Below are 142789 nucleotides of genomic sequence, written 5' to 3'. Positions count from 1 at the left end.
TGTGTGTGTACCTGGGTCACTAGGAGCAGTGATCAGTGTGTTTTGGGGCGGCTGCAGCCAATCAGAGATCTGCTGTGTTCTGACCTCTAATCCTATAATTAGAGTCCGGGTGGAGCTGCTTAATGACGGCTGGCTGGCGGGTCGGACCGATGCTGCTGCTGCAGTGGGTTTATTTTAGAGTGTGGCTCTACCCCAGAGGTTCTCAAACTGTGGGGCGCGCCTCACTCTTCAAACTGTGGAAGAGTTTAACAGGGAGTCTCTAAGAGTCTCTCAACCCCCCCCCCCACCTCACACACTCACACATCATCTCAATCAAAAGGCCATTGTCTAACTCTTCCTATTGTAATCCACAGGGGGGTCCCAGGAGAAAAAGTTTGGGAACCACTGCTCTACTCTCTGAGCAACCTGTTCCCCTCCTGGCTTGTGGGGGCGCTGCACCAAGAACCACTGAAGGAAACGACACAAAAACCTCTGAAGACACTGAGAGCAACTTCCTTCTTCACCAGATGGAAACAAGATGGAGGCGTCAGATTTTAGCGGTTGGAGGATTTCTCTTTAGGCTAAAGACCAGGAGCCATTTCTGCTGCTAGCGCTAGGCTAGCATGTTAGCTTTGGTTGGATTTACCCAGAATGCCCTGTGCTGTAGTTCACTTCCTGCTGTTGGAGCGGTCTCTGGTCCGCTTGGTGTTCACATTCAAACTGAACCCTGACTGAGGTTTGGAGGACCAGAGATCAGAGGTCGATTAGCGTTCACACCTCAGCAACCGGACTTTGACTAGACAGACGGACTGGAGTTGGGTTGCAGAACATCTGCCAGCAGGTCCAAGTCTGTCTGAGCATCTTCACCCTGAAGGCAGACCGCAGGATGCTGAAAGAAGTCTCCAAAGACTCCAGTCCGCTTCAACCCAAATCCAGTCCACTTTTCTTAAATGTCCTCACTGGACCTCCAGCAGGGTCTTGTTGATGTGAAGGTTCCTGTCTGTCCAATCAGGATGAGGATGAACCAGGAGGAACCTTTGGTCTCCAGGAGCAAGGTAGTGGAGGTATCATGATGTGGAGAAGCTTTCCTGCAGCAGGAGCTGATCTCAGCAAGATCAGGATCCATCATGAACGTTTAATTCAGATTTAAAAATGTCGGTTTGAACATCAGGAAACTGATTTTAGTTTGAAATCAGAAGAACTTTCTAATGATGAGGCTGAACGTCTGCAGCTCATTTCTCCAGCCAGACACTCGTCAGAAGGTTTCTGCTGGTTTTTAGGAAAGTTTCAATCAGTTAGTCCAACTTTGTTAAAATTTAATTTAAAGTTTCAGTTAACGACCTGGCTGCTTGGAAATGAGATTCGTTTTCCAAACACAAAAGTCAGAACCTTTCAATTCACGTGATTTTTCCCCCACATTTTCAATTTCATGCAAATATATTAAAGTAATGGCTGAGCATCATTTAAGCATAAAAACATTGTTATCTGGTCCTGAGTCTGTGTGACCCGTCGGCAGACAGCACCTACCAATCAACATTTATACAAACACATTTTACAGCACTCATCCACCGGGCCGCCTGCCGGCACCGAGCTGCCGGCACCGAGCTGCAGCACCGAGCTGCAGCACCGAGCTGCAGCACCGAGCTGCAGCACCGAGCTGCAGCACCGAGCTGCAGCACCGAGCTGCAGCAGCAATCCGGATGTTTGGACCAGAGGAGGGAAGGACAAACAGCAGACAGACATTAAGAAATGTGTGTGTGTGTGTTAATCCTGCCTGCAGTTTGGCTTCCTGAATGTGGCTTCAGCAGCAGAGCACCTCGGTTCTGATGACACCGGGTCAGAACCAGAACCATTATGACAGAGAGCAGAAAGCTTTGAGTCTGGGTCAGAGGAAACACACACACAGAGCAGTGTGTGTGTTTCAGTCAGCTCCTCTGCTGACTCTGCAGATCCTTCATCTCTCTGTTAGTCTCCAGTTCTTCATCATCCTCATCTTCTCCTCATCATCATCACCTTCATCATCCTCATCCTCTCCCTGCTCTGCTCTCAGCAGTAAACACTCTCTCTCTCTCTCTCTCCACCTTCAGCCTGTAAGCTGCAGCAGAACCAGCAGTTTGGGTCTGAACCGGTTCTGTTTAATCTGAATCAGATTAATCGATTAATGAAACTAATCAACTAATTTAGTAATTGATTAATCGTCTTTCAAAATTCCATCTGCTGAAAGAACAACAGTCAGAGCAGTAATGAAGCCGATCAGGTTTTCCTCCAGTGAATTATCAGCCTGGCAGCCACCAGGCTTTACTTCCCCTGCCAGGCTGAGCGCTGCTTGCTTTGATTTTAAATTGTTTTGGATGACATGCGCTGCAGACTGCATGCGTCTCTGCTGCTGCGCACTTCACCGGCAGAGCGCAGTCGCTGCTGAAAGACAGTTTACAGTCATACATTCAACAGGAAGAAGCTGAGGCGCACCAATCACAGCATCAACACTCACTGCAGTTAGCCTCGCCGCTCTTAGCCTCGCCGCTCTTAGCCTCGCCGCTCTTAGCCTCGCCGCTCTTAGCCTCGCCGCTCTTAGCCTCGCCGCTCTTAGCCTCGCCGCTCTTAGCCTCGCCGCTCTTAGCCTCCCTGCTCTTAGCATCGCCGCTCTTAGCCTCGCCGCTCTTAGCCTCGCCGCTCTTAGCCTCGCTGCTGTTAGCCTCGCTGCTCTTAGCATCGCTGCTCTTAGCCTCGCTGCTCTTAGCCTCGCCGCTGTTAGCCTCATTGCTGTTAGCCTCGCTGCTCTTAGCCTCGCCGCTCTTAGCCTCATTGCTGTTAGCCTCACCGCTGTTAGCCTCACCGCTGTTAGCCTCACTGCTGTTAGCCTCACCGCTCTTAGCCTCACCGCTGTTAGCCTCACTGCTGTTAGCCTCACTGCTGTTAGCCTCACTGCTGTTAGCCTCGCTGCTCTTAGCCTCGCCGCTCTTAGCCTCATTGCTGTTAGCCTCACCGCTGTTAGCCTCACTGCTGTTAGCCTCACTGCTGTTAGCCTCACCGCTCTTAGCCTCGCTGCTCTTAGCCTCGCCGCTCTTAGCCTCATTGCTGTTAGCCTCGCTGCTCTTAGCCTCGCCGCTCTTAGCCTCACCGCTGTTAGCCTCACCGCTGTTAGCCTCACCGCTGTTAGCCTCACCGCTGTTAGCCTCACCGCTGTTAGCCTCACCGCTGTTAGCCTCACTGCTGTTAGCCTCACCGCTCTTAGCCTCACTGCTGTTAGCCTCACTGCTCTTAGCCTCACTGCTCTTATTGACTTTTAGGTAAGAACATTTTTATTTTGTTATTTATTAAAGGAACTGAATGATTTGTTTATTTACATCTTTTAATAATCTGCTCCCGACCCCACTAGGGCACAAGTGTGTTAGAAAATGGGTGGATAATAATCTGTAAAATGATATGAAGAGGTTTAAATGAAAAATCTGCTAAATGTGGTAGTTTTTTTATCTGATTTAAAGACTAATCAATAGAATGAATGATCACTAAATGAATAATTATCTGCTGCTACAGAACAGAACCAGACAGCGAGTCGGGTCACAGTTCTGACGTCAGCAGAGCCGATCCAAAGGTTGGAGCTTTGTCCTGACATTCTCTACAGATATGGACGACCCCTCTGACCCCCTGCCCCCTCCTCTCCATGATGTGGAAATTGTGTTATTGTAGCAGACATGATTGGCGGCCCGGCCCGGCGAGTCCTTACCAGACTTCTCCATGGGATCCGGAGCGGCCTGACCTTTCACCTCTGTCCTTTCTGAGGTGCGCTCCCCTCGGGGCAGCCCCCCACCCCGGCCGTCTCTCCTCAACTTTCCTCATCAAATGTCAGAGAAAACTGCGATAAAGTCTGACCTCCTCCGCCTGTGGAGGCAAACAGACTATTTAGTTCGGATGGAAACATTCTCACCATGAAAACTATTAAATACTAAAAAGTATTCACATTTTCATGCCATTGCTTCTGGACGGCTGTGAAGCTGATTTTTCCAGTCTGGCCCGGTCACCGGTCCATATTCAGTCGTTTCACCGGTTCCACTGTTCTTTCCGGTCTTTATCTCATGGTCTCTTTGTGCTTCGTTTCATTCTGTGTATAATTTAACATTGATTTATGTTGCTTTGTGATTTTATGTCTGAGAAAAGCTCTTTATAAATAAACTTTACTCAGCGGGTTCCTCTGAGCCCGGCGGGTCGGGTCCATTTCCTTGCACTGTGATGGGAATGAAGCTAAATCAGAAGAAGAATCCCGGAGGAAACCAGGATGGAGGGCCGACCACCAGTCCAGATTCTCATTTACTTCGATTCAGAATCGATTAACCTAGAATAAAACTGATCCGCACGTCTCCATCTTGTAATGATGGAGCACGTCCTGACGTCGCCATGGAGACGGTACTAGAATGTGCACATGCGCTGAAAGTACCAAAACAAAGAGGAACCTACAGTGGGGAGAACAAGTATTTGATACACTGTTGATTTTTCAGGTTTTCCCACTTGCAAAGCTTGTAGATGACTGTAATTTTTATCATAGGTACTCTTCAACTGTGAGTGATGGAATCTAAAACAAAAATCCAGAAAAATACAATACAATGTATGATTAGGGTAGGGTAAGGGTTAGGCCCAATGCAACCTTTTAGTGACTGTAATCTATAAAACAGAGCTGCCTGGTTGCTGCAGTGGAGATGAAGATGGTCCATTCAGGAAAGCAGAGCTGCATCAAACTTTAAGGTGGAACTGCAGAAAAAAGAAAAAGAAGCAAAAATGTAATTATTAATGCATGTCACCATGAGAAAAGCTGCTGAGTTTAGCTTAAAAACTTGTTTTAAAATTAAAATCACACATTTTTGTCTCATGAAGTGAATTTTTTTTGCAAAACAAACTTATTTGAGCTCGTCAGAAATCTTTTCTTGATATTCTAAGTTTTTGTTTGTGACTCAAAGTTTTGCTTGTGATTCTCACATGAAAAGATTTCTGATGTGTGCAAATAAAAGTTTGTTTGGAAAATAACTTTTTAAGTTCACGAGACAAAAATGAGTTATTTAATAAAAAACATTTTTTTAAACAAAACTTTTAGTTTTTAAAAAAGAAATCATTACAATTCCAAAAGTTTTGATTACAATTTTATTTTACTTAACTGAGTTTATTTTTTTATTGAATAATTGGGGAAATAAATTAACTCCATACTCTGAGAACCAGACCCTAAACTTAAAGTCTGGTTGAGTTTTTTCCCTTCATTAATGACTTTTATTACATACATTTTATCTATCATGGTAATTCAGGTGAGTTATTTTTAATTCTAAATGAATATCCTTGTTGGACTTTTATTTAAGTGTTATTCTCCTTCAAGGTACATTTACCTAACGCCAGAATAAATGCCATGTACTTTATGCAGCAAAGGAAATTAGACATAAATCCATTATGGAGATGATCGGTTTGGGACGGGCGATGTTCCCCTATTGCATAATCAATACTGAAGAATGACTGATATCATTAACGATACAGGGAAGAAGATTTTATTTATCTAGCTTTGCCAGCACAGTCGTAGCTAGCAGCTAGCTAATAGCACAACAACAACAGCCTGATGTCTGTATGATAAAAACACTGAATGATAGATCAGAACAGTTTCTCCTCACCTGGCTGTCTCCTCCCCTCAGTAGTTCTTCAGAGAAAGGCAGACAGAGGCCTGTCAGTGTCTGTTGTATCTCATTACCTCTCTGCTTAAACCGCTGAAGCAGAAACGAGACTTCAACGTTTTCCGTCATCTGACAAGCAGCAGGTCTGCTCCACTTTATTCACCAAAAACATTTTAATTTACCAAAAACTGATCTGTGATCTGAATGTTCGCTACGTTCAGCTCCAGTTAGCCGCCTTATCTCACTGCGGAGAGGCAACTGGGTCACGGGCAAAAGGTCAAAGGTAACAAGGTGACCGGAGGGCTTATTATGTTATACAAAAATAAATAAATAAATAAAATAATTTTAGTACATGTTATTATGTGTCAGAAGAGGGCTTAGGAAATAATAATACCAACAAAAAAATTGACCAAAATGGCACTTGGGGGCAAGGAGCAAAAGGGGCAGGTGCTCAAACTCCCCGTTGTCCCATATTTGCGACACCTCAGTCAACACCTCCACACAATAATTCAGCGCATGAGTGACAACTTTTTTCATCCAGATGCAACATGTGTCTCTGTACAGCTAGCTTTGCTAGCATCACGTCCACAGATCTTACCTTTCTTTAAGCTTTCCTTCCAAGTGACGCTAAAAGTTGGACTCAGTCCCACCGTGAAAGCGAAGCGCTGCTGGTTTTACATGTCGCCATATCTTATGATTTATGCAGCTATTATATTACTGACGATCACACAGACATCTTCTCCCGCTCAGAGGAAACCACTGCGCATGTCTGGAGCTCCGCGTGCGAGTAAAGGTGGAGGCGATGGGTGACAACAGACACTAAGTCACGTTATTGCTCGGATTTTACGGCGCCACCTTAAAACCCTGAACTTCACATTTTAACGGACAAAAAGAGCAACGCGACTTGGATGTAACGAGTAACGGGACAGTTTAGTAGAAATGTAGTGAAGTAGAAAGTACAGATACTTACTGTAAAATGTAGTGGAGTAAAAGCAGAAAATATCCATTATTAAATCTACTTAAGTACAGATACACTGGTCAGAAGGTTGTGGGCGTGGCTTATCCAGAAACGGTCTCGGACAGTAATATTGATTTGTCACTATGAAAAATGTTTGTTTCTTTCGCTTCAGAACCTGGAGGTTGTCGCGTTTCTATAAACTTTTAAAACCCAGGAATCATTTTCCTTTCATTTATGCACAACTTTGATTCGTCGCATAAAATCAATAAAACACATGAAAGTTTCTGGTTTAAAGTTAGAAAGTACTTTGATGTTGAAGAGGTGGGAATAGTTTCTCAGATCTTGCATTTGCGTCATCATAAGAGAAGAAAATATTTTAATATCAGTGTTTTATTTCCTTTTATTCTCACGCCAAACATGGAATCAAAGCATCTGGTTTGTGTTTAGCAGCTTCAGATCTGTCCAGTGAGTTCCTCCAATCTGGCAGATCTCTGCCGCACCGTTCTTCTGCAGTTTATCACTGATCTATGACCTGGAAACGGTTCCCGGCCGGCGGTTAGCCCAGGGTTTACAGCGTGTAGTCGGCTTCAGGCTGACGCTGGTGATCAGCAGTCGGCCATCAGCTTCAGCCCAGAGACTCTAATGGTTCCTGTCTCCATCTGTCATCCAGCAGCTGGCATTAAGGAAAACAATCCCAGCCCTCTGATTGGATTAAATCTCAGGCCTCTGATTGGATTAGCAGACTTCAGTCATTCAATCCCACTATTGATCTGTTGCTGCCTGGAGAAGCTGCAGCATCCAAAGTGGGATTGATTAGTAAGACAGGAGGAACATGACCCGCTTTGGCCCAGGGCTTCACTCACTACTAAGCCCAGTAAGCAGACAGAACCAGAACTAGAACCAGTCTGGACCTAATGCAGCATGCAGAACCAGGCCAATGTTCTGCTGTGTTGCAGGAGGAGCCGCCCCGTCTGGAGCCTCAGTCTGACACCAGAAGGTTCCTGCATGAAGGGACAGGTGGCTCTGATCGGGTCAGACCCGAACCTGATCCCATTGCACCATCAGATCAGAAAATCTTCATAATCAACATTAAAAACTAGATGAGTGTTATTCTGGTTTAAGGGCCAGTATCGTATTTTCCAGGCACAGGGAGCCGTTTTATATCATAAGACAGTAATTATGCTAATTATATGACCAGTGGCGGGCCGTGCATTTCACACCTAGGCCTTCAGTAGTGCCCGGTCTGAATCAATCCAACCCTCAATAACTATTTTATGGCTAGAAAACTTCTACTGCAGGTACAGCTGCGACACACATAAAAAAGCATCAAAAATAACCTGATAAAATTGCAATATTATTTAGGAATATAGCAACATTCTACTCACCAAAAATCCTGATTATTTGTACACAAAATCCATCCTCCTTTCTTTCCTCAAGAAGATTTCAATTACTCTGTTGTGCAGACTATCCGTGCGTTTCAGTTCCATCAAGAAGTCCTTTTCTATCGCCATCGAAGCTAATGCTGAAAGTCGAGCCTGCCCTGTCGTATTTCTGGCATAAGTTTTAATTCGTTTGGCGGACAAATCCTTTTCCCGGTTGTGACAGGCTTGCTAGCTTCGGAGTTGCCCGACCTTGCTTAACAATGTCCAACTTTTCTTGAAAAGTTCGTCTAGAAAATGGCTTAGACAGTAAATCTCCAACCAAATCCATTTCTTCTCCTCCTTCAGCCATTGTGGGTTGACAAAACAGCTATTAAATCAACACAACAATATCTTTGCTTGTGCAGCTCGCTACAGATGCCGTTTGCTAGCTCTGGCCAATCACAGCGTGTGAATACGCTGACGTTTCCGTACGCCTGCTAGAGGGCCTTGGTGTCGCCAACTCAAAATCTGATTGGTTGAAGCAACAGTTTGATCGACATTTATTTTATGCTACATGGCCCGCAGAACTGATTGTGAAGGCCTCCAGGCAGATTTCTTTGACCCTGGCAACAAATAGTGGCTGAAATGTGATTGGTTCAATGCTTAAATATGAAAATACACGTCTGGAAGCAGCGCAGCCAGGGGGCGAGCAATGAAAGGAAGCGGATAGACCATTTGGAATTATTTAATACGTATTTATGGACAAAATATAATTAACATCAGTCTGTGATTCAGATATTTTTAGGCCAGCAGAGAAGGCCTTGCAGGCCCTGACGGCCCACCACTGTATATGACATATATAACTTAAAATAAATTAGACTTCCTGATTTAACGTCTTGATATTGGGCCTCTGTCTCTTTAAGAACGCCTGCTCTTTCTGAAGCTCCGCCTTCAGGAAATCATCCCAACATGCCTCCTCTATTAACCATAGACATAATATAAGGATAGACGCCTCATGCCCCGCTGTCGCCTATTGTCGCTGACGAGATTTAGGGCGGCCATCTTGGAGCGGTATACCACTCCACTCGGTCCTATGTGTTTAACAGGCACAGTGACGGATCAGCGCATTTAATCGATCATAACACGCTTTTTTGTTACTGGAAACCTTATTCAAACATCTATCAAAGCTACATTTATAAACAATTGTATTATTTAAGTATGTTATTTAAGTTATTTAAGTATTTAAATATGCTTAGTGGCTATAACAATAGAATAGGAATGGAATATTCTGATATTGATGTATAAAGAGCATATTACAAAGCACACAGCTGTTCATAATTTATTTAATAAATTATTAAGTAATATCAATACATATTTAAATAACTATACAACACAAATAAAGATTCATAATGGCACAAATAAATAATTAATACTGAATTATATATATATATATATATATATATATATATATATATATATATATATATATATATATATATATGTTTATTTATATATATATATATATTTTTTTTTTATTTTTTTTATTTTTTTTGCCGACTTCTAGCTTCAGAGATTCAGCAGCTGAGATTAAGTCCAAAATCTGATGAGATCCATCCTGCTGCAGTGAATTCGTCTCTCTTTATAGATTTCTCCCTCTTCTTCCTCACATCGTGTCTTTATGAAACTTTCAAAACAAAAACGGAAGATTTGGGATGTATCTTACTAGTGAAAGAATTACATATAAATAATAGTCTTTACCACCTGTGTAAACTTTGCTGGTGAATGTTATAACACATAAGTTTTATAATATGTGTTATATTGTTTCATTTCTAATGCTCTTGTGTCATATAATCTAAGTCAATGTTAGAGAATAATTAATATTTTTAGATGTACAGAATCTCAGTTAGTCTTCATAGCGGGGCTGAACCCGTATTACACCGGGTTCAGATACCAGCTAGGCGAGATACCAGCTAATATTAGCTGGTATCTCGCCGGTGGACATAAATACAGTAAAGTAATATTCTAATATATAATATAATCACAATATATACACAATAATATGTCCATCTTACTTGTGAAATGCTGTCTGTGGAGCCCTCACATCAATAATCCATAGATCCGAACAATAATATCCCTCAGAGCTGAGGCATCGTCTATTGTTTTGATTGAGGAAAGTAGGAGTTTATACCGCTCTAAGATGGCCGCCGTATTTCCTGCGCCGGAGCAGCCAATGCGGCGTCTACCCTTATATTATGTCTATGCTATTAACCATAGACATAATATAAGGATAGACGCCTCATGGACCGCTCTCGCCTATTGTCACTGACGAGATTTAGGGCGGCCATCTTGGAGCGGTACTCCACTCCGCTCAGCCTTATGTGTTTAGCAGGCACAATGACGTATCAGCGGATTTAATCGATCATAACACACTTTTTTGTTACTGTAAACCATATTCAAACATCTATCAAAGCTACATTTATAAACAATTGTATTTTTTAAGTATGTTTTTAATACATAGTTCATCATATTTAAATATGCTTAGTGCCTATAACAATAGAATAAGAATGGAATATTCTGATATCGATGTATGAAGAACATTTCAAAGCACACACCCGTTCATAATTTATTTAATAAATTATTTAGTAATATCAATATATATTTATATAACTATACAAATACTAATAAATAAAGATTAATAATGGCACAAATAAATGATTAATACTGAATTATATATATATAAAAACATGTGTGTATATATATATATATAATTTTTTATTTTATTTTATTTTTTTTTTCAGCCGATGAATCCAAAATCCGATGTGAGATTTATCCATGCTGCAGTGAATCCGTCTCTCTTTATAGATTTCTCCCTCTTCTTCCTCACATCGTGTCTTTAGGAAATTTTCAAAACAAAAACGGAAGATTTAGGCTGTATCTTACTTTTGACAGAGTGAAAGAATATAAATAATAGTCTTTACTACCTGTGTAAACTTTGCCGGTGAATGTTATAACACATAAGTTTTATAAAGTTTTATAATATGTGTTATATTGTTTCATTTCTAATATAGGCCCTTGTGTCAGATAATCTAAGTCAATGTTAGAGAATAATTAATTTTTTTAGATTTACGGAATCTCAGTTAGCCTTCATAGCGGGGCTGAACCCGTATTACACCAAGCACTGTAGCTAATATTAGCTGGTATCTCGCCGATGGACATAAATACAGTAAAGTAATATTCTAATCACAATATATACACAATAATATGTCCATCTTACTTGTGAAATGTTGTCTGTGGAGCCCTCACATCAATAATCCATCGATCCGAACAACAATATCCCTCAGTGCTGAGGCATCTTCTGCTGTTTTGATTGAGCAAAGTAGGAGGGTATACCGCTCCAAGATGGCCGCCGTATTTCCTGCGCCGGAGCGGTCCATGAGGCGTCTATGCTTATATTATGTCTATGCTATTAACCCTTTAACGTTTTTACACTGAGCAGCAGCTCCTATAATGAGCTGTTTGCTAATTGCTGCTGGCTAGTCTGAGGAGCTCAGTGGGGGAGGAGCTGCGCTTCAAAGGCGGGGCTAGGTTCACCCAGGCGTTTAACAGCTGAATGGTTGTCATGGAGATTAAAAGATTTCTAAAATCAAAGCAACCCTGCAGGTTTGACTTAATGAGGGAAAAACATGACAGAAAAATTGAAAATGATTTAACATAAAACTGTAACTTTAACAAATCATTTCAGTAGGTCAGAGTAAACTATGAGCGGCCCCATGGGCCAAAACTTACAAACTCTCTTACACTCACTACGCAACGGAAGTTAACCTAAAATTTCAGTTTCTGATTGAACCCCAGGCAGGAGTAGGCGGGTTTTCACGGACAGAAAAATAGCTGAGCGGCAGCGACTAACAGAGGCAACTAATATTTTAAATGACATCGTCAGCGCTTCCACAGTAATGTCAGCATTATCAGAAGTGTTTAGGAGCCGACAGCCAGCATCGGAAACCCCATCGATCAGTGGGATAAAGCTGGCCGTCTCTTCGGAAATGGCAGTAAAGCCAGCCTGCACAAGTTATGGCGCTCTCTTTTCAAAATAAAAGCGCATCTCCAGTTTATGTTTGATTCACACATCAAGTTTCTCTCCGGCGGCTATTACAGGCTAAAGCTTTGTGTTAATTAACCCTCTAAGGCTCCAACAACAACAAAGGATTTAAGCTGGATGTGTCAAAACTTCACAATAACTTCAAAGGTAAGTTAATAAATCGTTTGTATTCACCATAATGCCTCATGTCTGACGTAGCTAACAGGGACAAGCTTACAAAGGTGCTATGTAAACGTTCAGTGGTTTGATTATCTGTGCAGTGTGGAATCTACATATCTATGCTTTATAGATAGATATAGATATATATCTATATAAACATATAGATCTGTCTATATTGTGTCCAAGCTATCAGTCGAAGCTGAAGTTAGCTTCCCAATGTAGCATCTAATTCGGAAAATAGCTAAGGGCAATTACACTTAATTTTTCACTATCTTGAGCTTTTTTAATGTGTTGTACTTTAAAAACTACAACACCTAGTCATTTCAAACCTAACTAGATTATTCTGTACTAACAGCAGAATAAATAAAACATTTGTGAAACCTTCTAATTGATTTGTGAAATTTGTAAAATATCAATAATAGATTCCAGAACGCATTAGATCTGAATTATTAAAGTGGCATTGTTATTTTAACTTCCCGTTTTCTTTCTTTTTTTTAATCTTTATTATAGTTGGAGTTGGACAGAAGTTCTGTTTCATGGCTTCCTGGAGGGAGAGATCGGCTCAGCTAATGTTGCCAACAACTTTTCTCCTGCTATTAACGTTTTTGTTTTTCTTTATATAGAAAGTATTTCTATCAGTTGCTTTTTCCATTTTGTTTACAGTATTTGCTCTATTTTTTATTTTTACCTTAATGCTTCCCTGGTCAGGTGAGGTGGAAATGTACATCCTGTTGATTACTGACAAATGTCAGAACCACATGGACTGAGCTGGTTAGTCAGATCAATCTGAATCTTTATTTCTCATTAAAACGACTCTTGTAATTTTAAGACATTGTTATAAAATTGCATCTTTATTCTGCTGTAACGATGACTGCATTTTGCAATTAAAAAATCTTGTATCCTGACCGTTATGCTCCCTCATACAACTCACAGAACAGATGGTTGAAATAAAGGCACTTTTTGAAAGTATTTTCTGTGATTTTATTATAGGAATTGAGGACGGGAGGAATCGATTAAAATCAAATCTGGTATGAAAAAAATCTTGTAAGTCATATCGTCCAGCCTTATTCAGTATATTAAATTATATAACTAATTACATATTGCTTAATATTCACATTTCTTTACTGGTATTACCTAAAAGTGTTGCATTTTAACATCTCACTCCTGATCTACATGTAAATACTTGATATAACATAAAAACTGAGAAATGGGGAAAAAAGGTTTGTAAAATGTAGAGTATTATAAATGATATTCAATTTTATTGTAGGTACAAACAGGATAACAAAATTAACAGTGAATATATAATATACTTTCTAGCAGCTAAGTAGACATCAGACTTGTTTGTCTTTACTGGTGATGAAAACTCGTCACTCTGGAGGAGAGGAAGAGGAGAGAGGAAGAGGAAGAGGAGAGAGGAAGAGCGGCTCAGCCCCGTCCAGGATGACTGCAGGTCAGGGTAACCAACAAAGTCTGCAGGAAGATTTTTGCATATCTGGTGCTCCAGTTTCAAGATCATAGTTTAACCAAGTAAATAAAAAGTTAGTCCACGTTGTGATGATCCGTGGACTGATGGACGCCATCAGCAGGTCCAGGTGCTTGGATCCATTGGAAAGGTAATCGGCACTGTGATCATGGCTCAGAAACACGAGGTGTTGCGACGCAAACCTGAAAAATTAAAAACACACAAAAAAAAACAATAAGTGTTCATATTTAGCTGAACAACATAATCAAAACTAATAAATCCTCGGCTCTTTTTGAGAGTTTTGCTTGAAAATAAATTGACAATATCTCAGGAAATTAAACGTTTAAGTGAAATAGTTCTGGTATCTCAAAGAAACTGCAAAAACTGTTTCAGAGGTGTAACAACACTGAAGTCACTGAGTAAGAGTGAAGTAAAATACTACTTAGAAATGCATGTTAAAATCTGAATACTCTTTTGAAAGTGTGCAGCTGAAATTAATTTAAACTACTAGCAGACAAAGCACAGTGTTCACCTGATATCTGTACCAACAGTAATACAAAAAATGATGCATAGAGGCATTAGTTTATAAAAGTTGAGGCAAACCTAAATTTACCATTTTAAAAACAAAAAGCAGCGGGAGGATGTAACTTCATAACTTCATTTTCTAAGCAGAATCTCAGAGGGGAAAAAAGAGAAATTACGTTGTGTAAAGCAAGAACAGATTATAGCAGCCAAGTGGAAAAATTCACTCTAACGTGGATTATAATTATGAAACAGCAAAGGTAGATGTCATATGTTCGGGATTCGGGAAATACGTGGTTTGTACCATTTGTTCTGTGGGTTTTTCATGTGGATCGGTGAAAGTTAAACGGCTGTAAATTGAAGGTTTTGGACCTTAATCTGACCGACTACCTGTGTGGTTTGGATCGGGCTGAAGCGTTGCTGCTCTCGGCTGTTCTTAAATTACCTGCTCGGTATCGGAGGGGCTCGTCGCTCCGACTGCATGTTAAATGTATTTTATATATGTCATAGAAACAAAAGCTAAGGAGCTGCCTAAAAATAATTTCATACTCCATATAACACAAATGCATCAACACACATATTGACTTACCTTGTGCCGAATCGCTGCCTCTGTTCTCAGCCTGTTCCCGTTGCAGTGGATTTCCTCCGGCATTATTTTCCTCCAACAAATTATTCCACTAAACGAACCACGTACAACTCCCTTTATATCCCCCATCTTCCCATTTCTGACGCTGGATCTTCAATATCCTCAAGCTTTGAAATAGCAGGCAGCTACAAACCGCGTGTTAGCTGTAGTGGCTAAGTTTTGGCTACAGTCCGCTGTCGCCTTGATATCAGCTGGAAAATTAAAAAACTAAGCACTGGATGGTACCGACTAATTACTGGACACAACGGCACACAACAAAACTCGATTGTTGTACCAGTAGCTCGCAGATATTTTAAGTTTTGCGTCTTTTTCATGGTACAGATCTTGCAGCTTTGCCCAAAAACAATAGGAGCAAGCAGGACCCAGAACCAATCTATGTGGAATAAATTCAAACGGACATACGTCACCACCTCTACCCCATGGGCTCTTTGCACCTCAGCTTCCGCGTTCGGGGTAAAGCGGCTCGATTGTTTCCGATCCAATACAAATATCATTTACATTAGCTGCTTGCAGTGCTTGGCCAAGGTTTGTACATCGATCCGAAGCCCCAACAAGTCAGCTGGAGAAAGGTTTTAGATGTTCGCCTCGTTATACATTCACTGACACGAAGGTGAGTTTTACTTAAACTTTGTGGCTAACATTAACCTTAGCTTATGCTAGTAGGCAATATTCTCGGACATTGTTCTTGTAAAATGTGCTATTTAAGTATCTAAACATTCTAACGGACAATGTTTTTATCTTATTTTCAAGTATATTATGTGTGTTTATTGTCGTTAGTGTCAGACTAACGGGGAGGTTACGGTTTGGGCTTTTTACTTCCGAAGCCTGACGGAGCTCAACAAGCCTCATAGCTTGACAGTAGCGCAGCTCTGGTGTCAGAGATCTGGTTCAGCTGTTCAGGTTCAAAGTTGCTGCTTTTAGAAAAATATGACCGTGTTGCTTCATGTCTCCGTGTTATTTCGTTTTATTACCTTTGCATGTTTCTTGTGAAGAGCTCAGATAGGACGGTGTTTACAGCAGGATGTACAGGCGGATCAGTCGCTCGGCTGTCTGGCTCTGGTCTGCTCTCTCGTTCCCATAAACTCTTTCAGGCTGAATACAGAAGTGATTCCATGGAAATAACTCAGGGAGGCTCCTTTATTTACCATCCGTATCCCCGGTAGTTTTAGGCTGATCCGGAGTGAAGGCTGCAAACTTTGCTGTGCGGCGTTAGCTGGTAGTGACAGATATTTACAAGCCATCTTCTTAATTCAGAATCGCTTGGAAATTAACGAAAACTTAAAAGCCCATTATATTAGGAAGACAACAATGTTAATAGTATTGTTTTTTTGCATCTGAAATACGACTTAGTCTTTTCTACCAGTCATGGTAACTCAAAGCGGAAAAAAGTGAGCCGCATTAGCTCCTGGAGATGTGACGTCAACGCCTTAGGTGCAAAGAGCCCATTACTTCAGCTAAACTCACTATAGCTTTCGGTGTACTTCTAAATCTGCTCCTTAGTCGCATATTTTCGGGGTTGCTACTGCCTCTAGTGGCGTGGGGTGGTAACACAACTAATATAATTACATTACCAAATCAGAATACGGCAAAGTCTTTATTATTTATTAATTTTTCATTCTCTTAAGAATGTAGAGCTAATTAAATAATCTAAACAAAACCTTAAAGTGGTTCCAGTTTCTCTCGATGGCCAACCTGTTGAAACTGTGGCAGATTTTAAATACCTTGGGTCGTTCCTGGACACTCAGCTCAACTTTGCTGAAAACACTGACTATATTTTGAAGAACTGTTCTCAGAGACTCTACCTTTTAAGAAGACTTGGTGATCTTGGGGTGACCCAACTAGACTCTAGCTGGGTCACCTCTATGTCTTGAATTTGGGGGGGGGGGGAATCATATTTTATTTATCACCACAGAAGGGTTCAGTGACTGCGCATATGAAACTGGTGGGTTCGGTACCTCAGAAAAGGTTAAGAACCACTGCTCTATGGCATGACTTTTTATTTTTTTGGGAAAAAAATATTTTCCTGCATTCTTTGGGAGCTTGTTGGTCCCTAATTACATATCAATCATAAAATCGGACCCTAACCTCCCGGAACCGGATTTGGGTTTGTTGCCTCAGGGCAACATTGCGCTACAAGGGGTCTAAAACGGCAAGTTTTCTACAGTGATTATGAGAAATGAAATACAAATCAAACAAAACCTATATTCATAAAAAAAACTTTTTTGACAAAAATAACTGAGAGATGGTTCCAACTCACCAAATATAAAATAAACAACTAATTTCATGGTACATTTGCGCAAATTACTAAAACGAGCATTTGTGTGTTTGGCAGAGTTAGAATCACTAAGGATGTTGAAATCAGTCTTTTTCCCCATTATATGTTAAACATCAGGAAGGAATTGCTTGCTGATGTGAAAAAAAGTGTGTATCACATTTTTGGCACCTGATTATTGGCGTACCTGGGAATCACCATCTGTTTATCTGATTATCTATGGGTGTAGCGACCAAATTCACATCAGTGACAGACTTAGGGCTGCAGGTTCTTTTTATAAGAGTTTGTAGATCTGATTTTTTTGGTAGAATTTGAGTCAAGCAAAGGACAACATTTCCACCATCTCCCATATCTGGTAGATTTGGCCCTGTGTAGATTCTCAAGTTGTAAGGAACACCATCTGCACCAGCCATATGAAGTTCCCTGCAAACCCGTATATTTGGGTTTGGCAGGTATTGCTTCAGTCTTTGCCTGCCTTGGAATGGGGCCATTTGTTCATTGATGACCAGCTCTTCACCCTTTGGGACTGAAGTCAGTTTTGAGGATAAACAAACAATGAAATAATGGTTTTACAGTGGATCCTCATGTTTTCATTGGGAATGACCCCAGCTTATGAACCATGCACCCTTTGTCCATGAAATGATCTGGCATCCATCTCCTGTTGCTGTTAGTCAATAATAAAGTAAAAAAATTGGCTTTGATAATTATTTTGTAATCAATTGAATATCATCACATTAGAATAATATTGTCTGAGCAAAAGGGCCCTAAATGCAGTGTTGCCCCGAGGCAACAAACAAAAAAACACAGTTTTAGCATATAAATTATTTTAAAAAATAGTCTTGAAATGATCTATAATGCTTCTTTACATAATCACAGATATTAAAATATTTTAGTTAGAGTGACCCAAATTTAAACATGAAGAAAAGTGATGCATAACTTACAAGTAGGAGGCAAGGTGTAGCATCCACCTCCGCTTCATAAAAAGGACTGCTGCTCTTCTAAAAGATCACATGAACCTCAATACCTCTTTTATTTGGACAAAAATATGTCTGGAGGTATTTTAAATCATTCCCCCCAAAAATAAAATTGCAGAGCAACGTGAGGTACAGAAATGTGGTTTGTTGCCTGAGGGCAACGCCATGCCATAGAGGGGTTTAATTTGCAAAACGACATTATGTATCTGAAAAAAAAATATTGTGTGGGCAAAAAATCCTGTAAAGCACATATGTGCAACCTCAGTTAAAATTGGTCTTATAGGTGTCCCTGTGTCATCCTGAAGTGAGAGAAGTACCTGGTAAGGTATTGTTGATGTAATCTGAAAGATTTGTTAAATGTCAAATGTCAGCAGTTTTGATTGAGGCAGCACATTGTGGTTTACAGAATGTTTTACCCACATATGTTTTCATTTATTTTCAGATACATGATTTCCTTTAGCAAATCAATTAACACAAAGTTTTACATTTTAAAGCCGCAGGAGAGAAACATGAATCAAACATAAACCGGAGGTCCGCTTTTATTTTGAAAAGCCTGCCTGGGGTCCAATCAGAAACTGAAATTTTAAGTTAACTTCCGTTGCAATCAAACTGTCAGAGAGTTTGTAAGTTTTGGCCATGGGACCTCTCATAGTAAACCAGGGATGACTAAAACCTGCATTTCTACCTACATTTACAAACATTTACAAACCATTTTTAACTTATTGACTCTGAAGGTTTGAAGGATTTCTCAGAGGTTCTGTGGTTCCGGTTCAGATGGACTGAATGTTTGTTTTCAGCTGTGATGTTTCAGAGGTAAACTATAGATCCTCTCATGACGGGAACTCTTCTTCTTCTCTGCTGAACCCTGAAGCTTCGGCGGTCCTCCAGCCTCACTGCAAACTTCTCATGATTTTCCTGTTTAACTTTCGGCCCAACAGGTTGTGATGAAACATGAGCGGCAGGCTCAGACGTTCATGAGGAGCAGAGCAAACATTCAAACTGATCTGTGTGGAAACTGGAGATTCAGCTCCGCGGAGGACCGACCCGCCCAGCAGGCCCGGTTCTGATGCTGCCAGCACCGGGCCTTCAGCCTCCTCCAGGAACTGATCCGGACTTTACAAGACTTTAAAAACTCAATGAGAAGGAATCTGAAAAAAGAGATGAATTAATGAAACATGAAAAATTAAAATGTTTCTCATGTTGATTAACTGTATCAAAAATACTAAGTTTAGCTTTTATATCAAGCTGAAGCATTTAGGCATTTTAGCTAAAAGGCTAATATTAGCATGGGAGCTAGTAATGTACCCCATGTAGCATGCAAACAGCAGAATAATAGCTAAACTTAGCTAAAATGCTGTCAATAGCATGTCAGCTATCAATAACATGTTGATTAACATTAAATCACTGCTTTCAGTAATAAACACTATTGTAGAAGCTAAAGTTAGTGTAACCGGATCCTTTTCTGCGTTGTGCTGGTTATTGAGTGAACAGGCCGTGACACAGTTTGTCTTTTAAAAGATGATTCTCGGTTTATTTCTGTCAAGAATACAAACAAAACAACCGTGTTAAAGGCTGCCCGCTCCAAGTCCTACACAAAACAAAAGTATATAACAAAAATTAACTTAATAGATCTATAAATAAACTGAATGTATTTAGATGGAAAAATAAAACGCACACACCTCTCCCGCAGGACAACATGACAAAAGGGGAGGGGCTAAGGGGCACAAACAATTTAAAGACAATACCACAGAAGAAGAGATAAAAGGGAGGGGCTTCAATCTTAAAGTAACACGGTTAAAACAATGACAGAGGTGTTTCAGTAAGATAAGGAACAAGACAAATAATCAAAAAAAGACATTTTGTGTAATTATAACAAAAGAGAATTACGACCAGGTTACATTAGCAACAATGCTAAGGTTAGCTAAAATGTTGTCAGGAGCATATGGAGTTAGCAAGTTGACTAACATGGACTTAAACCATGTAGCATGAAAAGTTCAGCTTTGTTTTGACAATTAGCTGTTTCCCTGCTACCATTAGCATGTGGGTTACCATGGAAACCAGTTTACCACTGGTCCTTTGGGCTGTAGTAGAATACCTGACGGCATTTTCATTTTGTGTATTCGATGAGCCTGAGATTCAGTTTGACAACGACAGACAATAGAACCGGTTATTAATCAAGGCCAGAAGAGTCTTTATTCCATATTTAATATAATAATCCTTCATCATCCATACAGGAGCTCCCTGTTGCTCTTTGGGTTCACAACCTCTGATTGTTCTACATTAGACACACATTCAGTCCAGACCCTTACAACAAAAACCCAATCAGCACCAAAATGAACAACAATATCCTTAATTTTTATGATTCATGAACATTTTGAAGGTTTTTCCCCAGAGCTGCTGGAGCGGCTCACATTCGACCCAAAGCTCTAAATGTCACCGGATCGTTGTTCCAACGTCACACAGACAATGTCTCATTTATCTCACTGTGCTCTCCTCATTAAGCAGGCTGCTCTGGAGGCCTAATGGTTGCAATTAGAGCACACACACACACACACTCACTCTGCGGCTGGAACCTGTCACAGTAAATTGCCGCCCGGTGAGGCTGCCAGCCGTGATCTGATTGGCTGTCAGGATGAGGACTAGCGCCGCGGCTAACCGGAGGAGCCGCTCTGAGTTAGAGGTCGTTTTAATAAGGCCTCTCCAAATGTCGCTAAACGTGACTCAATTAGTGAAGTTTAAATCTGCTTGAAGGCGGTCAGCGATCTGAACACGTCACCTTTCACTTCTCGACATTTTACTGGCAGCCAGTGGCGGATCTAGAAAAATGTCTATGGGGCAGCAAGAGGGGGACAAGGATATTTGAAGATATGAGAGTCAGAGGTCTATAGTTACAGATGTAGAGTTATATATCTAGAGTCAGAAATCTACAGCTATATATCTAGTTATAGATCTAGAGTGAATTCTTCTAGCTGTAAACCAGAGATCAGGGTGACCTTTGACCCTCCAGAGCCAGAGCCGGTTCCTGCTGTGGGGAGCTGAGACAGGTGGAGGATCACTATGGGATCTTTAGATCAGACAGTGGCCTAGTCAAAGTCCAGACGTGAATCCAGCTGGCAACCTGTGGCAGAAAGACCAGCAGAGAGCGCAGGAGTCACTGTAAAAAATGATTTAATCTTCAGAATAAAATAAACTATAATTATATTATTTTATTATTATTCATAATTATTTTCAGAGACAGATGGGAGTCCCAGCGTTCCCATCAGGTAAGCTTTCCGTTGCCATGGAAACCCCGTCTAACCAGTTTCAAAACTGGTTTTATGTTTAGCAGCAATAAATGTTCCAGTCGGGCTCTGGTGCAGCAACGCAGCGCAGCAACACAGCAACAACACGCAGCAACAACACACAGCAACAACACACAGCAACGTAGCAACAACACACAGCAACGCAGCAACAACACACAGCAACAACACGCAGAAACGCAACGCAGCAACAACACGCAGCAACAACACACAGCAACAACACACAGCAACAACACACAGCAACGCAGCAACAACACACAGCAACGCAGCAACAACACACAGCAACAACACGCAGAAACGCAACACAGCAACAACACGCAGCAACAACACACAGCAACAACACACAGCAACAACACACAGCAACGCAGCAACACACAGCAACGCAGCAACAACACACAGCAACAACACGCAGAAACGCAACGCAGCAACGCAGCAACAACACACAGCAACGCAGCAACAACACACAGCAATGCAGCAACAACACACAGCAACGCAGCAACAACATGCAGAAACGCAACGCAGCAACAACACGCAGCAACAACACGCAGCAACGCAGCGCAGCGCAGCAACACAGCAACAACACGCAGTAACGCAGCGCAGCAACACAGCAACAACACACAGCAACGCAGCAACAACACACAGCAACAACACACAGCAACGACACGCAGCAACAACACACAGCAACGCAGCAACAACACACAGCAACAACACACAGCAACGCAGCAACAACACACAGCAACAACACGCAGAAACGCAACGCAGCAACGCAGCAACAACACACAGCAACAACACACAGCAACGCAGCAACAACACACAGCAACAACATGCAGAAACGCAACGCAGCAACAACACGCAGCAACAACACGCAGCAACGCAGCGCAGCGCAGCAACACAGCAACAACACGCAGCAACAACACGCAGCAACAACACGCAGCAACGCAACGCAGCGCAGCAACACAGCAACAACACGCAGCAACAACACGCAGCAACGCAACGCAGCGCAGCAACACAGCAACAACACGCAGCAACAACACGCCGCAACGCAGCAACAACACACAGCAACAACACGCAGAAACGCAACGCAGCAACACAGCAACAACACACAGCAACGACACGCAGCAACAACACACAGCAACAACACACAGCAACGCAGCAACAACACACAGCAACAACATGCAGAAACGCAACGCAGCAACAACACGCAGCAACGCAATGCAGCAGCGCAACGCAGAAACGCAACGCAGCAACGCAACGCAGCAACAACACGCAGCAACGCAGCGCAACACAGCGACACAGCAACAACACACAGCAAGAACACGCAGCAACGCAGCAACACAGCAACAACACGCAGCAACGCAATGCAGCAGCGCAACGCAGAAACGCAACGCAGCAACACAGCAAGAACACGCAGCAACGCAACGCAGCAATGCAACACAGCAACGCAGCAACGCAGCGCAGCAACACAGCGCAGCAACACAGCAACAACACGCAGCAACAACATGCAGCAATGCAGCGCAGCAACACAGCAACAACACGCAGCAACAACACGCAGCAACGCAGCAACAACACACAACACACAGAAACGCAACACAGCAACACAACGCAGCAACGCAACGCAGCAACGCAACGCAGCAACACAGCAAGAACACGCAGCAACGCAACGCAGCAATGCAACACAGCAACGCAGCAACGCAGCGCAGCAACACAGCGCAGCAACACAGCAACAACACGCAGCAACAACATGCAGCAATGCAGCGCAGCAACACAGCAACAACACGCAGCAACAACACGCAGCAACAACACGCAGCAACAACACGCAGCAACACAGCAACAACATGCAGCAACGACACGCAGCAACACAGCAACAACACACAGCAACAACACGCAGCAACGCAGCAACAACACACAGCAACAACACGCAGCAACACAGAAACAACATGCAGCAACGACACGCAGCAACACAGCAACAACACACAGCAACAACACGCAGCAACGCAGCAACAACACACAGCAACAACACGCAGCAACAACACGCAGCAACGCAGCGCAGCAACACAGCAACAACACGCAGCAACAACACGCAGCAACGCAGCGCAGCAACACAGCAACAACACGCAGCAACAACACGCAGCAACGCAGCGCAGCAACGCAGCGCAGCAACGCAACGCAGCAACAACACACAGCAACAACACACAGCAACGCAATGCAGCAGCGCAACTCAGAAACGCAACGCAGCAACGCAACGCAGCAACACAGCAACAACACACAGCAAGAACACAAAGCAATGCAACACAGCAACGCAACGCAGCAACGCAGCGCAGCAACACAGCAACAACACACAGCAACAACATGCAGCAACGCAGCTACGCAGCAACACAGCAACAACACACAGCAACAACATGCAGCAACGCAACGCAGCGCAGCAACACAGCAACACGCAGCAACGCAACGCAGCAACGCAAGCAACAACACGCAGCAATGCATTGGTGGTGTGTTTCTGCACTCAGCTAGCATAGCAGTTAGCCGGCTAACAAACCGCAGGCTAATAGATAAAGTTTGACCTGCAGCTGCAGCAGTCAGGACTCCAGCTGCTTCATATTCCTCCTGAATGCAGATGGAGGTTCCTGCTGCAGGATCCAAAATGAATTAATTAGGCAGAGAGAGAAATTAACAAATGAATCTCCTGGACTCTGGTTGCTCGTTTCTCTCAGGCTGCTGTGAAATCAGTTTTCAGAAGAGGGAAGGTTTTTTTGTTCTGGATGGACCCAAACTTTTAATACACTTCATTAATGTGCTTCTTCAGCAGATAGCAGGGGGCAGATAACCTCCGTCACTCAGCTTCACCTCCTGCGTTTGGGAGGAACCAAAAGAGACAAGAAAGCAATTACATCTCCTCTCCTCTCTCTCCTCCCAAGCTGATGAAAAATGGAGGATCACTGCAGAGCTGCAGGTGCTGATGGAGTCTGAGTGGGAGGTTAGCATCACGCTTCGTTTAGCTCATCTGACCGCAGCCAACCGCAGGTTATTCTAAAGCACAGAGTTGTTAACAGCATGCTGTTAGCATCCCTTTAGCATCTCTGGATCAACCCGGATCAGCAGAACTCGCTTGTTCTGCAACAGCTGATTGGTTCATAAAACTATTATTAGTTATGATTAAAATTTATTGTAAATAAAATTATTAGTTTAAAGGCTTTATTGGCCTTTATTTCATAGTGAATTGACAGAAAAGCGGGTAATGAGACGGGGGCAAAGGTCACCAGGCCGGGACACGGACCTGTGGCGTCCGGGTCGGAACTCGGGCCTCCTTGTGGGTCGGGCTTTAATGGTTTAAAGAGTTGAAATTTGTTTTGTGTAGAATCTGGAATAATTGGCCAAACATGTTAGTGAACAGGGATGTCCAACGTGTGGCCCGGGGGCCATTTGTGGCCCTCAGGAGGATTTTATTTGGCCTCTGGCTTCACACTTTCAGAATGGAATCCCATCATCAGCCGAGCGTCGTTCAGAGGGAATCCGAACCTGAAACCAATCATCTTCACATGAACCAGCAAAGGTTCTGATCCACGACTGCTGGTTTCCCCGTCTGACCGGACTCATCGCTTTGCACCAACCAAACACGTCAACGTTTCACATGAAACAAGAGCAGCAAAAGAAACCATTAGAGGTCAAATAACCCTGCAGGCACCCGGTCCCAGTGGTTCCAGGTCCCAGTAGAGTTCAAACTGGTCTGGACCCAAGTTTAGATTCAGTGTCTCCTGAAGGACTTCCTGTAGAAACAGGAAGTCCCTCATCATATCTATCAGCTCTGAAACGCTGAAGCTGATAAGCTAACTCCAGGCTGAGCTTCAAGGAACCAGAACCCAGCCAGACATGTTGAAGTTCAACAGGAAGTGAGATCACAATCACTAATGGTTTAAACATCCAGACAGCGCCACCTACAGGATGACAACTGATCCTGGTTTCTAAATTTTTGATTAGAAGAACACGAAGGGAAACATGGATCATGTTCTCACTGCAGTCCTGTCTGAATCAACGTCTCCATGGCAACCGCCAGCAAGCTGGTGCACAACACAACGACCGACCGCTGGTCACAGATCAACGGTGAAGCAGAGACAAAAATGGACCTGCTGCAGGTCCAGGTTAGACTTGGACCTGAAGCAGGTCCTAGTCCAAGTCCAGGTTAGAGTAGGACCTGCTGCAGGTCCAAGTCTAACCTGTAAAATGACTCATTTTCCTGGACTCAGTAAAATGACTTGAGCGCTCCGTGTCTCCTGAGGAGCCGATTAAATCTCAACATCAAGGCGTGAATTCAGCTGCGTCTAGACGTTTCCATTCGTTTGTTGTAAAGGGAATGTCTAATAAATAATAAAATTATCTAATAAATACCAAGAATCCACTTCTTGGCCCTTAAATCCTGTTTGCTGCTGAATCGGTCTCAGTGCTACATACATACCTTTATTTGATATTTGGTTCATATTTTCAGTACTCGTCTTTTAGCATGAAGAGTTAGCATAAATCAATCAATCAAATCAATTTTTTCAGTTGTGGTTCCTTCTGGGTCACACAGACTCATCAGCTGGTGGTGAATCGGGTCAAACAGAACCAGAGGTGAAGCAGACAGAGGAATGACTGCAGTCACTTTCTCCTCCTACATTTCATCAGTTTTCTTTCTAACAATTAAACATGAATATTTATAGTGTTAGTTTAGTGTCTATTATCACAGATCTCTATGCATGAGAGTTTTTGACCTTTAACTTATCATCCTGTACACATTTTAACCTGAAAATATTCATTTCTAATCCTAATAAACTTAAATCATCTTAAGAAATATTAGCAGAAATTCTCTAGGCTTGAATAAACTGTTTCTGGTTCTGAAACCTGCTGAGATTCAATTATTAAAATCAATCCAGCTTCATTTTTTAAGATCAAATCAGAAATCATCTGACTTTGATGAACTCACGCCAGACTTCATTAGTTCTGGTGCTTTCAGGGGCTAATTAGCTATTGTGCTAGCTGGTTACCATGGCAGCAGAGACAAAAACGGTTCAGAGAAGAAGAAACATTAAGTTTGACAAAACTCCCAGATGGTCCCAGAAAGGCGGCGTCTCCTCAGTGGGAGACAAAGCAGCTGATTTCTCGCCGCGCTGAGCCTGAAAGCTGCATTCAGGCCGTGATGACAGATTCAGGGTTAGCTAGCTGGCTGATGAGGGTCCCCCACAGAGACGCAGAATGTACGGGAAGCGTTCAGCTCTGGGGCGCTATGGGAAGGAGATGAAGAGTTCACTGATTAATGAAAGATCTGGAGAGCAAAAAGAAACAAATATTCCTGTTTGTGTTGATTTCTCCGTATTAGCCGTGACGCTGCCTCGTGCTGGCCGAGAGAGGCAGGAATTCCTAAAGATGGCAGAGGCCCCAACCATGGCCATGAATACTTAGACCCCCCATAGAGCGGGTCATAGGTCATGGAGCGGGTCATAGGTCATGCAGCAGGTCGGCCCGTTGCTGCGATACGTCACAGCGTCCGCCATATTGAATGTGGCATCTCTCCCAGTAAGCTAATACAGGTAAATGAACCGAACTTCACAAAGTGCCGTTCTACAAAGTATTTTAAATTAATTCCTGTCATTGACACATTTTCTCACACATTAATATATTTGGTAATCAAAGAAATGACTAAAGAGAGTTTCTAACTTTTGATGTGATTATTTAATTGTTTTGGGGCATTTCTGAATAAAGAGCTCAATGTTTTATTTGGTAGAAATGATTCTGATCATTTTTATATTAACATTGATGAACAGACACTTTTACAGTGTTTAATTAAAGAACATATTTACTTGATTCCATAATTTAATGTACATTTAATGTTTCAAGACAGGAAAAATTATTTTCCTGTATTTTTTATACATTATTGAGAAATGACTTTCTGAACCAGACGGTTCTGGTTGATCCGGTGACACCGACAGGAGCAGCTGCTGTGATTTCAGTGCTACAGGCCTGAGCTGACTCTGACCTCTGACCCCAGTTAAACAGCTGCAAAATAAAACATTCAAAAGTTTAATGATGTCACTTCCTGTAAACTTCTCTCAGGTAATAAAACGAGTCAACAGGATGGCCGACCGCAGCCCAATCCATCCTGCTGGCCCCCTGCTGGGAGGCTGAGCCTGCAGGACAAATGAGCAAACATCCAGCTGACATCATTCACTGACATCATCACTGACATCATCGCCTCTGCTGCTGATTACTGACAAAAGCAGGTTGGTTCCTCCCGTTTCCTACAGGAAGAAGCCGTTAGCCGTTAGCCCGAACCCTCAAGCTCCCAGGCCTCTGGTAGAGGACCCGAGCTCAGAGGATGAAAGAGACCACCCACGGAGGGTGAGAGGGGAATTATTATTATAAAAATAAAAAAAATTCCCTTCTCACCCTCCGCAGTCTCTCTCTCTCTCTCTCTCTCTCTCTCTCTCTCTCTCTACCAGAGCCCTGGGAGCTTCAGGTTCTCCTCCAGTATCTTGGCTGTGCCTAGAACTGCACATTTCTGGACTGAGATGTCTGATGTTGTTCCTGGGATCTGTTTGAGCCACTGCTCCAGTTTGGGGGTGACTGCCCCGAGGGCCCCGATGACCACAGGCACCACTGTGGTCTTCACCTTCCAGGCCTTCTCCAGTTCCTCTCTGAGGCCCTGGTATTTCTCCAGTTTCTCCTTCTTCCTGATGTTGTGGTCACTTGGTATTGCTACATCCACCACAACGGCTTTCCTCTGTTCTTTATCCACCACCACAATGTCCGGTTGGTTCTCCATTACCATCTTGTCTGTCTGGATCTGGAAGTCCCACAGGATCTTAGCTCGGTCATTCTCCACCACCTTTGGGGGTGTTCCCCACTTTGACCTCGGGGCTTCCAGTCCATATTCTGCACAGATGTTCCTGTACACTATGCCCGCCACTTGGTTATGTCGTTCCATGTACGCTTTCCCTGCCAGCATCTTGCACCCTGCTGTTATGTGCTGGACTGTCTCAGAGGCCTCCTTGCACAACCTACACCTTGGGTCTTGTCTGGTGTGGTAGATCTGAGCTTCTATTGCTCTGGTGTTTAGGGCCTGTTCCTGGGCGGCCAGGATGAGGGCCTCTGTGCTGTCCTTGAGTCCAGCTTTCTCCAGCCATTGGTAGGATTTCCTGATATCGGCCAGGAAATCCTACCTGGCCGATATAGGGCCAGTCGCCTAAAGAGATACACAAGAGAGAATGAAGCCAGGAGGATTAACCGGCTCTTCTCCTGCCATTGAGAGTTATTACTCTCAATGGCAGGGTAATAACAACAGAGCAGACCCACCAAGGCTGGAGACTGAACAATACTGGAAAGGCATATGGGAAAGGGAGGCGTCCCACAACAGCAAGGCACAGTGGCTAACCTCTCTATGAGAGGACCACAGCAACCTCCCTGAACAAGCCCCGGTAACCATCACTGTGGCAGATGTCCAAGAAAGAGTCTCGGGTATGAAAAACTGGACAGCACCAGGGCCTGACATGATCCATGCCTACTGGCTAAAGAAACTCACTGCCCTCCATGAGCGACTGGCAGCTCAACTGAACCAGCTGCTACAGAATGGGACTCACCCTGACTGGCTAACTGAAGGGCGCACAATCCTGATCCAGAAGGATCCCTCAAAGGGTTCAGTCCCATCCAACTATCGGCCGATAACCTGTCTCTCTACAACATGGAAGCTCATGTCAGGCATCATAGCAGCTAAGATAAGCGGGCACATGGATAAATACATGAGCACGGCACAGAAGGGCATCGGCATAAATAGTAGAGGAGCCAAACACCAACTCCTTGTAGACCACACAGTCGCCCGAGACTGCAAAACCCGACACACCAACCTGTGCACCGCTTGGATTGATTACAAAAAAGCCTATGACTCAATGCCACACACCTGGATCATTGAATGCTTAGAGATGTACAACATCAATAGGACTCTAAGAGCCTTCATCGCAAACTCGATGGGGCTGTGGAAAACCACCCTTGAAGCCAACTGCAAACCACTTGCACAAGTGTCCATCAAATGTGGCATATACCAAGGAGATGCTCTGTTCCCACTGCTGTTCTGCATAGGCCTGAACCCCCTCAGCCAAATCATCAACAAGACTGGCTACGGATACCGACTCAAGAATGGGGCCACAATCAGTCACCTCCTCTACATGGATGACATCAAGCTGTACGCCAAGAGCGAGCGACTCAATGATCCACACCACCAGGATCTACAGCACTGACATTGGGATGTCATTCGGACTAGAGAAGTGTGGCCGGATGGTTACAAAGAGAGGGAAATTCGTCCGCACAGAAGGGGTCTCACTCCCAGAGGGAACAATAGCAGACATAGAGCACAGCTACAAGTACCTGGGAATACCACAAGCAAATGGCAACCTCGATGAGGTCACAAGGAAAGGAGCCACAGCCAAATACCTCCAACGAATAAGGCAAGTCCTGAGAAGCCAGCTCAATGGCAAGAACAAGATCCGTGCAATAAACAGCTATGCCTTACCAGTAATCAGATACCCTGCCGGAATAATTAGCTGGCCAATGGAAGAGATGAAGGCCATGGATGTTAAGACTCGGAAGCTACTAACCATGCATGGAGGGTTCCACCCCAAATCCAGCACCCTGAGACTGTACACAAGCCGTAAGGAAGGAGGCAGAGGACTAGTGAGTGTGAGAGCCACTGTCCAGGATGAAACATCCAAGATCCATAAATACATCAAGGACAAAGCCTCAACGGACGATGTGCTCAGCGAATGTCTCAGGCAATGGGGAACAGAGGACGAGGTGCTGGAGGAACCATCATGGGAGGACAAGCCCCTACATGGGATGTACCACCGACAAATAACTGAAGTGGAGAAGGCCTGGAAGGTGAAGACCACAGTGGTGCCTGTGGTCATCGGGGCCCTCGGGGCAGTCACCCCCAAACTGGAGCAGTGGCTCAAACAGATCCCAGGAACAACATCAGACATCTCAGTCTAGAAATGTGCAGTTCTAGGCACAGCCAAGATACTGGAGGAGAACCTGAAGCTCCCAGGCCTCTGGTAGAGAGAGAGAGAGAGAGAGAGAGAGAGAGAGAGAGAGAGAGAGAGAGAGAGAGAGAGACTGCGGAGGGTGAGAAGGGAATTTTTTCAGTGCCAGTCTGAAAGCTGCACGAGAGGCGAGTTTCATTCTTCAGCACACCGAGTAGAAAAATGTTAGCAATCGATAAAACATCATTTTTATTAACTTAGATAAATAGAGTGCAATTAATATTTACTAGATACGTGCCTGGCACCAATTTCTGCACTTTTAATTTCGTTATAAAACACTTCATGTGCTCGTTAAAAAGCTAACTTAACGCTCTGTTGCAGTGAGCTGATTGAAGCTGAGCCTTGCACTGATTCCAACCCGATATTTTCTCATTCAGGAAATAAACTGCAGATCACCCAGAAACTCCTGGTCTTCTTTAAAACTACACAACGCAGAGTGGAGGGTTACTTGGGCCGGGCTGGTACAGTGGAGTGAAGCAGAACCCGGTTACACTGGTTTGTTAATAAAGTCTGACTGACCTATCTACCTACCGACCGTCTACAATCAGGTCGTCTGCAGGTCATTTAGCACCACGTTCTCCACCAACATGCTGTGCGCCAACGCAGAAGGGTGACCATCGTCCGGCCACGTCTCTCCTCACCGACCGGAGTCGGACTGTTTGGTTGACATTCCGTTTAGTGCAGCTCCATCTAGTGGATGCATAACGTAACTTCAGCCTCTACTGTAGCGTCTATTCTATGCGCCTTAAAATCCGGTGCGCCTTATTGTGCGGAAAATACGGTAAACCCGGAGATGGTTTCAGTGAAATAATCTGGTCCAGTCAGACAGGAAGGTGATGAAGTTTGGGAATAACAAAAACTCTGACATGTTTTCTGATTGTTGCAAATGGAGAGAATTTGTTCCTCTGTTTAAAAAAAACATCCGTCACTTAGTTGAACTTTTCTGTGTTTAAAGTGTTACAGGAGTTTTATAGGGAGCTTCTGTTGAAATACTAAGCAGATAATATCTTACCTGCAGTAGGAAACTCTCCTGTTTATTTACTGTAGATCATATTAGACATTATGGAGGTTGAAGCTAATGGCTAGCCTTAAGATGACCGACAGCCATGTGCAAACGAGCTGCAAACACATTAATGATGAAATCTCCAAAACATACAAACATAAAACAAAAAAATACTGAAAACAACAAATACTGCAACCGCAGAACAAACAGGTAAAAACAGAAGCTAATGCTAATAAAACAGAAGCTAACGCTACATTGCTAAGCAAAAGTTAGAGGAAGCTAGCGCTAAATATTAAGTAGACTGTCTCTCCTCTTCTCCTTCCAGCTGGTTTGGTGTGAAACTCGCTAACAGCAAAGCCTTAATGTTAAAGTTTGATGAACAGGACAGGAAGTTCCTCCAAACATTTTATGGCAACAGTTGGTTTAAAAGTCGTCATAAACATCCAACCTGAGGGACAGTGTGCTAACCTCTATGCTAATACATTCAAATATTTACATTAATATGCTGCAGCAGTTCATGAGGAAGCTGCTCCGACATCCCCACCGCGCTCTTCATCTCTGCATTCTCAGCACTCCTCCTCTTCCTGCTCTGAGGCTGAGTGCGTGATTTAATTTGTTTGGTAATATCAGGACTGGCAGGTTCAGCCCAGCTTCACTCTAAAGTGAAATTGGACAAGAGCATTGGAGCCTCACCGTGTTAAACCTGCCTCACCTTGACAGCTGCCTGAGAGAGGAGGAGGAGGAGGAGGACAAGTGAACCAAGCATGAATCTATTAGAGGATACTTGGCGTCCATCAGCTGGAGCTACAGTACGGTCCGGTCCGGTTCCAGCAGCTCACTGACCTGAATCAGGTCTTCGTCTGATATGGACCTTAAACCTGCAGTTTACATATTTTTTAAAGTAAAAGTTTAACAGGAGATAATCTGTGAAGAAATGCAGCTCCTCTGATCAGAACAACCAATCAGAGCCAGGAGGCAGATCTTCCTGCTGTCAATCAGCTTCATGTAGACACTGCTCAGACCCTCCCTCTTGCTCTCTGCTACGCTGAAGCTGAATCAGCACGGCAAAGCCTATGGTGGATGCTAATTAGCATAGCCACAGACAGTCCTGCACCAGAAGGTTGTTTCTCTACAGTTAGCACATTTAGCAGCAGCACATGGAGATGATTGACAGCGCTAAGTCCCTCCTCCTGGCTCTGATTGGTTGTTTTTTCTTCAGACAGCAGCTGGAGATAGATGTGTTCAGATTATCTGACTCAAACTGTCACAACATGGAGCCAGATTAGCAAAAACATTTTATAAAAGTTACTGCAGCTTTAAGAGGTCAATGCTGGGCGGGGGCAGGGCCTAACGGCTGGTTCTCCATCAGGTCCAGATCAGGTCCTGGTTCTGTTCTCCATCAGACCTCCCAGATCTAACGGATGGAGGAACCAGGTCTGCAGTTTGTTGTGGCTCCCAGGGGTAACTACATGATAGAAAGGTTCTCCTGTAGCAGTGAGTGTTGCAACAACTCTACAGAGGCCTCTGACTGAAGCCTGTCGCTGTGACAGAGGGATGTTGGAGTCAGATGAGATCGTTGGAAGAGACGCTTTGAAGTTCCTTCTCATTTTCAGGTTTTTATTTTGAAGTGGAGCCTCGTTTCGTCTCCATGAGCTGCTGTTGATCAGCCAATCTAAATTTATCTCCATAAAATAAGAAAATCCAGAATTTTCTCCTCAATTTCTGACCATAACTCGAACACCTTTATGACCCTTTATGCTGCTACACTTTCCCTGAACACGAGGAGCTCCACCCTCTCGTCTTTCCACCTCATTACCCGGACAGGCCTGGGGGGCCTGTTAGCAGCATGCTAATGCGTTCCGACAGCAGGAGCGGACGGGCGGTGGGAAGGTGGAGGAGGGCGGAGGTCCTGTCAGAGACGGCTGAGGATCAGTCTGGAAGCAGAACTGCTCCTAGCTTTTGCTTTGATTTCCATCAAATCAGCATCATCAGAACTCATGGGAGCATAAACCATTAGACTCCGCTGCTAATGTACATAAATGAACACAATCATGTTTTCTCAACAGGAAAGCCAGTAAAGGCTGTTCGCTCTGTTGAGACGCAGCTGTGCTGTAGATACAGACATCCCATAATTATCCAGGGAGTCGGAGCAAAATCTGACTGGTGAGAGCGACTCAGAGTTTATGCATCCACATGGGGAGACGTTTGAAGAGTTAGTCAAAAATTAGCAGCAATAATTTGGGCTTAGCCTGTCATAAGAAAAAAACATGACGGTTTATTCATCAGTCATATTTTCATGTTATTCATTCATTTGTAAAAGTCAGTTTACAAACTAACTGGTTAGTTTTAAGCTAAATGTCTAAAATTTAGTTTGGAGATAAATATTTAGCTCCAAGCTAGCTTAATACTTAGCTTACGAACTAGCTCAGAACAAACGAAATATTTCGTAAGCAACCAAATATTTAACTTTGAGCCAGCTAAATATTGATCGCTTACCGACAAGCGGAAATGGACCGTCAAAACAAAAGCGGGGTCCAGACGAATCCTTCATCTGTTGCTGTCGATCCGGAGGAAAACATCTGTAACCATCTTCTTTGAAGGCCTGATTCACTCACTATGAATTCGATCTGTGTTGATCTGTATTATCTGGTAAAACGGTGTAAGCTCATTATGTTATTTATTAAATTGTGTGAGGGAATAAACTTAATATTGCCTTTAAACAAGTTTTTCTTTTAACCTGCAATGTTCTCCAAGAAAAGAGGAAGCAGTGACATAAAGCGATTCGAAAGTAGGAGTTTAGAAAGCGTTTCGGAAAATCCAGCTTTTGTTTTGATAGTCCACTTCCGGTAACCGCCTAGCTAGTAAATCTTTAGCCTGGTCAGTAAATATTTGCGTCCTGCTAAATAGCGCAGTTTGAAGCAAAGTATTACTTTACTAATTAAACTTAATTAAAGCGTTTATTCCAGTCAGCTCGGTGGATTTTTAAATCTAAACTTTTGGACCAAAATGTTTCAAAACAATCAGCAGAAATTTTCAGTTCAATCAGGTCTGAAGTTCCTCTGTGCAGCAGAACCTGGTTCTGTTCTGGTTCTCCTCATGTTTACCTGGCAGTAAGTGACTCAGCAACAGCCATGTTGGTTCTGAGTGGTGATCCGGTCCGGTCCGATTGAAGCAGATTCTAATGATGTGGTGTAGTTCAGCTGAACAGAACTGGATCTGAAAACCCGATAAGACTGTACTCACACGGAACCAAACAGAACTTCACATATATTTCCAGTTGAGAGAAACCGGGCCCGACCCTCAGCAGAACCGCAGCAGAGTGTAAACAAGCAGAGCCAGAACCGCAGTTTACAGGCCGGGCCGCTGGCGGGAAGCAAGGAGACCAGAAGGTTCGGAAACAGAACCACTTTGGGCCGTAGCAGCAAATATGGAGGACAACAACAGAACTTCACCAGATCCGAGATGTTCTGGACCCCAGAGGAACCGATCAGAACCCAACAATCAGAAACTCTGGACTTGTTAATGATAAAAATGGCATTTTATTCCAACAAGTTGCTTCTGTACAGGAGACCAAAGAAACACAAGCAGCTGGAGACGAACGATTCCTCCTCATCATCAGCATGAAGAGTCGGCTCCCAGTGACCTTTGACCCTAAAATATTCCTCATTCAACAGGAAGTAAAAATACACATTTTACAATATTTGACTCCTTGATGGGCATAAAAACAAAGAGGAATTTCCTGCAGTGGTTCTGGTTCTAGTTGGTTCTGCCTGGGATCCAGAGGCAGAAAGAGAACCTCTGCAGACGGAACCAGGGGACCCAATGGACCTGTGGTTCTGACCTGATCAACTCCAGTCTGAAATTAAAAGGTGGGCCGAGCTTCAGCTCCAGAGACCCGTCCCCATCAGAACCGACCCGGTCCCGGTCTCAGAGCCAGGGGTGCCACGCCGGGTCCATGCGACACAGGTTGTCCAGGCTGTTGGCTGCAGCCACCAGCGTGTTGACCTTGCTCTCCCCGCCCTCGAACTGGGCCAGGTTGTGGAGGCGGGTCATGATGGCGGTGACCGCCTTCTGGACCAGCGACACCAGCTGCTGGGAGTCCATGTTCTCCGGCTGGCCGGCCGGGGACAGCGGGACCGACGTGTCCTCCTGGGTCTTCTTGTGCCACGCTATGATCTCGTCCCGAAGCACCGCCTTCAGGACGCCGTCCACCTGGGACAGAGCAAAGAGACGGGTCAGAACCTCAGGACGGTCCAACCAGAACCCATGTTCGGACCATGCTGGGCAGTCAGAACTTTCTGGCTGCTGGACCCAAACCGAGTGGGATGCCGGGAAGACTAAACATCACTAGACCCCTGCTGAGACCCTGCCGGTTCAGTCCATCTGTAAAAATGCGTCTAACCTGTCCAAAGTGGACATGAGACAACATCTGTTACTGGGAGGTGGAGGAACTGGGAGGCACGGGGAGGCACTGGGAGACATTGGGAGACACTGGGAGGCATTGGGAGACACTGGGAGGCATTGGGAGACATTGGGAGACACTGGGAGGCATTGGGAGACACTGGGAGGCATTGGGAGACACTGGGAGGCATTGGGAGACACTGGGAGACATTGGGAGACACTGGGAGGCATTGGGAGACACTGGGAGGCATTGGGAGACACTGGGAGACACTGGGAGACACTGGGAGACACTGGGAGGCATTGGGAGGCATTGGGAGACACTGGGAGGCATTGGGAGACACTGGGAGGCACTGGGAGACACTGGGAGGCATTGGGAGACACTGGGAGGCATTGGTAGACACTGGAGGCATTGGGAGACACTGGGAGGCATTGGGAGGCATTGGGAGACACTGGGAGGCATTGGGAGACACTGGGAGGCATTGGGAGACACTGGGAGACACTGGGAGACATTGGGAGACACTGGGAGGCATTGGGAGACACTGGGAGGCATTGGGAGACACTGGGAGGCATTGGGAGACACTGGGAGACACTGGGAGGCATTGGGAGACACTGGGAGGCATTGGTAGACACTGGAGGCATTGGGAGACACTGGGAGGCATTGGGAGGCATTGGGAGACACTGGGAGGCATTGGGAGACACTGGGAGGCATTGGGAGACACTGGGAGACACTGGGAGACATTGGGAGACACTGGGAGGCATTGGGAGACACTGGGAGGCATTGGGAGACACTGGGAGGCATTGGTAGACACTGGAGGCATTGGGAGACACTGGGAGGCATTGGGAGGCATTGGGAGACACTGGGAGGCATTGGGAGACACTGGGAGGCATTGGGAGACACTGGGAGACACTGGGAGACATTGGGAGACACTGGGAGGCATTGGGAGACACTGGGAGACACTGGGAGACACTGGGAGGCATTGGGAGACACTGGGAGGCACTGGGAGACACTGGGAGGCATTGGGAGACACTGGGAGGCATTGGTAGACACTGGAGGCATTGGGAGACACTGGGAGGCATTGGGAGACACTGGGAGGCATTGGGAGACACTGGGAGGCACTGGGAGACACTGGGAAGAAATTTCTTCCACTTTCAGATGTATCAAACATGCCAGAGGTGAATCTGGTCCTGAACGTCTTAAGGGGAAACATGCAGGACAGTTTCATTGTCAGCCTCAGTTGCTCTGCTCATTCATGGTTTAGGGGTTCCAGAGTAAAAGGGGCAGAATACTTTTCGGTCTGCGTCGCTGCGTCACATGACGTCCCAGTCAAAGTGTAGAAAGCCTGAAGGCTGAAGCTGCGACCCAGAGATGACCCTGGCCCGGTTCTGGTACCTTGAAGTTGGGCTGGGCGAAGCACCGCGCCACGGCGATCATGGAGGCGGTGAGCGGCCCAGAGACGCCGATGGTGGTCAGGAACTCGGAGATGTTTGGCGTCAGGCGGAACGGAACCGGCCGGTTGGCGTCCAGGTCGCCGGTGGCGTCGTTGATGTCGAAGCGGAAGTAGGAGACGTTCAGCTTCCCCGTATCCTAGGAAACAGAGGCAGAGGGCAGAGGTCAGCGGGGGAGCCGAAGACAGGTGACAAACACCTGGCCTCTGCTGGTTGTCAGACAGTTGGAGTTACGGAGGCCCTGAACGCGCCACGGAGGTGTAGATTGGGACCTGAACGCACCACGGAGGAGCAGATTGGGCCCTGAACGCACCACGGAGGAGCAGATTGGGCCCTGAACGCACCACGGAGGAACAGATTGGGCCCTGAACGCGCCACGGAGGAGCAGATTGGGCCCTGAACGCACCACGGAGGAGCAGATTGGGCCCTGAACGCACCAGGGAGGAGCAGATAAGGTGACCTGCAGGACGGTCCAGTCAGGCGCTCCCAGACGGTGCGGCAGCGTCCTACCTGGGCGATCTGCAGCATCTCCGGGTTGAGGCGGTTCAGGTGCAGCATGAACTCGGCCAGGCCGATCAGCGCCAGCTGGATGGTGAACATCTTGCGGAAGGTCCAGTAGTCGGTGGCGTTGGGGAAGGTGTGCAGGGCCCACTCCTTCAGCATGCTGCGGGGAACCATGTTGCCTTGCACCTCCTTCAGGATGTCCCTCAGCACCTGCAGGCAACAGCACCGCCGCTTAGCCGGCTCACAACTTTACATACCGGCTGACCAAACTGCTTCCATGGATCAGTTAGCTCGACGTGGCGCCGACCCGCAGGCCGGGTTCTGCTACCTGGTGGCTGGCCTGCGTTCCTCTGGCCTGCACCGTCGCCAGGCGGTCATAGTAGCGTGAGATGGGATTGTCGTGCTCAATGCCTTTCTTGGCGCAGCGCTGCTTGTAGATCTCCACCAGCGACAGCGAAGACGGGTTGTCCTCCACCAGACGCATCTGAGGCGAAACCGCAACCACTCGCGGAACTGAGGAGGAAACAGGAAGTGAGGAAACACAGAGAGACTGCGAGGAAAAAACTAAAGACTGGAACTCTGGAAAGAACTGGAGCCCTGCAGGAAGCAGGCTCTACAAAGGCTGAAGAGGTCAGAGGTCGTACCGGTGAAGAAGAGGTGCCTCTTGGTGGTCTCCTTCCTCTTCTCCAGGCAGGGGTTGAGCAGCCGCAGTAGCTGCAGGACCCTCTCCTCGCGGCGCGACTCGGTCAGGCAGGCGTCGTTCATCACCAGGTACGGGTAGATCTTCCCGTTGTGGCCGCGGATGTAGAGGCGGCGGGCGGCCGTGTTGTGCTTCTGCACGATTTCCACGCGGGGCATGAACCTGCAGAGGAGGAGCAGGCGTGACGGAGGGACGGGTCGCCACTCCTCAGCCGTGTGCAGGGAACGGCGCCTACCTGGCGATCTTGATGTAGTAGTGCGTCGGTTTGGGCATCAGGAACTCTCCGGGGATTTCCACTTCGGCGGTCTGAGCAGAGAAGTTGCTGAGGAAGCGACATTTCTCCTCGATGAGGAAGAACTTGGGAAGCTGCTTGGTTTTGGCCTCCAGGATCTTGATCCACTTCTTCAGCTTGGAGATCAGGTTGTGGAGCTTCATGGAGCCGGGAATGCTGAAGTCAAAGTCTGTGAGAGGAAGAAAGCTTTTCATTTTAATATTCATCCAAATCTGGGCAGAAACAGAGACAAAAATGAGGTGGAAGCTTGTAAAGAACTGATCATCACAGTCGGAGACAGTTGGAGGGAATCTACTGAATCTGTTTCAGGATGATTCCTGCTCAGCTTCTCCTGTGGATCCATGAAACCTGGAAAAGTTTCCCACCCCACTTTAAAACAGCCACAGTTCCCGCTCTGCGCCCGCCAGCTGTCCTCCTCCACAGCGTCACAGAGCTGCAGCTGAACTATAACCGTCAGGCGGCGATGGCTCAGCGCTGAGCAGGAGAGGAAACTAAGTCCTCAGAGTCACGATGCTGCAGAACGGCAGCAAAGCAACATTTTACAGCCTTAATGTCAAACTCCTGACGTTGGGGAACAGGCCTCATGTGTAAAGCGTTCATGCGCACAAAAAATGTTCGGCACCACATTTTACACACAAATCAGCATAAATAAAAATGAACTTTGCATCAAAGTTGGCGTAAATATACACACACTTTTTCCCTGGCGTGAAAATGTGCAGCAGTAACACAAACTTTATCTGTGGACAGTAATAAACTATAAAGAGTCGCATAAATCCACAGAAACCTGATTACATTCAGTTATTTAGACCAGGAATCAAACCTGATGTCTGTTCATGATTTTAATATTTTATTGTTTAAACGATGAAACTGAACCACATTTATCCTCAGACAATAACCTGAAAAGTAAAGAAACTAAATGAAGGTAAAACTTCCCTCTGAGTGAATAATAACTTCCTCAGTTTGTCTCATGAAGATGTAACTCATCGTCTGAAAGCATCTGAGGCTCATTTCATTCTGACTGGAGAGAAAACAGGCTGATCAGCAGATGGATCCACCAGGTTCGGTTCTGATCAGGAGACGATCAGGTCCATCAGCAGCTGATCCAGGTGAGCCGCTACCTGAGGAGCTTTGGCTGATTGATCACAGATCAGATCCATCTGATGGTCCATCAGCGTTTAGATTCATCCAGACTGATCATCCTGGAGCTCAGAGCAGAACTTAGAGCGGTACCAGCGGTACCGGTACCGGTCCAGCTGCAGCCGTCCTCCAGTGGAGCCGCCCGCTTTGTGAAAGCGCCTTATGGACAGAAAGCATCTCTACTCTGTGAATGCAGCTTCTGCTGCTGATTCCTGTCTGCAGAGCAAACGTCCACATTCAGAGCCTCTCTGGTCTGTAATCCGACTGGAGGCTCTGCTGCAGCAGGTCCGACCAGGACGCTCTGCTGCAGCAGGTCCGACCTGGACGCTCTGCCGCAGCAGGTCCGACCTGGACGCTCTGCTGCAGCAGGTCCGACCTGGACGCTCTGCTGCAGCAGGTCCGACCAGGACGCTCTGCTGCAGCAGGTCCGACCCAGAGGCTCTGCTGCAGCAGGTCTGACCTGGACGCTCTGCTGCAGCAGGTCCGACCCAGAGGCTCTGCTGCAGCAGGTCCGACCTGGACGCTCTGCTGCAGCAGGTCCGACCTGGACGCTCTGCTGCAGCAGGTCCGACCTGGACGCTCTGCTGCAGCAGGTCCGACCTGGACGCTCTGCTGCAGCAGGTCCGACCTGGACGCTCTGCTGCAGCAGGTCCGACCCAGAGGCTCTGCTGCAGCAGGTCCGACCAGGACGCTCTGCTGCAGCAGGTCCGACCAGGACGCTCTGCTGCAGCAGGTCCGACCAGGACGCTCTGCCGCAGCAGGTCCGACCCAGAGGCTCTGCTGCAGCAGGTCCGACCTGGACGCTCTGCTGCAGCAGGTCCGACCTGGACGCTCTGCTGCAGCAGGTCCGACCCAGAGGCTCTGCTGCAGCAGGTCCGACCAGGACGCTCTGCTGCAGCAGGTCCGACCAGGACGCTCTGCTGCAGCAGGTCCGACCAGGACGCTCTGCCGCAGCAGGTCCGACCAGACAGCTTTACTCTTTACTTTCTAGGGTTTCTTTAATTGTTTTAGTTTTGTGAGGTGACCTCATGAGCCCTGAAAGCAGCTTTTAAATAAACTATATTATTATTGTTATAGATGCTTATACTGCTGTTAGCCAGGATGGTTGCCATGGTTACTGCTTCACGTGCCGGCAGACTTCCAGGTATTTATACTAATTTACATTAATATGTATTCATGGAGGTGACAGGCGGAGCAGCAGCTGCTCTGATTCCCCCAAATCAGGATTTATAGAGGAAAGGTGAGCAGGTCTGATTGCAGCACGGCTTCATACATCTGGATTTTTTTGTTCGCTGCACTTTTCTAAATTTGTCCTACTCCAAGTTTTCGTGAAAACTGCGGATTTATACACGAGGCCCGTGGACTCCTGGCTTGGTTCACCAGGAAGCTACTGACCTTTGACCTTTTATTTATTTACGTTTTGACTGACTGGAATTACTTGATGTTTGAGAAAACGTCTCTAACTGCCGTCTCCATGGCAACCACTGCCTGAAGACTCGGCACTGCCTCTAGTGGATCATGGAGGAAATCACATCCAGCTGGAAAATAACTTCAGTGCAGAAATAAAACATCTGGAACTGGTCCAGTTTAAACTGGTCCAGTTTAAACTGGACCAGTTTAAACTGGACCAGTTTAAACTGGTCCCAGTGAACTGTGGTCTGGTTCCCTCATGCAGAGCAGAACCAGGCTGGAGCCTCAGAGGCGCCGCAGCTCCACTGCAGCTGCAGCAACAGCAGGGAATCTGAGACGCTTTTCTTTCTGCTGCTCAGAGAAACTAAACCATCTGGTTCTGGTTCTGGTCCCAGAAAGGAGGAAATTCAGATTTAGTTCCTGGTGAATCTGAGTCAAACTGGTGGAGTAAAACCCCGGCTGGTGCTGCAGAAACGTGACGAATGATTTTCCAATATAGATCTGAAAAGTGTGGCATGCATTTTTTTCATATCCCTCCCTAAAAAATAAAAAATGAGTCCAGATAAACTAGTTTCCTCTAGAAATGCCACAATTACTGAAGAGGCCTTCCGGGTGTGTGCCTGAGCCAACCTGTGGTGAACTGGCCCTTCATCTTCTGGAAAACGGGGTCCTGAGCAGTGGCCTGGGCCCGGCGGGCCAGAGACTCTGAAGCGGCGCTGGAGAACATGGTGGACACGTTGGACACGTTCTCCAGGCCCACACCGAACGTGCTCACCAACTTCTTCACAAAGTTCAGCGTGTGAGGCGTGATCTTGGCGTCCGACACGGCACCGCTCTTCTCAAACGCCACAGAGTAGCATTTAGCTAGGCCCTGCTGCAGCTGCCGCAGCACCTGCAGGAGGAGGAGGAGGGTTAGGCCTTCGTCGGCTGCTCCATTAATGCTGGACAGGAGCATGTTTCACTGACAGGAAGGTGAGGATGAAGAGTGAATTCAGCAGAGACGAGGTGGTTGAAAAACATGAACCAACTTCTCTGGTAATTTACATGTTCAGCTGCGATGAGGAAATATTAGAAATATGGATTTTAATGCATTCATTTAGATTAATTATGCAGATTTTAATGTGTTCAAACAATAAGCAGTATTAATCACTTTGTATTTTTTTACATATTAAGGTTGTGCCTGGAAGTCAAACCCCGCCTGTAAGTTTGATGCTAAAGCTTACAGGCTTTAGCATTAGGCTAAAGCCTGTAACCCTAACCCTCGCTAACAACAGCGATGGAGGCCGATTCTCTCCCTTAGTTTCTGTTTCTAAACGATCTGATTGGACGATAGAAGAGACTGTTATTGTGTTCAAGTGATGCTAACAGTAGTTAGCCTATAAGAAGCCATACTAGCCTAAAATAGCATCTGAATGCTAACATGTAGCAGCTAATGCTAACGTTAGCATCCAGATTTCTTTTTTTAAAGGCTTTATTGGCTCCAGTGGCTGTTATTTGATAGTTAACAGACAGGAAAGTGGGAAATGAGAAACAGGGAAGACATGTGGCGAAGGTCGCCAGGTTGGGAATCGAACCTGTGACAGCCACGTCGAGGACTAAGGCCTCCATATGTGGGTTGTGCTTAACCCCTGCGCCACCACAGCACACCCAGCGTCCAGATTTCTAAAGAAGCTCCATGAATGATGAGAGAAACTCTGAGTTGAACTTATCTCTGATGTTCAGATCTGATTATATTAATTCAATAACTTGGCAGAAAAAAGAGAATTTAATGAAAATGTGAAATATTTTGTAGATTTGTGGTTCTGAATGCTGTCCAGCCGGACCCACCTCGCTGGGACGAGATGGACGGACGGTTTAAAATGCCATTAGTTAATGACAGACCCTGTAGTTAACCCTGGTAACCAGCTGTGGGTGGCTGTAACTATGGTAACCAGCTGTGGGTGTTGCCTCACCTCCTCGTGCCAGTTCTCCCTGAACCAAACCATCTGGTCCACGATCCCCTCCAGAGACGACAGCAGCGTCGGGTGCAGCTCCCGCTGCATGTGCATGATGCGGCTGCAGCGCCACATCGGCGCCGTGGCCCGGATGGGGCCCGGGTCGGACGCCCCCGAGTGAGGCTGGGCCCCCACCGAGCCGGGCTGCTGCTGGCCGGATGAATCTGAAACGCAGAGACAGGAAGTCCTGATGGCAGAACCACATCCGGGTCTGGACCAGAACCGCAGCCGGGTCTGGACAGAACGGAGCAACAGCAACCAAACTGATCCATGATTATTTATTTAAAGACAAATCTGAAAAGTGTGGTGGAATGTTTAGTTCCTGTGAGAACATCTGAGATCTTCAACATCACGTCCAGAGGCAGTGGTGGACCGAGATCTGGACTTTGACTAGGCCGTTCTAACATCACTGGCCCCATTGGCTTCCTGTCACATTTTACCCTAAACACCTGCAGGTTATGGTTGCCATGGGAACCAGTGCCAGGGTGTGAATACTTTTGAAAGCCTCTTTAGGCTCTGGTTCGTCTTCCAATGGGTCAAAGGTCGGGGCGACTCACCGCTCTTGTAGCGCTCCCGCTGCTCGATCTTCAGGGTCAGGTAGAGCGTCCGGATGGGGAAGTAGACGGCCTGAGGGTAGACGCGCCCGACCTGGCGGGAACAACAGGGTCAAAGGTCACACACTGCCCTCATGACCTCAAAGCAGAGAGGAAGACGCTGATGAAGATAAACGGTGAGCAGGAGAGCGAGAGAGAGCGCTCCGCCTCATTCATGCGCTTAACTTTATTTTGAAAAGTTTCTGAAGTATTTTGATTCGTTGTCATGATAAAATTGATGTATTGATGTTAAATAAACTGACAGTATAATATTAAATATTTACCATCTTCTCCAGTTTGTTCCGTAAAAACAACAAATATCAGCAGAATAGAAAATATGATTCAATGCAACTTCAGCGAATAAATCTCCCTTCATTCAGTCAGAGGCGTCCCGGCAGAAGCCTGTTTAAAATACAACTTTTAATGAAATTTGTGTTTGTGGCGGTATAATCCTGCAGCCTCCTAAAACCTCCTGTAATAATTAGGTTTTTTTTTTTCATATTTCTTATCACAATTGAGGCAAATTCTGGTGATAAACTGAGTCTATCGCCTGGTTCCAGGGATTGAACAATTTTTTAAGGTCGACTACAACATGATAAAAGTCGAGTCGAAGTCGACTGGTCGCGGTGACGTTTTAATGACGTAAGTGAGGCTTTATCAGCTAAATTCACCGCAAATATTGATCAAGAACCAGCTTTTACTCGTCTATCATGCAGAACATTATCCTGGACTTCTTCCTGAGCGGCGGAGAAAAGTCTGAAAAGTGGCACAAAGTCGGGTCTGACTTTCTTTCAAACACCGGCTGATGCTGCTGATCTCTGGACAGCTGCACATGTAGGAGTTAAATGATCCCACTGACCACAGTGGAACATCACCAACCAGACTAATCATGACCGGATCCGTTTGGTTACAGCTGAACCCAGCGCCGCCTCCTGCTGCTCCGCCGATCAGCAGCGGCTCTCTGACCCACATGCAGACGGCGGCAGAGATCGCCTCTATCAGACCCTCAGAGTGAAGCTTGGACTTTGTTTCCAGACGTTAGACGTATTTTAGAAGAGCGTAAAGCTGCCAGGTTGGAAGCTTCAACACGCAGAGCGACGCTGATCATCATGCCGCGTTGCCCCACATTACTCCGGTAGACTTTTAGTAAAATGTTTCTGGCACTAGTTGCCTTTATTTGACAGCAATCCGACAGGAAGGGGGCAGAGAGGGGATCTCATCCAGGAAGCAAACCGGACAACCAATCAGATAAAGGGGCGGGGCTATGCGCATAAACCGACCAACCAGCAACAGCCAGAAGCTTCACTGTTTCAGGGACGTGCAGTTATTGATTATTGATCATTAGTAACACAGTGAGAAGAAGAGTAGAAATTTATTACTATAAAACTGATTGTGTTTGCTAACACCAGAAGCTAACAGCCAGGCTGGGATTGTTAGCTTCTACTGGTATTGATGGTTCTGTTGGTTCCAGCTCTGAGGAGAGGAAGGCAGCTCGTCATCGCCAGCTTTGAAGATCAGCATCTTTAAATTGTGTTTATAATAATGATAATTTATAATAATTCTTCACTGGCCCAAGCTAACTGGTCCTGGCTTTAATTTCTGGCCCAGTTCCCGCGGCTCGATGTGATATTAACCTTCATTTCTTCAACAAATAATTTAAAAACAAATGCAGCTGAAAGAAGAGCAGAGAGAGATGAAGATGAGGAAGACTGATGTCCTCCCAGCGATGGGGTGGAGATGTTCAGGTCTCACCTGGCTGATGAGGTTGAGCAGCGGTTTGCCCTCTGACCCCACCAGGCAGGTCAGCAGCTGAGGAATCCAGGCCAGCCATTGGATGGGAGGAACGCCGATGCAATATTTATCCACTGCATCCGCCAGCGTGTTCTTATCGTCGAAGCTCAGCAGCCAGAGGACCTGCAGGGAGGAACACAGACTGCTACTGCTGCACCCGTGCCTCGATATGGAGGCTCCTGACGACCCCCCCACTCACCTTGGCCAGGTACTTGCGGGACTTGCTCTCGTTCTGGTGGCGGCAGGCATGCAGGTAGCAGGTGATGGCAGAGACGCCCAGGTGCAGCTGGCGGTCTTTAACGAAGATGTTCTCCAGGTAATCTCCCCACATGGCCCAGGCCTTCACCAGGACATCGTGCATCTGCACGGCCGCCGAGAACGCCTTGTTGGCCTCCTCCGACCTGCAGGGGGAGCCAAGAGGGGACAAGGATCAGAGGAGGCGGAGCCAAGGAGGGTGGAGGGGCGGGGCCAATGATCTGATGTAGTTTCCAGATGACAAAGGTACCAAAAAGAAGATGACTCCCGTTAGAATCCTGCTTCTCATTTCCTAAGACTCCAAATCAATCTACAATGTCCCAATGTAGATTTTAAAAAATAAAACAAATGCGCTGTCTGTCGTCCTCCATTTCGTAACTACGTGGGACGTCCTGATGTCGCCATAAGGGGTGGAAGAAGGGGGGTACGGTCGGGTACTGCTACCCCTAAAAGATTTAGCGGGGTTACGGAGTACCTGAGAAAGGAGCGGCTGTAAAGCATCAACGGGTTCACTGTGCAGCCGTGACTGATTAGTTTTTCAAGAACAATCCAAAACACGACTTAATCAGTTAATAAATAACTTTTTTTCCATTTCATATTGTTTCTGAACTGTTCTTTGCTATAGCAGCGGGGCGACACGTCGATCTCAGCATGAGGTGACAAACTGAACGCCGCCAGGAGGCTGAGACCAGCAGGTCCTCCTCTGATTGGCTGTTTGTTAGGGCCAAAATATTTTTTTGCCTCTTATTTAGTGGAAATATTGATGTTAATGAGATTTTCTCCAAAATAATAACCTTTTCCAACCTTAAAGCTCCACTGTTGAAAATGAGGCTCTAACATTCACAAATGAAATAAAATCCAGTCCAACATCTGGTTTGAGGTGATTCCTCTGGATCCTGTTGGAGGAAAAACATCCCAACTTCAGAAGATGAGCTTTAACCTAACAGAGCTCTGAGGTTCCTCCTGTCAGGGTGAGGAGGAGCCATGTTGGGAAGGTGAAGCTGCAGGATCTTCAGAACAAACAGGTCATGATGCTGGGCTGCTGATTATCCCTCTGTCTGGACACAGGATCAGTAGAACCAGTTTAAAAGCTAAAATGAATGGTTATATGCCAGACATGGAAAACTGGGATGCACTCCATGCCATGAAGTTCAGGATTTAGGTCTCCTGGTGTCTCAAGGTTCAACATTGCAGCCAGTGGGCTGAAGGAGGAAATACAGCTTTATTCTGTAGCAATTCAAGAGCTACCAGCTTTTATCGCTTCGCAAAAAAATTAATCAGCACAGAAAGAAGCAACAGTGTGTATATATATCAGCGACGTGCGGTGAGGTTCACTGCTGGTGAGGTTCTGACTTATAACTTAGACACCACACATGTTATTGGACGTACAGAACAAACAACGCTGGAGGGCAAAAAGACTAATCATTTACATGTCATCCATTTAACTCAGTGAAACTTAGAAATGTAGGTATTGATTTCGTGCTATGATCCACAGCAAAGGGAAAGAGGTATTTTCCACGCTGCATGCAGACTCGTTGCCATAGCAACTGACAACAATACCACTTCATGGTTTAGGATTTAACACCAAAAATCATTCAAGAAATTTGCGCACAGAAAAAATGTAGACTTTCATGTTGACGTCTGAAGAGAGGAGAAAATAATTCGCTGTACTTATTTACTGTGTGGCTAGCTCCATGGCTAGCTCCATGGCTAGCTCCATGGCTAGCTCCATGGCTAGCTGACTGTGTCTTACTCTGCAGTTGTGGAGTCACAATATCTGGGATCATGAGCGCCCCCTGCCATGAGGCAGGAGAACTGCCTGCCTCCCCTGGAGTCTGTTTTCTGCCGTTTCTAATCGCTCCTCCACACACAAAACACGATACACACACAGTTGGTGACAAAAAACACTGTACATTATATACATAAGCTAATTTACGGAAAATCAGTCCATATGTTAAATGTTGAGGCTCAGCTTCCTGCTGCCTCACTGGCTTCGCTTCTGAGCATTTGAATGGGAAAATGCGAAAATTCAGCGATTTTGAAGAAAAACTAATCAGAATTAGTTAAGCTAAGTAAAAAATAGATACTTTATAGTTCAAACCACAGGGTGGAAATAGCAATATAAATGGTTTTATTATTATATATTATTTTTCCATGATGGCCTACCCTGACTGCACGTCACTGATATACATATGACACACATTTGTCTTAGTACCCCCAAGAATTTAAAACTCCTTTCACCCCTGGTCACCATGGAGATGGTACAGGAACATTACCGAAACAAAGGAGAAGCTACAGGAACAAAAGGGATTCCACTGGGTTTTTACTGAATTCCCAGGAAGAAAACCAAGATGGACACGAGCTTCACAAAAGTTCAAAAATGGAGAGAGAACTTCAGGAACAGGGCTAGTGGGTGGAGCCAAGCTGCAGGAAGAGGAGCTGCTGCTCAGCTGAAAGCTAACAGGTTAGCTGAGGAGTATCGAACAGTGAAAACAGGAAGTAAGAGGAGCCAACGTACTTGTTGATCTGGGCCAGGAACATGCCCTTGAGAGCGTAGAACTCGGCGGTCATCTCCTTGGTGAAATACTTGAGGTTGGTCGACTCGATCACCTCCAGGCCCTGAGAGCAGAAGCGGAGAGACTCTGATTATTGCTCTGCAGATAAGAGCGGAGCAGCTCTGTTCGTTGGAGGGAAGGTGGACAGGAAGCTGCACTTCCATTACAGAGCGCCTCTGATTAGGTGTCTCCATGCGGCGGCGTGACAAACGAGGCGCAGTGCAGGAGGACATGCAGAGGGAACGATGTCTGCTGGCTCTGCTAATGACTAGTGGCGAGGCGAAGGCGCCATTAATCAGAGCGCTGTGCGGCTCAACAGCAGCCGCCGCGCTGATGCGTCTCTGCTACGACCTGCTGCCACCCCTACGGCAGGCAGTTTCACATTGAATCAGCTGCTGGACAGCCCAGACACCTCAGACTGGTTCATTCAGATTTCTCTAATTGCAGATTTGTCATCCAGCTGTTTGGAGGCATCTGCACTGAATTACTGACGATCTGAAACAGATTTAAGTTACAAACTAGTTATAAAGTAAATCTGAGACATTTCACTGTTTGTTCTGACTGGTCAGAATCACGCTACTGATATCTGGAATAATTAATCTAGTCAAAATGTCCCAGATTTAGGGAGCATTTTGAAAGTTCAATAAAAAATGAAAGATGTTCCAGTTTCAGCTTGTTCGTGGCCGACGGCAGCTCGTTCTGCTCTAAACTGTTTTAGATGCGGTCTGTGTCTCGGCAGAGAATAAATAGGAAAAGCTCTGGAGATTTCTGCAGTGATCTTCAAGCTAATGAAATTCTCGCCCTCAACTCTCATCCTGCTGCAATTTCCTACTTTGTGGTATTTTCTGAGTATTTAGTGCAGGCAACTGTTTGGACAGCTAAGAGGAAGCACCAGGGGGCCTTGCATGCAATTTTTAATTTAGATACCCAACAATGTCGAGTGACTCTTCATGAGAGCTGGAGCTGTGGCGCTAGCGTTGCCTGCATCCGCTGCGCTAGCGTTGACTGCATCCGCTGCGCTAGCGTTGACTGCATCTCCTGCGCTAGCGTTGACTGCATCTCCTGCGCTAGCGTTGCCTGCATCTCCTGCGCTAGCGTTGCCTGCATCTCCTGCGCTAGCGTTGCCTGCATCTCCTGCGCTAGCGTTGCCTGCATCTCCTGCGCTAGCGTTGCCTGCATCTCCTGCGCTAGCGTTGCCTGCATCTCCTGCGCTAGCGTTGCCTGCATCTCCTGCGCTAGCGTTGCCTGCATCTCCTGCGCTAGCGTTGCCTGCATCTCCTGCGCTAGCGTTGCCTGCATCTCCTGCGCTAGCGTTGCCTGCATCCGCTGCGCTAGCGTTGCCTGCATCTCCTGCGCTAGCGTTGCCTGCATCTCCTGCGCTAGCGTTGCCTGCATCTCCTGCGCTAGCGTTGACTGCATCCGCTGCGCTAGCGTTGCCTGCATCCGCTGCGCTAGCGTTGCCTGCATCCGCTGCGTTAGCGTTGCCTGTATCTGCTGCGCTAGCATTGCCTGTATCTCCTGCGCTAGCGTTGCCTGCATCTGCTGCGCTAGCGTTACCTGCATGCATTCATTCTTGCCCATGACTCCGGCTAGCTGCAGGTAGCATTTGACCTGCTGCCGGATCTTCTGGAAGCAGTCGACGATGGGAACGGTGGGGATGGTGTGGATGCGGCTCAGGATGTCCAGAGCCACGTTCACCAGACCCTGAGGAGACAGGAAGTGATCAGCCCACAACAGGAAGCGCTTATAGGGACAGAGCGAAATGCTTTGAACTGGGGTTCAGCTGAGGGTTGGAAGCAGTCAGTGTCTACTACACAGAGTTTAAATCCAGAGTCAGAGAGGAAACATATCAGTTCATATTGTTGGATTATGTTGGAGGCGGTGTGTTGCTAATAAGCTTCCCCTGGGGAACAAGTGCCAAGTACCAAGCAGTTCCTGTATTACCTGGAGTATATTTTTACAGCCTTATCCATCGTTCCTCTGACCAGGAACTCTTCCATGTTCAAGATGCGATTCAGGCAGGAAGTTCATTGGTGGCGCACTGCCTCCACTTCCTGTTCAAGTCATCTTGGGCTTCTGGGTAAAAAGTTCCCAAAGGAAACCCGACAATGGCTCCACCCCTTCAGAACCCCTTCAGCGGTTCTGAAGGGGTGGAGGTCTGGTCCAAACTGCTCCGGACTCTTCATCTGAGTTTCCACTGAAGGCGAAACGCTAACTGCTTCCACTTCTCCTGTCCCCAGAACCCAGTCAGTCTTCCTGTGTGGGCGGAGCCTGAGCCTACCTGCTTCCTGGCGATCTTCCCGTACTGGATGATGGCGGACGCCGAGGCGTGGACGCCCAGCATGGCGTTGTTGTTGTTGGGGTCGTGCTGCGTGTTCGTCTCGTACGCCGTCACTATGGCTGCAGAGAGACAGCGGTCAAGAGAACGGTCCGGAGACCCGGGGTCCCTGAACGCATCGTTACTGTGTGTGCGTTGCCCTGATCTCTTCGCAGCCTTTTAAAGTCGACCCTTCCTGCCACCAAGCAGCCATCTCTCAGGGTGTGTCTATGTTACCATGGCAACGCTAAGGAAAGCGGCGACTGCTAGCAGTGGGAATTTATTGTAAAATAATTCTCAATCTTTGTTTCAATAAATTCCAATAACGTTTAAAAAAAACCCAAACTGGACAAAATAATGTAAAACATTTTTACTATTTTCTACAGTAATTGTTCCATAATAGCAGCAATAAATATCAATAAATTAAAAAATGTGATTAAATTCAGTTCCTGTGAGCAGCTAAGTGATAAACACACCTGGTTCAGTCAGAGTGGTCCTGAAACAAGCCTGTTTTAAATACAAATGTTTTTCATCTGGGGGCTGCACAGCAGTGCAGCAGGTAGAGCTGCTGCCTTGCAGCAGAAGGTTCTGGTTCGATTCCCGGGTCTTTCTGCATGGAGTCTGCATGTTCTCCCTGTGCATGGTGGGTTCTCTCCAGCTTCAGTCCAGAAACACGACTGTCAGGTTAATTGGTCTCTAAATTCTCCCTGGTGTGACTGTGTGTTGCCCTGAGACAGACTGGTGACCCGTCCAGGTGACCCGTCCAGGTGACCCGTCCAGGTGACCCAACCAGGTGACCCGACTGGTGACCCGTCCAGGTGACCCGACGGGTGACCCGACTGGTGACCCGTCCAGGTCACCCGTCCAGGTCACCCGTCCAGGTGACCTGACTGGTGACCCGTCCAGGTGACCCGACGGGTGACCCGACTGGTGACCCGTCCAGGTGACCCGTCCAGGTGACCCGTCCAGGTCACCCGTCCAGGTGACCTGACTGGTGACCCGTCCAGGTGACCCGTCCAGGTGACCCGACTGGTGACCCGACTGGTGACCCGACTGGTGACCCGTCCAGGTGACCCGTCCAGGTGACCCGACGGGTGACCCGACTGGTGACCCGTCCAGGTGACCCGACCTCTCACCTGAAACGTTTGCTGGAGAGGCAGCAGCAGCTCCTGACTCCTTACGGACAAGGAGTTAGAAAATGGATGGATGTTTTTCATCTGTGTTTGTGGTGAACGCTAGCATGCTAACACATAATTAGCTACGGTAATGATCCCCTCTCACCCTGGTAGTGGTGCTGCCGCCACATGAAGATGCTGCTCCAGTGGGACAGGTCGTCAGAGACGATGGGCAGCCGGTTCCTCCACGTCTTCACCACTGTCTTCATGTCGTGCAGACTGGTGTTGCGGCCCAGGTTGCTGGGCTGCAGCCCGGCATTGATCTGCGCCGCTTCCTGCAGCTCGATGATCTGCTGCGCCGCCTGCACAGCAACCAGCAGCGTTAGCGACAGGACAGCCGGCAGCGTTAGCGACAGGACTGCCGGCAGCGTTAGCGACAGGACTGCCGGCAGCGTTAGCGACAGTATGACACCCGGCAGCGTTAGAGACAGGACAGCCGGCAGCGTTAGCGACAGGACAGCCGGCAGCCGGCAGCGTTAGCGACAGGACAGCCGGCAGCGTTAGCGACAGGACAGCCGGCAGCGTTAGCGACAGGACAGCCGGCAGCGTTAGCGACAGGACAGCCGGCAGCGTTAGCGACAGGACAGCCGGCAGCATTAGCGACAGTATGACAGCCGGCAGCATTAGCAACAGGACAGCCGGTAGCATTAGCGACAGTATGACCGCCGGCAGCGTTAGCGACAGGACAGCCGGCAGCATTAGCGACAGTATGACAGCCGGCAGCATTAGCGACAGGACAGCCGGTAGCATTAGCGACAGGACAGCCGGTAGCATTAGCGACAGGACAGCCGGTAGCATTAGCGACAGTATGACCGCCGGCAGCATTAGCGACAGGACAGCCGGTAGCATTAGCGACAGTATGACAGCCGGCAGCGTTAGCGACAGGACAGCCGGCAGCATTAGCGACAGTATGACAGCCGGCAGCATTAGCGACAGGACAGCCGGTAGCATTAGCGACAGTATGACAGCCGGCAGCATTAGCGACAGGACAGCCGGCAGCGTTAGCGACAGGACAGCCGGCAGCATTAGCGACAGTATGACAGCCGGCAGCATTAGCAACAGGACAGCCGGTAGCATTAGCGACAGTATGACCGCCGGCAGCGTTAGCGACAGGACAGCCGGCAGCATTAGCGACAGTATGACAGCCGGCAGCATTAGCGACAGGACAGCCGGCAGCGTTAGCGACAGGACAGCCGGCAGCGTTAGCGACAGGACAGCCGGCAGCATTAGCGACAGTATGACAGCCGGCAGCATTAGCAACAGGACAGCCGGTAGCATTAGCGACAGTATGACCGCCGGCAGCGTTAGCGACAGGACAGCCGGCAGCATTAGCGACAGTATGACAGCCGGCAGCATTAGCGACAGGACAGCCGGTAGCATTAGCGACAGGACAGCCGGTAGCATTAGCGACAGGACAGCCGGTAGCATTAGCGACAGTATGACCGCCGGCAGCATTAGCGACAGGACAGCCGGTAGCATTAGCGACAGTATGACAGCCGGCAGCGTTAGCGACAGGACAGCCGGTAGCATTAGCGACAGTATGACAGCCGGCAGCATTAGCGACAGGACAGCCGGCAGCATTAGCGACAGTATGACCGCCGGCAGCGTTAGCGACAGGACAGCCAGCAGCTTTAGCGACAGGACAGCCGGCAGCGTTAGCGACAGGACAGCCGGCAGCATTAGCGACAGTATGACCGCCAGCAGCGTTAGCGACAGGACAGCCGGTAGCATTAGCGACAGGACAGCCGGCAGCATTAGCGACAGTATGACAGCCGGCAGCATTAGCGACAGGACAGCCGGTAGCATTAGCGACAGTATGACAGCCGGCAGCATTAGCGACAGGACAGCCGGCAGCGTTAGCGACAGGACAGCCGGCAGCATTAGCGACAGTATGACAGCCGGCAGCATTAGCGACAGGACAGCCGGCAGCGTTAGCGACAGGACAGCCGGCAGCGTTAGCGACAGTATGACAGCCGGCAGCATTAGCAACAGGACAGCCGGTAGCATTAGCGACAGTATGACCGCCGGCAGCGTTAGCGACAGGACAGCCGGTAGCATTAGCGACAGTATGACCGCCGGCAGCGTTAGCGACAGGACAGCCGGTAGCATTAGCGACAGTATGACAGCCGGCAGCATTAGCGACAGGACAGCCGGTAGCATTAGCGACAGGACAGCCGGCAGCATTAGCGACAGTATGACAGCCGGCAGCATTAGCGACAGTATGACAGCCGGCAGCATTAGCGACAGGACAGCCGGCAGCGTTAGCGACAGGACAGCCGGTAGCATTAGCGACAGTATGACCGCCAGCAGCGTTAGCGACAGGACAGCCAGCAGCGTTAGCGACAGGACAGCCGGCAGCATTAGCGACAGTATGACCGCCAGCAGCGTTAGCGACAGGACAGCCGGCAGCGTTAGCGACAGGACAGCCGGCAGCATTAGCGACAGGACAGCCGGTAGCATTAGCGACAGGACAGCCGGCAGCATTAGCGACAGGACAGCCGGCAGCGTTAGCGACAGGACAGCCGGTAGCATTAGCGACAGTATGACCGCCAGCAGCGTTAGCGACAGGACAGCCGGCAGCATTAGCAACAGGACAGCCGGCAGCGTTAGCGACAGGACAGCCGGCAGCGTTAGCGACAGGACAGCCGGTAGCATTAGCGACAGTATGACCGCCAGCAGCGTTAGCGACAGGACAGCCGGTAGCATTAGCGACAGGACAGCCGGTAGCATTAGCGACAGGACAGCCGGTAGCATTAGCGACAGTATGACCGCCGGCAGCATTAGCGACAGGACAGCCGGTAGCATTAGCGACAGTATGACAGCCGGCAGCGTTAGCGACAGGACAGCCGGTAGCATTAGCGACAGTATGACAGCCGGCAGCATTAGCGACAGGACAGCCGGCAGCATTAGCGACAGTATGACCGCCGGCAGCGTTAGCGACAGGACAGCCAGCAGCTTTAGCGACAGGACAGCCGGCAGCGTTAGCGACAGGACAGCCGGCAGCATTAGCGACAGTATGACCGCCAGCAGCGTTAGCGACAGGACAGCCGGTAGCATTAGCGACAGGACAGCCGGCAGCATTAGCGACAGTATGACAGCCGGCAGCATTAGCGACAGGACAGCCGGTAGCATTAGCGACAGTATGACAGCCGGCAGCATTAGCGACAGGACAGCCGGCAGCGTTAGCGACAGGACAGCCGGCAGCATTAGCGACAGTATGACAGCCGGCAGCATTAGCGACAGGACAGCCGGCAGCGTTAGCGACAGGACAGCCGGCAGCGTTAGCGACAGTATGACAGCCGGCAGCATTAGCAACAGGACAGCCGGTAGCATTAGCGACAGTATGACCGCCGGCAGCGTTAGCGACAGGACAGCCGGTAGCATTAGCGACAGTATGACCGCCGGCAGCGTTAGCGACAGGACAGCCGGTAGCATTAGCGACAGTATGACAGCCGGCAGCATTAGCGACAGGACAGCCGGTAGCATTAGCGACAGGACAGCCGGCAGCATTAGCGACAGTATGACAGCCGGCAGCATTAGCGACAGTATGACAGCCGGCAGCATTAGCGACAGGACAGCCGGCAGCGTTAGCGACAGGACAGCCGGTAGCATTAGCGACAGTATGACCGCCAGCAGCGTTAGCGACAGGACAGCCAGCAGCGTTAGCGACAGGACAGCCGGCAGCATTAGCGACAGTATGACCGCCAGCAGCGTTAGCGACAGGACAGCCGGCAGCGTTAGCGACAGGACAGCCGGCAGCATTAGCGACAGGACAGCCGGTAGCATTAGCGACAGGACAGCCGGCAGCATTAGCGACAGGACAGCCGGCAGCGTTAGCGACAGGACAGCCGGTAGCATTAGCGACAGTATGACCGCCAGCAGCGTTAGCGACAGGACAGCCGGCAGCATTAGCAACAGGACAGCCGGCAGCGTTAGCGACAGGACAGCCGGCAGCGTTAGCGACAGGACAGCCGGTAGCATTAGCGACAGTATGACCGCCAGCAGCGTTAGCGACAGGACAGCCGGTAGCATTAGCGACAGTATGACCGCCAGCAGCGTTAGCGACAGGACAGCCGGTAGCATTAGCGACAGTATGACCGCCAGCAGCGTTAGTGACAGGACAGCCGGCAGAAGTCACCAATGGCTGAGAGTGAGAAACAGAGAGAAGGATGGAGGGAAATATCAGAACCTCCCACCAGTCCAGTCCCGGTTCTGAGAGAAACCGGACCAGACCAGAACCCCCCTGATGCTGACCTTCACTCAGAGTCTCCACCCATCATTGGAAATGTGATTCTGCTGCAGCTACTTAATCACACACTATCTGATGGCAGGGGGGTAATTACACACCCTGTACCCCCGTAGTTTCCCCCACCCAGAGCAGAGCTGGGGGAAACAGGAAGCTGATTCTCTCCAGCTGCTCTTTGTTTCCATGCAAGAAGAAGACGGAGGTTGTCAGAGCTGCTTTCTGCTGCAGCCTGACCTCCGGGTGAACTCTGACCTGCAGCAGTGGCGTGTGGACGTGGGACACGATGTGCGGCAGCCGCCTCCACTCCCGAATGGCCAGGCTGGAGGCCATCTCCACCAGCCTCTCGATGAAGTTGAGCTGCTGCTCCTCCGGGTTGCAGATGGCCAGGTAGCCGCGGTGCATGTTCACCTTCCAGGCCATCTCCTTGGGGCAGCTCAGCTCCACCTGGGGTCAGAGGTCACACATGTTAAACCAAGCTGTTCAGAAACACTTCTGAGTAAAACCCAACGAACCAAAATGGAAGTGCTACAGAAACGGACCGGTTCCTCCAGAACCGCCAGAAGGCTCTAGCAGCTGACCTGAATGTCGGGTCAGAAATACATATGAGCTTCATTTCAGTCCAGACCGAGCGGCGGCGGCTTCCTGCTCCTCCGCCGTAAAAACTAATCAACCTGCAGCAGATGCTCCGGTCGTTACTGCAGCTGCTGCTGGGAATGTCAGCCGCTACAACCTGGACCAGGAGGAGGGCTGGGGGCAGGTGGATGGGGGGCAGGTGGATGGGGGGCATGAGGATGGGGGGCAGGTGGATGGGGGGCAGGTGGATGGGGGCATGAGGATGGGGGGCAGGTGGATGGGGGGCAGGTGGATGGGGGGCATGAGGATGGGGGGCAGGTGGATGGGGGGCATGAGGATGGGGGCAGGTGGATGGGGGGCAGGTGGATGGGGGGCATGAGCATGGGGGGCAGGTGGATGGGGGCAGGTGGATGGGGGGCAGGTGGATGGGGGGCATGAGGATGGGGGGCATGAGGATGGGGGCAGGTGGATGGGGGGCATGAGGATGGGGGCAGGTGGATGGGGGCATGAGGATGGGGGCAGGTGGATGGGGGCATGAGGATGGGGGCAGGTGGATGGGGGGCATGAGGATGGGGGCAGGTGGATGGGGGGCAGGTGGATGGGGGGCAGGTGGATGGGGGCAGGTGGATGGGGGGCAGGTGGATGGGGGGCAGGTGGATGGGGGGCAGGTGGATGGGGGCAGGTGGATGGGGGGCATGAGGATGGGGGCAGGTGGATGGGGGCATGAGGATGGGGGGCAGGTGGATGGGGGGCAGGTGGATCGGGGGCAGGTGGATGGGGGGCAGGTGGATGGGGGGCAGGTGGATGGGGGGCAGGTGGATGGGGGGCAGGTGGATGGGGGGCAGGTGGGAGGAAGCTGATGTTTCCCTCTGGCTGGACGGTGCTGGTTGCTTCAGGTTGCTTCCATTAACGCTGCTCTGGGTTTAATTTTCAGCGGAAACCAGAGAGGCAATAAAACACAGAGGTAAGCTAATGCTGCTAGCGCCCTGCGATCGCCATGGAAACACTGAAGCTAACAAACCAGAATCCATATTAAATCCCAGATTTTCACAGAATTCAGTGACTTTTTCCAGCTGGACATGAAACTCTTGAGTTTCTTTTGGCTAATAAACTTGGCGAAAATGGAAAAAAGGAATTTGGAGATAATAAAAAGGAGAAGTCACAGCCCCTGCACTTATCTTCAGGGTTTCCCACAGGAGGCGACATGGCGACCTGCTGCTCACCTGGACCAGCGCCTCCTTCATGGCGCTCCAGTTGGAGACCCTCCAGGCGCATTCCAGCACCAGGTAGGGGTTGCAGTGGCCTTTGGACTGGCCGTACTCGGTCAGCGGCTCCCACTGGTTCAGCTCCTTGGAGCAGCTGCACAGAAACCAACATTAGAACCAGTTAAACTGCTGATCCATTTATAGTCCTGCTGGCCACAGAGCGGCTTATCACGCACCTTCAGAAACTACTCACCCCCTTCATCAGCAGACTTTTCACAAAAAAATTATTTCTACAAAGTAATGATTTTGTAATTAAATAAAAAAGTGCATCAGTCAGCATCAGTGAGTCATTATTCTGCAGAAATCAGTTTGTCATTAAATGTTTGTTTTTCTGAATCAAACTTCCGGGTGTGAATATTTCCTGAGGCGCGTCTGAAGAGCTGCTGGCAGAAACGTTACCGGATCCAGTGATCCTCCCACAGCTGGTACTCAGGGAAGATGGCTGGAGACACGTTGCTGCGCTCATGCTCCTTCCTGGCCTTCTCCATGGCCTTCTCGTAGCTCTCCTGGGCCTGGGCAACATGGAGGCGCTTACAGACACACTCAGAGGTTTCCATGACAACAACAAAATGGACGATATCTACTGAAAGGTTTGCCAGAAAAATCCATAAACCACACGATTAATCCAGAGAAACTGGCGCTCTCAAATCCCACGCTTTGCGTCTCAGTGAACGCCCCACGCTGAGGTTAGCTGGCTGGGTTAGCGCCAGGCTGCAGCAAAATATTCACATGTGGAGAAAAGTTCAGGAACTCTGATTTAGACTAACCGGACTAACCGGATTAAGCGGACTAACCGGATTAAGCGGACTAACCGGATTAACCGGACTAACCGGATTAAGCGGACTAACCGGACTAACCGGATTAAGCGGACTAACCGGACTAAGCGGACTAACCGGATTAACCGGACTAACCGGATTAAGCGGACTAACCGGATTAACCGGACTAACCGGATTAAGCGGACTAACCGGACTAACCGGATTAAGCGGACTAACCGGACTAACCGGACTAAGCGGACTAACCGGATTAACCGGACTAACCGGACTAAGCGGACTAACCGGACTAACCGGATTAAGCGGATTAAGCGGACTAACCGGACTAAGCGGACTAACCGGATTAACCGGACTAACCGGATTAAGCGGACTAACCGGATTAACCGGACTAACCGGATTAAGCGGACTAACCGGACTAAGCGGACTAACCGGACTAAGCGGACTAACCGGATTAACCGGACTAACCGGACTAAGCGGACTAACCGGATTAAGCGGACTAACCGGACTAACCGGACTAAGCGGACTAACCGGATTAAGCGGACTAACCGGACTAAGCGGACTAACCGGATTAAGCGGACTAACCGGACTAACCGGATTAAGCGGACTAACCGGATTAAGCGGACTAACCGGACTAAGCGGACTAACCGGATTAAGCGGACTAACCGGATTAAGCGGACTAACCGGATTAAGCGGACTAACCGGACTAACCGGATTAAGCGGACTAACCGGATTAAGCGGACTAAGCGGACTAACCGGATTAAGCGGACTAACCGGATTAAGCGGACTAACCGGATTAAGCGGACTAACCGGATTAACCAGACTAACCGGACTAAGCGGACTAACCGGATTAAGCGGATTAAGCGGACTAACCGGATTAAGCGGACTAACCGGACTAAGCGGATTAAGCGGACTAACCGGATTAAGCGGACTAACCGGACTAACCGGATTAAGCGGACTAACCGGATTAAGCGGACTAACCGGACTAAGCGGACTAACCGGATTAAGCGGACTAACCGGATTAAGCGGACTAACCGGATTAAGCGGATTAAGCGGACTAACCGGATTAAGCGGACTAAGCGGACTAACCGGATTAAGCGGACTAACCGGATTAAGCGGACTAACCGGATTAACCGGACTAACCGGATTAAGCGGATTAAGCGGACTAACCGGATTAACCGTACTAACCGGACTAACCAGATTAAGCGGACTAACCGGACTAACCGTACTAACCGGATTAAGCGGACTAACCGGATTAAGCGGACTAACCGGACTAAGCGGACTAACCGGATTAACCGTACTAACCGGATTAAGCGGACTAACCGGACTAACCGGACTAAGCGGACTAACCGGACTAACCGGACTAAGCGGACTAACTGGACTAAGCGGACTAACCGGACTAAGCGGACTAACCGGACTAAGCGGACTAACCGGATTAAGCGGATTAAGCGGACTAACCGGATTAACCGGACTAACCGGATTAAGCGGACTAACCGGACTAACCGGATTAAGCGGACTAACCGGACTAAGCGGACTAACCGGATTAACCGGACTAACCGGACTAAGCGGACTAACCGGATTAAGCGGACTAACCGGACTAACCGGACTAAGCGGACTAACCGGATTAAGCGGATTAAGCGGACTAACCGGATTAAGCGGACTAACCGGACTAAGCGGATTAACCGTACTAACCGGATTAAGCGGACTAACCGGACTAACCGGATTAAGCGGACTAACCGGATTAAGCGGACTAACCGGACTAAGCGGACTAACCGGATTAAGCGGACTAACCGGATTAAGCGGACTAACCGGATTAAGCGGATTAAGCGGACTAACCGGATTAAGCGGACTAACCGGATTAACCGGACTAACCGGATTAAGCGGATTAAGCGGACTAACCGGATTAACCGTACTAACCGGACTAACCAGATTAACCGTACTAACCGGATTAAGCGGACTAACCGGACTAACCGTACTAACCGGATTAAGCGGACTAACCGGATTAAGCGGACTAACCGGACTAAGCGGACTAACCGGATTAACCGTACTAACCGGATTAAGCGGACTAACCGGACTAACCGGACTAACCGGACTAACCGGACTAAGCGGACTAACTGGACTAAGCGGACTAACCGGACTAAGCGGACTAACCGGATTAAGCGGACTAACCGGATTAAGCGGACTAACCGGATTAAGCGGACTAACCGGATTAAGCGGACTAACCGGATTAAGCAGCTTCCCTGTTCCTGACCTGCTCGAAGAAGCCGTGCTGCTCGTAGGCGATGGCCGTCGCCGTCTCAGGAAACTTGCATCTCTTCTGCCAGAGTCCAGCCCACATGTCCTCCTCCTGCAGCAGCGAGTAAAGCTCCGCCAGCGAGTCCAGAATCTCCTGCAGGGAGCAGAGCCGTGAGCCCAGAACCAACCAGAACCAGACCCACCTCTGGCACAGAGGTTAACACCAGCCTACCTGCTGAGGCGGCGTGATGCTCTCCTGCTCGTAGAAGTCGGCGCTCTGCTTGGGCTTGCTGTGCAGACTGAGGCCCTTCTCGAAGGCCTGCTGCTCCAGCATCAGGGTGGAGCGCAGCCACAGGTTGTGCGTCTTCCCCAGGTACTTGAGCACACAGGGCCGGATGGGGATGGGGGGCACGCACTGGGACATGGCCTCCACGAAGCAGTGCAGAGCGCTGGGCTGGCAGTCCCGCTGCGCCTGGTGGCTGCCGCTGCACAGGAAGGGGCTCATCTCTCCAGACAGGGCCTGAGACACAGACACACACACACACAGACACAAAATCATCACCTGTGCCGCCCCTGCATAATATTGATAAATACTATCGATAACAGCGTTTTGTTGCGTGTTCAGAATGCAACATGATGCAGGTTTCCAGGAATGACAGAATTCATTGCTGCATTAACTATTTACCGCCTTCCTGAGCGTTTCTCCACAACCTGAACAAATTGGCTCAGCTTGGAGGAAAACTAAACCTGAGATGATTCTGCATGTGGGAATCATGACTGACGCCTTCTGATGTCAGTCATGAAATGAATTCTCTCTGCTGCAGATTAATACTGCCATTAATCACGCCGCCGAATGCCAAGGTGTCATGTGACGAGCAGATGCTCTCTGCGCCAACCTGCAGCCATGCGACGTTGGTGACCAGAGTAAACAAGCAGCTGCTGGAGAGGCTAATCACTTAGCATCAAGGTGAGCACGTTGAACAGAGGAAGCTTCACTTTCTGGAAACTGAAACATTCCTGAAGTTACACACGCTGGAGCAACAAACTACCACAAACTACACAGCTGATGCTTTTAACCCTTCCTGCCCCAGCAAGAGGCCTCCAGCTTATCTGGTCCATTAGACGATCAATATCTCCGATTAAAAGTTAATTCTATCAGACTGAACCAGGAGTTTTATTGATTCTCTTGTTCCTTTGCGACAGAGACGCAGCGCATTTCCTCTCAGAGCAACAGGATCATGCTTAGGCAAAATGCTGCCCATTTTCTGTTGTTACTAAGAAATGGTTTTTGGATAAAGTTAAGTTTATCTGAGCAGCTCAAAGTGTTTTACTAAAAGTCTCTATGTGGGGTGCCGCGCTAACCGCCGCGCTAACCGCCGCGCCACGCTAACCGCCGCGCTAACCGCCACGCTAACCGCCGCGCTAACCGCCACGCTAACCGCCGCGCTAACCGCCGCGCTAACCGCCACGCTAACCGCCGCGCTAACCGCCGCGCCACGCTAACCGCCGCGCCACGCTAACCGCCGCGCCACACTAACCGCCGCGCCACACTAACCGCCGCGCTAACCGCCGCGCCACACTAACCGCCGCGCCACACTAACCGCCGCGCTAACCGCCACGCTAACCGCCGCGCTAACCGCCGCGCCACGCTAACCGCCGCGCTAACCGCCGCGCCACACTAACCGCCGCGCCACACTAACCGCCGCGCCAACTGCCGCGCCACACTAACCGCCGCGCCACGCTAACCGCCGCGCCGCGCTAACCGCCGCGCCGCGCTAACCGCCGCGCCACGCTAACCGCCGCGCCCCTATTGCGGTAGCCTATGCTGTAATTTACAGTTTGTCTTTGTTAAATTATTTACATTATATACAATTTGAGCTTCCTGATGAACTCACCTATTTCACCTCCTTTCATTTCCTGGGAAAATTTGTTTTGCCACGTGATAGCGACTAGTCGACTGGCCCAGAAAAAAGTCATTGCAGAGAAAAGAATCGACTAGTCGACCCTCTACCACCTGCTGAGCTCTGCGGCCAGTAATGCGGTGCACCAGCAGACCAATCAAACTGATCAGTAGTTCGCTTAAATCCAGTGGTGCCGTGCGTACCTGGAGCTTTGCTTTTAAATTAAAAATACTGGATTGTTTTATCTAACCGTGTTTGTTAACAGCATTGTGGATAAGCAAGAAGGTATTTTGTGTCAAAATATCTTGTAAGTAGCCCACATCTCTGAGGGTCTGTGGGGGGACATGTCCGTCCTAAACCTAAATCTTATTGGTCAGCAGCTCTTTCTATAAGCTGTGACTGCGCAGCGAAGCTCGCTAAAAACCAATAAGTGGAGTTTTACCCCTGCCTGAGCTTTTTACCCGAGTGCAGTTCTAGTTCTAGGGTAACTTTTTAGACCCAACGGGCCGACCGTGACATCTGCCTGGTGTTTCCTGAATGCTATGCTAAGACTGCGGGTTAAACAGTTAAATCTAGTCAAAACTTTGCCAAAAGAGTAGAAATCAAGCAAACATTGTTGCTTCACCTCCTCTTCCTCTGGACGTCTCAGAAACGTCACCTGAACCTGGGAACCTCACATCGTCCTGTGGATCACAGGCTTAGATTTCCTTTCTTTAGTATAATTTGTAAAAAGGAAAACAAAAAAAACAGAGAGCAGATCTGCTGTTTCTGTGAACCGTGTGCAGATGGCCAGTGTTGTGTGGGCTAGTGTTTGTGCTGCTTTGGTGCGACAGCAACACGAATGTGATGGCGCAGCGCCTCGGGGTGTGGCTCGGGTGCAGTGGTGTGTTCGGAAAGCTTCGTCGTTCCAGCATTTTGTGTTTCGGATACGCCGTGTTAGAGTTAAAATAAAAAGCATTTGCAATAATATTTGTTTATGTTACCTTTTAAATTAAAAGTTAGAAAATCCTGACGTGTAATATCTTTCTGAGTCTCATATTGCAACGTGGGACACCTGCGGCGTAAAATCCAGCGCAGCTTGTACAAAATGTATTTTCTTTCTAAAATTAGAGCATGCAGCTTTTAATAAGGTGCTCTCTGTAGTCCAATATTTACGGTCAGTTTTCTTTCCTTTATGCTTTTATTAGATTGACCATTTAGAAATGTAAAGGTACAAATGTACGGCCTATTTAAAGGTTTAGCAGCTGCTGCAGCAGCCGGAGACTCACATGCTGCTGGCGGTCAGACAGGATCTTCCAGAGTCGCGGGAACAGCTGCACCATGGTCCGTTCAGCCAGCGGAGTGGAGATGTGGCACAGCTGGACCAGAGCGTTCAGCAGGGCGCCGGTCTGCAACACCACACAGGCACCAATTAGAACCAGAACCGGAGTGAGCATGACGGGCCCGGTGGAGCTGCGTTCAGCAGCATCTGGGTTTCTGCGTTTCCATCAATCAGAAAACTGGAATTATGAAAATAAATTTGCTGAAACAGGCTATTAAGAAATTTGTCTCTGGAGAGTTTTTGTGATTAGTAGGATAAAGTTTTGTGCTGAATGGCAGCGCCGCAGTCGGAGGCGTCTGGCTCCGCCGCTACCTTGACCTCCCGCAGCGAGTCCAGGAACTTGTCATGGCGGTTGGTGAGCATGTGCAGCTGGTTCCCCGTGTCTCGCTCCGCCTGCTCCTTCGTCTTCGGCAGCGCCGACTGGTCGCCGGGCGCCAGCTCGATATCGATCTCCACGTCCTGCAGGATGGAGAGGTTAGGAGCCGCATCCCGACTGGGCGAGCTGTGGCTCTCTGGGGTTAAAGGTCAATGGGTCACCTCCTCCTTAGTCTCGCTGGTCTCCCGCTCACGAGGCTCCTGCTTCACGTGCGTTGCCATGGCGAAGGCGGCGCGGTCGTGGCTGTCGGCCAGGTTGATGACGTTGGTGATGGAGGGCAGCATGGAGCCCTGGCAGCTGGTACCGATCACTGTGTGGCGCTCACACACCGCCAGCAGCAGCTGTCACAACCAAAACCCGGTCAGAACTGGAACCAGAGCCGGAACCAGAGCCGGAACCAGGGCCGGCGCTCACCTCGATGCACTGCTTGGTCCAGAAGTGGCCACCCATGGCCTCCCAGTTCTGGGAGCAGCAGATGTAGAGCAGCCGCTCGTAGACGCGCCGCTTCATGGACGCGTCGAAAACCTCAAAGAACTTGGCCCGGATGGCTGGCTGGCTGCAGCGCAGGCCCGACAGGAAGGCCGGCTCCAGCTTGGACGTGATGTCACTTCCTGACAGGCTCTCGTCTCTGGAGAAACACGGATGTTGCGTCATCAGCAGAGTCCAAACGCCTCAGCAGCAGCAGAGCTAACGGTTCAGTTGATGATCAATAATCACATTCTGCATTTAATCACTAAAGTTTGTTTATATACATTAGAAAAACATTAAAAGATGCAGATTGACAGTTCAATTCCTTCCTAAATAAATAAACATTTTATTGTCTAAACAGCAGCTGAGTATTTAAAGTGACCTGTTGACCTCCGCAGGTCACAGGTTACCTGTAGACGTAGTTGACCAGGTCCAGGAAGTGAGCGTTGAGCTCCAGCTCGTCCGGGAAACGTTTCTCTATGTAGGTCATCATCTTCACCAGCAGGACGGATTTCTCCCGCAGGTTGGGCATCTGGCAGGAAGCAGATAGACGCGTCAGGAAGCGGAGAGACGGAAGCAGGAAGTCACGGCGGCAGAGGAGCGGCTAACCCCCACCTGGTTGGCGGCCATGGGCGAGTTGTTCTTCACCCACTCCTCTACAATCTTCACCACGGCGCGAAGGATCTTGGGGTCGGCCGACTTCTCTATCAGAGACGTGAGGATGACCTGGATGAAGTTCTTCCTCATCTCCATGCTCATCACCGACAGCCGAGTCTTCACCAGATCCAGGCTGAGCATCACCAGCTCACTGGTCACTGTGGGAGGGGTCACAGAGGAGGGCGGGGTCAGAGGTTAGCAGCAGCTTCATTAGCTAAAGTCTCTCCATCTTTTCCTCCTGAACACTCAGAGCAAATCCTGCAAACAAACTGTGACCTATTGTGCTGGAATCCGATGTCCCCCAGGCTGACCTCTGACCCCTGACATACCTGTGCTGGCCTCGGTGACCCCAGGGTTGGCCTGCTGCGGGCTCAGGTGTTCCCGAACCATCTTCTGCAGCGATCGCATGAAGACGGAGATGAGGCGGTCGATGTAGCTAGCGTTGTAGCTGCAGGCCGACTTCAAGATCATCAGAGTTCCTGGGAGGAAGAGGAGGATGAAGAGCAGGACGACGAAGAGGAGGACGATGAAGAGGACAGATAGCTACCAAACAGCTGGGTGGGGTTGGTGTTGCTGGTTGCCTTCTCGTAGTTGGTCAACCCTTCATAGATGACTTTCCCCACAGCAGCATAGAGAGATTCCAACTCCTCGTACTTAGAGGCAACGCTGGACGTGCCTGAAGGAGACAGGAAGTGAAACAGGAAGGAGACAGGAAGGAAAACAGGAAGGAGACAGGAAGTGAAACAGAAAGGAGACAGGAAGTGAAACAGGAAGGAGACAGGAAGGAGACGGGAAGGAAAACAGGAAGGAGACAGGAAGTGAAACAGGAAGTGAAACAGGAAGGAGACAGGAAGTGAAACAGGAAGGAGACAGGAAGGAAAACAGGAAGAAGACAGGAAGGAAAACAGGAAGTGAAACAGGAAGGAGACAGGAAGGAGACGGGAAGGAAAACAGGAAGGAAAACAGGAAGGAGACAGGAAGTGAAACAGAAAGGAGACAGGAAGTGAAACAGGAAGGAGACAGGAAGTGAAACAGGAAGGAGACAGGAAGTGAAACAGGAAGGAGACAGGAAGGAGACGGGAAGGAAAACAGGAAGGAGACAGGAAGTGAAACAGGAAGTGAAACAGGAAGGAGACAGGAAGTGAAACAGGAAGGAGACAGGAAGGAAAACAGGAAGAAGACGGGAAGGAAAACAGGAAGTGAAACAGGAAGGAGACAGGAAGGAGACGGGAAGGAAAACAGGAAGGAAACAGGAAGGAGACAGGAAGTGAAACAGGAAGGAGACAGGAAGTGAAACAGGAAGGAGACAGGAAGTGAAACAGGAAGTGAAACAGGAAGGAGACAGGAAGGAGACGGGAAGGAAAACAGGAAGTGAAACAGGAAGGAGACAGGAAGGAGACGGGAAGGAAAACAGGAAGGAAAACAGGAAGGAGACAGGAAGTGAAACAGGAAGGAAAACAGGAAGTGAAACAGGAAGGAGACAGGAAGGAGACGGGAAGGAAAACAGGAAGGAAAACAGGAAGGAGACAGGAAGTGAAACAGGAAGGAAAACAGGAAGTGAAACAGGAAGGAGACGGGAAGGAAAACAGGAAGGAGACAAGGAGACAGGAAGGAAAACAGGAAGGAGACAGGAAGGAGACAGGAAGGAAAACAGGAAGGAGACAGGAAGTGAAACAGGGAGGAGACAGGAAGTGAAACAGGAAGGAAACAGGAAGGACACAGGAAGGAAAACAGGAAGTGAAACAGGAAGGAAAACAGGAAGGAGACAGGAAGGAGACAGGAAGTGAAACACAAACACATCAGACTCTCCAAATGTCACATGAAGACTGTATTTCTAATTATGTAAAAATGATCAGATAAAAAGTAAGCTCTTCTTATGACAGGAAATGTTGGCTAGTTGTGTTTTCCTGGAGATCCACATCAATCTAGAGTAGCGGTTCTCAACGTGGGCGGTACCGCCCCCCAGGGGGCGTTCAGAGGACGGCCGGGGGCGCTGGCGGACATTTTTACAAAAGGGGGGCGCTGGGATGCCTTTGGGGGGCCGTTTGGTCGAAGGTAAACTTTACACCTTAAATGCACAACAATACCAGTTTAGACTCTGAGCAACTTGATAAAACTGTATTGTGTAACTAATCATGCTTGGCTGCAACTGTATCGATGGCAGTTCTTCTTCTTCTTCTTCTATTCAGTGTTTGTTAGCTTCTGTTAGCTTCTTGGCGCAGCTCCGTTCTGGTAGCTAAAATCACGATACCCTCACTTTGTGTCCCTCTGAAAAATGAACCCATTTAAAATAAAGAAATCCCTCCATGGTGACACCACGATAGAGAGCGTTCATTTTATAGCGATAACACCGGAGCTGTAAGTGGTCCGGTATGAAACGGGGCTGATAGAACAACACAGCACTTTTAAATGTCAATAATCAGAATGCAGAAATTGTTTCCGTTGTTTTAAAAGGTTTATGTCAGTCTGCCTTTCCCCATCGATACGCTTCCCGACCGCCCTGCAGCTCAGGATAAAATAATAAATAAATAAATAAAAAAAACCTGAGGCGCACATCGCGCAAAACTCTGAAACTGGAGAAGCGCGACATAAAACGGAGCGACGAACTAGATGTGAATTATGGCATAAAAACAGAGAATCTGACGCTGAACAGTGAAAAATCAACACATGATGTGAAACATGATGATTAGGCGGCGCAGCAGGTGATGAGTGAAGATTAATGATGGTCAATAAACGGTAAAATAAATCTAACAGGAAAGAAACTAAAGTGGACAAGAGAGGATAATACTAATCAGAGGAAACTAAATGGAAATGAATGAAGAACAAAATGCAAGAATAAACTAAGAAACTAAAGTAAATACAGAGAAATAAACTGGTATGGCAAGACCTTTAGAGCAATAATTAATACAGAGACTGCATGGCAAGAATAAACAGACACTATTTCCAGATAAAAGGTAAAATAATATTGATGAAGTGCCATGGGTTTGCTGAGACCACATCTAATACTGAGAATAAATATATCTTACAGACCATAACAGTAAATAACTGATCACTTATTTATGTTTTTAATTAGATTTAATATATTTATTTCTTCAATATTATTTTTCATCTCAGTGTTAATTTCATGAGGCTGACGACTCCATGACACTTTCAATCTAACTCATCAGGATTTGATTAAGAACCAGATTTGTTCTTTGTCATTTCTGTCAAAGTAAAACTATTAATCTATAATCAATAGACAGGTCTATATAAAGATATAATCCATGTTTCTGTCTCATATTTGTGTGACATTAAAAGGAACTTTAGTTTTTCCACTGAAAGCTCTGGTTTGCATAGTAAATGCCATGTGAGTGAAGTTTTATGGATGATGCTCTGATGTCCCATTCTCCTGAAGGCAGCACAGAGCTGCACCACCAGAACTACGGTTCTATCCATGTTTTAATGCTGCAGAGCTCAGTCGGTTTGCAAATAGTCCAAAGTTTAAACTGGCATGTTGAACATCTTTTATCTGGTCATTTTGTGGAATATTTAACAACTAGAAAATGGCACAAAATAAGAATATTTCTACCACTCTGATTGGCTGCTGTTAGGCCTACTGATTTTAACTTGAATGTTCATTGCATTTTTCATAGACGCCTGTGAGTGAAAATAATTTCTATTCCCATGGTTTTTTTGTTCTCTGGGAAATTATTTTTGATGATAAATACAGAAACAAGCATAAAAATCACAACATCTGCAATAGTGATAGTAACATTAATAATAAAATAATAGTCAGTGCAAAGTATCCTGCAGATTCTTTGGTGGGGGCGGTGAGGGACCTGGATAAGGGCTGGGGGGCGCTGGCCCAAAAAAGGTTGAGAAACACTGGTCTAGAGACTCTGCAGCTTCGCTGCTCCTGAATTTGATTTAAGTTTCGTTTGTCCAGCCAGGGAAACATTCAGAGAAACGTGGCCCAGGAGGAACTCACTGGGCTCAGTGGGGAAGATGCTCATGAGGCGGGACAGCAGGGAGTGGACGGCCCGCAGGATCTTGGTGTTGCCGCAGGTCATGCATGCGGCGATGCCCCGCTGCAGAGGCTTGAAGTGGGCCAAGATGGCTGGTGACTGCAGCACAGTCAGCAGGAAGCACAGGATCTCCAGACCCGTGCAGATGTTAGAAATGTTCGCCTGGGCCGGCTGCTCCTGAGGGACAGACCACCAGTCAGACCGACAAACAGACCACCAGTGTGATGACGGCGGCCATCTTACCACAGTCATCAGCAGCTTGTCGAACCACTGCAGCTTGAGCTCGGCGCGGGGCCACATGTCTGGCCTCAGGGCGGTCTTCATTAGATTAACGCAGCGGCGGGACAGCAGCTCACCTGGAGAGCCGGCCACGTTGGTGGAGTCGTTCACCTGGAGGGTGAATTACTGTTATTATCTAATGGAAAGATGTGGATCTCAGGAACAAGCAATGACAAACATGATGCTTCAGAGGGAAAATAATGAGCTCGTAACGTACAGAGCAGAGAGGATGAAGCGGCTAGCCAATCAACAAGTTCATAAACTAAAGGCAACATGGAAATAATGACCAGAAATGCTGCAACGGTTCTGGTCCGGTTCTCACCTGGCAGGCGATCCTGATGAGGAAGTTGACCACAGTGTCGGTGTGTTGCTTCTCCACTGGTTTGCTGAGCATGGTCTCAGTTCCCGGCATGGACTGGCTGCGGCCAAACACCTGAACACACACACACACACACACACACACACATCACAAGATGCACAACATGGACACCCACTGCATCCTCTAGGCCCAGGGAGCCAAACTCACTTTCATTTGGGGCCATATCAAAAACCTGATGGTTCTTAAAGAGTCGGTTGTGCCAGAATGTGTACATAAACTGTTAAATATCAATAAGTAGCTGTTTCAGCATTCAATAAGTGTAACATAAGATAATATTGAGCATCTTTTCACACTGACCAGTCCATCCAGGATTTTGTAATTGTCTTTGTGTTTTGTTGTAATCAAAATAATAGATTTTGTGATGCCAATATAGAAATATTTGAAAAGACTTTTGTACAATGTTCAATGTGACTTTTTCTTAATCGCCGTATCAGTCACAGAATATAAGGCTGAGGCAGCAGTCACTTCAATTCGATGTTCTTGGCCAATTTTGAGAAAAAAGTTCAGTAAAATCTGAAAAATTGTCGATCTGTTGATTTTCTGTGAATTCTGAGGATTTGTGAAAAACCAGAGAGACTTACTGATTTAATTTGGAGTCTAGAGGGCCACATAAAGAGCTACGGCGGGCCAGATTTGGCCCCCGGGCCACGAGTTTGACATGTGATCTAGGCAGAGCAGACCCAGTGGATCCAAACTGCTTCTACAGCCCATCAAACACAAAGACGGCTGGACAAGTGAAACTAAACGGACCGTGGACGCGGCGCCGGCTGCGGTCCGGAACCGCTTGACGTCCTGCCCGGTGCCGGCTGGTTCCAGAGACAGGCCTCTCTTCACGCCGCCGCCGCTGGTTCCCTCGCCGGCCGTGGCTTCGGACTCGGACTCCGGCTGACGGACCAAAGAGAGCGGGACGGGTCAGCGAAGGGTCAGAGGTCAACAGGGCATATCTGATGCTTTGTCTGGTTTTCTTTTATGAGTATTATTGTTTGTGTTTGATTGACCAAAGTTCTAATCAGGAAACAGATGAAGCAGATTCAGGACCCAAACAGGCAGGATGACGGCTAATCAAACCTTAATCAGTTTTCTCTTCGTTCTGCAGAAAATCTGAATATTTTCACCCAGTTAGCGACTCGGCGGCATCGCTTGCAGGTCAGAAGATGTGGATATTAATATTCACCTGCTGGTCTTTGATCCTCTGCAGCTCCCACTTGATGACGACCTCAGCCAGGTCCACGGCCAGCTTCCTCTGCTCTATGGTGACGCTGGGCGTGAAGCCCAGCCGCTGCATGGCGCTGATCATGTGCTGCACCAGGTGGTGCCGCACCGGGTAGTACACCTGCAGCAGGACAGACAGAGGGTGAGCACGGCCATGGCAGAATGCAGCTGTGATGCTGAGGGCCCCCTGGGAGGAAGGCTGCTGCATCAGGTAGGATTTCATCAGTTATTTAATCCCACAGATTTACAGCTAAAAATTCTAAATATTTTCTGGCTGTAGTTAAAATATAGAAGTCTAAAATGGCAGAGAAGATTTGGAGACGAGAACTGGACTCTGGAGACCGCTCCAGAAGCAGGAAGTGGACTACAGTGCAGGGCATTCTGGGTGAATCCAACCAAAGCTAACATGCTAGCCTAGCACTAGCAGCAGAAATGGCTCCTGGTCTTTAGCCTAAAGAGAAATCCTCCAACCGCTAAAATCTGACGCCTCCATCTTGTTTCCATCTGGTGAAGCAGGAAGTTGCTCTCAGTGTCTTCAGAGGTTTTTGTGTCGTTTCCTTCAGTGGTTCTTGGTGCAGCGCCCCCACAGGCCAGGAGGGGAACAGGTTGGTTTGACTCAGAGCAGCTGGAGGTGGAGCAGATGTTCTGGTTCCAGTAGAACCGAGTCTAACGGACCATCAGCCTGCGATGACGAGGCGACTGGGCCGAACATGGAGACCCAGAGGAGACAAAGCGTCCATCTGGGTGTCGGAGGACATTACAGCTTCTCACTCTGAGGGTAATTACAGCTGATGGAGCAGAACTCTGCAGCTCTGTCCATCACATCCACAAACAGGGACGCCATCTCTCTCTGACTTTATCACACACACACACACATCTGTGTGTCATTATCTCCTTCTCCTCCTCAGTGCAATTATGCTGATGTAATTAGATCAGTCATCTGGCCCAGAGATCCGCCTGTCAGGGAGGAAGAGGAGCTGAAGGAAGAGCGTCCTGTCCTCATGGCGGGTTGGCAGGTGAGGGGAGCAGAGAGACAGGAAGCTGTGTTCGTTCCAGTGATTGGGTCAGAACAGAACCGAGGTTCTGGCCTCATCCAGTCTGAATACCGGAGCATCCTGCTCAACAGAAACGGTCCAGTTCATTTCAATGGGCCGGTTCTGTGGCAGTTACTGGCATGCAGTTCCTGCAGGACCCGTAGATCCAGTAGATCCAGTAGATCCAGTCTGCTGAATCTACTAACAGTAATGAAGAAACTTCTCTGGTCGTCTGGGGGTAGTTTCTGTTTCTACGCGATCTGATTGGACACTGGAGAACACTATTGTTGTGTTCATGTTGTCCTAACAGCACTTAGCCTATCAGAAGCTATGCTAGCCTAAAATAGCATCTGAGTGCTAACATGTAGCAGCTAATGCTAATGTTGGAGTCCAGATCACCTAACCCGAGACCCAGACCGGCGCCTCGTGCTACATAATAAAATGTGAAATGATGAAAACTGCTTCTTAAATTGATCTGAAAGATCCACATTCCCATATATTAAATACTTAGAGCTGAAATAAATTTAACCAATATCATTATCAATACAAACTGTGTTCTGCTTTGCTTCCATCTCTGAGCCACGATCCGGAGGACTCATGCCATCCCTAAAACGATAACGCCCTGGGCGGTGTCCCATACTGCCCATGTCAGAAACCACCACTGTCTGCTGCATTAAACAGAGCAATTAAGGCAATGCATTAACGCTAAACACTCAACTATGAACACTGATCTCTCTCTGTATGAGCGATGAGCTCTGCTGTTCGTTCTTGTGCTTTATTTATTCTCTAGTTAAATAAATATCAATGTATATAATCAAATAAAACAATAACAGCTACTGCAGAGCATTACAAGAGCAAAGATCGGCTCTCAGTGAGGCTGTCGTTCTTAGTAAAGATCCGTTCAGGAGAATCGGATCGTTCCTGAACGCCACATCACTGTATTGCAGACTTTGGTCACAGCGACACGTCAGTCCTTTGCACAATAATGCAGCGCAGCGACTGACAGCTTTGTTCATATTGAATTTGTCCCTGAACAGCTAGCTCTGCTAGCATCACCTCACAGAGCTCACCTTTCTTTGAGCTTCTTTTCTAAGTGACGATAAAAGTTAGTGGTAGTCCTGCTGCTGAGGTCACATGTCGCCATGGCTGATGATTTATGTTGCGGATTTCTATTACTGACGATTAGACGGACTTCTGCCGCTCAGAGGAAACCGCTGCGATGTGTCAGAGAGCCGCCTGCGAGCTAAAGGGGAGGCGACGGCCGGCAGCGGAAACATGCAGCTCGAAAGTCACGTTGTTGCTTTGATTTGAATCTGCATGTACATCCAGTGGAAACAAAGAAGCTGATTTAACTGGACAATATGCTGGCAACTCACTGATCATTTTACAGTTGTGGTCTTGAAATAAAGATGGAGACCATCAAAACGTGGTGCGACACCGAGGCCGGTCTCCAGTTCTACAGAACTAGAACTCCATTAAACATTTGAATGAAGTTTCTCCCCCAGTTTAACCAGAAACACAGAGACTGAGTTTCCCCAGCCACAGCTCCTGCAGCAGGGACACTATACTGGTCCTACTGGTTCTGCTCACCCTAAAGTGCTGCACTATGAGGTGCAGGATGTGGACCAGCTGCGGCACGGTGTGGCCCTCCTCCACGATGATCTTGCGGGTCCAGTGGGTCAGCATCTGGTGGCCGTCCTCCATGCGGGCCGGCACGGCGGGCGTCAGGATGGCCATGGCCTGGCGGACGATGGCGCGCGCCTCCATGGTGTGGGCCTTCAGCAGGCTGTGGAACACCTGGAGGCAGACGGGTTGGTGAGGGTCGGGTCAGTGCCGGCTCGGCCGGGCCGGACCGGCACTGACCTGCAGGACGATCTTCTTGTGGATGGCGAACTTGGCGATGATGTGAGCCAGCAGCAGGTGGCCGCTGTACTTGCAGGCCGGGTCGACGCAGGCCTTGGGCAGCAGGCAGGGCCAGGCGAAGGTCATGAGGCGCCGCAGCTTGCTGTTGCGGGACTTGTTGTTGTCGTGGATGTGGTGGGGGGCGTGCTCCACCAGCAGGGTGGAGAACTGCAGCAGGCAGATCCGCAGCGAGTCCAGCAGGTCCGCCTGCTTCTCCGGGTCCAGAACCTGGATACACAGCAACGTACTGGGTCAAACTGGGGTCAAACTGGGGTCAAACTGGGCTAAACTGGGGTCAAACTGGGGTCAAACTGGGCTAAACTGGGGTCAAACTGGGGTCAGACTGGGGCTAAACTGGGGTACTGGGTCAAACTGGGGTCAAACTGGGGTCAAACTGGGCTAAACTGGGGTCAAACTGGGGTCAAACTGGGCTAAACTGGGGTCAAACTGGGGTTAAACTGGGGCTAAACTGGGGTCAAACTGGGGCTAAACTGGGGTCAAACTGGGGTCAAACTGGGGTCAGACTGGGGCTAAACTGGTGTACTGGGTCAAACTGTGGTCAAACTGGGGTCAAACTGGGCTAAACTGGGGTCAAACTGGGGTTAAACTGGGGCTAAACTGGGGTCAAACTGGGCTAAACTGGGGTTAAACTGGGGTCAAACAGGGGTCAAACTGGGGCCAAACTGGGGTTAAATTGGGTCAAACTGGGGTTAAACAGGGGTCAAACAGGGGTCAAACTGGGGCTAAACTGGGGTCAAACTGGGGTCAAACTGGGGCTAAACTGGGGTCAAACTGGGGTCAAACTGGGGCTAAACTGGGGTCAAACAGGGGTCAAACTGGGGCTAAACTGGGGCTAAACTGGGGTCAAACAGGGGTCAAACTGGGGCTAAACTGGGGTCAAACAGGGGTCAAACTGGGGCTAAACTGGGGCTAAACTGGGGTTAAACAGGGGTCAAACTGGGGCTAAACTGGGGTCAAACAGGGGTCAAACTGGGGCTAAACTGGGGTCAAACTGGGGTCAAACTGGGGCTAAACTGGGGTCAAACTGGGGCTAAACTGGGGTTAAACAGGGGTTAAACAGGGGTCAAACAGGGGTCAAACTGGGGCTAAACTGGGGCTAAACTGGGGCTAAACTGGGGCTAAACTGGGGCTAAACTGGGGTTAAACAGGGGTCAAACTGGGGCTAAACTGGGGTCAAACAGGGGTCAAACTGGGGCTAAACTGGGGTCAAACTGGGGTCCAACAGGGGTCAAACTGGGGTTAAATTGGGTCAAACAGGGGTCAAACTGGGGTCAAACTGGGGTCCAACAGGGGTCAAACTGGGGTTAAATTGGGTCAAACTGGGGTTAAATTGGGTCAAACTGGGGTTAAACAGGGGTTAAACTGGGTCAAACTGGGGTTAAATTGGGGTTAAATTGGGGTTAAATTGGGTCAAACTGGGGTCAAACTGGGGTTAAATTGGGTCAAACTGGGGCTAAACAGGGGTTAAACTGGGGCTAAACTGGGGTCAAACTGGGGCTAAACTGGGGTCAAACTGGGGTCAAACTGGGGTCAGACTGGGGCTAAACTGGTGTACTGGGTCAAACTGTGGTCAAACTGGGGTCAAACTGGGCTAAACTGGGGTCAAACTGGGGTTAAACTGGGGCTAAACTGGGGTCAAACTGGGCTAAACTGGGGTTAAACTGGGGTCAAACAGGGGTCAAACTGGGGCCAAACTGGGGTTAAATTGGGTCAAACTGGGGTTAAACAGGGGTCAAACAGGGGTCAAACTGGGGCTAAACTGGGGTCAAACTGGGGTCAAACTGGGGCTAAACTGGGGTCAAACTGGGGCTAAACTGGGGTCAAACAGGGGTCAAACTGGGGCTAAACTGGGGCTAAACTGGGGTCAAACAGGGGTCAAACTGGGGCTAAACTGGGGTCAAACAGGGGTCAAACTGGGGCTAAACTGGGGCTAAACTGGGGTTAAACAGGGGTCAAACTGGGGCTAAACTGGGGTCAAACAGGGGTCAAACTGGGGCTAAACTGGGGTCAAACTGGGGTCAAACTGGGGCTAAACTGGGGTCAAACTGGGGTTAAATTGGGTCAAACTGGGGTCAAACTGGGGCTAAACTGGGGTCAAACTGGGGCTAAACTGGGGCTAAACTGGGGTTAAACAGGGGTCAAACAGGGGTCAAACAGGGGTCAAACTGGGGCTAAACTGGGGCTAAACTGGGGCTAAACTGGGGTTAAACAGGGGTCAAACTGGGGCTAAACTGGGGTCAAACAGGGGTCAAACTGGGGCTAAACTGGGGTCAAACTGGGGTCAAACTGGGGCTAAACTGGGGTCAAACTGGGGTTAAATTGGGTCAAACTGGGGTCAAACTGGGGCTAAACTGGGGTCAAACTGGGGCTAAACTGGGGCTAAACTGGGGTTAAACAGGGGTCAAACTGGGGCTAAACTGGGGCTAAACTGGGGTCAAACTGGGGTCAAACAGGGGTCAAACTGGGGCTAAACTGGGGTCAAACAGGGGTCAAACTGGGGTCAAAATGGGGCTAAACTGGGGTTAAACAGGGGTCAAACAGGGGTCAAACTGGGGCTAAACTGGGGTCAAACTGGGGCTAAACTGGGGCTAAACTGGGGTCAAACTGGGGCTAAACTGGGGTTAAATTGGGTCAAACTGGGGTCAAACTGGGGCTAAACTGGGGTCAAACTGGGGCTAAACTGGGGTTAAACAGGGGTCAAACAGGGGTCAAACTGGGGCTAAACTGGGGTCAAACAGGGGTCAAACTGGGGCTAAACTGGGGCTAAACTGGGGTCAAACTGGGGTCAAACTGGGGCTAAACTGGGGTCAAACTGGGGTTAAATTGGGTCAAACTGGGGTCAAACTGGGCTAAACTGGGGTCAAACTGGGGCTAAACAGGGGTTAAACTGGGGCCAAACTGGGGTCAAACTGGGGTTAAATTGGGTCAAACAGGGGTCAAACTGGGGTCAAACTGGGGTCCAACAGGGGTCAAACTGGGGTTAAATTGGGTCAAACAGGGGTCAAACTGGGGTCAAACTGGGGTCCAACAGGGGTCAAACTGGGGTTAAATTGGGTCAAACTGGGGTTAAATTGGGTCAAACTGGGGTTAAACAGGGGTTAAACTGGGTCAAACTGGGGTTAAATTGGGGTTAAATTGGGGTTAAATTGGGTCAAACTGGGGTCAAACTGGGGTTAAATTGGGTCAAACTGGGGCTAAACAGGGGTTAAACTGGGGCTAAACAGGGGTTAAATTGGGTCAAACTGGGGTTAAACTGGGGTCAAACAGGGGTTAAACTGGGGCCAAACTGGGCTAAACTGGGGTCAAACTGGGCTAAACTGGGGTCAAACTGGGGTCAAACTGGGCTAAACTGGGGTCAAACTGGGGTCAAACTGGGCTAAACTGGGGTCAAACTGGGCCAAACTGGGCTAAACTGGGGTCAAACTGGGCTAAACTGGGGTCAAACTGGGGTCAAACTGGGGCCAAACTGGGCTAAACAGGGGCTAAACAGGGGTTAAACTGGGGCCAAACTGGGGTCAAACTGGGGCCAAACTGGGCTAAACTGGGGCTAAACAGGGGTTAAACTGGGGCCAAACTGGGTTAAACTGGGGTCAAACAGGGGTCAAACTGGGGTTAAATTGGGTCAAACTGGGGTTAAACAGGGGTCAAACTGGGGTCAAACTGGGGCTAAACTGGGGCTAAACTGGGCTAAACTGGGGTCAAACTGGGGCCAAACTGGGGTCAAACTGGGCTAAACTGGGGTCAAACTGGGGCCAAACTGGGGTCAAACCTGGGTCAAATTGGGGCTAAACTGGGGCTAAACTGGGGTACTGGGTCAAACTGGGGTTAAGCTGGAGTCAAACCGTGTTGTACTTTAACGAGGGGAGGATCAGCTGAATATTTTCTTCTGAATTTACTGGTCTGATGCAGAGAAGTACACCAGTGGTTACCTTGGTGATGAAGACGCTGGTGATGCTCTCTGGGTTGTCGCCCTCAGGGTTTGGGGGCCCCAGCAGCTGCTCGCCATCCCCCTTCTCAAAGCTGTGCAGGAAGGCCGGGTTCAGGATGTGCTGCAGCACCTGGGGACCAACAGGGGGGGCTGGCTGCAGTAAGACTCTAATGCTGCAGGGTTGGGACGCCATGAGGAGGCGCGTTCTGCTGCTGAATCATGTTTTGTGCTGCGTCTGGAGGCGATGAGGCTACCTTGGCTTTGAGCTCGTCGTTGAAGTGCGGGTCGTTGAACTCCACGAAGCGGAAGAACAGCGCACGCTTCTGGGAGATGGAGTAGTTCCGGGGAATCTCCTCCTCCATGTATTCCTTCAGGAACGTCATGTTGCACAGGAAGCGGCCTGTGAACGCCCGCACCAGCTGGAACAGCAGCTCGATCTCAGAGTAGTTCCTCCTGCGGAGAACCAGACCGGTCAGAACCACAGAACAGCTTATTAAGGCGCTCCAGCGATTCCATCCCAGCCGTCTGGCACTCCAGAACCCGGTCAACCTACTTGCAGTAGCTCAGCAGGCAGTACGCCAGCAGCTTCGGCTCCTTCCAGTTGGTGGCGGCCATGTTGTCTTTGCGGTGCCTTTCCTGGAAGGCCTCGCTGACCCAGACGCGGCGCAGCTGGCTGACCAGAGAGTGCTGGCCGGCCAGCCAGCCTTCGTCGTTCTTCACGATGATGCTGATGATCTGAAAAGTTACAAGCAGAAAACCCACAGCCACCGTGAGGACAAGATTCTGTTAATAACAAAGTCGTAATTTTTTTCTCTCAATTTTAAGACATTTTAATTTGCTGATATTATGACTAGATTCTCATCATGACCGTGATTCTCCGTCATGGAGGGACAACTGACATGAAAACCATTTTTTAATTATTTTCTTTCATTTGTAATTGTGTTCTTAGAAAATCAAGCAAGAAAAACAGATTAAAATCTGATCTTAAATAAAGCAGCCAGTTTCTGATCTGTGTCCCCCAGGTCTAGTTAAATCATGCGAGTCCCATTAATACTCCTGATGCACCTTAATGGCCTGGAACTGCAGGTCCAGTCTGGCTGTGGCAGTGGAGGGAGAACCGGGTCGGACCGTGGCTGCGCTACCGGCCGGAACCAGCAGGGGGACGAAGCGGTTGGGATTGGAGGCCAAAACGTCTCTGAGCGGCTTGGCGTCCCGGTGCTTCAGGAAACTCTGCAGAGCACAGAACACCGGGTCGGTCCGGAACCAGAACCAGAACCAGCAGAACCACCAGAACACCGGGTCGGTCCGGTACCATGAACATGCGGCTCCACTGTGGGTCGTTCAGCGTCGCCTCCATCATGAACAGCTCCACCGTCTGGGACGGATGGCGGGTCAGGAACTTGATGAGAGGCTCTCTGAAGGGACTGCCGGCCTGAGGAAGAGGAGGAGGTCAGAGTGAGGTCAGAGTGAGGTCAGAGTGAGGTCAGAGGTCAGAGGTCCCACCTCGATCAGCATGGCCCGCTCCGTCTTCATCACCACCTCCAGCAGAGGCTTGACCAGCGTCTGCGGCGCCGCCGGGATCAGGTGGAAGAGGTTGATGATGGCCGAGCAGATCTTCATCTCCTACAGAGGAGAAGCAGCAGCTGATGAACATCAGGAGGAACTCTGGCTTCTACAGACAGTCCTGATGGATCCATGAGCAGCAACTGCAGAAGTATTCAAACCCTCAACCTTCTCTCATCACAGAAACCTGAGCACCGCTCTGGGCTCCCATCAACCCCCAAAGCTGACACCCCATAAGAAAACCGGCTCTCCTCTCCTCAAGTCTCCAGACGTCTCCTGATGACGGTTTGTTCTACAACATGAGCGTGGAGAAGCAGGAAGTCGGGAAGCTGAAGGCAACGTTATCACGGAGCAGAAATGCAGCTGCTTGTTCTGGTAGTGGCAGCAGCAGGCTGGAGGACTCTGAGGTTCTGAAAACATCTGCATGCCACACTTTCCAGATGTTTCTGTGTGGAACCGGCGCTCTTCCCGTCTCGCTCTGCTGGTCCCTCTCAGAAATGACTGAAGGCCGCCAACGTGACGGCATGCAGAAAAGTTTACAGGGTGTGAATAGTTTTGCATGTAGAAACCTGGAGTCTCAGGAGAACAGCAACATCTTCTAGCAACACCACAGACACACGGACAGAGGTACGGGTCACGGCCACCACTACGGGACACTGAGGTCAAAGGTCAACCACCGACAAACTCACTGACAGCCGGCAGAGCGCCGGGACGAGCCTCACCTCGACCCCCTCCAACGCAGGCTGCACCGGGATGGAGACAACGGTCAGTCAGCACAACAACAAGGCTGGGTGTGTGTGTGTGTGTGTGTTACTGTTTGAGCTGTACTCTGTCCCATCAATATAGTTTATTATTATTATTATTAATATAAAAGCACTCAACGGGAAAACTTTAACATCTTTGGAAATACAAAGCAAGGTTCATGTCTTGGAGCCATAAATAAAAACTGACGTTGAGTCAAAACTTCAGGAAACGATCTGGAGTTTCATCCTAATTAATGAAACTTCACTTTCTCTCCTCAGATCGCCTCTGACCTCTTCCGGTTCTGACCGCGTCTGATTACAAGTCCACCTCGCTGCAGCAAACAGGAAGGGGCGGGACGACCGCTGTCAGTCTCTTACCTTATTTGGAAATGGGACCATTGCACTCCGGAAGTGAAGGGGGCGCTATTTCCTATATTATCTGCGTTCTCCTGTTTTAATTTTCTTTTGAAATCTGTGATGTAGCTTCAACTGTAGGAAGGAGTTTCTCTCTCAGCATGTATTTCAACTTCTCTCTTTTATTTACTTCAGCGCAGCTCACAGTTTTTAACAATTTCCGTTGCTTTCTGTGTACTTCTAAATCTGCTCCTTTTTCGCATCTTTTCGGGCCTGCTACTGCCTCTAGTGGCGTGGGGATGGTAGCACAACTAATATAATTATGTTACTAAACGAGAATACCACAACATCTTTATTATTTATTATTAATTCTCACACAATAAATCTCTTACCTTATTTCCAAATAAGGTAAGAGACTGACAGCGGTCCGTCCCGCCCCTTCCTGTTTGCTGCAGCGAGGTCCTTCTCTCTGATTAGCCTCTGACCGGGTCCGGTTTGCCTCTGACCGTCTTGATGTCTACACGGACCATCTTGATCCTCCCTTGCGACCATGTTTCTGTCTACATCAGTCTGAGCTAAATGACCTTGTGACCCCGGCCTGCCGCGCTGTCAGGCGGCGGTTTGGGGCGGCGCAGGCTAAACGCTAATTAGCATGCAATTAGTGGCGCTGTGAACCCCGCCAGGTGACCAGCAGAGGATACGAGCGGCTGCAGTTTTTCCCGTCGCTGCCTTTCAAGGTTATCTGTCGGGAGATAATGAGGATGAGCTGGCGGCCGCCTAATTAATCACTGATTGAAGGGCTGCTGACTGCGGCGGCACGCAGAAAACTGTCTCTGGGCTCCGCAGATCAGATCAGGCCAGGATGACCTGCAAGACGCAGAGGACACACCTGTAGTCCAGGTGGACCGAAGGGGAAACGGGCTGCTAACCGTGGCGAACAGAACAGAGGCTCACACAGGAAGACTTCTGTCCTGAGATTTATTTTATCCTGGGTTTTCCTTCCGACAATGCGCAGGTTCTAGATATATTCTAAGTAGATGTTCCTGCTGTGTGTTCAGGTCTGCTCCGATCTAAAATCAGGAGGCCCAACATGTCAGGCAGCATGAGCCCTTCCTGGGAGAGATGAGAGCGTTGCCTGTTGAGCGAGACGTTCAGCCAATCAGAACATAACGGAAACACGATCAGGAAGTCAGAAGAGCGGCTGTGGAGGACCAGAACGTCAGAATCGACTGGGGAGCCACTGCACCTCACACTGCAGGGAGACGGGGGACACTGGGGGAGACGGGGGACACGGGGGAGACGGGGGACACTGGGGACAGTGGGGAGCCACTGCACCTCACACTGCAGGGAGACGGGGGACACTGGGGGAGACGGGGGACACTGGGGAGAGTGGGGAGCCACTGCACCTCACACTGCAGGGAGACGGGGGACACTGGGGGAGACGGGGGACACTGGGGAGACGGGGGAGACGGGGGACACTGGGGACAGTGGGGAGCCACTGCACCTCACACTGCAGGGAGACGGGGGACACTGGGGGAGACGGGGGACACTGGGGAGACGGGGGAGACGGGGGACACTGGGGGAGACGGGGGACACTGGGGAGACGGGGGACACTGGGGACAGTGGGGAGCCACTGCACCTCACACTGCAGGGAGACGGGGGACACTGGGGGAGACGGGGGACACTGGCACAGCTTTTTAATCTCTCTGTGTGTGTGTGTGTGTGTGTAGCAGTGTGTGTGTGTGTGTAGCAGTGTGTGTGTGTAGCAGTGTGTGTAGCAGTGTGTGTGTGTGTAGCAGTGTGTGTGTGTAGCAGTGTGTGTGTGTGTGTAGCAGTGTGTGTGTGTAGCAGTGTGTGTAGCAGTGTGTGTGTGTGTGTAGCAGTGTGTGTAGCAGTGTGTGTGTGTGTAGCAGTGTGTGTAGCAGTGTGTGTGTGTGTAGCAGTGTGTAGCGGTGTGTGTGTAGCAGTGTGTAGCGGTGTGTGTGTAGCAGTGTGTGTGTGTGTAGCAGTGTGTGTGTGTGTAGCAGTGTGTGTAGCAGTGTGTGTGTGTGTGTGTGTAGCAGTGTGTGTAGCAGTGTGTGTGTGTGTGTAGCAGTGTGTGTAGCAGTGTGTGTGTGTAGCAGTGTGTGTGTGTAGCAGTGTGTGTGTGTAGCAGTGTGTGTGTGTAGCAGTGTGTGTGTGTGTGTAGCAGTGTGTGTGTGTAGCAGTGTGTGTAGCAGTGTGTGTGTGTGTGTAGCAGTGTGTGTGTGTAGCAGTGTGTGTGTGTGTGTAGCAGTGTGTGTGTGTAGCAGTGTGTGTGTTCTCCCTGGTCTCGGTGACTTACGCTGCCGTCGCTGCGCTGGCCACCCTTGTGGGTTATCACCACCACCTCCATCCACTTCCGCAGGTGTTGCTGCAGGAGCAGAGGACACATGTCAGAGGGTGTGTGTGTGTGTGTGTGTGTGTTCAGAAGCAAACGACAAACTGGAGCAAGGCAGTAACTGCTGATGGACCAGTCCAATACTGCTGGATTTGGTTCTGCAGAACTTTACAATAGTTTTCACATCTTTTCTGTTACAAACAAAATGTTTCATTTCCACACAAAGCTCGTTTAAGCTGAGCTGATTCTTTAGTCTGGATCCAGAACCACCAGAACCACCTTGGTCCGGCTGCAGGTTCTGGTTGGTCAGACAGGCCAGGCTCAGGGGGAAGAACCATGTTAATGTTCTTCCCCCTGAGCCTGGTTCTGGTCCAGCCCGGCAGCCCAACTGGACCCGCTCCGCCCCACTGGGTTTGGACTCAGCTTGTTTTGTGAATACAGTGTGAATACTTTCGGGGTGGCGAGTTATTCCTGTCTCACCATCATCTGGTCGCAGAACTTGTCGTTGAAGGAGTTGGGGAAGAGGCGCGTGACGGAGGTGAGGCGGTTCACCACGTTGAGCGTCAGGCTGCGGTAGTCGCCCAGCATCATCAGCAGGGGGCGCATGTGAGTGTGGATCTGGTCCACCTCGATGGTCGCTCCCTCCAGGAACTGCAGACACAAAATGCTTTTTAGCTTCTGGCTACAGGAAATGACCTCACACTCCTACAAAATAAAAGCAGGATTACTTCAATTACTTCATTTTAGTTTACAAATAAAGTAATTGATTTACTTTATTTGTAAACTACCCACGTGACAGAAAGTGTTAGCCGGCTGGTTCTGGTTCTGGATGTTTTCACAGCTTTACCCTCTGAGATCTAACCGATCGGTTTTGGATCATGCGATTCCTGAACGGTTCTGGATGCTGAGCAGGCGGAGGGCCTGATGCGTGGCAGCCTCCTCCATTTCCTCCATCCCGTATCGATCTCGCCATGGCAACGCTGATTAGCAGCGGCGGGCCGGGGAGCGAGGATGGATGAGGAGGAAGTGACGGTTCGGGGACGGTGTGATGGAGCAGCCGGCCAGGTTCATATGAAGATAAGTGGCAGCGGATCCCGTCCACAGGAAATGGGATTCATTAAAACCGCCGTCCCGTTTCCTCGGCTCTTCAGGCCCAGACCGATCCATAAAGGTGCTGACGGACGGCTACAATTGGCTCAAGCTGATCGGCACCAACTCAGTTTAAAAAAGCTAAAGTTTTTCATGTAATTCAAATCAAATCTGAACCAAATCAAGAACAAAAACAGAAATAAAAATTAGCTGGATTTGAAATAAAAAACTGGTTTTATTTGATCTGTTTCCACCTTTTACTGGAAAATAAAAGACAAGAACAGCTTTCTGGTTTCCAGGTTACCATGGCTACCAAGAGCCATGATTTACCATCATCGCCTATCCAGAGTAAACACCGAGGAGCTGGTCGCTCTGAACCAATCAGGAACCAGGATGTAGTTCTGCTTCGGCAGAAACGATTTCCCAGGTAATTCAGGTTCCTCACAGCTTTGTCAAATATCCTGTCTGTCTTTTTTCTGATCTACCGAAAGGACCGCTGCCATGGCTGCAGCCTCAGGCACCCGTCTACCCATGGCTTAGTTTGTTTTTTGGACCAGCTGTACTGAAACATCAGTTTCGCCCCCAGGGGACTAATAAACGTTTTCTTATTACAATTAAAAACTGTTAAACTATTCACTGAGGTTTGGCAGGAAGGCTACTTGTGTTGCACTCTCACTAGCACTAAAGCCCAACTAATAGCTAAACGCTATTTTCAGCTGCAGAAGCAGGTACCAAAGAGAAACGCCCTCAAAACGTTTTAAACTTAACCTTAACACAGCAAAGCAGAATTAGAGTCCCACAGCAGTGTGTCACCATGTTCCCGGCTCTCGGATCAGAGAGCAACTCAAAGCAGAGTTAGCCATGTTAAGCATCATGTGTCAGTGAAGCAGCAACATGCTAACCTTCCTCATGCAGGCTTCCCCCGCCTCCTGCAGCTCGTTATTGGTGGAGTTGAGAGCTTTGAACAGAGCAGCGATGATCTTCTCCCTGGACTGAGGCAGGTAGTTGCAGGCTGCCAGAGCATCTGTTCAAAACACCACAAATTGTTAGCGTGACGCCGGAGTCTGTCGGCGACTGTCGGCGTCAAACTGACTCACTGAGGGCAGCGATCCGCAGAGGAACCAGGGAGGGAAGGCTCTTGTAGCAAGGCAGCTTCATCAGAGCAGCATCCTCTGCCTCACACAGGTTCAGCAGCTGCACACAGGTTGGAAGTGTTGAGTTAAACTGGTGGTTTAAAGAGCAGGAGGCTGGGTGGACTGGCGGCGTAGTACCTCTGTGTAGAAGACCTTGTGCTCCATGACGTTCAGGTCCATGGTGAAGAGGCGCGGCTGCAGCGTGGTGCAGAAGGTGTTGCCCTCCATCAGGCCGATCTGGGCGTTGGCGGGCTGATGGCGGAGCAGGTGCTTCTTGGGAGGAACCATGTCCTGCAGAACCTGCAGAGCAGCCAGGTGTTAACACGCCGACGGCCAGATCCTCCTGACCTTTAACCTTTGTGGTGGCGGGTTACCTCCTTGTGGGGCTCCATGATGACCGTCACGCTCTTGCCGGTGACCTGCGCCAGGACCTGCAGCGAGTGCATGGCCTGCTTCCTGACGGTGGAGTTGGGGGACGTGACCTCTCGCACCAGGTCGTGGGTCACCATGTGGAAGGATTTATCCTGGGCGGCCAGCAGCTCCTCCGTCTTCTCCTCGTCCTTCAGCGGCGTGGCGCAGCGCACCAGCAGCTGCTCCAAGGTGGTCTTTGCCATGGCGACCGCTCCGTTCGACACCTGGGGACAAATCAATGAGGAGACGCTCTCAGCCAGAGAATCTGTTCCTGCTTCAGCCTCAAACTTTAATGGTTTTACTGGGATTTAGCGCTGGGACCAACATGTCAGAGTGTTGGAATTCATCCTGTTCACATTTGATACACTTTTTTGTTCTGGGGATGATCATTTAAAAACACTATAAAGATTTCTAAATAAGTGATTTGAAGAGAATAAATCAACATATTGGAATAAAACAACAAAGACGATTCTATTAAAATGTCTATAAATGATAATTTAGTGAAACATGGACATGAAGTAAAATGTTTAGCGGTGGTTTTGGATTTTAAACTTAACTGGATCTCATAAAATACATAAAACAAGAAGTGTGAAAGTTGGACTTGTGAATAAAGTAATAAATATTGTAGAGCGCAGGAGGTTCTGTCCAACCCAAACAGTCAAAACGAATCTGAACTTCAGGGCCAAACCAGTATGGGTTTTAAGAAAGTCTTTATTTTATTTTTTCCAGGTTAAACTTGAAGCATTGCTGTTAAAGACTGTTGGCAGTAATCAGTAAAGTAACTAAGTTACTGGCAGCCAGTTATGATCCCACCTCTCCAGTGAGGTCCATCATGACGAAGAGGAGCGCTTTGAGGAAGGTGAGCTGGTTCTGCAGAACCCAGACGAGAGGCAGCCGCTCCATCAGGAACTTGATGGACACGACGCCGCCCAGCTTGGCGTACCAGGCCTGCTCGTAGCAGCAGGCGCACAGGCGCTCCACGATGTAGGAGAACAGGGGCAGCTGGCAGGCCTGGGGGCGGAGCCGCGGGGGTTACCATGGCAACACACACCACCTCAGCACGTTCACGGTTAGCGAGGCCTACCCGCTCCTTGGAGCCCAGGATGATGCTGGCCACGTCGAAGATGACGGCCAGAGCCACCTCTCCGATCTTACACAGCTCCTTCTCCTCGTACGCCATGCAGATGGCGATGGCGTCGATCAGAACCAGGGGGTCCATGCCCTTCGACCCGTTCTCCTCACTGTGGAACATGGCGGTGCTGGGCTGACTGCCCAGCTGGTAGCAGGGCAGCAGGAAAGGTCCTGGACAGGAAAATAACGATGAGGACAGAATAAAACGGCGGAGCAGCAGGCGGGTCACGAAGCCTCACCGCACTGCTGGGCCACGGCCACCATGGTGTAATGGCGGATGAGGCTGGCGACGAAGGGCAGCGCGCTGGGCCGCAAGTCCTTGATCACAGCAGACATGAAGGCTCCGGTCAGGGCCTGCTCAAAGGTGCGGCGGGCCGGTGTGTCCTGGGCCTTGTAGCGATGGGAGATGATCACGCTGGGAATCCACTTCTCAGTGAAGCTGCAGAGGAAACACCAGGTCACATGATCTGTGCTGCCAGGCAGGAATCAATGAATGGATCCACCTGGAAGCAGCTGATTGGGGCAGCAGCAGCAGATGGGAAGGTGATCAGAGTCAGCAGCTAACAAGCATCGGCTGATGCTCAATAATCACATTCCCACTGTTACTAATGTGGTTTTAACGTGTTTACATCATCATTAGCTCCTGATCTGGACCGAGAGACTGAACGAGTCAGGAAGTAGGTCTCACACCGCAGCTGTCTGATCCTCAGCACAAAGAAAAATTAGCAGACGTTAATGCTAACCCGCTGTTCTGCTAACTCTAGCGAAGAGAGCTGCCAGTAAAGCACAGGAGAAACGATGGACTCAAACTCACAAGCAACTTTCACTCCTGAGCCAAACGGCCTCACAAGGTTTAACAAGAAGCAATCAGGGAATATTTCATGTTCAAAATCAGTGAAGTTTCCTTTAAATAATCATCATTTTAATGTTGACACATATAAACTCATTTATTCCTGCAGGTTTAATCGCTGCCAGGCTCATTTATTTCTGTGAAATTAAAACATTTTGCACCTTTGTCATTATGTTGACAAGGCCTGTCTTTGTTTCTGGCTGCCTACAGTCAATCACAGTTTAAACTGGTTGTGCTGAAAAGCAGCAAGTTAAACACAGTGAGATCTTGTGATCTTCAGATTGCTGGAATCCCAGAGGATCATTTCCTGCTGCTTCTTCTCTTACAGTCCTGCAGCCTTTGAGCTCAGCCTGAAAGCTACGATGCGCTCCATGCCTAACGCGCCGGTGCGAAGCAGACAGTACTGACTTGGGGTGGGACAGCAGCTGGTACAGGGCGTGTTTGTTGTCGTCCAGGCTGGTCATGGCCACCAGGAAGCACTTGATGACCTCCCAGGCCTGCCGCCTGTAGTACGGCTCTGTGTTGGCGCTCTTCAGACAGTCCAGGGCCGTCTCTATCGCCTGGAGGAGCAGAGAGGAGCCGATAGTTTTCTATTTGTTTGTAAATATGACGCTAAACATGTAACAGCTAATGCTAATGTCAGCGACAAAAATATGTTTCGAATTGAAAATGATTAAAATGTGATTCAATATTTAATTAATTGCTGAAATGAAGTCAAGTTCCAACGCTCAAATAAAAATCATCTCAATGATCTGGATCATTTTCCCTCCAGATCTGAAAAGTGTTGATGTCTCACATGGAACCGTCTGAGACGCAGCACTGCTTTCCTGGGCGTGTGTGTGTGTGTGTGTGTGTGTGTGTGTGTCCTGATGTCCAAAAAGAGAGCAGTCATTAGAGAGAGTAAATAATGCCGTCACGGTGGCCCTGCACCAGATTGATGATTACTGACTGGATGAGGAGGAGAAACAAGACAAGAATTTAATTACCTGAAGGACTCACACACTCACACACCTGTGACAGAGACTTATGGCTCTCTGCGGAGAACAATAGTGAGGAATATAAAGCTCATTGATGGCTGATTCTTTTCTTCAGCCCAAATATAGCAGGTAGAGGGAGGGAACGACGTCAAAGCAGGACAGACGGCGGTACAGAGGTCATCATCATCATCATCATCACTGTCGTCCTACCTTCTCCATAGGGAGCTGGATGGAGGCCTTGCAGTCGGTGAACTCCACCTTAATGCTGGGGCCCTGGACCTCCGTCACCACGTAGTGCAGCCTCTGGGATTCCTTCAGCATCTTCCTGTTGCTGCCGCCGAACTTCCCCAGAACGCGGTACGCCACGTGGGAGATGTTCTCCGCCGGGTTGCGCAGCGTCCGCCACAGGGCCTGCAGGATGCCAGCGGCACAGCTTCAGACCGCGGCAGAACAACGGATGGGCAACTCCCCAACAACACTGGGGAGCTCTCTGATTGGTCGATAGGTTCTACCCGTTTAACGGCACAGAACAGCTCTGCTATCTCCAAACATCAGTTAAATCATCACATTTAGTCACCATGGCGACTGAAACACAAACCAGGAGGATTGTATAATCACATGAAAAAAACAGATGTTCTGGTTCTGATCTGCTCAGTAAAAACAGCTAAAAGTTAAATCTAAAAGCCAATGCTAGCCCAGCCAATGTTAGCCTAGCCAATGCTACCCCAGCCAGTGCTAGCCCGGCCAGTGCTAGCCCGGCCAGTGCTAGCCCGGTCAGTGCTAGCCCGGTCAGTGCTAGCCCGGCCAGTGCTAGCCCGGTCAATGCTAGCCCGGCCAGTGCTAGCCCGGCCAGTGCTAGCCCGGTCAATGCTAGCCCGGCCAGTGCTAGCCCGGCCAGTGCTAGCCCGGTCAATGCTAGCTCGGCCAGTGCTACCCCGGTCAATGCTAGCCCGGTCAATGCTAGCCCGGTCAGTGCTAGCCCGGCCAGTGCTAGCTCGGCCAGTGCTACCCCGGTCAATGCTAGCCCGGTCAGTGCCAGCCCGTGCTAGCCCAGTCAATGCTAGCCCAGCCAGCCAATGCTAGCCCAGTCAGCCAATGCTAGCCCAGTCAGCCAGTGCTAGCCCAGCCGGTGCTAGCCCAGCCGGTGCTAGCCCAGTCAGCACTGGCTATCAGAGTGCAGCTATAGGAGGCGGATGAGTCTCTAGAGACTCCAGCAGGTCCAAACCATCACCTGCATGAGCTCGGCCCGGACCGGCTGGATGTGGTCGTACAGGAAGTCGGGCTGGAGGTTGTCCACACACAGCTCCAGGGTGCGGAGGCCCTGGCTGACCAGAGTCTGGGAGCCATTGAGTGCTGACACCAGAGGGTCCATCAGCATGGGCAGGTAGGGCAGCAAGGAGCTGAGGCGGACAGGAACCGTAAGGCACAGCTCCACAAACAGGTCCTTCATGTGCTGCTTGTGGAGGCCGCTCTGCAGCATGTTGAGGCCTGGAGGAAGTAAAGCACCGGGTGAACGTTCTCCACCAGCGGCCATTACAAACAACATGAATGGGCCCTGAGGAGAGGCAGCCATGTTGCACCTTGCAGCAGGTTGGGGAGCAGAGGGAGAAACTCCTGGTAGAGCAGGTCGTGGCTGCCGCCGCCGATTGAGCGGAACAGGGCGCGTAGGAGCAGGAAGTAGTTGTAGGGCTCCTTGGCGGACTGGGCCAGCTCCATGGAGCTGTTCACTATCTTATGGAGGTGAGGCTGAGGAGAACAACAAACAGTATTACAGACGCACAGAAGAGCGGAACGGGATGTTAGAGCTGCAGCAGGAAGTACCTTCAGCATCTGCTCGTTCTCAGCAGCAAACAGTGAGACGGAGCCAAACACCAGCTTGAAGAGTTTCAGGTAGAGGTTGGACAGCTCCACATTGGAGCCCATCTCCGGCAACCTCTCCAGGAGATACTCCACCAAGATGGTGGCAAAGAGGGCCGACGTGGACAGGTTGGCCAGGAAGGAGTTGGCCACGATCTGGGAACCAGTCAGAGCAGAGATCTGAGCAACGACCCCCAGAAACCCAGAGACATTTAAACCCAGAGCAGCTAGGAGCAAGAAGGAAGCGCGTTCCCGAGGGAAGCGCGTTCAGAGGCACCTGCAGGGCGTAGTTCTTGGAGATCCTCTCCACCATGTAGGGCACGGTGGTCTGGAAGATCTCCTTGAAGGTCAGTGGGTTCATCATGGTGAAGACACCAGCAAAATGCTCCAGAACTTCCTTCTCCTCCTTCATGCGGACCGTCTGACAGTTGGCCACCCGGATATACGTCTGCTGGTTGTTGGCAACCTGGACCTGAGCAGCAGAGCCAACCGCCTTAACACACTCTGGCTTTGTTTGAATCCGACTCATTGGTTGTTGGGCTACTTAGCCAGTCGCTGCAGCTCCAGCTGGGCAGTACCTGGTAGATGTCCAAGGCCTGCATGGCGTACTTCACCAGCTTGATGTAGATCTGCGTCTCCTTCGGCTGGAGCTGCTTGTTGGGGATGAACTGAGCTTCTGAAAGACAGAAGGAAACAAGTTTCACATAAAATTCACAACAAATCCCAGGACTGTTAACCGAACTCTGAAGCTGCTGCCGTTTAGTCTCATCCTGGAAGAGCAGCTCACCTCCTGGAGCTTTGCAGGAAGTGATTCCCCAGGTGATGGTCTTGACTCCGCACACCAGGGTCTTGACCAGACTGCGGCAGTCCGATACCTGGAAAGTCTGTTTGTCCTCCTTCTCCCCCGGTCGGTCAAAGGGCGCCGCCGACGGTGGAGCCGCGGCGGCAACCGGCGTGGGCGGGGCGGGCGGCGGGATGGCCGGAGTGGTGGACGGCGTGGGCGTGGCTGGCACGCCCGGCAGCACCCCCGGGTCTACCATGCCCATCTCTGACTGAGGCTTGCACTTCTTGAAGATGGAGACTAGCTGGTAGCGGGCGATGGTGTGAAACTTCAGCACAAACACCTGGTTGAGAGAACGCAGTGAGACACGTTTCCTGCTGCTCAGCGCGGGAACACCCGGGCGCCGCGGCTCGGACCTCCAGCATCCGCATGAGGATGTCCCGGCCGTTCCCGTTCTCCTGCTCCGACTTGGAGCGGATGCAGTCCACCAGGTTCAGCAGCAGCTTGCAGGACATGGTCTGGATGTTGCTGGGCAGAGACTCGTCGTCGATGTTCTTGGCGAAGAGCTGGACTGCCAGCGACAGGTCGGTGAGGGGCAGGTTCTGGCGGACGTGGTGCACAAGGTCGGCCAGGGTGCTGTAGGCCAGCGGTCTGCACACACGGGCCTCAAATGTTACCATAGCAACAGGCAGCCAAGCTACCGCTAACCACTTTCAATTAGCGACTGTTGCGACAGAGAAAGTTACCACATTCTGCAGATTTTAAGCTTTTTATGTAATATTAGAAAGACATAAAAAATTCACACAAATAATTTTATTTCCTAAAAGTCAGTGACAGCATTCCTTCAGCAAATATCTGATCAAAGGATGGAGATGGAAGGAGAAAATCTTATTGATCATTATTGATTTACTGGTCAGGAAAAGACGATTAACAGCAGATTTTTCCAGAATGTGAACCAGGTGAACCGCAGGAGTTCTGGTAGAACCGATTCACAGCTAAATCAGCAGACTGGACTAGACTGGACCGGACCGGACTCACCGGAGCGTCTCCCGGGCCGTATATCCAGAACCGATCAGGATGGACTCGTCAAACAGTTTGTCCATACAGGGAATGAACTCTGCAGAAAAACAAAATATATAAAAGGTTCAACTTTATATATTTTAAATAGAGGTGTGCCGATCGATCGGCTACCGATCATAATCGGCCAATTTCCATGAAAAGTGTATGATTGGTGATCGATCGCCTTTTCTTGTTGCCGATCACAAACCGATCACCTGCATGTCCCTTCTCAGCCTGCAGCTGCTCTCCTGTTTCCTTCTCACTGCGCAGCAACAAACCCACTAGTGAGGAACTAGAGCGCTGAGTGAATGGGGACGTTTGCGAGTTGCGATGGGAAATGACCTCGGGGTGAAGCGCCACACAATCCATCAACCCAACGAATCTAATGTGACATTTGTAAAACAAGCACTTGATTGATTTGGCTGCATCGAGGCTCAATGCAGGAACAAAAGACATTCGGATCCATCAGCAGGTAGAGCAGCGCAGCTACCAACACTCACCGGATTAGCATCACGGTCAGAAAGCTAAACAAATAACACCAAGTTCACGTCTTGGAGCTGCGGAGAGAGACGCTGGTTCTGGTTCTGGTGTCGGTGGTAATATTTCACAGACGGAGCCGCTCAGCTTCAACGTCCGTTTTAAGCTGCAGCGTGCAACTTTAAGAAAAAAGATTTTAGATATGTATTAAAATCTAAGTTAAGTGAATTTATTGCCAGATAACAGTCATTTCTACCCAAAGCGAAACATTAACAGCCAGTCCAGGTGACTGGCTGAGATCGGCTTCATGGACGATCGGAATCGGCAGCAAAACCCTGATCAGAGCATCAATAATTTTAAATTTTATTCTAACCGGAGAAAAATGTGTGAAAATCGTCTAATTAGAATAATTTGTTTAGAAAAACCATGAAATACCTCTGGTTGGTTTCTAAAGACTAAATGTTTCAGTCATCTAGTCGTGTGTGTGTGTGTGTGTCCGTGTGTGTGTGTGCGTGTGTGTGTGTGTGTGTCCGTGTGTCTGTGTGTCCGTGTCCGTGTGTGTGTGTGTCCGTGTGTGTGTGTGTGTGTGTGTGTGTGTCCGTGTGTGTGTGTCCGTGTGTGTGTGTGTGTGTCCGTGTGTGTGTCCGTGTGTGTGTGTGTCCGTGTGTGTGTGTCCGTGTCCGTGTGTGTGTGTCCGTGTGTGTGTGTGTGTGTGTGTGTCCGTGTGTGTGTGTGTGTGTGTCCGTGTGTGTGTGTGTGTGTGTGTGTGTGTGTGTGTCCGTGTGTGTGTGTCCGTGTGTGTGTGTGTGTGTCCGTGTGTGTGTCCGTGTGTGTGTGTCCGTGTGTGTGTGTGTGTGTGTCCGTGTGTCCGTGTGTGTGTGTGTGTGTGTCCGTGTGTGTGTCCGTGTGTGTGTGTCCGTGTGTGTGTCCGTGTGTGTCCGTGTGTGTGTGTCCGTGTGTGTGTGTGTGTCCGTGTGTGTGTGTGTGTCCGTGTGTGTGTGTCCGTGTGTGTGTGTCCGTGTGTGTGTGTGTGTGTGTGTGTGTGTGTCCGTGTGTGTGTGCGTACGGCTGCGCAGGTCGGTGGTCAGGATGTGCTTGGCGGCGATGAGCAGCTCCTTGCGGAGATGAGCCGTTTCAGAGGGACAGTTGGACAGAAGCTGCAGCATTCCCTTCACCAGCTGCTGGGAGTATTTGCCCACCAGGTCCTGGAGGTGAGACAGGTGAGACAGGTGAGACGCAACATATCAGTCAGATTGATGGCAAGTTAGCTTGACCAACAGCAGAAAGACGATTCTGGCTTTTATAACTTTCTACTAATAAAAATCAGAAAAATTTAATTTAACCCTCTTTATTCTGATATCCCTAAATAAAAGCCAGGCCACCCATCAGAGGACTCCAGAGCAGTCATATGTGAACGGACCGATCCCACTGTGTGGAGCCAAATCGGATCCGGTTGTTGCTGCTTTATTCAGCTGCCAGTCTGAGTAAACCAGCTCATCTCAGTGCCATCAGGAGGAAATCATTCCTTGAAGCTTCGAATGTTGCTACAGATTTTCTGACATGGGATGTTGTTGTTGTTCCCCCCATGAATTAAACAGATAATCTGTGTTGCCGTGATCACCTGGTAGATCCGGATGATGTAGGCCAGGAAGGACAGAGTCTTGATCTGAGCAGCGATGAAGTCTGCATACAGCTCCTTGTTGAACAACTTGTGATGCCTGCACAGAAAATAAAGCATCAGATCATAAAACCAGGAGAACTAGAACTGCTGGGATGATCCTGTAGGACAGAGACCGAATGGAGGACAGGACAGACGCCACTGAGCTCATTTCAACCTCCAGAAATGGATTTTAACTCTTGCTCAACATGTGCTGGGGAAACATTCAGAGAGATGAAGAACGCCTCAAACTGTTTCCCAAGGGCGCTGTGGGGCGCAGGGGTTCAGCACAACCCACTTATAGAGGCCTCAGTCCTCAACACAGATGTCGCAGGTTCGATTCCCGGCCTGGTGACCTTTGCCCCATGTGTCCCCCTTCTCTCATTACCTCTTTCCTGTCAATTCACTATCAAATAAAGGTCACTACAGCCAATAAAACCTAAAAACAAAAACAGTTTCCCTGCAGAGTCAAATGGGTTGATGAAGGCCTTCACTCTCAGAACCCAGTAAACCCAGTAAACCCAGTTAGCCAAGCTCTCACCTGGCCTGAGGAGACACCTGCAGCATGATGGTATTCATGATGAGGGGAACGAACTCTGACACCACGTTGTGGATGTTCAGCTTGTAGAGCTGAGGAAACAGGAACAGCTTCAGTTCACCGCCAGCTGGACCGAAAACAGTTCCTTGAACCAGAACCAGAACCAGGCCGGAGAGCGTCTCTCACCTGATACATCAGAACCACGATGATGGGCAGTTCAGCCAGAACCTTGAGGGACAGCGACCCGCGGGGGATGATGGTGTGCTGCAGGCGGAGACAGACAGGAAACGGTAAGAAACGCCGACCCGAACCATTCAACAGCAGGAAGACAGGGGGCGCCGTTTCTAAAGATACACATTAACAACAATATCTGGGAATAACAGTCTAGCAAGAGAAAATAAATGAGCATTAATTTTTTACAGTAATATTTTCATCATGTTATTCTTATGTCTATAAATGTCACAGGTCCAAACTAAATACTTAGTCCTAGGATCCATCTTTAGTTTGCAAACTAAATATGTAGCTCAGAATTAAATGTTTAATTAGCAAGCTGTGACATTTATAAATGACATTTATCCTTTTCTACGACAGGATAAATATTTGTTGTTGCTGTTCTTCAGTCCCAGTTAAAGCTCTGCAGAATCCTGGCCACCGGTTCCTGTCCTGCAGCAGCATTGTACTGCCACCCAGTGGTAACCCCTGGCAGTGCAGGGAGATGCCTCTTACCGTTCGTGTTTCGCTGTCCTCTCTCTCCGGCGCCGTCTTAACCAGGACGGATGTGATCATGCCCACCATCTCTGGAGAGGGAACCGTGTTCTCAGCAATCACCTGCGGGTTCTCAAAGTACCTGGCCTGGAGGAACGCAGCACAAATATTATCCACACAGAACAGAGACAGAGCAATGACAACAAAACAATACAGGGATTACACTCACAACAACTTTTGGAAGATCTTTGTAAATCTGCTTCACAAAGTCCAGGAAGTGGTGGATCTGAGGAGAAACGATGACATGAATATGTTTTCTATCATTTATGTGCCTTACTGTCTGCAGCAGCTGAATGAAACCTGCGATTATCGATGATTTCTACCAAAGCTCTGTCTGCTGAGACCCAGACCAGGTTCATGGGTCGACTCAACATCTGAACATGGTTTCTACCTCTAACCACCGGAGATGCTCACCTCCTGGGAGATGGGAGGCCGGAACTGTTTGTGCAGCTCAATAATGATTCGAAGGCAGATCAGAACGTTCTCCTCACTTTCAATCTGAGAAAACAAATCAGAGGAAACATGAAGGCTTGTTTTTCTGCAGTTCTGGTTTTCAGAACGATCTAATAAGTGGCTCTTCGTTCTGAAGCAGAAATACCAAACATGACTGGTTTACTGAAAGCTGCTCCATTTTTATCGTTTTACCTCCAGGAAGCGAAACATGACCGATAAAATGTTCTTGGTGTGAGGACGAAGATGCTCATTGGTCGGGATCCGGTGAATAATTTCCAGAACCAACTTCCTCAGTTGCTGAACAGAAGAAAAGAAAGTGAGATGTTCATACGGAGAGCCAGTTATTCTTTTTATACTTCCAGCTGGATCAAACAGACATGGCTGTACAGAAAGGCCGGAGTCTCACCTGCGTGGGTTTTTCCTGCAGGAACTGCACCTCTCCGTCCTGCAGGAAGGTCAGGAAGCGAGGGATGATGTGTTCCAGGAAGGTGGAGTACTGAGGCGACGACGTTACATTCTGGGACAGAAAAAACTTCCACATCAGAGACCCTGAGCTCATCATCTCAGGAAATGCATCTAGTCCATCAAACTGACCTCAAAGTTCTCGCTGACCTCCTGCATCATCTTCAGTTTGGTTTCATCGGCTGCAGGAGGAGCAGAGCCATTAGAGCGCTTGGAGACGGAGGCGTCACGGCCTCCAGGGTTCAGCTGAGGCGCTCAGATCTTATCAGTTTTCCTTTCAGCGTCCAGAATGGTTAGGAGGTACGAGGAGAGCCAGTCACTCTCTCACTCACACACACACACACACACACACACCCGTACCTCCGACTGGACTAAAGCTCATCGCTCTCATCAAAGCGCCACAAACACACAGAGCAAAACTAGGTCGAAATACTACAGGAAACCTTGACTAATCAATAATATTCATATTTAATGTCCCATCAATCAGTAAAGCTCAAACTCAGCTTGAACAGTTTCAGCTCAGTGAACTCACGCGTGTTGGTGTCTGTGAGCGCCGCCACGAACTGCAGGTACTTCTTCATGAGCGTGGTCTGGTCCACCACGGTGGGGCTGGGCGTGGGGACGAACGCCATGGCGACGGCTGGAGCTGACCGAGCAGCACCGATCTCAACTGAACTGTAGAAGACAAGAAACAGAACTAAAAATGAATCTACGACCTGCTGACATCTTCTATCCATAAACGCAGCAGCATATTGCCCAGCATCGGCTTAAAAACATGAACATGTTGCCATGTGGAGGAAGATCATTCGGTGAGTCTGAATGTTCAGATCATCTACTGCAGGGAAATATCGCATCATGAGTGAGCATCTGTCACAAAGTGAAGATATGTTGTCCTGACAGACTCCCACTCCAAGCGAAGGAAAAGGTTCATCAACCTGGGTTAGTTTCAGTGTTTGGTCACTCAGCAGTCACATTATGCTTCCCTGAAAACTACTGAGTCTGTTTTTAACCGAACTGTAGCTGTTCCAGGTTACAGTAAAGGACCAAACAGATCTTTAACCATTTACTCAAGTCTGGCATCTCAACAGGAGTGAGCACAATCTGTTTGATGCCTTTGGTAGTTTGCTTTGATTCAAATAAAGAAATGTTAAGGAAAGGTTTTAATGAGGAAACTATCACAAAACAAGTTATCTAAAGGCCCATGTTGTTGGTAACTGATCGCGGGTTTACAGAAACCATCCACCAGGTAGAAGCGGAATATAAATCTAGAACAGCACCGCTCCTAGTGCAGCAGATCTGTTGGTTCTTTTTCTAGACTTTTACTCATCAATTTCCTGCCCAGAAGTGAAAACAGTCCTGATTGTTTCAATTAAGCGAAGAGACAAACTAGAGAACATGTTAACATCTAGAAACAGAAAAACACGCCGTTTAAACGGCGCTTGGTGATGACGTCATCATTAGCATTGCCGAGCTCTAGTGATGTGAACTCCGATCAAAATCAAAGCGTTTAAAACTATTTTAATGCATAATAAAAACCTTTCTAGCTCTACTTATCGGAGGTCCTTATCGATTAATCCAAGCGAGGGAAGTTAGGGTTGTTATTCCTACTGGAAAACAGGCTAACCGTTAGCAGCGCAGCTAGCTTCCCTAAAGAAAGAAAGCGCTCGTGCGTTAACATTAAGCGGTACTTCAAAGTACACCAGCCCAAGTCACACAAAGGACAATTCTAAGTAATTCATAAAAATATCACAATAAAGAGAAAACTCGCACGAAAGCAGCTAAATTCTAATGTTGATATTTGTTCAAAGTTTAAATGACAGAGCGGAGCTTACCCTGCTCCCCCGACAGGAAACAGTCGCTTTCTCACCGCCGTTCGCGCTCCTGCTCCTAGCGAACTTGTCAGATATCCCTCCGCGCGTTGGTTCCTACATCCTCATTATTCAACTACATTTACAGACCAGTAATGTATGTCTACCAATGATGTATGTATAAACAGAATATGGTTAGCATTTGCCTGTGCATAACATGTTTTATTGGTCAGAAATGTTTAAAATAGTACCAGCGGAAGGATAAGAACTCACAACAAACGGTATAAGACCATCGTTTTCGATGGTCTTCTTGCTCTCAGGAAATCAGCATCAATAAAGGCTCCTAAAAAATATGAACAGAATTTTTTAAAACATTTGTAAATAGAAATGGGATCTTCATTGCCATAGTTAACAACCAGTTAGTGTACATTATTGTGGTTTATACATTTGTAATGTTAATCAAATCTATAACTTCCTCGCACAGAATTAAGTGTTCTACCAGTAGGTGGCAATGTTCCGTGGTGGATGAAATTCAGAAAAATAATTAAGGCTCGAATACAATGAACTACTTTTCTTTCTTTCCTTTTTTTCTTAAAAACTGTTGCATAAAATGTCTGTTCAACATTTCAGTAAATGACAGTTGAGTGGAAGAACGATTATTGTTTGGAGAGACAAATTAAAAGCTGGAGAAAATCAGAAATCTCTCAGGACGGTCTAACAAATCCCCACAAGGTGGGTCAGGTCATCATGGATCCATCATTTCCCATTTCAGCTCAGATTGTCTAAATTACTGCTATTTACTAATGTCAGAATAATGACAGTTTCCCCATAATGTTTGACAGAAATACATTTAAACTGTGTGAGTCACGTCAGACCCACAGGGTTTCTGGGCCTGTTATCTCCTTCTTATTTTCCTGTAGTTTCCTGTGTTTTCCCTGTGGTTTCCTGTTTTCCCAGTAGTTTCCTGTGTTTTCCCAGTAGTTTCCTGTGTTTCCCTGTAGTTTCCTGAGTTTTCCCTGTAGTTTACTGCATTTTCCTTTAGTTTTCCTGTGTTTTCCCAGTAGTTTACTGTGTTTTCCTTTAGTTTTCCTGTGTTTTCCCAGTAGTTTACTGTGTTTTCCCAGTAGTTTCCTGTGTTTTCCTTGTAGCTTCCTGCATTTTCCTTTAGTTTTCATGTGTTTTCCCAGTAGTTTTCCGTGTTTTCCCAGTAGTTTCCTGTGTTTTCCTTGTAGCTTCCTGCATTTTCCTTTAGTTTCCTGTGTTTTCCCAGTAGTTTTCCGTGTTTTCCCAGTAGTTTCCTGTAGTTTTTCGGCCCCAGCTCTGCGCTCTGTGCATGGCAGCAGACCATAGCTCTGTTTCCATGCGGTTGAGCTGAAAGCTGTTATTTGTCGTTTCCTCCCAGCAGCTATTGGGTTTCTGTTCGTCCTCCTCACATCCTGGAGGAGATCATTCGACACATAAAACCACTTTCTCCCTTAAGTAATAATGATCTGCTAAGAGTTGTTTGTCTCTGCTTTATTGCGCTGTCCTGCTTGTTTCATTAGTGGATCTATTTAGTTTTTTTACTCGGCTGCGGTGGGGGCGTTGTGACACGCTGAGGCCTCTCATCTGGCCGCTGCATTAGTGATGAAACCGGAGCGTCCTCTCCTTCAGACCGGCTCTGAATCATCAGCCCCGCCCATCATCCAGTCGGCCTCTGAAGGCCCAGCCTCGCTCAGCGTTCTGCAGATGAAGAGGATGCTTTGTGTTTGATACAGAGACACATGCACTCACCGCCTGCTGCTCATCCTGCAGTCAGGCTGCAGTTTTCTGGTATTCCAGGAACTGCGTTGTTCAGTTACTAGGAACTAGGTGTGATGTCACGCATCCGAGCGGCGCGGCGTCCAGCTGGAGGTGTTGATAGTCGCTTCCTGAACAGGACAGCCTGACATGTTCATCGCATCAGACCAGGACAGAGTCTGAGTTCATCCAAACTCCTTTACTCTGACGCCCCTGATTAAAACACAAGCAGCCACCTTCTGAACAGAACCAGAGTCCAAATGTTCTGGTTCTGGCCTCAGAGATCCATCAGAGAACAACCAGCACCATGAAACACGGTGGTGGCAGCAGCATGCTGTGGGGAAGCAGCTCAGAGATGATTGGAGATTTAGATCAAAACACATATCAATCTCAAAGTTCAACAATTAATAAAACAGAATAAAAACCTAGGACATTAAAATACAAATTAAACATTAAAAATTAAAACATGTTGTTTAAAAGGAGAGAAAACATTTATGGGTTAAAATGGCCTAGTCGAAGCGCAGTCCTGAATCCAGCTGAGAATCTGTTGGGAGATGTGAAAATGGATGTTAATCTAATCCGCACTGAGCCTCTTCATAATCTGGAGTTTAAATCTGGTGGAAACCTGCAGCTGATGGTTCACTAACAAGCATGCCGCACCTTTCAGATCCAGTCACTGTTTCTCACCTGCTCTCTGCTGCCAGTTGACCTGTCACCATAAATCCCATGAACATTTTGAAGTTTGTGGTTTTAACTCAAAAAGTGTGAAAAGAAGAAACTTGAAATGATTCACCTGCTGATTCAGAGACGGCTCACCTGGAATCAGTTCCCCGTTAACAACCTCCATCCAGTTCACCTGAGCAGGAGCCTGAACCTTCAGCTGTGATCAAACCTGAAGGTTTGTCCTGATCAGGTCCAGATTCTTGTAGCTCAGGTATTTGTCATTGCAGCTTAATGGGATTCTGAACGCTTGGAGTTGTGATGTCATCAGTCTTACGTTACCTGGAAGCCTCAGGTGGAGCTGCTGCTTCTCCGTCTGCTCACAGCGAACCGGGCCCAAAGGATCAGAACCACAAGGTAGTTCTTCACTGCTGCCTCCATTCAACATGTGGCTCCTGATAGGAGACCGTTTCTGGTTCTGGTTCTGACGTTAAGCAGGTTTTTGTGTGTTTGTTCTGCTAGTAGCATTCTGTAACAGCAGCAGGCTCTCTGCCCAGGGCGGCACACAACAGAGGCTGAGGTTCTGTTGGGCTCATTTGTCAGATTTAAAGAAGCTTTTGGACCTTACAGCTGGTATGAAACACACTTCTCATTCAAACAGTAATTCTGTTTTGAATGATTTTCGTCTGACGTAATGCTTTCATGTGTTCATGTTTTATTGGCTCTAGTGGACTTTATTTGATAGTTAATTGACAGGAAAGTGGGAAATGAGAGAAGAGGAAAACATGGAGGAAAGGTCACCAGGCCGGGAATCAAACCTGCGACTGCCAGGACTGAGGCCTCCATATGAGGGTTGTGCTGAACCGCTGCGCCACCACAGCACACCTGTGGCTTCATGTTTTCATCAAGCAGGAATCATAACTAATATTATCTGGATAGCAGCAGGCTGTGAAATGAATCACTTTGCGTTAAAGTTTTGTAATATTCTACATTGTGGGCCTGCAGACACCTACAGCGCCACCTTTTGGTCTGATTGTGTTTTTTGTGGGCCCCATGCGGGGGCTCTGCCCAGGGCAGTTGTGACTCAGGGGCTGCCCCTGTTGTCAGTATGTGGATTTTCAGGCTTTTTCTCCGAGTTTTATGATTTTTCTCTCCGCGTTGTCATGGTAACCTGACTCTCTGGACAGGAAGTGGATCACCTGTCGCGTCTTCACTAATGAACACTAAACTGTGGTTTTATCTGGCCCGTGACGTCGGCCGCCTCCGCCCAATCAGCGCGTTTTCACAGACACCTTGTGGGTAATCCGCTTTGGCGCTCAGAGATGTGTGTCCAGCGCCACGCTGTGCGCGCTCTCTGCGCCAGAAATAGCACCAGCGGGTTCTCAGCGGCAGCCTGACACTTGATCGGATTCCCGGCCGCTGCTCCACGGCTCTGCGCTGAGGAGCCGCCGGAAGAACCCCCGCGGACCGGCTTTTACGCAGACAAGCTCCGGAGTTTGTTGGGTCAGGGTTCGGAGTTCTGTTCCTGCAGGACAGTTCTGTTCATGGGAACCAGGATGTTGTCTCTCTGGTGCGGATTTCTCAGCTTTTGCGCGCTAATCTGCGCTCAGCCGGATGATGGGAAGCGGTACATCTGCCGCGCAGTGGCCATCAGCGGCGACGCCGGCTGCCCAGTGACTTTACTGCCGGACCTGAGTGCCGGCAGCCAGGAGGAGGAGCTGCGGAACACCGTCATGCAGCTTCGGGAGACCATCGTCCAGCAGAAGGACACGATCTCCAAGCAGCTGGGCACCATCAACGAGCTGACCACCAAGCTGTCCCTCTGCGCCTCGGCCGCCAGCGACCGGAAGTCCGGCAAGGGGGGCGCGTGGGGCAAGGACAAGCAGAACACGATGGGGGACGTTCCCACGGACCCCAACGACTCCATCGACAGCCTCGGAAAAACCATGCAGGGGCTCAAGGAGCGGCTGGAGAACCTGGAGGTGAGCTGGAGCGCATGCGTAAAACCGAGCTTCGCTTTCTGGGAATCAGGAATTAAATCCGTTTGTCTAATTTGACTAATCAGCAATAATGAATTACAGAATAGATATTTTTAGTAGCAGAAGCAAGACTGAGTCAGAACCCAGATGGTTCTGAAGGCCTTCATGGACCAGAACCGAAGCACTTTCCCTGAACTGAACTACTTTACTAAACCTGAAGTGAACTACTTTATCTGAACTGAACTACTTTCCCTGAACTGAACTACTTTCCCTGAACTGAACTACTTTACAAGATGTGAACTGAACTACTTTACAAGATGTGAACTGAACTACTTTACAAGATGTGAACTGAACTACTTTCCCTGAACTGAACTACTTTACTAAACCTGAACTGAACTATTTTCCCTGAACTGAACTACTTTATCTAAACTGAACTACATTATCTGAACTGAACTATTTTACTAAACCTGAACTGAACTACTTTCCCTGAACTGATCTACTTTACCTGAACTGAACTTATTTACAAGATCTGAACTGAACTACTTTCCCTGAACTGATCTACTTTACCTGAACTGAACTTATTTACAAGATCTGAACTGAACTACTTTACCTGAACTGAACTACTTTACTAAACCTGAACTGAACTAATTTACAAGATCTGAACTAATTTACAAGATCTGAACTGAACTACTTTCCTTGAACTGAACTACTTTCCTTGAACTGAACTACTTTCCTTGAACTGAACTACTTTACTAAACCTGAACTGAACTATTTTCCCTGAACTGAACTATTTTCCCTGAACTGAACTATTTTCCCTGAACTGAACTACTTTATCTGAACTGAACTACATTATCTGAACTGAACTATTTTACTAAACCTGAACTGAACTACTTTCCCTTAACTGATCTACTTTACCTGAACTGAACTGAACTACTTTACTAAACCTGAACTGAACTACTTTACCTGAACTGAACTTATTTATAAGATCTGAACTGAACTACTTTCCCTGAACTGATCTACTTTACCTGAACTGAACTGAACTGCTTTACCTGAACTGAACTGAACTACTTCACTAAACCTGAACTGAACTACTTTATCTGAACTGAACTACTTTCCCTGAACTGAACTACTTTCCCTGAACTGAACTACTTTATCTGAACTGAACTACTTTACCTGAACTGATCTACTTTACTAAACCTGAACTGAACTAATTTACCTGAACTGAACTAATTTACAAGATCTGAACTAATTTACAAGATCTGAACTGAACTACTTTCCTTGAACTGAACTACTTTCCTTGAACTGAACTACTTTCCTTGAACTGAACTACTTTACTAAACCTGAACTGAACTATTTTCCCTGAACTGAACTATTTTCCCTGAACTGAACTACTTTATCTGAACTGAACTACATTATCTGAACTGAACTATTTTACTAAACCTGAACTGAACTACTTTCCCTTAACTGATCTACTTTACCTGAACTGAACTGAACTACTTTACTAAACCTGAACTGAACTACTTTACCTGAACTGAACTTATTTATAAGATCTGAACTGAACTACTTTCCCTGAACTGATCTACTTTACCTGAACTGAACTGAACTGCTTTACCTGAACTGAACTGAACTGCTTTACCTGAACTGAACTGAACTACTTTACTAAACCTGAACTGAACTACTTTCCCTGAACTGATCTACTTTACCTGAACTGAACTGAACTGCTTTACCTGAACTGAACTGGACTACTTTACTAAACCTGAACTGAACTACTTTACCTGAACTGAACTACTTTCCCTGAACTGAACTACTTTCCCTGAACTGAACTACTTTATCTGAACTGAACTACTTTCCCTGAACTGAACTACTTTATCTGAACTGAACTACTTTACCTGAACTGATCTACTTTACTAAACCTGAACTGAACTAATTTACCTGAACTGAACTAATTTACAAGATCTGAACTAATTTACAAGATCTGAACTGAACTACTTTCCTTGAACTGAACTACTTTCCTTGAACTGAACTACTTTCCTTGAACTGAACTACTTTACTAAACCTGAACTGAACTATTTTCCCTGAACTGAACTATTTTCCCTGAACTGAACTATTTTCCCTGAACTGAACTACTTTATCTGAACTGAACTACATTATCTGAACTGAACTATTTTACTAAACCTGAACTGAACTACTTTCCCTTAACTGATCTACTTTACCTGAACTGAACTGAACTACTTTACTAAACCTGAACTGAACTACTTTACCTGAACTGAACTTATTTACAAGATCTGAACTGAACTACTTTCCCTGAACTGATCTGCTTTACCTGAACTGAACTGAACTGCTTTACCTGAACTGAACTGAACTACTTTACTAAACCTGAACTGAACTACTTTATCTGAACTGAACTACTTTCCCTGAACTGAACTACTTTCCCTGAACTGAACTACTTTCCCTGAACTGAACTACTTTCCCTGAACTGAACTACTTTACTAAACCTGAACTGAACTACTTTACTAAACCTGAACTGAACTACTTTACTAAACCTGAACTGAACTACTTTATCTGAACTGAACTACTTTACCTGAACTGATCTACTTTACTAAACCTGAACTGAACTAATTTACCTGAACTGAACTAATTTACAAGATCTGAACTGAACTACTTTCCTTGAACTGAACTACTTTCCTTGAACTGAACTACTTTCCTTGAACTGAACTACTTTACTAAACCTGAACTGAACTATTTTCCCTGAACTGAACTATTTTCCCTGAACTGAACTACTTTATCTGAACTGAACTACATTATCTGAACTGAACTATTTTACTAAACCTGAACTGAACTACTTTCCCTTAACTGATCTACTTTACCTGAACTGAACTGAACTACTTTACTAAACCTGAACTGAACTACTTTACCTGAACTGAACTTATTTATAAGATCTGAACTGAACTACTTTCCCTGAACTGATCTACTTTACCTGAACTGAACTGAACTGCTTTACCTGAACTGAACTGAACTACTTTACTAAACCTGAACTGAACTACTTTCCCTGAACTGATCTACTTTACCTGAACTGAACTGAACTGCTTTACCTGAACTGAACTGAACTACTTTACTAAACCTGAACTGAACTACTTTACCTGAACTGAACTACTTTCCCTGAACTGAACTACTTTCCCTGAACTGAACTACTTTACTAAACCTGAACTGAACTACTTTATCTGAACTGAACTACTTTCCCTGAACTGAACTACTTTATCTGAACTGAACTACTTTACCTGAACTGATCTACTTTACTAAACCTGAACTGAACTAATTTACCTGAACTGATCTAATTTACAAGATCTGAACTAATTTACAAGATCTGAACTGAACTACTTTCCTTGAACTGAACTACTTTCCTTGAACTGAACTACTTTACTAAACCTGAACTGAACTATTTTCCCTGAACTGAACTATTTTCCCTGAACTGAACTATTTTCCCTGAACTGAACTATTTTCCCTGAACTGAACTACTTTATCTGAACTGAACTACATTATCTGAACTGAACTATTTTACTAAACCTGAACTGAACTACTTTCCCTTAACTGATCTACTTTACCTGAACTGAACTACTTTACTAAACCTGAACTGAACTACTTTACCTGAACTGAACTTATTTACAAGATCTGAACTGAACTACTTTCCCTGAACTGATCTACTTTACCTGAACTGAACTGAACTGCTTTACCTGAACTGAACTGAACTACTTTACTAAACCTGAACTGAACTACTTTCTCTGAACTGATCTACTTTACCTGAACTGAACTGAACTGCTTTACCTGAACTGAACTGAACTACTTTACTAAACCTGAACTGAACTACTTTACCTGAACTGAACTACTTTATCTGAACTGAACTACTTTCCCTGAACTGAACTACTTTCCCTGAACTGAACTACTTTCCCTGAACTGAACTACTTTACTAAACCTGAACTGAACTACTTTATCTGAACTGAACTACTTTATCTGAACTGAACTACTTTCCCTGAACTGAACTACTTTCCCTGAACTGATCTACTTTCCCTGAACTGATCTACTTTACTAAACCTGAACTGAACTACTTTACTAAACCTGAACTGAACTACTTTCCCTGAACTGAACTACTTTCCCTGAACTGAACTACTTTACTAAACCTGAACTGAACTACTTTCCCTGAACTGATCTACTTTACTAAACCTGAACTGAACTAATTTACAAGATCTGAACTGAACTACTTTACTAAACCTGAACTGAACTACTTTATCTGAACTACTTTACCTGAACTGAACTACTTTATCTGAACTGAACTACTTTACCTGAACTGAACTACTTTACTAAACCTGAACTGAACTACTTTCCCTGGTGGTGATGTAAGGCTCCCGCAGGAAGTCTCCTGATCTGTAATGCTGCACTTCCTGTTTGATCTGCAGCAGCAGCAGATGAGGGCCAACTTGTCGGGCGCCTCGTTCCCCAGCGAGCTGCGGGAGCTACTGCAGCGCCGCCTGGGGGAGCTGGAGAAGCAGCTGCTGAAGAAGGTCAGCAGCCTGGAGGAGGAGAAGAGCCAGCTGTCCAACGCCACGGCCGCCTACCGGCTGAAGACCGAGAGCACGCTGAACGCGCTGGTGGAGAGGATCAGCGAGCTGGAGAAAGGTACGCGGCCCTTTGCACTCAGAGCTCACTGCTCCCAGATTTCAGACCTGATTGCTGGTTTCCAGCTGTAATACTTGAAGCTGTGTGTTGACTCTAGATTTCTGACTCTAGATTAGTAGCTCTAGATTGTTCCTCTTTAATATCTTCAGTTCCTGCTCAGCAGCAGAACCTTGGTTCTGATAAAATGCACAGATGTTTGTTGGGAATAAATTGGCAGAAAATAAAATTTGACTTTTTGCAAATCCAAGTCCAGTCCCTCAGAGGGAACATGAGAGCAGAACGTCCCGGCGGGCCCTTCAGGCTGTAACCCTGCTGCCGTCTGTCCTAACAGGGGGCGGAGACTTTAAGTCCCCTGAGCAGTTCAAGCTGTCCCTCCCCCAGAGGACCAACTACCTGTACGGCCGCATCACCAAGTCCCTGCCGGAGATGTACGCCTTCACGCTCTGCATGTGGATCAAGTCCAGCGCCAGCCCTGGCGTGGGAACGCCCTTCTCCTACGGCGTTCCGGGCCAAGCCAACGAGATCGTCCTGATCGAGTGGGGCAACAACCCCATCGAGCTGCTCATCAACGACAAGGCAAGTGTCGTTGATGATTGGCCAATCAGGCCGCTAACGCTAACGGGTTGCTAAAAAGGCAGCTAACCCTAATGCCCACTATAAAGGCTGATAACAGTCACCAACAGGCCACTATAGAGACTAACGGGACATGTGGTTGTGCTGCAGGTGGCCCAGCTGCCGCTGGAGGTCCGGGACGGGAAGTGGCACCACATCTGCATCTGCTGGACGACCCGAGACGGCCAGTGGGACGCCTACCAGGACGGAAATAAGTTGGGCGCCGGAGACAACCTGGCAGCCTGGCACCCCATCAAGCCTGGAGGAGTCATCATCCTGGGGCAGGAGCAGGTAGCAGGAGGTCACAGGGTCAGGGGGCCTGAGGGTCAGAGGTCACAGGATCAGGGCTCTCGGTATTTTGTGCAGCACAGAAGGAACCCGCTGTGACTCATCCAGGCTGCTGAGCGTCTTTAAAGTTTCTCAATTTAGACGGAACGGAAACCAGTCAGGGTCAAACCCGGAGCTAAAGGTCATGAACTCTAACAGAACCTGGCTGACAACAGGAAGCAGGCTAAAGCTAGTGCTAACCCGACTCAGAACCAGAACCAATGATTCACCTTGGTGAACCAGAACATCTGGAGCTCTGCTGGCCTCAGCTAAGGTCAGAGGTCATGATTCAGAGAAAAAAAGGCCTCCATGAGAGACCAGAACCACCACTGACCCAGACGAACACAAAGACCTGCTTCAGACTGACCAGAACCTGGGGGGAAGTAACTAGTTACATTTACTCCTGTTGCTGTAACTAAGTGCAGTCAGTAGCTACACTTTCACTTTGACTTGAGTATTTTTTGGGTGAAGTATTTTACTCAGTTACGTTAGAGATCTTAAAGAGAAGCACTGATCCTGCTGGGAAACCCAACCGGTATGGTTCCAGTTCACTGTGATGGAGGAACCAGTTCAATTGGGAGGAAGGTGGCAGCTTTCCCATTCCCACCAGCTGTATGTGATCATCCCAGTAATGATAACCCATAAGATCAGGCCAATCAGGAGCGTCCCATTTTGACCAGAGTGCTGTCGTTCACCTGCTAGCCGCTGCTGTGTTTGTCCCTCACAGGACGTGGTAGGCGGCCGGTTCGACGCGGGCCAGGCCTTCGTGGGGGAGCTGAGCCAGGTGAACATCTGGGACCGCGTCCTGAAGCCGGCCGAGATCCGCTCCATGGCCAACTGCAGCGCCTACCTGGCCGGGAACGTGGTGGCCTGGCTGCCCGGCAGCGTGGAGGTGTTCGGCAGGGGCGCCTCCAAGCGCCCCCTGGAGGTCTGCCAGGAGCGGCTCCCCAACTTCTAGAGCGGCGACTGTCACCATGGCAACGCCGTCCTGGACTTCCTGTCAGAGTTTACATCTCCAATGTTTGGTTCGAGCTTTTAATGTGAATGTTTCTGAAAGCTCTTCATCCAGCATCCGTCTGTTCATCCATCCATCCCACTGGTAGTAAAGTCAGTCTGTCCAATCTGAAATGATCTGTGGAAGTTCTCCCTGATGTGTCTGAACTCCTTCATGGAACTCTGTTGCAGCAGACATCCCGCCTGCTTCCACCTCCTCCTCCTCGCTGCCAGTAGTGAGTCCATCTCAGTGCTTTCTCTCCTCTGACCAAAGGAACATTGGGGATTTCTTGTCACCAACTGCTGTAAATGATATTTATCTTCATGTTGTTGCTGTGTTACACTGTAGAACATGAGCCCATAAAAAGCTTTAATATGTATTTTTATGAATCTAAATGACTTAATTTTGTGAATTCCCATCATTAGGTTGTACAGTGTTAGCGCCTCGTCTCATGGCCTTCACAGACGTCTAAGTGCCATTAAATGTTTTTTTTTTTTTTTACCTGTTTTGACATCACAGAATAAAGATGATACATGTCGCAGCTGTTTTCCATGTCTTTTTAGTAGCAACGTTAGCTTCCATGCGTTTTTGGGTTTTGTCAGGGTTGGTGGTGGTGAGAATGAACGCGGAGACCCAGATGATGATGATGAATTTAATGAGAAGCTCACAGTCCAGGATCAGGCACCACGGCAGCAAATTAGCACATAGCTAATACCGGTAGCAACTGACATAAAAGACTGTACACTGAAACAAGCAACCTCAGGACTTCACAGTTCAACTGAGGAAAACTGACTGACAAGCGACATAGCATACGACGCAAGACGAGGAACACAGACAACAGGTGGGACTAAATACACTGGGAGGGTAATCAAGGAATGAGACACAGCTGGGATCAATCAAGACAGCACAGAGACTCAGAAAGAACCCTAACCCCAGAAAGAAACTCAAAACACAGAACCTAACAGGTTTGGGTTTAGCTTCCATGTGTTTTTGGTTTTAGCTCTGAGCTGAGCAGCAGGATGAACCTTGCTGGGTTGTTTACCTGCTGTCTCTCGGATCTGTTAAGCTGCTGAAGCAGGTGTGACGTGAGTCGCTAATGACACGGGTTGCGTGGGATCTTCAGGCTCAGTTGGCACAAACAGCAACAGGTGCGCCATGTGGCATTAGCAACACTTAACTGATGAAAGGCCAGAAACCCCACCTCCATGGTTTCCTCCAAAGCTGTTCAGGAAAAAGAAATGTTTTAATTTCATCTAAGACTTCTTAACTTACTGAATATTTGATCATTTCTAAACCAGCTGGGTGCTTTATTAGGTACACCTGTTCAGCTGGCCAATCAGCCTCCAGATGAGCTCAGGTATCCTAATAGCAGCCATGTTGGGTGTTCTAATGGTGGAGTGTTGTTTGAACCTTTGAAGGCTATTTCTCATCCACAAGGTGGACATCCAAGCAGACGCCAGAGAGAGAGGCCTCTTCTACAGATTTAGGCAGCTTCAAGGCGAAGCGGCCGACTTTCCGGTACTAGACGACACCAAACACGAGTCAACAGTGCAACAAGCTGCAGGAGTTTGGCAGAGAGGATTTGCTGTTGGAATCATCTCAACAGCAACACTCCTCACAATCTACAGTTAGATTTCAGATAGAAATCATGCTAGCATGCTAACATATTAGCATGTTTCATTAGAACTTTTGATTCTAGCACCATTTGCTCTGACTGCTGGGTTTAATACTCATCAAGTTCTGAACTTTCTCCCAGTACCTGCCAACTAGATTCACATGAGGTGGGGTCCTGATTTCCTAAACTAAAATGACTGTTTGCCGTCTACTACAGGTAAGATACTGACTTCTCAAATGCACTCCACAGAACCCAGTCTACGCCTTTTGAACAGCTCCTTCAGTTCTCATTGTTTAAACATGAGCTGCACATCAGCCACTCATTTATTAAATCCATTTAAATGTCAACCTCTGAGTCGATTAGTCATCAATATTTAATCACTGCTCAGCATTTCCTCTCAAACAGAAACAGACATTACTAGTCGATCAGCTTTATTTAGGATAACAGTCATAATGGGATGAGTCTGGTGACTCACATGGTCACTGGTAGAAATCTAGAAAACAATCAGGAGGAGATGTGAGCAGCAGTTCTGACTGAGGAGGTTCCAGTCCCAAACACAGGTGAGTAAAGGTGAACATGTAGCTCCATGTAGCTCCTGGGAGGCATTCAGCAGCAGTACTGGCTCCCAGGCTGCAGGATGAGGGGAACTCTCTCTCCTTTCTCCACAGGGGAGAAGCTGAGAATGATTTTAGAGTCTTGGTCCTTCAGAAACGTGGCGTTGCTGGAAGCGGCGACCTGCAGGACGGATATAAACCCACCGAGCGTCAGCAGGCAGTGACACCAAGCAAAGCTTCTATACTGAGAATAAACAGCTTCATTTCATCCCAACACAACTTTCTCTAGAAACTTCTGCACACTGTAGGAAACTATAATATGCTGTAATATACTACATTATGCCACACTATATTATAATATGTTCTTTACTATGCAACACTGTGTGGTACTACACTATCATTGCACTATACTACAATACATTATCCTAGAATATGCTGAATTACACTATGCAACACTTCACTATACTATTCTATCTATACTGTCATACAAAGCACTTTTGTACAGACTGTACAGATTATTAATTTTCACTGTTCATACTGTACAGAATCTTACATCTTACATTTTATATTTTATGCATTTATCTTATTTTTATTTTATTTTTCATATTGTAATTTGATCTGTGTGTATGTGTATGCTGCAACTGCACAGTAATTTCCCTGTTGGGATGAATAAAGTACTTCTATTCTATTTACTATTACTACACTATGCTACCCTGTACTGTATAATAGTACAGCATTCTATGTCACAACACTCTATACCAAGTACTATTACTACCTAAACTATCTCATGCTATATTATACCATAGTATAATATAGCATTAGCATATATACTATACTAATAGTATATATGCTATTAGTTTATATTAGCATATATACTATGCTAATGCTATATTATACCATTAGTATAGTAAGTGTACTATGCTAATGGAGTCTTACTCCAGCTGCCGCCATGTTGTGCTGGTTGTGTGTCGAACCTGTGAGCTGTTTAGTTGCCAAGGGCGACAGGCGATGGCCAGGATGAAGGAGAAGGTGGCAGCGAGAACGGCGGCGCAGCTCAGGATGAACAGCAGGTGGCGACGATCTGCACAAACAGCCATGTCAGCCTGAAACGTCTCATCTCCTCACCATTTCATCTCCTCACCACTTCATCTCCTCACCACTTCATCTCATCGTTTCATTGTCTCATCACCTCACCATTTCATCTCCTCACCACTTCATCTCCTCACCATTTCATCTCACCACTTCATCTCCTCACCACTTCATCACCTCACCATTTCATCACCTCACCATTTCATCTCCTCACCACTTCATCACCTCACCACTTCATCTCATCGTTTCATTGTCTCATCACCTCACCATTTCATCTCCTCACCACTTCATCTCCTCACCATTTCATCTCACCACTTCATCTCCTCACCACTTCATCTCCTCACCATTTCATCACCTCACCATTTCATCTCCTCACCACTTCATCACCTCACCACTTCATCTCCTCACCACTTCATCTCCTCACCACTTCATCTCATCGTTTCATTGTCTCATCACCTCACCATTTCATCTCCTCACCACTTCATCACCTCACCACTTCATCTCCTCACCATTTCATCTCACCACTTCCTCTCCTCACCATTTCATCTCCTCACCATTTCATCACCTCACCATTTCATCTCCTCACCACTTCATCACCTCACCACTTCATCTCCTCACCACTTCATCTCATCGTTTCATTGTCTCATCACCTCACCATTTCATCTCCTCACCACTTCATCACCTCACCACTTCATCTCACCATTTCATCTCACCACTTCATCTCCTCACCATTTCATCTCCTCACCACTTCATCACCTCACCACTTCATCTCCTCACCACTTCATCTCATCGTTTCATTGTCTCATCACCTCACCATTTCATCTCCTCACCACTTCATCACCTCACCACTTCATCTCCTCACCATTTCATCTCACCACTTCATCTCCTCACCATTTCATCTCACCACTTCATCTCCTCACCATTTCATCTCCTCACCACTTCATCACCTCACCATTTCATCTCCTCACCACTTCATCACCTCACCACTTCATCTCCTCACCATTTCATTTCACCACTTCATCTCCTCACATTTCATCTCCTCACCATTTCATCACCTCACCATTTCATCACCTCACCACTTCATCTCCTCACCACTTCATCTCCTCGTTTCATTGTCTCATCACCTCGCAGCGACAGCAGTGATGTCACTACTGATGGTAAAATGTAAAGCCCCTCTGATTGTCAGTAATCTGGAGCTGAAACAAAAATAATCCCGGAGCCCCAGCAGCTCCACAACGATGTTGGAAAGTTTCTACGGGACCAAATGAAGGAACGTCGATGATCTCCAGGCTGGAGTTTGTTTTGGTGAAAAAGTCGGAATCTCTGGATCACAGGGATAAACGGATCCCATCTTCAGCCACGGCCGCCGTGTGGGACCGGTCCGGTTGAGACCGGTCCAATGAAAGCTACAGATTAATCGACTGTTTTTCTGCCCGTGTTCCTCTTGGTTAAAGACTCAGATATTTCTGACGGACCATTTCTTCTTCTATGGTCTTGGCGCGGTCGGAGCTCACCGTTCCTCGTGACCTTGAGGCTGAAGGTCGCCCGCAGCGCGCTCACGGCGTTGCGGGCGCTGACGTCCAGGCAGTGCAGGCCGGCCGAGCCGAAGGTGTGGTTCAACCGCAGGCTGGCGGCACGCAGCAGGGTCAGCGTGCAGCCCGCCGCTGGGTCCGGGGCGCAGTTCCTCAGGAACTGCCAGCAAACCCACATGGGAGGACTGGACACACAGCAGCGAACTGGGTCAGAAAACAGAACCGGGTTCCGACCAGCGGACAGGTTCTGGTGCTGCTCACCTCCCGTCCAGCTGCAGGTCCAGGCTGGAGTTCCGGTTCACGCTGTAGTCCGACGGCGCCACCAACTGGATGCTCCTGACCGCATCTGGAGTGAAATCCCAGACAGGTTGTGAGAGTTTGGACCCAGCTGGTACCGGGTCATCAGCTGTCTGCTAAAGTATTCACACCCCCTTCACAAACACAAAGAGAAACAGAGGGCCTCTCCCCCCTTTACTCTGACGCCCATAAATACAGCTAATTTGGAAATGCTAACATTCTGAGCTAACTGTTAAAAATATTCCAAAAAATTCTAAGCCACAATGTTCCTGTGAGCGGATCTTCATTCAGGAGTGATGAAAGTTTCAGCTGAAGTTTCCTGATGGTTTGGCAGATTTTATCGTTTCCATCTGAACTTTCAGGACAAATCGACATCAGAAGGTTCATTTCAGTGAATTTACCATGAAGTTTAACAAACCGAGCACTTGGACCTCCTGGGCGTAGACTCCAGCAGGAGCGAGCTGCGGCGGGTTGCCTCCGACGTTCAGCCGCAGCGTGTAGTTTCCTGACTCTGAGTATCGGTACCGGACCACCGGCTCGGTTCCCCGGATCACCTCTCTGCACCAAAGACAACAATAAACACGAGACGGAGCAGAACGGAGCCACAGGACGCGCCGTACCCGTTCCCCAGGTCCCAGGTGTAGCTGAACCCGGCCGAGCTGAAGTTCCTCTCAGGATCCAAGGGCTCAAACACGGTCTCCGTGGCAACCCCTGAGGCCAGCGCTCCCGCGTCTCTCAGGTAGGTGGCGCTGCCCTCCGTCTGGTAGAAGACCAGTCTCCCAGCGACGCGCTCTGCCGTAAACACACCAACGAGTTCCAGGGTCAAGAAACAACCAAACTGCTGGCGTCTGCCGAGGAGCCGCTGGAGGACGTACCCGGGTCCGTCAGCGGGCCGGCAGCCTCCGTCAGGGCTGCAGCCGTCAGCAGGAGGCGCAGCAGGAACCACGCAGGACGCGCTCTGCAGAACAAAACGCTCAGAAAGGATTCTGGGAGGAAAACAGCTTCAAGGTCACAGAAGTTGTGTTACCTGTCCATATCTGCTGTTGCTCTGCTCCAAACTGCCCAGCGCTCTGACCAGGAGGCAGTGAGGGTGGAGCTGATCTCTGAGCTCCAGCGCTAAAAGCCTGAAATCGGCCTGAAATCGGCAGCATGCGTTCAGTCAGGAGGCAGCAGAAACACAAGCAGCTTTTGAAGGAGGTTCTGGTTCCGTCACGCTCTCTCTTAAGGGTGATCTAATAATTTCCTCTGAAACAGAAATCAGAGCCGAACGCTCAGCTGATGTTTGGTTTTTCTAACGGTTATAAAGCTCAAAGTTAGTTTTCTGAGAATGATTCAACTTCCAAGCAAACCTTGAAGAGCAGATCAAATGATGACCACGTGGAAGGTTTGGCCTTTGTGTTTCGGTTCTGGTGACAAACAGCTGACCCAGAACTTTGGTCAGAAATGGTCAAATTCAGAAAACAAGCACTGAAAGCAAGCTTTTCTCTTAGAGATCCAAACGTGTAAACTAAGACCAGAGGGGCGAGCGGCCATCGGGACGCTTCCCAGCGGCCTGGCTGCTCGGTTCGGGTCACACTTCATGAAATAAAAGCCTCATGTCCCTGCTAAAGCTCCCAAACTCTGCAGATGTGTTTGCTGGAGGAGCCAAAATGAGGCAGGAACTGGGATTGTGTTGAATATTTTAATGGGAAAAATGACAAAGAACTTATAAGAATCACAGGGAGCCAGAGCCGAACAAAACTGGAATCCAGAACAAAAAGTGAACAGGATAAACCAGGAAGTGACGGATTATTATTGAGTTTAACAGGAGAAACCGGCAAAGAGAGTGAGCAGCAGACGGGTTTAAATACTGTTAGCTCATCTGGGCTGATGAGCTAACGGGTCACAGGCATGAGGAGAGAGAGAGCATGGCACAGGGGGCGAGCGAGAGGACCAACAGGGGAACTAGGAATATGAACCTAAAAATCTTATCAGTAAACTGGATTATGGCCAAAAATGATTCATAATGTTTCTTATGGATACCTGGAAAGTGATGCGATTTGTTCACAGATTGACTTTTAATGATTCTGATTTTCTACCTCGGCCTGATGAACATTTTCACATCAAATGGCAGAAATATGGAAGGACAGCTTCTGGATGAAGAAATCTCATTTTACTGAACTCAGTTTGCTTCCAACAGTCACTGCAATGTAAACACAACCACAGATTTTCTGTCTCTGACTCGACGCTCTACTTTAACCTCATTTAATAATAATCGATATTGAAGATCAATGAGGGATTATTATAAACAATCAGCACAGAGTTTTGGTCTTGATGACATCTCCTGTCCTCCACCAACCGCAAGGCCGCCCCCTGCAGGCCACTGAAGTAACAACATGTCAGCCTGTAAAAAACGACTCTTCCTGAGTTTTATCTCCTCCCACTCTGAACATTTGTACTGTTGATGTCAATCCTTTCAGTATTTTAATTCATCTCATCGTTTCATTTAGATGAGATGTTGTAAATATTCATTTAGAGAAATCCATCCATCCATTTCTTTACACCCTGATCCCGTCGGGGTCTGGAGGGTGCTGGTGCCTAACTCCAGACCATTTGAATCTTTTCATTTTCAGACTGCCTATAAACAAGTGGTACCACCAGCCAGGAACCCCCAGCTGACACAGATTGTTGAATGTGTATTACTTAAGAGTTAGATTTGAGTAAAGTGGGCTCTTTATGAATAATGTTTGCAGTCTGACCCTTTGTTGTGACATAATGAATAGTGACGCCAGATGAGGAAGGTCATCAGGTCCTCCAAATGTCCCTTGCCAGAAAATGCATGTCATTGACATCCATCTGCCCCCGACACAGTTGTGGCGCACCCACCCACAGAGACAGCTGTGCCCCCCCTGGACTGGAAGCTGTTTGCTGTTTTTACCATAAAATGGCCAACTCTCTCTCTGTTTGCTAAAAGAAGACTAGCTAATGCTAGCTAACAGATAACTAGCTAATGTTAGCTAAAAGATTACTAGCTGATGTTAGCTAACAGATGACTAGCTAATGTTAGCTAAAAATGACTAGCTAATGTTAGCTAACAGATGACTAGCTAATGTTAGCTAACAGATGACTAGCTAATGTTAGCTAACAGATGACTAGCTAATGCTAGCTAACAGATAACTAGCTAATGTTAGCTAAAAGATTACTAGTTAATGTTAGCTAAAAATGACTAGCTAATGTTAGCTAACAGATGACTAGCTAATGTTAGCTAAAAGATTACTAGCTGATGTTAGCTAACAGATGACTAGCTAATGTTAGCTAAAAGATTACTAGCTGATGTTAGCTAACAGATGACTAGCTAATGTTAGCTAACAGATGACTAGCTAATGTTAGCTAACAGATGACTAGCTAATGTTAGCTAACAGATGACTAGCTAACACCAATACAGCACCTTAAGCTTGTTAAGTAGCAGCCTGTAGGCTACTGATGTTGTCTGTGTTGTAGTACTTCTTACAACACAGACATGACTAGCTGTCTGTGTTTTTCTGAGTAACTTTTTTGTAAAAAAGGTTCTTATGACAGTAGTTTTACTGCAATGTACCTTTTTCTTTTACTTGAGTAATATTATTATTGCTACGTAGATTCATGTTGCCCCCCCGGCCCAAAATAAGCCGATGCCCCCTGTTAAACTCGTCTGGAGCCGGGGCTGGTCGGGTACCATGAACCCCGTGGCCAGGTCTGGCACCAACCATCAAATTATGGGCCAGAATAAATGCTGCAGCTATCCCCTACCCTCCTCAAAACTCCTCCAGTGTGGCACGAAGCTGAAGTTGGTTTCCGACTCCAGCTTTCGATTCGGGAAATGGCTAAAGGGCGATTCCACCTAATTTTTCACTACCTTTTGCATCTTTAACCAACTAGTTTAAAAACTACAACACCTAGACTCTTCAAACCTGGACTGGATTATTCTGCTCTAGTAGCAGAATATTTTAAACCATGTTTGGGATTTGTGAAACCTTTTCTGATTTGTGAAACTTCACTTCATTAACAGACCCCTGGAGCAGCTCTCATGTGACGAAGATCCAAAAAAGGTCTGAAATCAACCTTTATCAAAGTTTCACAAATCAGAAAAAGGTTTCACAAATCCCAAGCATGGTTCTAAATATTCTGCTATTAGAGCAGAATAATCCAGTGCAGGTTTGAAGAATCTAGGTGTTGTAGTTTTTAAACTAGTCAATTAAAGATGCGGAAGGTAGTGAAAAATTAGGTGGAATCGCCCTTTAGCCATTTCCCGAATCGAAAGCTGGAATCGGAAACCAACTTCAGCTTCGCCAGTGTGGCTGAGTTAAACATTTAGGCCTTAAAAAGCAAAAACATGATTTAAAAACAGCTTTATACCTTGTCATATTGAAACAGCGCCCCCTGCTGGCCCCGCAGAGCATTTCACTGATCGATGCCTCGTCATTTAATAAGCGCTTCTCTCCCACCTGTTGACTTTAATGAGTGACGCCTCGTTACGTCACAGGGCCCGCCCTCCTCCTCCTCCGTGTCCCGGTCCGGACCAGTCCGCCCAGCAGTCGGTCCGCCTCTGAGTCCCGAAACGTCTCTGGCCTCAAGCTCGGAACCGAGATCCAGACTGGAGCCGCTGGGAGTTCTACTGGCACCGAGGACAAGCCGGGATTACGGAACCACGTTTGGGTTTTCCTGAGTTCTGCTACCTGGAAGAGAGACGAGCTGCAGTCATGGCGAGGACGCCCGACGGAGTGAGCAAGCTGACGGAGAGCACGTTCAAGGTGAGACAGAAACACCTGAGACAGAAACACCTGAGACAGAAACACCTGAGACAGAAACACCTGGGACAGAAACACCTGAGACAGAAACACCTGGGACAGAAACACCTGAGACAGAAACACCTGAGACAGAAACACCTGGGACAGAAACACCTGGGACAGAAACACCTGGGACAGAAACACCTGGGACAGAAACACCTGGGACAGAAACACCCGAGACAGAAACACCCGAGACAGAAACACCCGGGCCAGAAACACCCGAGACAGAAACACCCGAGACAGAAACACCTGAGACAGACATACTGTCTCAGGTGAGACTGCTCACCTGCTGCTCTTTCTAGTCCATCTGGATGTTTGTTTTTTTCTGGTGATTTGAAACGAGATAAAACATCTAAATCTTGTTTCTATGTTTGTATATTTCACTGATTAATTTGAAGTTGGTCTTTAATTAAAGTCTGGGTGTGTAGCCGCCGGTCCGGTCCGTCCTGGTTCCGGACCGGTTCTGCTGTCTGGGGAAACGGGCCGTTCTCAGCTGAACTGACTGAGTCTTCAGTTTCTGATGGGTTATCTCGTGCGCTGGATGTTTACGCAGCTCACCTCCACCTGTGTCAGGTATGAGAGCCCAGCCGGCCTCAGGCAGAAGCAAACCCAGCTTCTGCTGCTCTGGACCCAAACAGCGACTCGGCCTCTTCTCAGAACATGGATGAGCTCAAACAGCTTATTGTCGGCCAGAATGGTTCATTTCTGAGGCAGGAGTCACATTTTCTAATCTGTCAATAACTCAGATTACTTTATCTTTTCAGTTGTTGTTGGAGTGAAACATGAGATTAGAGAAATCTTTCAGGGACAGAGTAAAAGTTTGTGAAATGTTTTAATCCAGCTGTGAACAGATCAATCCTCATCTTGATTGGCTAATCTTTGCAAGTTATCCATGTTCTGTTATCAGGTTCAATGAGCTGGAATATCTGATGATGTTCAACCGTAATCCAGATTACAGGAAGGAGATAAGATACGGCGCATGCTTCCACACTGCAGCCTGTCCTGCGTCGTTTTAGGCTCAACCAGTTAAACCAGAGCTTCACAATTCATCAGGAACCAGGAGGCGCAGCTTGATTATTAGATTAACTCCTCATTAATCTGTCCTGGCTGGAAGGAACCAGCCTGGAGGTCAAAGGTCAAACTGGGAAAGAGATGGAACCAGGAACTGGACTCTGTCCATATAAAGTCCTTCCTGTCCTTGATCTCTTCAGGTGTGTGTGAACAGGTTTTTATGTTGTTTCTGTCTGCATCCTGGTGCCATGAGGGGAACTGCGGCTCCTGGGTCGGGGGTTTGGTTTGTGACGGGGGGGCTGGCTCTTCAAAACGAATGGAAGTGGATGGAAACGCCCCACAAAGATACACAGACACGACTTTGTGTTTTCCCAGCATGGAGGTCAAGTTAAAGATTGAAGGTTATTGTCGTCATGACGATATTTATAGACCAACCGCAGGAAGTGACTCTGACCTGGCTCTCCACCCAGAGCGGCAAGAGGACTCGCTCTCCTCTTCCTCAAACGATCAGAGATGTTTATCGGGAAAGCAGCAGCAGTGGGACTAACTGGTTTCTGGTTCTGGTTCTGGTTCACAGAATGTGATGGAGCAGTTCAACCCGGCCCTGAGGAACCTCGTCAACCTGGGAAAGAGCTACGAGAAGTCCGTCACAGGTCAGGTCACTGGGGTCACCAGAGGTCACTGGGGCAGATGATGATGATGTTCATGGCGGTTTTCTCCTGCAGCCATGACTGCGGCCGGAAAATCTTACTTCAACGCCGTGTCAAAGATCGGAGAGAATGCCATGGTGTCGCCCATGTCCAGGGAGCTGGGTGAGTGCAGCTGATTGGTTCAGGCCTGGTTGCCATGGCGTCACTAGGGTCACCATTAATGAGCTCAAACTTTCAGCCCAACATGATGCTGATTCAGTGACCCTGGGAAAACCAGTCAGTATGAAAACAGTGATCTATAAATCTGTGGCCAGAGGCCAGATTCATGTCTGTTTGAGGGAAAACAGAGATTTAGGGTCCTGCGCATCAATCAATCAATCAATCAATCAATCAATCAATCAATCAATCTTATTTATAAAGCACCGTCATTCCAAAGGCGCATTAATAATATATCCATTGTTTCCTGTGTCACTGGTGGCACCAGGCCATGCAGCGCTGGCTGCATGTTCAGCCCCATGACCCGGACGACCCCAAATAAAACCAGAGCTTCAGTCTGAGGTTCTGGTTCTGGAGAGGAACCAGCATCTTGAAGGAGCTCAGGGTTCTACTGGACCTATGGCACTGCGGTTCTGGAAGCTCCTCTTCAGTGCTGGTACCGGGCCGGTACCGGGCCGAGCTGCGGCTCTGCCATGTGTTTTGCAGTGAGGTTCCTGTTATGAATCAGGATCAGGTTTCTCAGCCGCACCCTGTGGTGAACAATGGCCGCCTTCAGCTGCAGCAAATGTTTCTCTCCTGAGACGCGCTGCAGCTTCTGCCTCTTTGGACCCAATCAGAACCGGGTTCAGACCCATACTGGTCAGGTGACCTGCTGCAGGCCACGCCCATGTTTGTGTGAAATTCCTGTGCAGATCAGCTGGAGACGCTCCTCCACTAAACCAGGAACCAAACCGTCACGGACAACAAGACAGGAGGAGAAACTAATTTAACCTTCATGGAGAAAACATGGTGGATCTGACCATTTTAAGATGATTCGATCAGCTCCGATGGCCTGGGGTCAAAGGTCATCTCCCCCGCAGCTGAATGATGTCATCAGTTATGAGCAAAGCTTTTTATTTTAAGGACTAAAATAGAGAGTTGAACACAAATAAATAGCATGATCATAAATTAAAGCAGAAGGAACACTTTCAATATTAAAACTTATGGTTTTGGCCACACACACACACACACACACACACACACACACACACACACACACACACACACACACACACTGAGCTGCAGTTCAAACAGGATTCTCTCTAAAACTGATTCAGCTACAGTTTTACTCCAGTAAGAGTAACGGTACTTCAGAGTATTATTACTCAAGTAAAAGTAAAGTACTTTGTAGTAAAACTGTTTCTAAAAGGCCTTTTACTGTAACCCAGTAAAGTAACTAGTTACTGTAACACAGTAAAGTAACTAGTTACTGTAACACAGTAAAGTAACTAGTTACTGTAACACAGTAAAGTAACTAGTTACCGCTCATCGTGAAGGCGGTCAAAGCGCCGCTGCCGTCGGCTCGTCCTGACTCAGAGAGGCGGCGGCCATCTTTAATGGCCATCAGCAGGTGATGACGGCTCTGACCAAAGTTCAGGTTCTGACCCAGCCCATCCGGCTCCCTTATCAGAACCAAAGAGGCGGGGCTGTTCCGGTCCGAGGCGCTCCCGACTCATAAAGAAAGGCCAGTCAGATTATTAATCCATAGTCTGACCTGGATTAAAGATGCTGGAGTTAGCTGCTGACAGAACCAGACGGATGGGTTCTGGTCTGGTTTTGTACTGGTTCCATCCAGTGCTGCTCTCTCTGCTCTAAAGCCCGTTTCTGAACGGTACCAGAACTTTTCCCTCAGATGAATGATCAAACATTGAAACAAGTTGTGTAGAAACTAAGCTGTGAATGAAACTGGGTTGGACTCTGAAACCAATAAACCCATTAAGTATTCCCACCATGCCCAGTTTGACCATTTGTTCTGAACAGTTTGTTGTTTCTATTTTATTTGCTCATTCTCATGGTTGAAGGGTTTGGGGGTTTAGTGGTTTGGGGGTTTGGGGGTTGAGGGGTTTGGTGGTTTGGGGGTTTGGGGGTTGAGGGGTTTAGTGGTTTGGGGGTTTGGGGGTTGAGGGGTTTGGTGGTTTGGGGGTTTGGGGGTTGAGGGGTTTAGTGGTTTGGGGGTTTGGGGGTTGAGGGGTTTGGTGGTTTGGGGGTTTGGTGGTTTGGTGGTTTGGGGGTTTGGTGGTTTGGGGGTTGAGGGGTTTGGTGGTTTGGTGGTTTGGTGGTTTGGGGGTTGAGGGGTTTGGTGGTTTGGGGGTTTGGTGGTTTGGTGGTTTGGGGGTTTGGTGGTTTGGGGGTTTGGTGGTTTCGGGGTTGAGGGGTTTGGGGGTTTAGTGGTTTGGGGGTTGAGGGGTTTGGTGGTTTGGGGGTTGAGGGGTTTGGTGGTTTGGTGGTTTGGTGGTTTGGGGGTTTGGTGGTTTGGTGGTTTGGTGGTTTGGGGGTTGAGGGGTTTGGTGGTTTGGGGGTTTGGTGGTTTGGTGGTTTGGGGGTTTGGGGGTTTGGTGGTTTGGTGGTTTGGGGGTTGAGGGGTTTGGTGGTTTGGGGGTTTGGTGGTTTGGTGGTTTGGGGGTTTGGTGGTTTGGGGGTTTGGTGGTTTCGGGGTTTGGTGGTTTGGGGGTTTGGTGGTTTCGGGGTTGAGGGGTTTGGGGGTTTAGTGGTTTGGGGGTTGAGGGGTTTGGTGGTTTGGGGGTTGAGGGGTTTGGTGGTTTGGTGGTTTGGTGGTTTGGTGGTTTGGGGGTTTGGTGGTTTGGTGGTTTGGGGGTTTGGGGGTTTGGTGGTTTGGGGGTTTGGTGGTTTGGTGGTTTGGTGGTTTGGGGGTTGAGGGGTTTGGTGGTTTGGGGGTTTGGTGGTTTGGTGGTTTGGGGGTTTGGTGGTTTGGGGGTTTGGTGGTTTCGGGGTTGAGGGGTTTGGGGGTTTAGTGGTTTGGGGGTTGAGGGGTTTGGTGGTTTGGGGGTTGAGGGGTTTGGTGGTTTGGTGGTTTGGTGGTTTGGGGGTTTGGTGGTTTCGGGGTTTGGGGGTTTGGTGGTTTGGGGGTTTGGGGGTTGAGGGGTTTGGTGGTTTGGGGGTTGAGGGGTTTGGGGGTTGAGGGGTTTGGTGGTTTGGGGGTTGAGGGGTTTGGGGGTTGAGGGGTTTCCTCATAGTTTCCTCAGCGGCTCGTTTTGTCTGTTCCCACCTCGCCGTGATTCTACTCGCTGTGACTGACATGCTTTCTGCAGCTGAACTTCTCTCTGTTCTGTTGGACTGAGTAGCTCCTCATTGTTTAAACACTTACTGGTTTGTTGCAGAGTGGTAAAGTTTATTAGTATCTTCCTCCCCAGCAACTCCAGACCATAATAAAGCGGTTAGCTAGAACGAGCTTCAGTGTCGTGTTGTGGAAGAAAGCAGCCGCCGTGATGACCTGAACATGACACGTTGTCTTGCAGGTGTTGTTCTGATGGAAATGGCAGAAAGCCACTGGAAGCTGCACACTGAACTGGAGGAGAATGTAAGTAGCTTAAAATCATATTTCAGAAATGCAAAGTGATAAATTATTAAATATTTGGGTTTAGCTGTGCGCCAGTTTCCAGAACCTCTGGTTTGATCAGTAGGTCTTAGATTTGAATCCAGATATCAAGTCCAACAGAAGGACGTTTCTACTGTGTTGGACTGGCACTGGGTTACTGGGTGGAGATGTTGGCACGTCTCCCTCTAGGGGGCGCTCTGCGTCCCTGGAGGAGATCGACGATCTGAACGTTTCTCTCTGCAGTTCAAGCGGTTCCACAGAGAGATCATCGTAGAGCTGGAGAAGAAGACGGATATGGACGTCAAGTACATGACTGTGAGTGTTTGACTTCAGCGCCTCCGCCTGAAGGACGTCCATGTCTCATGTCTCCGTCTTCTGTCTGTCCCCAGGCTACCTTCAAGCGCTACCAGACGGATTACAAACAGAAGCAGGAGTCTCTGGACCGCTCCCAGACTGACCTGAAGAAGCTCAGGAGGAAAGGTCAATCCAAGCACGCGTTCAAGTACGACCTAAAGGAGAACGAGGTGAGACGGCCACACTGCCCCGACCTCTGACCTCTGCTTCTCCAGGTTCTGCTGAATGCTTCTGTTTGGATGATGGCCGGCCCAGATGGAGCCGCCCTCTGGACAGCTCAAGGCGTCGTCGTAGCAACGCCCTTCTCCAGATGTTACTCTATGAACCGGAGTCGGTTCAGCGTTGAACCCAGTCGATGATGCATTTCATGAGCCACAGCTGCAAATCCTGTTGATTTTCTAAATATATGATCTGAAAATCTGGAAAAGGAAGAGACTGACTTGAGATGTTTCCAGGAAGAATAAAACCTGCCATCAGTGATTTGGATGAATTTCTGTCCCACTGACTAAAAGTCTGAACTTCCAGAAACAATCAGAACCCACCAACCTGTCCAATATTTCCTGAACTGAACAACAAGTTGGCTGAAAAATCAAGAGTCTCTTAAATGTGTTTGAATCTGGACGTTTTGGACTTTCTCAGGTTATGTCATAAAAACAGAACCAGTGGGTAAAAATGGCCTCCCATCCTGTTTTACTCAGAATCTGAAATCTAGTTCAAGGCTGAAAATGGAAGAGAAGACCCTGAAGCCTGTTTTCCAAGTGGGAAGTTTCTCCCGGACTCCTTCCGGCAGGAAAAACTCTTCCTCACACAGCTCTCCTCATCCTCCTCCAGTGAACCTGAAAGAACAACAGAAAATGTTTTTCTCTCTGCTGGGGTGGTTAATGTTTGACCTGATCGCTGGTCCGTCCGCTCGTTTCCTGAACTGGATCCAGCTGAGGCGGATTAGGGGCCGGACTTCAGAGATGGATGAAGCTCAGCAGGAGGGGCCATGAACACTTTCTACTCCTGATCAACCGGCTCCAACAGCTCATCTTTGACCTGCTGGAGCCTCTGCTGTTATTTCCCTCAGTTCTTCATAAAATCTGCTGAACTCGTGTCTGTTTATTCATCCAGGAGGATTTTAAGCCCCGCCCCCTTAAGCCCCGCCCTCTTGGCTTCAGGTAAACAACATTCTTTACAAGCAGATGAGGGACGAACAGAAATGTCCTCTTCAAGATAATCCCAGGAATCTCATAGCAAACAGCTGAGTCACAGCTCTGAGGTTTTTCACATTTTTACCACGTTAATTAATTTATGTCACAGTTTTGATATTTATAAATATCTAGCTGTTTTGGAGCCAAATATTAGCATAAAACTGATATTTTAAATGAATAACATGATGAAAACATGACTGAAAAATGAACCCCATTTTTCCTGTTATAACAGGTTTTGTACTTCAGTTTGTTGCTGTTGATTTTGACGGTGTAGCTGTACAAACGGCCCCCATGCATGTTTGGACTGGGCCGTCCCAGAGTCCTCTGTAACCCAACTAACAGGCCGTGTTGAACCCGATGTTTGGTCGACACTCCCTCCAGAACGAACCCAGAAGCTTCGACCTCTTGTGGCGGAGCTGAAAGCTGAAGCTCTCCAGCAGCTTCATCAGCTGATGCATCGACCGGCGGCCGACTTGAGGACAGGCAGCACTGAATCGGAGCTGCTCCTCTATCTCTGATATTTGAAGGAAAACCAAGAGGCGAGACTCGATCACCATGACGATCTGGAGAAAATGGAGGAGACGCAGCAGAAAAACATTTTGGTGCAGTCAAACCAATATGAAAGGGAAATGATTAATTTGTGTTTGGGGCAGAAAGGCACCCAAAGCTCCTGACCTCATCAGTGCCTTGATCTGCTGTTTTCACTCCCTGTGTCTGTCGGCACTAAACTAATAACTGGAGCAATAAAAGCAAAGAGCAGCTGGTTTATGGGGCTGATAAGCAGCAGCTGTGAGTGTAAATACATGATGACGGCACGTTCACCGATCCAAACAACAACACAGGAAACACTGGGAAGTGAATCCAGGTCCTCATGTCCGGCGCGTGTCCCCTGCTGTGTCTCTGCAGTACCTGGAGACCATCTCGTCCCGCCAGATGGACATGCAGAAGTTCATTGCTGACGGCTGCAGAGAGGCGCTGGTGGAGGAGAAGAGGCGCTTCTGGTTCCTGGCTGAGAAGCACTGCATGTTTTCCTCTCAGCTCAGCAGCTTCCACGACAAGGTGAGGCCGGACGCAGACCTGCGTCTTCCTCAGTGGGGTCACGACCTTTAACCCTCTGTCCTTCTGTCCGCCAGGCCAGAGAGCTGCTGAGCACCAGACTGCCCACCTGGCAGGAGAAATGCAGGAACATGGACAAGGTTCCCGACACGGTGACCTCCATGATCCAGGGTCTGTCCGCCGACCCAGAGTCGGCTCAGACACACCACAGCAAGGTGAGAACCTGCTGGTTCCGGTTCTGGTTGTGCTCAGTGAAATGTTCTGACAGAAGAGCTGAGGAGCCTCATAGGATCCTAAGTTTCTGACTAGAACAGATGCTGCAGATGCTCATGTTGCTTTAGATCAGTAGGAACTGGGTCAGAACGTTTCGTCCGTCGTTTGGGTCAAAGAGCAGGACCCAGCAGTGTGGGAACTTCCTGCTCAGTCCACATGAGACGGTGTTTGCTCTCTAGCTCTGGGTAAAGTCCAGCTAAAGAGGAAGTTCTGGCTGATTTATGGTTCTGATAAGAACTTGTCTGATTTATGAGGTTCTGGACGTGAGACGCTCATCTGAGTTTCCTTGTTGTTCCTCAGAACCACGTGAGCCCACTGACTCCGCCTCCGGCGCCGCCGCTGAAGATCAGCCCACTGGCCAACATGTTCAACCCTGAGCCCAGAACCCCTCTGAGCCCGTCTTCGGACCTCAGCTCAGGTACCACCAGAGACACGCCTGTCCAGAACGCTGCGCCGTCCCGGCCAGGAAGTCCTCCTGAATGTCCCTTTGTCCTCCAGAGCAGGGCAGCCTGGGAGACCTGTCCAGGTCCAGGTCCATGTCCATGTCCTCCGGTCTCAGCGGGGGGACCAAGTCCCGGGTCAAGACCATCTTCCCCCACACGGCGGGAAACGACGACACGCTGCTCAGCTTCGACCACGGTGATGTCATCACGCTGCTCATCCACCAGGAGAAGGACGGCTGGCTGTACGGAGAGCTGGACCGGACGCAGCAGTGAGTGGTCAGGGTCCAACAGGACCGCAGGAGGTTCTGGTTGGTGTATGCTGGGTACCCGTTGATGCCTAGTTCTGGACTAGCCCAGGTCAGCACAGATCTGGTCCGGTCCGGATCCTGGTATCTAGAATTCAGTCAAACTTCTGTCCAGCTCTGTCCGATGCAATCCAGTCCCTGTCATCACATCCAGATCCGGTTCCTATGGGCCAGATCTGTAGGAACCGGGCCAGATTCGGTTCCCACAGGGCAGAACTCGGAACTTGCAGTTCCTTGTTTAGTGTGACTCCTGGACAGGTTCTGCTGGATGGATCCGAACCTCCTGCATCTGGGTATCAGAACCAGCTTCAGTTGTCAAAGTGGTGGACCCAGTGGCCTCAGACAGAACCACAGCAAGCTGGTCAGAACCGGTTCTGTTGGGTTCCAACCATGCGCGGGTCACTGGCTGCTCAGAGGCCACGCCCCCCAGGAGGAAAGCTTCAGTTCCCGGCAGCGGAGGCGGTGACTCAGAGGCTCAGCTGGAAGGACGGGTTGAAATCTTTCTGTTGTGATGCAGCAGGGTAGAAAGTATGCCTGGTATGTTTCCCTCTCTTCCTCTCTGAGGCCTTTAGTGGAGCTTCATCAGCAGCAGGTCCAGGAGGAGCAGCTGGTTCTGGTTCCTCCACGTGCTTCAACTCGTTTCCTGTCAGGAGGAGGCGCTGCAGTTTCTGTGTCGTCTCGTTAAGATGCTCTTTGTGCTGGAGGTCCTTCAGACTCTGAACCGTCTGATGAGCCGACGGTTTCTCCAAATGACATTCTGACTGCAGATCAGACCTGATGGCAGCACTCATCTGGTGTGTGTGTGTGTGTGTGTGTCCAGACGCGGCTGGTTCCCCTCGTCATACTGCCGGCCCTACGCCGACCAGGGCACGTCCAGCAGGTATGGAGACATGGCTGCAGGTCAGGGGGCGGAGTCAGCGTTCCTCTGCTGACGTGTTGTTCCTCTGTAGCAGCAGCCTGAGCGCCGCCAGCCTGCAGGAGGACGAGGAGGGCGATGAAGACTACGAGCCTGTCCTGCTGCCGCCACCCGACTACAGCGACGTCAACCCGTCCAAACCAGCACTCCCAGAAACGCCTCCGCCTCAGAACACGGTCAGTACCGAACCGACCCACTGCTCCGATCTCCAGTCTGTCTACTGTCAAAATAAAAGCATCCACACGCCTGGACCTGTTTCACATTAAAACAAGACACAGTAGAACCTTGTTGTGTTCCATCCTTCCTTTGCCGAAGAACAGCATGACACTGCCACCACCATGCTTCACTGTGGGGTGTGCGGTTGATGTGCATCTTGCCCATGTTGGTGGTTTGGAGCAGAGCAAGCAAACGTCATCGGCGTCTCACCACTGATTCTCCTGCTCTGATCAGGGCCGTCCAGGCCGTCCAGACTCCAGGATGCTGGTTGGTCTCTAGAACCAAAGCATCTGGACTGTGGTTGCTGAAGTTTATTGACTGGGTTATATTTAGATGCATGATGGGGTGTGAATACTTTGAGGTGTTTTCTTCAACCAGAGCTGACCTCTGACCCCTGGACTTCCATCCTACTGACATGAGGCTCCACTGGCTAAAAGTTGATTTAACACCAGAATATAAAAGCTTTGAAATGAAACCTGGAGAACTCGTCTCCTGTTTCCAGATGAAGACCTTCCCTCCTCTTCCTGGGGACAGGGAGCTGCTGGGAGCTCCCCAGTCTGAACTGGGTTGTGTTTCCTGCCGTGTCAGAGCAGTCGATACTCCACTCCCTCAGGTTGGACTTCAGTCCCGGTCTTATCAGCAGCTCCACACCCCGAGCAGCTTGCTGGGCCGCCTCCATCCTGAAGGAAACTCCTGGTCTGATTGGTCAGTTTTTCGGTGGACAAACACCGAGGCAGGGCAGGTTGCCATGGAGAGGGTTAAAGGTGCTGGCAGGATCTTCAACTGCTGACTTATCAAAACAGAAAGCAGGTAAAGTCGGACACGCTTTGTTGTCCTTCATTGTTCATCTGCTGCATCAGGGAGTTTCTCCTCTGATACGTCTCCAGTCCCAAATCCTTCCACCAGTTACCTGGATTTTAGTTTTTTAGCACATGGAAATCTAACTTTCCTCCTGGCTTGTTGTTGTTGTTTTGGTTGCTGTGAGTTCTGGGGGCGGGGCTTCCCCCGAATTGGTGACAACAGCATTAAACTTGTACTTCCTTATACTAAATACCGTATTTTCCGCATTATAAGGTGCATAGAATAGACGCTACAGTAGAGGCTGAAGTTACGTTATGCATCCACTAGATGGAGCTGCACTAAACGGAATGTCAACCAAACAGTCCGACTCCGGTCGGTGAGGAGAGACGTGGCCGGACGATGGTCACCCTTCTGCGTTGGCGCACAGCATGTTGGTGGAGAACCTGGTGCTAAATGACCTGCAGACGACCTGATTGTAGACGGTCGGTAGGTAGATAGGTCAGTCAGACTTTATTAACAAACCAAACGTTCTGACAACTATCCCAGCATGCACCGCGCGCTTCTTCTTCTAGGGGCGAAAATGAAGTCGGCAGCTGCTTACCGTAGTTGTTAGACCTGTTGTGGCTCAATATTGGTCCATATATAAGGACCGGATTATAAGGAGCACTGTCAGCTTTTGAGGAAATTGAAGGTTTTTAGATGCGCCTTATAGTGCAGAAAATACGGTAATCATAGTAGTGAGTTGTAGCTGTGCTGTAAATGATGCTGAGGGTTTATCTGGTGTAAATCTAGTTTTCTGGCGTTTTATTCCAGACGTTTTCTTTAATAAATCAGGGCTAGCCTTTGATGATGTTAGCCATAGCTTCTATTTGCTCAGATGCTGTGTTGTGATTGGAAAGTGACTGGATTCCTGAGTTGTGATTGGTTGGTTCTTTATCAGATAGCTGGTGAACTATGACCTCATGGCTGCTTCCCTCTGCAAGGTTTCAATCTGGTCAACTGCAATGCTTCAGATTTCAACAGATTATAATCTGTAATCTGATGGCATCACAGTGTTTCATGGTCCAACACGTCTCTACCTGGACCCGCAGAATAGTCTCTATCGAAGCGTGCCTCCGTCTCTTCAGCCTTTGGTTAGTAATGCTGCGGGCCACCAGCCCAGCATGTTGTCTTATTTCCATAGTTCTGCTTTCGGTTACAGCTTAATGAATCCTGCTTTATGAACTTTGTTTTCCCGCTTTGTGTCGACCTGATTCTGGTAGATGAGAATGAACTGATTTAATGTTCAGCTAATAAAACCTGCGAGGTTACAGCTGGTAGATTATTGACCTGAATGCTTGTTTACTACATTTTATGCTGGTATTCCTCAGAGCTTTGAATGCAGTCCAGCTTAGCGATATGTGGTATGTCTGCCCTCTAGAGGACAATTAGTGCTTGTTAAGCATCATTTAAACCTGCTGAGTTTCGAGCAGGGGAGGCCAGCTCCAGGCCTCGAGGGTCTCCTGCAACTTTTAGATGTTTCTCTACTTCAACACACCTGAGTCAAATAATGAGGTTGTTAGCAGGACTCTGGAGAACCTGATGCACCAAAGAAGAGATTCAGCTGTTGGATCCAGGTGTGTTGGGCAGGGAGACGTCTAAGAGCTGCAGGACTCGGCCCTCCAGGATCAGACTGCCCACCCCTGAGTTAGAGGCTTTCTAACATGAATTGAAGACAAGTGAATAAATCCCATTAGTTGGGTCACCTGTTTCTGTAGGCAGCCATGATCAGAGGGACTGAGATCATGTTCAAGTATGTAGAGGATCTGATCGCAGACAAAATGTTTCTACACAGAGAAACGAATCAGCAGCACCTAAACCTCTATAATGTTCCTGAGTGTCTGTAGTACCACCCCAGGCCAAAGGGGGTGCTATTCAATTTGGTTATAGCCCTGAACTTGGTGCCAGATTGTTGTTCTAGGCTGTTTGCCAGAGATGGCGACGTGTCTCAGCAGCTGCATTCTCCAGATGCCTCAGTAGAGGCAGAATAACTCCTCTGCATTGTTCTGTCCTTTGTCTTGTTGACAGGTGTCCTTAGTTAATGGAACGACAAAACCTCCTTTCTTGGGGTGAGTGATGCAGCTCCAGTAACAAACTCTCCTCTCTTCCTGCTTCTGTCTGACAGTTTATTGATGCATCTGTCTGTGTTCTGGCTGCAGAGGAGGAAACCCGTTTGCAACAGTGAAGTTGCGGCCGACCGTCACAAACGACCGTTCCGCTCCGGTCATCTAGAAGTTAGTTCAGCTGCCGCTACGCCTTCAGAGGAGTGGAACCACCCAGAAACTTCCCAACGTCTCCCCAGCCTGCTCACCTCTCTGCTCCATGGAAAACCACAGCAGTGTGTCTATCGGCCCTCGTGACCCTGAGGCCTGTTTCACTCTGAACTGTGATTGGTCTGCAGTATTCAGCATTCCCCCCTGCTGTTAGCTTACTGCCTTATCGCTGCATCTCCAGGTGCTTCCTATCAATTTGCAGAAGTTTCTGCAGATTCACCATCAGTTTAAGCCATGCTGCAGAAAACTTCTCCCAGGTTTTCGACAATGTGCACAGTTTGGAGATGTGTGTGCTCTTGTCAGCAGCTATGAGCCTGACTGCAGCACATGCAAATCTCCATATGCATGGGGCTCCAGCCCTGGAACCTGGAGATGCTTTGTTTCTCTGTCATTGGTGTTGTGTCACTCTAGCTGGTTTTAATTGATCATTTTGGTTGAAGCTAGAGCTTAATGCATGCAGCTGTTGCATTGTGGGAACTCTGATGTTCTATGGCGAGCAGCAGAGGGCTCGCCGGGTTCCTGGAGAGCTTCAGGGAGCGGTGTGTTCCTCCTGGTCTCAGCCCGGTGTGAAGGGGCCCAACGGGTTCAACCACAATCTGAGAAATGCTTCAACCAAATGTCCAGACATTCAGACATCTCCACTATGATGTAACCAGTGTTATGCAGGTCCAGCGATGCCATGAGCAGACATCCCAAATCAGGAGCTAAAAGTCTAAAGTCGACGGTACCGGTTCATTGGACACACCCAGAACCACCAGGGTAATTACATCAATGGGAATGACGGGCCTTCTGCTTTAAATCTGAACCCTTTTGGACTTCTGACTGTAACTGACCACATCATTTATTGATCTTCTGGGCTGTTTGGGTCGGTGGATCAGTACCACTGGTCCTGTGAGGACCGATGGATACCGTGTAAATATAATTATGAGGCTTTCATTTTAATGTGAACTTTAAAGAGAAAACAGAGAAGAGATGTTGGTGTGTTGATGGACAGTCCAGACCAGCCACCGCCTTCCTGACTCGCCAAACATCATTGGATCGGAAATCTGTCTGGGAAGCACGGAGGAGCTGAGGGTGAAGGAAGACGTGGGTTTGCAGTCTGAGGGCAGTTGTGAAGAAGAAGAAGGTATTTTATATAAAGTTGTTTCAATGGAATATCTAATAAAGGCGAATCCAGATGAAGCTCCTCGGTTTAGATTTCACTCCTCAGGACCAATTTAAATGACTTTTTTTTTTACTGTTTCACCATTAATTTTACTGTCATGTAACAAAATGTCTGTTCAATTCACACCTTATTCTAAACTAACTGGGCTTTTCTGGTTGACAATTAAAATATGAATATGTTTACTGTATGAAAATGACTTGATCAATAAAGTCAAATGTTCTCATAGATATGATATGGGACACCATGCTGAGATACTAAGATGTTTATTTCCCTCTGCCTTTTTTTCAATAAAAGTCTGAAGCTTGAATCTGTGATTGTCTGTAAACCACGGGCACTGGCGCCCTCTTGTGGGAATACATGGGAAAGATTATTTGCTCTTGGAAGCATGTCGGTCATGAATTCTAGAGAAATGGAAAACGGATCTTAATGAGGGAATTGTACTTCTTCATCCCCGCCCCCACCTGTTGGCAGTATAGTAGTACTGCAGATTTTCTGTTGTGGTTTTGGATTCCTTTTAAGAACTCTGAGGATGGATGTGTGGAAGAACCCACTGCTAGGAACAGGAGGATCTGTGACGCTGTGGGAGCCTTGATGGCGCAAGAACACGTGAATGTTTTTTAACATTTTTAATTTATTTTCTTTTATTTATTTTTCCCAGTTTGTGTATTTAATGCATCACTGGGTCAGAACCAGAACCAGGTCCGTTTTCTCTTCAATTGATTACGATAGTTCAGAGCAGGGGCGGATCTACAGGGGTGGCAGTTGCCACCCCTGTTCCCACCTCAGCTAGCGACAATTAATTAAATAAATAGTTATGGCAAATCGGACATTAAGCGCATGAAACTTTTTCCGACAACATTGAATGCAACACAATGTAACCTGACACCCACTGCTAAGTAGCGGGAAGTGCGAGAGAAGGACAGAGCGCCAGCAGCATTGATGGATAAATATGTTACTGGACTGGACATTAGTGACTTATCGCCATTGCTGTCCATTGAGTCAGGAATATCGGTGGTCAGGAAACTACTACAATCACGCAAAGAATCAGAATAACGGACGCAATGTTTAGTAGTTAAGTCAACCATAGATAATGTTAATAAGGGCTTCAGATTTCACAGGTGAGGAAAAAGTTTTAATTTAAAGAAAACATTGAACAAGTCAGCAGTGGGTCAGTTATACTAGCCTAACTGTTAGCCTGGTATTGACTTTGATAGCCTTAGCATGTGCTGCGCAGTTCGGTGTGTTTTGGTTCCGTTAGCATTAAACCCACCAAGTCATCAGTAGAGCAGCTTTTTAAATCAGCTAATCAACCACCGCGGTGTTCAGGCGAAAACTTATTAATAATCACAATATAGACATTAAGCCTGACAGCATAATGTCAGACTGGATGTTCTGTTTTAGTGTTTTTGCTACTTTTTTGTGTGGGAAATGTTTGTTTTTGGTGTTGATTCCCCTAGTCGGTGATCTCTGCTCTATCTGCTCATAGAGCTGTTGTCTGTCGGTTGCCATGGCAACGGGTCGTGTGTAATGCCGACACACAGAGCGAGAAAAGGCGGAATAGAAGTTATTGGAGCTATTTCTTCTTTATTTCTTTATCCATTTGAATTTTGTTACTTTATCCTTAAATTTCTATTTTTTGTATTATTTACAGAGTTTATTTGTAGGTTGATAATTGGTACCGGTGTTATAGATCAACTGGTGGCTAAATCAACTGGTGTGGCAGCTGGAAAAGACTGATGTTTCTGTGGGCGTGGCTTTTTAGGACCCCTTTACCGAACCAGGAAGTAAACAATGCAATAAGCTTAAATAACTACAAATCTTTGCAAAAATACTATCCGATTCCGTAAAACAACCACTAAAATCTCGGGAATAACTAATTAGAAAGACTTTATTGGTCTAATATGTTATGTTACCTTTTTTTTAAAAAGTTCATCTGCAAAACCACCAAAACATGTAAATTACGCAGAGCTTGTCCTGACTTATGTGTTGCTTCAGAGGTTGAAACTCGTCAAAGGAAGATCGAAATAGACCTCGATGTGGCATGAGCAGATCTCAAAGCCAAGATTATTCCCTGAAAGCCGTCATAAATGTTGAAGAGCCTTGGGATTAAAAATGAAATGTTTAAACAGATCGACTGGCTGTGTAATTTTTCTACATATTCCTCATATTGTGATATTTCAAATAGGTATCCACAGAAACTATAGCGAAGTCTTTTTAACTGTTTCTGTAATGTTACACTTTATTTCCTAGCTCATTTACAGAAGACATGGCTACCGCAGATCTATGTGGCAGTGTCATTTCTTACTTATTGTTCATATTTTTTCTCATCTTTATTCTTTTCATCAAGTGACTGTCATTCTCAACCATATGAGACATCGCTGAACAAACAAGTGTCTAATATACTTTTACATCAGAAACAGGTTAAAATCTTCACTCGAACTGAGATTCTGAAAGTGCCACCAATCAGTCCAGGCCTGGTTCTTAAAGCGCGGGGTGTCCGTTAGATGACAATCAGTGACAGGTTGAACATCGGACTCATCTGTCCTCATAGCTTGGTGGTTAAATCGGCGCTCCTGGAACTCAGCGACCGCTGGTACGAGTTTAGTTAACAGGGCCTGTTTCTCTTTTTGGACCAGTTTATTTTATTGTCTACAAAAATAAATATAATTCACTTGCCAACATTTTGGAGGTAGTGTTGTTTAGCAGGTTTGCCAGACAAACTTTAACTGTAAGAATATTGTCAGATTACCAAGGTGCACAGCTTTGCTTCTGCAGCCGAGTGAAGTCTTAAAGTGAAATCGAAATAATGTGGCTTCCATTAAATGAACAATGAATTAGTTTGCATGATATTATAACTGTTTAAATTTATTGATATGTTTGCAGAGCACGTCAGTCAACATAAGACTGAACAGACGTAGAATGATCGTCATTACTCTAACAATGTTGGGCGGTAGGACAAATTCTGTTTAGTACAGTCTTCCTTGAAGTGGGGTATATTTTAGTGACCTTTTAACGTATTCTTCAATGTTCCTTCATACCATTATGATTTGAAGAGCTCTTAGAGAAAGTAGAGACATTTTCATATCTGTTTATTTACGTTTGTCGCGTTTTGATCAGGAAACGACAAAGCCACCTAATTTTTTTTATCAACATCTGCGTTGAGGACCCTGTTTGGCTGTCACTAGCTAATCTTAATGCGGCTCGTTCTGTTTCTAATTTGATTTCCCTTCGTCAACAGCCTGCAAACTGTTTCCAAGTAGAAAACACACGGACACATACTGTAGATACGGCTCATAATCTGTTGGTGGTATCTGACAGTAATGTAGGAACGTTTATTATAATTTCGGCTTGTCAGTTTGGATATCACCACCAACAACATTAGCTGTTAACTTTATATCATTTAGATGAGATTTTATTACAGTACAACTTCTCGACATTACTTGATGTTCCTTTCTATTTGGACACGTAAACACCACAAGCAACACCATCAGGTATGCGAGTTAAATTTTATTAAATCAGTGATTCTTGAGAATAGGGACAAAATGGGTTTTAATTTTCCCATATTTTTTTTAATTATTTCTCAACCTTATGTATGCAAATATGACAAATAATGTTTAGAAAATATGAAGATGCTAAGGTGCAGGCTCCCAGTTGCGAATTTTTTTTTTTTTTAATTACATTTTTAATCGACCTGACCCAGAACCTTGTCATCACCATCTGACAAAAATAAATCTAAAATTATTTTTAAAATACCCCATTAGTGATATTTTTACTCAATTTACAGACAAATGCTTCTCAAGAAATAAAATAAATATTATTTAAAACAAAAAACAAGAAAAAGTCCATCTGATGGAGTTGACGAAATGCCAAACTACCTCAATTTATAGGATGTTATTCTGAAGGAGGCCATATTGTAGCTCGTCAGGTCCATGAAATCTTTACATTAAACCAAAATTAAGCTTTTATTTCGCAAAATTTCATCAAAGTTTTGTAAATTGTCAGTTGTGGAGTTGACACATCATGGTTGTGACAAACAACTTAGGAATAAAACAGAAGAAAAAACTAAAGAATAACTTAAGCTAACCAGAGCTAACTAGCCCTCCTAGCAAAGGAAGAGAAAAGACAACGTCATGGGGTCCTCAGAAGTTCTGGTGCCCCCCAATAATGCCTGATTTTTTGACATTCTTTTCATTTCTGACGGTGTTGACAAAAACTAAGGACAAATTTCAACGGAGTTGGAAAATATCTAAAAATTATTTTTAATTCAATTTATCGATACTTTTATAATTATTTATATGACTACTTATACTTAATTATCACAATATATAATTTTAGTATTTCTTTAATTGTTTTAAACTATAAGAATGTGTTGAGTTCTGCTCCTGGACAAGGGCTTTTACAGGCATCATCCACCGACTACAATGTTTAAAATAAAAAAATATTCAGCAAAAAAAAGAAAAATATACATTGTTGTGCTCACATGACCCAGGTTAGGTTAGTCAGATATTTGAAAAAAATATATTTTGTGTATATTTTATTCAAATTTCATGCTTTATCCATAGGATCTGTTTTGTCCCTATTCTCAAGAATCACTGAAATATGACGATAACCACCTCATTGTTTAGCGACACTTACTGTGGGTAGAAAGTGTCTCTAAATGCGATACTTACTATTTACCTTTTGCTTCTATGTAATGTAAGCAACTCGCATAACAGGTACTTGAGTCAATTCCAATGTTTTTCTGATCAGTGCTGGTTATAAAAAGCAGAAACTGTCCACTTAGGTTTACATTGCGGCTATTCATGAGTTAGAATTAATGTATCCTGGTGAACCTGAAAGTGAATGGGATTGTGTTATTCATTGATCTGGTTATGCCCAAATGCGGTGTTTTCGAAGCGCAGTGAATGTTGTTCTTTAGAAAATTGTTTTGAAACATGATTTTCACATGCAACATTAAACATATAAGCGTCCAATGGGATTTATAGTAAAGTTTTGCAAACGGTTTTTTCACGCAAGTAGCATTTTTCAACAGTCATCGACACAGCCACCTACAATTTGGAAACATCTGCGGTGCGCATAGGTTTCAACCAGTTGATTTAGCCACCAGTTGAAATATAACACCGGCAGCGACGCTCTTTCCACTCAGGAATGGGAGAGAATGCATTCTGATCACAGAAAACGCCTTTTCAGAATAATTGATTTCCAAAAGCGAGACTGCTGTGTTAAAGTTCATTGATTTTCCTTTCCAATGATACCAGTTTTATGTATGTTTAAGTAAATAAAACACTTTAAATTTCCCAGTAATTTTCATAATTTTTTAAATTAATTTTCGCATTAATTCGAACGCCCCTCCTGAAAGGCCTGAAACATTGTCCAAGAAAATCGGTTCGGGCGTCACGAACACATGACCAAATGAGCCAACAGTGATATCATATTGATCCTTAAACTATAGGCTTTCTATACATACCCGGTTTGTCAAGGGTTATTTCTTTTAGTTTATTTTGTAAATATAAAAGTATCAAAACTTCGTCAAATAGCGAACAAATTATAAAAAATAAACCCGACAAAATGGGTATCAAAATAAAGATCAATTTGTTAGCTTTAATATAAAACTGGAACCACACTTGCAGAATCAATGTGCGTTATCAATTATCAATGATAATTGTTGATTTTATTTATTTTTTGTTTTATTATTTTTCTTATTTTCTAAATTTAGACAGGAAGTAATGTGGGTCAGTCCACTTTCTATAAGCTTAGGGGCCTGAAGGACCAGCAGGCATTTGGGTTTGGGGCCGATGGTTTTTACCAGAGCAAGAGAGGTAGCATGAGAACAGAGGAAAGTTTGATCTCTGTAATTATTTGGTGAAAGAGGAAAATAAATCACCAAGAACAATCAATAAGTTTTAACCTTCTTTTGCCTGTATCCAGAAACTGGACCCCAGTGCCTCAGTAGTGGCGTGGTGGAACTTTTATTGGATGTTTGGCCTGGCAAACAATCAGAAGTGTTTCTGTCTAGTCTGGTTCTTCACCTGTTTATCAGCTTTATTGTGGCGCACTGCAGCCGCTGCAGTTCCTAAAAACAAGCGACAAAAACTGAGCTAATCCCCTGTGTTCACAAAACGTGGAGATATTTATAACAGTCGTCAAACTACGGCTCCTACAGCATTTAAAATAAAACGATTGACCAATAGAAATTTGCCCCTTCTTGCATCTTGACAGAACTAACAGAAACTAAACTGTTTATAGATTTTTATCATGGAGAATTGATCAAACATCAGTTTTCTAATCTTTATTTTAAGTGGTATTTAATAGATATATCTAGTAACAAATGACTAATATTTTCGTGTCAGATTTCTCCTTGTCCTGTTTGGGATAAAATGGTTTTCTGGACACAGTGAATCACATAGCGACCAATAGGCGCTGTCCAGACCAGTAATGCATATCAATTAGCAGGAGTATGAAAGACGTAAAAATAATTAAATATACTACATTAAGAAATTTGTATTTAAGCCTTGGTGCTACATGAAGCTCATTTTGAAACAATGCAAGTTAAAAACAGTATTTCATGTATATATACTGCCACCCCTGAAAAAATCCCTGCCCCCCTCTTACCACCCCATAAATATTTTTCTAGATCCGCCCCTGGTTCAGAGAAACTTGTCAGGGTTTTCTTTCTGCTTCCAACATCTCAGCAGTTAGTGATCAGACCGAACTGGACTCTGACCAGCTCAGCTGGAAATCCTCCAGGTTTCCTGTTAGAAACTCTTTATGAGGAATTAGGCTGGCAGCCGAAGCAAAGGAAGACTCATCGTGTCTGAATCTCCAGGTGAAATCTAAGCATAGAGCGCCCTCTGCTGGAGGTGAGCTCTACAAACAGCCAATGAAATCGCTCCATTCTGGGCAGGTGGAAGTTTGAATAGAGGAAGCTCCGCTGCAGGAATGTTTGGGCAATCTGTTTGAATATCATTTAATATCCATCATGTTGGGTTTGGTGCCGATCAGATGATTAGAGCTGATCCAAATGGTGTCGCACCGACTATGAGCAGAACTTCCTGGCACTTTGTAGCTTCTTCTTGTCCCACAGCTGTTCCTTCATTATGTCCCCGTCCGTAATCACCTTCCCCACCAGAAATACCGAGGCTCCATTGTCAGATCCTCTGTTGCCTTATTTGCCTGTGTTCTGGTCGCCATTAGACCTAATGGTGTTCGGGTCTTCACTGGACCAGAACCTGGCCCGGGTCAGAGAGGCTGAAATCTGAACGGGATACTGCAGAAAGCTTAAAGATTTTTATCCCATATTATTGTTCATTTATTTGTATTTTTTATGTTCTAAATTAATTTCTGGTTGCATCATTTGTTTCCTGCAGTTTGTCAGATTGTTTCAATCAAAGCAGTTTTAATTTAATCTGGACATGACCGGTCTGATCCAGAGCCCAGCTGGCGTCAGACTGACAAACACGTTTAGGTCCTGATCCCGACCCGGACACGTTTAGGTTTTAATTCATCAACAATCAGACAGGAGCCAGAAATCCTGCTGAACTTCCTTCTGTGTCCACTTGGTGTCACTGTCTGCATGTCTGCCAGAAGCTCTGCTGGGACAGAGGGAATTCCCTGAACTGGGACGACTGGAATCCCTGCACAACACACACAACACACACACACACACACACACACACACACACACAGAGAGAGAGAGCTGAAAGTGTTTTTGTGTTTGCAGCTGAAGGTCGACTTCTTTGTTTCCTCCCATTTTCTTCTTATTTTGTTGCTTCTTGTGTGTTTTGTCCATTTTTCAAGTAGTTCTGGACAACCAGAACCAACCAGAACCAACCAGAACCAACACATTAAACATAAATACTGCTGGGCATGCTCTGGTTTTCTTCATGGTGACAGAATTGAAGTTGTTTTAGAGACATTTTAATTTCCCTGAAGGTCAGTTATTCTGGCGTCAATATTAGATCACATGACTGAGTGATGAAGGCGTTCTGGACTAACCGGGTCGGAGGGAGAACCGGTCACGTTCACACAGCATATCTCACATTTCCCGGCAATCTTATTGGCCCGATTTCAATCTTTTTACCTCAAAGAAATGAGATCTGACCCATATGTGGAACTAAATGGGACCGATTCCAAAGCGTCTGCAGGCTGAACGCCCATGTCGCATTTTCCGACTTTTGGTCATCAACGTGAAACATGCGTCATTCAGCAGCAGGAGAATCCAGACGGTGAATCGAGACATCGCCTGAAAGTGATGAAAGCAGTCTGAGTCAGAGAACGCATCACATCCCAACCCCACCACTGCTGGTCCCACTCCAAACAGAACCGGGCCTGGACCGGGTCAGAACCGGGCCTGGACCTGCAGTGAGTTCTCCACTAAAGGCTGTTGCTGTTAGCTTTCAATAAGCTTCTTTCACCTGATGAACATGCTATTGCTCTGCAACTTGTCCAAACACGGCGGCCATCTTTACTGCCGTAAACGGAGCGCTGCTGGGGACTGCTATGTTTTTCTTCTGCGGATTGTTTTGGTGTTGGAAACCGTTCAGAC

General features: G+C 47.6%; 4 protein-coding genes and 2 long non-coding RNA genes across 9 annotated transcripts; 3 read left to right on the top strand and 3 right to left on the bottom strand.

Annotated features, from left to right (window-relative positions):
• Nucleotides 1-11802: 11802 nt before the first annotated feature.
• On the top strand, nt 11803-13170 carry LOC148153543 (uncharacterized). Its single transcript, XR_015761483.1, has 2 exons — nt 11803-12189; nt 12712-13170. It is a non-coding gene; the product is annotated as an uncharacterized LOC148153543 (long non-coding RNA).
• Nucleotides 13171-19580: 6410 nt separating this feature from the next.
• On the bottom strand, nt 19581-19830 carry LOC106912537 (uncharacterized). Its single transcript, XR_001416950.2, has 2 exons — nt 19757-19830; nt 19581-19665 (listed from the first exon to the last, which is right to left on the bottom strand). It is a non-coding gene; the product is annotated as an uncharacterized LOC106912537 (long non-coding RNA).
• A 15124-nt stretch (nt 19831-34954) lies between these two features.
• Nucleotides 34955-99146, bottom strand: trrap (transformation/transcription domain-associated protein). The gene is made up of 72 exons (XM_088001114.1): nt 99068-99146; nt 97768-97910; nt 97368-97417; nt 97180-97290; nt 96966-97070; nt 96735-96818; nt 96490-96546; nt 96282-96407; nt 95742-95819; nt 95559-95647; nt 94982-95078; nt 94427-94565; nt 92863-92941; nt 92241-92475; nt 91831-92167; nt 91622-91719; nt 91321-91515; nt 91008-91199; nt 90767-90932; nt 90418-90674; nt 89397-89597; nt 88618-88769; nt 87599-87798; nt 87313-87530; nt 87042-87239; nt 86192-86452; nt 85956-86117; nt 85782-85878; nt 85587-85708; nt 84076-84246; nt 83560-83628; nt 80080-80199; nt 79889-80008; nt 79642-79806; nt 79130-79311; nt 78831-79029; nt 78578-78706; nt 74589-74855; nt 74316-74522; nt 71654-71812; nt 71230-71364; nt 70423-70533; nt 70065-70211; nt 69785-69998; nt 66365-66493; nt 66147-66296; nt 65776-65975; nt 65571-65692; nt 65107-65320; nt 64854-65033; nt 64629-64775; nt 64264-64383; nt 61327-61614; nt 61111-61248; nt 58492-58604; nt 58051-58186; nt 56507-56698; nt 52115-52310; nt 50798-50916; nt 50074-50220; nt 48480-48580; nt 45906-46107; nt 45668-45829; nt 43880-43970; nt 43281-43486; nt 41959-42220; nt 38725-38950; nt 38434-38651; nt 38118-38302; nt 37796-37999; nt 37230-37424; nt 34955-35650 (listed from the first exon to the last, which is right to left on the bottom strand). Exons 2-72 carry the CDS (start codon nt 97865-97867, stop codon nt 35366-35368), a joined length of 11529 nt encoding a protein of 3842 aa, XP_087857240.1. The 5' UTR covers nt 97868-97910; nt 99068-99146; the 3' UTR covers nt 34955-35365.
• A 3704-nt stretch (nt 99147-102850) lies between these two features.
• LOC106905914 (neuronal pentraxin-2-like) lies at nt 102851-110606 on the top strand. The gene is made up of 5 exons (XM_014970969.2): nt 102851-103464; nt 107913-108132; nt 108464-108708; nt 108856-109035; nt 109799-110606. The coding sequence occupies exons 1-5, from the start codon at nt 103027-103029 to the stop codon at nt 110027-110029; spliced, it is 1314 nt and encodes a 437-aa protein (XP_014826455.1). The 5' UTR covers nt 102851-103026; the 3' UTR covers nt 110030-110606.
• A 1488-nt stretch (nt 110607-112094) lies between these two features.
• tmem130 (transmembrane protein 130) lies at nt 112095-119756 on the bottom strand. Of its 3 annotated transcripts, none has more exons than XM_088016407.1 (9): nt 119616-119756; nt 116180-116397; nt 116028-116110; nt 115773-115944; nt 115571-115710; nt 115117-115201; nt 114838-115040; nt 113209-113315; nt 112095-112415 (listed from the first exon to the last, which is right to left on the bottom strand). In XM_088016407.1, the coding sequence occupies exons 2-9, from the start codon at nt 116185-116187 to the stop codon at nt 112287-112289; spliced, it is 927 nt and encodes a 308-aa protein (XP_087872533.1). In that variant the 5' UTR covers nt 116188-116397; nt 119616-119756; the 3' UTR covers nt 112095-112286. The 3 variants fall into 3 exon arrangements, with proteins under 3 accessions (XP_087872533.1, XP_014826458.1, XP_087872534.1); XM_014970972.2 differs by having other exon boundaries at nt 119527-119692; XM_088016408.1 differs by having other exon boundaries at nt 116180-116287; nt 119527-119692.
• Nucleotides 119757-119788: 32 nt separating this feature from the next.
• On the top strand, nt 119789-134551 carry baiap2l1a (BAR/IMD domain containing adaptor protein 2 like 1a). 2 transcript variants are annotated; one of them, XM_014970967.2, is made up of 14 exons: nt 119789-119921; nt 121546-121621; nt 121694-121780; nt 125131-125192; nt 125454-125525; nt 125600-125734; nt 127664-127816; nt 127891-128028; nt 128387-128504; nt 128585-128798; nt 129655-129714; nt 129788-129926; nt 132835-132875; nt 132966-134551. In XM_014970967.2, exons 1-14 carry the CDS (start codon nt 119871-119873, stop codon nt 133036-133038), a joined length of 1419 nt encoding a protein of 472 aa, XP_014826453.2. In that variant the 5' UTR covers nt 119789-119870; the 3' UTR covers nt 133039-134551. The 2 variants fall into 2 exon arrangements, with proteins under 2 accessions (XP_014826453.2, XP_014826452.2); XM_014970966.2 differs by having other exon boundaries at nt 129785-129926.
• Nucleotides 134552-142789: the final 8238 nt, after the last annotated feature.

The sequence above is a fragment of the Poecilia mexicana genome, unplaced genomic scaffold (genome assembly GCF_051168715.1).
Source record: "Poecilia mexicana isolate PSO_F unplaced genomic scaffold, ASM5116871v1 scaffold_19, whole genome shotgun sequence".
Lineage (NCBI taxonomy): Eukaryota > Metazoa > Chordata > Actinopteri > Cyprinodontiformes > Poeciliidae > Poecilia > Poecilia mexicana.
Note: the sequence above shows the minus strand (reverse complement) of the source record. Positions and strands in the feature narration are given on the sequence as shown.

Coding starts and splice junctions, on each gene's coding strand:
- trrap (XM_088001114.1), bottom strand. CDS start 97,867: ATGGCGTTCGTCCCCACGCCCAGCCCCACCGTGGTGGACCAGACCACG. Junction 86,118..86,191: donor TCATGGAGCCCCACAAGGAG/GTAACCCGCCAC, acceptor GCTGCTCTGCAG/GTTCTGCAGGACATGGTTCC. Junction 58,605..61,110: donor AGCACGGCTTCTTCGAGCAG/GTCAGGAACAGG, acceptor CATGTTGCCCAG/GCCCAGGAGAGCTACGAGAA.
- LOC106905914 (XM_014970969.2), top strand. CDS start 103,027: ATGGGAACCAGGATGTTGTCTCTCTGGTGCGGATTTCTCAGCTTTTGC. Junction 103,465..107,912: donor AGCGGCTGGAGAACCTGGAG/GTGAGCTGGAGC, acceptor TTTGATCTGCAG/CAGCAGCAGATGAGGGCCAA. Junction 109,036..109,798: donor TCATCCTGGGGCAGGAGCAG/GTAGCAGGAGGT, acceptor TGTCCCTCACAG/GACGTGGTAGGCGGCCGGTT.
- tmem130 (XM_088016407.1), bottom strand. Junction 115,202..115,570: donor CCAGGAGGTCCAAGTGCTCG/GTTTGTTAAACT, acceptor ATTTCACTCCAG/ATGCGGTCAGGAGCATCCAG. Junction 115,041..115,116: donor GACCTGCAGCTGGACGGGAG/GTGAGCAGCACC, acceptor CTGTGTGTCCAG/TCCTCCCATGTGGGTTTGCT.
- baiap2l1a (XM_014970966.2), top strand. CDS start 119,871: ATGGCGAGGACGCCCGACGGAGTGAGCAAGCTGACGGAGAGCACGTTC. Junction 127,817..127,890: donor TCAGCAGCTTCCACGACAAG/GTGAGGCCGGAC, acceptor TCTGTCCGCCAG/GCCAGAGAGCTGCTGAGCAC. Junction 132,876..132,965: donor ACAAAACCTCCTTTCTTGGG/GTGAGTGATGCA, acceptor TTCTGGCTGCAG/AGGAGGAAACCCGTTTGCAA.